Below are 144,179 nucleotides of genomic sequence, written 5' to 3'. Positions count from 1 at the left end.
TGGTCAAGCACTTATTAAAGACTGGGGTTAACTCAGCTGCCAGGACCTGTGATCTGCTAAGTAACAGCTAATCGCCAATTAAGAGATATCATGGATAACAATCAGTTGGTTTTATGATCAAGATTCAGTCTTATTGGCCCTTGAATATTGTGAAGCCGAAGGAGTCTCTATGAAAGTGTGCAGTTCAGTCTTTGCATGTCCTTATTTTATGAATAAACCTAATGTGGAACAGCAGCTTTCAAAATTTAAATTGGGAATATACTCCTTCACATGTAAATACTATAAATTATTAATGCATTATGGTTTCCTGCTTATTTTACAGAGTAGATGTTAAATCCACTTTACTGAGTAGAGGATGTTGATGCATACTATGTGTTCCCCCTGAGGTCTACAGTGGTGGTCTCGTGGACACCTCAGATGAAACACTGGAGACTCTATTAAGGACAGTGGTTATGGGCCACAGACTAATCTAGTATGACAAACTGGAGGTGTCTTCTTATTTCCAGACCCGGTGATGAATCGAGGGCTGTAGCCCCTCATGCTGTCATGTCAGAGTGGAGCTGAAACAGATTGAGTGGAAGCAGACAGTAAATTGATGTTCAGGGCTTCTTCCCTCTCCTCTAAAACCCACAGAAACAGTCCATTAGCCCTCCTCCCATTTGCTTATCATTTCACAAAGATAGCTTCCACAAACATTAAAAGCTCAAAGTTATCTATATGCTAAGGCTTGTAAACTATGGACTCTAGTGGTTTTCTTTTTTTTTTTCTTTTTTTTTTAGAAACGAACAAAGCTTTGCAGCAAATTTCTATTGTGGATGTTATAAAATCTTACTGTCATGCTTCTTAATGCAGTGCACTCCATTCTGTTGTTTGTTTCTGTGTTTAGAAGCTGATTTTTCAGCTTTGGCCAAGTGCACAAGAAGGAGGGTTGAAGTGAAGCTTAAACATTAGTGAAGCAGCTTGAAATTTTGAGAAAATGGCTCAGTGAGAGATAATCCTTTAATGCCTGTACAGTTAAAGAATGCAGGCTAGTTTAAATGTGGTCAGTGATCCTGCCTCAGAAGCAGTGCAGGGCATATGAAGGTCCAAGTCTGACTTAACCATAAACCATAAAACAGTAAGGATTAAACAAATTATACATAAGTCTGTAATTACCAGGCTATTGATGTGCTGGTGAGCAGATTTTATTGCCTCTGGTTAGAGCCTCGTGATAGTTGTTCCCCCTGTTTCAGTCTGTAATTGGCTACTAGCAGTAGCTTCATTTTTAAACCTTTAGGTTTAGCTAGTGTTTAAAAAAAAATCATTTAAGACTAAACCAATAAACAATTTATTGTCATAGAACTAATTCTATTAAGTATTTTACGTTGAAGTAGTGTGTCCATCAAAACTAGGATTCATCAGTCATGAGTTAAGTATAGTCATGGTTAATGGAGGAATGAAGACAATGACAGCACTGTGGATCCTGTTGTGTCTGCCCCCACGCCCCCAGTACACGCACACACACTCACACATACACATCCCTGCCATCCCCCTCTCTCTACGATGACCGCATCCCCACTGTAATGCACCTGTACGTGTGTGAAGGACATCTCGACCGGCAGGGCTATCACAGACACAATCTCACAGCACTTTAATAACTTTGAGAGCGGTCAGCACCCTGCGCTTTAATAACACTCCCTGTCAGCTCACCCCACACTGCGCAAAATTGTCTCGTTGGAATTCTTTATGGTGGAGGCCAAAGAACTCTGGTGATGGGGATGGAATATAGCCACACTCAACCCGCTTCTGGCTCTAAATGGCTTTCCAAAAGTATGTTTTTATCTTGGGCTCAAAACAAACAGGATGGGGCTTTGTGATGCAACAATAAGCTTGGAATGCGTGTACAGCCAGTTTTGAATATAGGGTGACTTTACTTGTGATTGCACACAGAGCCACATTAAAGAACTTTTCCACGGAAGAACAGCTATCAGTATGCTACATTGTAGCGCTACTATACATAAATAAATGACCTGTGTGTTAACAGTCCATGTGAACATACCTGTGTACATTAATAAAAAAAAACAAAAAAAAAACACACAAATCCTCACATATGTACTTTTCTGAAGTTTTCTTTCCAAGTCATAAACTCTCGAATGATGTTGTTGAGACTTTGGTGTTTTTTAGCATCAAATGTGGCTGGTAATTTAAGCAGCAACAGTATTAAATGATTTTTAGATACTGAAGTTTCTGCTTGCTGCCAACATGCAGAGTTGCCTGGTGTAGCTCAGTGTTCTTATCATTATGCAAATATTTGATTATCTGTTAAGGGAGATCACAGCGAGTAGCTTCTCAAATGCAGCATGTTTATCTCTAGAATACATATTAAAGGAAAATTCAAGCTGAGCATGTGAAGTGTAAATCGCCCAGTCCTGCACTCAGTGTGCACAGGCTGTGTTTCCGAGCTAATGATGGGCTCAGGCTGTGTTTTTGTGATGCGTCTCAGATTAGAACTCTCTCCTGCAGCAGTGGTGCTGCATTCCTGGTCATCACAGCCTAGTACCACTGATTAACATAATCAGCTAGCATTAGTTATTCATGTGATGTGCATGAAGCGCTCGGGGGTCAAATCTTTGCCCTGTCTAATAACCTATGTTAAATATTAAAGAAGTACATGGGCTGCCTGATTTACATGTCTCTCATCCTGCCTTTAAATGCACAAGTAGTAAGAAAAAAAAATCCCTCCAGGCCTGTGGTCCATTGCTTGTAAGCAGAATAAATAAATATAGTGTGCTGTGCATGCATTGCTTTGAAAATCTGAGGATACGTTGTTGTAAAATAACAATACATGTACAATGTACAAGCACTCATGTTCATGTAAACTGCGTGTGATCATCTCATGTACAAACCAGCCAGTGGTAACCACCCGTTCCTTCCAGAATCAGCCCCCTTTTGCTCACAAGTGTGTATGTACAGTATATGTGTGTGTGTGTGTATGTGTGTGTCTGTATAGTATTAGAGACCACTTTTTTCCACTCGACTTCATCTGACTGTCTGGCAAAATGGACCCCAGTGGGCATGCATGAACTGACTTGCTGCATCTTTATGCCTCACATTTCTTGATTAGGAACAATGAGAGAGGCTAGCCAAGCGTTGAGCTGTCCATGCTGGATGAGCTGAGCATTGGTTGGAGAGAGACCCCATGGGCTGCAGAGAAGGGGGCCAGCAATAAACCCTTAGGAAGTCATTAGGAGACCAGTGACCTCACTGGTACAGAGCACAAAAAAGCTGCCCAGTGGCATGATGTCATACTTCACATGTCAGCCTTCATCATGGTGACACAATGAAGAGTCTCAAAGTGTGAATACTGCGTCATCTACCTGGCAGCTTTAGATCCACTGGATGGACAGTGGTGTTCATGCTTTTTGTAGACTTCCTCATTCACTTTAATGTCTCATTCCTGTCTGATCCTGTCAAGTTCACTCTGTCTCTCATGTGTATTTATACAGTTTGTGAGCATAGAGAAGCCTGAATAGGTAAAAAATGAACAGAGGCAAATCTCTGCGAGAGAAAGGGGAGTATTTATCATGAAGGAATGCAGCTAAACAGACATACAAAGGAGTAAGAAATAATCTAGGTGTCACACATGAAATACAGTTTAGAAACCCCCTATTCAAAATGAGGCGTGTCTAAAATTTTAGCTGTTACTGTGTGAGGACTACGCAATTACATGTAACATTACCACAATTTATAACTACAGTAGCCGATTGTTGTCTGCAGTGTAATGCAAACTGTATCCCAGCATCTTCAATTACAAAGCTATTCCACATGAAAAGCCGGTTGTCCATCGTGTTCTGATAATTTCTTACAGTAATGCATATGAGTTCCGGTAAAACAACAAAAAAGTAAATAAAAAACTGAATTACACAAATTCATTAGCATCAGAACAGAAACCCATTCTACATATTGGCGTCATACCAGCTGTTAGGTATTATGAGTGCACATTCTTCTCATACATTTGAGCCAGTAGGCATCTACACTTCCTACCACCAGATTTTTGCCAACTATTCTTATCAGATTAGTCAATGTTATTATAAGGTGTTTATTTTAAATGTGTCCTAAACTGTTCAATGCTAAATTTAGATAGTAAAACTTACATTTAAATCTTAAATCCAAAATACTGAATCTGAAAATAGTTATGATTTTATTTTTCCACATAATTCCTGGTGTTTCTTAAATGAAAAAAAAAGTAGAATGAACTTGTCAGCATTTGGGTTTTTTTTATTTGATGTTTGGACCACAGAATGTTTTCTTGTGCGATGCTCCAGCAGAGGCCATTTAATTGGCTTTCATTTTCTTTTTCTTTACAGCAGCCAGCTGCAGCTTTTGTTAAATAGTCAAAACCCACAGACATGTACATGCAAATAAGTTTAAATATTGAAAAGAACACATCCCTGCATTTAAAATCCATAAAGTATTCTTAAAATATATAGTCATTGCACATGCATACATGCACACAAAATGTACAAATTTTCATAGCTATAACATATGAAAGACACATCTAAATCAATTTAAACCAATATATGTTTACATCTGTACACATATCCTCATACACAAATGCATATAAATTTCAGTCGTACATTCTAGGCTTAAAAATGTCTTTTTTAAAACTCATTAATGCTATCTTTTGTTAATATTCAATTTGGTTAATGATTATACTCATACACGGCTTTATAAAATAACTGCCTTTTTTATTGCATTAGTCTTAGCTTTATAAATGATTTCCAGCTACATGCCTGGTAGTGTACCCTTGTATATTTATATTGTATCACTGATGTTTTTATTGCCAAGATTCTCTTGATAAAAGGGAGTTTAGAGTGAGTATATTAACATCTTTTTAACCAATAACCTGTTTCAATTATAATGCATTGTACCAAATTTGTTCTTTAATTGCATTTAAGTTTTGCATATGCAGCTCAGTTTTGTAGTATTTAAAGTATTTTAAATATTTCATATAATGCACTGGACCAGATGGCTGAGTGGTAAAAAGGGAGTTTTTTCTATTCCACTGTCGCCAGTGTGCTTGCTCAGGATGGGAGATTGAGTTGGAGCTCCCAACTCAATCTGTTGGGTTTCCTTATATAGGCTATGATGAATTGGCTTTCATTATGTTTCTTTTATTCCTGTCTTTAAAGCTTCTTGAGATGGCATTGCCGTGATTTGATGCCATATAAATAAAGTTTAATTGAATTTAATTGAATTAATTAAGGTTAGAAAAAGTTAGTGATTGTGTTATGTAATGTACTGAAGTTCAGGTCAGTAATTGTAGGTGCAGAGAAATATATGGTAAAATCATCAACAAACATCTTTCGCGTGTGGTTATGTGGTCTTATTTTCCTCTTTTCTGTTTTATTTTGTATTTTTTCTCCTATGTGTATTTGGTTCAGCTTCATCTTCCTTTTCCTTAGTTCACCTGGTTTCATTTAGTTCGTTCACCTGCGTCTTGTTGAGATTTCTGTATATACTACTTGGTTTCAGTTTTCATGTGCTGGTTCATTGTTTGCAGCCTTCTCTGTTGTTCTTTCAAGTTAATTTACATGAAGCTCTGTGCTCTGTGTCCTGCCTCCTGGTCCGCATTTGGGTCATCACCACTGCTTCCATGACAGAATGAACCAGCAGACAACATGATAACTCTCTTTAAGTTTCTTCATAGAGAGGTTACAAAGAACCTCATGACCTTCGATGAACCAGACCCCGTGCTTTCCAGCTGTATCCCCTCAAGGACCAGAAGAAGGGAGCCTTGAGAGCGTTGCTCACTGGTGGGAAAGCTACTCGGCCTGGACCCAGAACCAGAGCCAATGGAGGAAATTTCTTTCCCTCATCCTTTCCTTATGAATCAACGGCTTTCAAAACAGCAGCTTCATGGTCCACATCTTGTTTGTTGCTACCAGAAGACCTGGACAATTACAGGGAGGTCTGTGCATCTGGCCACAAAAGATCACATCAACAATATGACAGGTCCCTACCCAGTCCATGTGCAGCTGGCAGCAGCCATACTAACTGCCAACTGTCGCAGACTTGTTAGCAGAGGCCAAACAGGACATTGATGCCCTTTCCTGGGATCTACCTGTCATCTAGCCACAAGTCCATCCTTGTCTCTGGTGTCAGGGTTCAACCCTCGACATTCTCCACCTCCTATGGACCTGAACAGCTTCCTTGAGGAACTCCACATGTCACATCCCTGACATCAGAGAAGCATCCATTGAAAGACAACTGTTCGGGATTTGTAACGTAACTTTTAAAGCAAAATAATGCTGAGTATTCCATTCCATACCATTAAAGTTTTTTTAATGAGTCATATTTGATTATTTCAGCATTGCTGCTCCACATTTTTCATCAGTTATCAACAAGTAGTGCTGCTGGATGTCCATAAACAATACTCATCTGAAAGGGGAAGCTTTTCGTGTTTTGAGAGTAGTATTATTTTAGCCGTTTTCTATTCGAGGAGGCATAAGGACTGAGTGATATTTAGATTTATGTTATGACATGACAGGAGCAACTTGCACTGCCACCTATTTGAAAAGTTTCAAGTCCATCAACTCCAAATGGTTTTGATTTGCTGGATTTAATTTATATTTACTCTTTATAACTTAAAGTAACATGCTTTGTCTTTAATAACTTCTTTTCTATGATTTCCTGTACTAAGTAATAATTGGCAGGAGTTTCATTATTAGTTTTACCTATAAATTATTTACTGTTTAAATAATTAGCTGTCTTCTCAGCTCTAGTTACAAGTTGACCCTCTACTTCTAAGTTAAGTGGAATAAAATTTGAGCTCCTTCCTAAAATCTTATTAATAGTTTTCCAGAATTTACTTTTGTCATTTTTTATCATACTGATTTGCTTCCTGCAATATTTCTTTTTATCTCCAGTTTCGTTACAAAGTTTCTTAATTTTCGGTAGGCAACTCATTCCAATCATCTTGGTTGCCTGAAGTAGCAGCTGTTCTTTTTGCTTTATCGCCTAATTAAATGTAATTGCTTTTTGTGATTGTTAAAAGGACTTTTTGTTCTTACATAACATGTTTTCTGATTGTGTCAGCTGCATACAGTTATAGTAGAATGTTTTTGGTAATAACCCTGTTTTGGTCCGTGTTGCCATGTACAGTACAGAAACAGTCAAAAGTTTGGCGTGTGTTCTCAAAGTACTTTTACATTCCTTTGATCACATGCACTACTTATCACGTTCAACCAATCACAATAGCACACATTCATTCAGCACTTCTGTTGATTTTATTCCAAGTGTTTTTCTATTTCACACACATTCATTACCTAATGGAAACCAGTAGCGGGTGGTCAATAAATATCAATAATACTAATATCAACGTTGGTACTATCGATAATGATCTGTGCTCACATGATAACATTGATACTTTAATGTAAGGCTTGTAAGCTATCAGAATCTTTATAAATAAGAATAAAGCAGTTTTTTTTTTGTTTTTTTTTGTGGATTTAGTTCACCACTGTAACAAGGCAGCTACATGCCCAAAATCAACTTCTGTTGGAAAGATAATGTGATATTTTCATGTTTATGATTTGATTAATGTTCATGCATTAATAACTTAATGCATTTATTTCACCGATTAAAATCTTTGCATTAATGCTTTCATTTTGACAGCCATGCAAAAAAGCGTTGACATAGATGAAAATGGGTGATACTAGCCTTTTATTTACTTGGTATCAGATCAATGCTAAATCTTGTAGTATGGCGCGTTTCTGATAGACCTATTGGGAAGCAATGTGGGCTTTAGTGTCTTGTCAAAGGACTCCTAGGCATATAGTCGGCCGATCCACCTATCTAGATATGACAGCTCTTCCACCTGTGCCACAGCCAGCGATAGAGGACAGTTGTTAAATTATACAAAGCCATTGTGGTTTTTGTATTGCTTTGATGTCATGTTTAAACACATTATGAACACATCATTTTAAAAATGTTGTTTCAAAAGATACTGTTTATTTTGACCTTAGTATCTAGACTAGCTACTTAGTGTGCCCCATTTCAGTGCACAGGAAGCAGCTCAAGAAATAAAAACCTTCCTCAAAAGCTCACTGTGGTTTAACTCTTTTGGCTGTCTGGGGACTTAATCTAAACTCCTCCAGATCCAAGTCTACCACCATAACCACTAGGCCACCACTCTGTAAATATGATATGCGTGTATTAATAGAACCATAATTAAGATATGAATTGATGGTTGAGGTGATAACTGAAATATAGAACAATAAATTTGCCTGTATTGTGCTGTTGAGATCGTTTTTACTGTGGTGGAAAATGTAATGTATATTAAATTACAAGTTTAGCAGCAACTTGCATTGAAATGTATATAGAATGTATCTCGGATACACTCCTATCTTGAAATAATAATAAAAGTCTACTCTAAAGAAGTAATGAGAATAAAGAATAACAGCAAAGACAAAGTAAAATCATACAGTCAATAAAATGAATATTCCCCAAAGCACAGAAACATCTGATATAGACCTCTTAAGTGAAATTTTACTTTGAAGCTTGTGCTAAATCATGGGAAGGTAAATGTTTTGAAAATGAATTATGATGCTGTGCCACATACAAAGAGACTTAGGACTATGTGGTAATACTATTGGAATAAATAAGCTAAATCAATTGAGGAAAAACTCCTCTAATATCATTCACTGAACTTTATCTGTGAGCAATCTTAGTGATGAGTCTGTGTGTAATGTACAGTGTATACATATGGCACATATATTGTTTTGAATATGAATACATAAAATATATTACAGAGTGTATTTGAGTGAGGAATGCAATCCTATTTGTTCTTCCTGTCAACAAAATCTAGGCCAGATTTTCCAAGTATATACAGACAGAATATAGAAAAAATCAAATTAACTTAAAGCGGATACCTTATTGTATATTCGGTAGTCCATGTTGCAGGGAACTGTTTTCTCTCTGGGAGTTAAACATTTTCTTACCAAACAAAACAAAGACTAATACAGCCACAAAAGCAGGTGGATCTGAATGTAGCACTTTGTTCCTATTCCTGGTAGGACCTTTAATGACAACTTGCACTGTGTGAGTGTAGAGATGCAGAATTTATCACCCACATTCCCTCACCTTGTAGAAAAAGAGGACCAAGCATGTACCGACTAATGAACTGCAAACTCTCCTTTAGGCTTCCTTTTGTAATGATTGAACCACTCAGGATTTTTCGTTTCTTTCTTTTGCTCCTTTTTCTTTAATTTGGTGCTTAAGAAAATAAAAAACCTCCTTGGCTCTGCTCATTATTGCTTGGCTGTGGTGACCATTAGGAAATGAAAATAACTTTGCTCATTTTGTGCAAAGCAAAAGCCCCTAGGCAGGGGGTCTGAATAAAGAATAGGATTTCTAAATATAACTTCAGTGCTCACAGATCACTACACTCACATAAAGAAATGGCCAGTTTACAAGGCCACTAAATTGCAAATAGAATGATTATTTTATGCAGATCAATGAGTAAGAGACTGAAATTTAAACAAGAATCTGAGTTCATTTTCCCATTTTGCTATTGAGTGCACAACGCAAGCTTTTATACATGATCATACATGTTAGATATATTGTGTTGTGAAACTGATTTACTCAGTTTTAGACTGTCAGGTAAACTTTGCAACGTGCACACTGTGCAGGGAAATATAATGTAAACAAAACATTGAAAAAATGTGTACATCACATTTTGAAAATTCACATCATTGTTCAAGGAGTGTTAATTAAAATGAATCAAGTCAAGAATTTTGTTGTCTAAAAATATAATTGTAATTAAAATATTGTCATTAAAAATGTAATAATTTTAGTGTAAAAATCAGATTAATTACAAAGGTAACATGTATCATAAACATATGTTGCATATGCATTAAAAAATACATTCATAACTGAGGCCTCACAGCAAGAAGATTGCTGGTTCGAAGTGTTGCTCCTCGGCTGGAGCGAGGTGGCCTTTGACGTGCATGTTAGGTTAATTGGTTACTATAAATTGCCCATAGGAGTGGGTGTGAGTGTGAGTGGTTGTGTGTGAGCGTGAGTGGTTGTGTGGCCCTGCGATGGACTGGCGAGCTGTCCAGGGTGTACCCTGCCTTTCGCCCAAAGACTGCTGGGATAGGCTCCAGCATACCCTTAATTTGACCATGCGGTTAGGATAATGAATGAATGAATGTTATTAGTGGTTAATGCTCAACCAAATCATTGCAACACATACTGACTATATTTCAGGGGAATAGTTTATTGGTTAGGCTTAGGAATCTTAACCACCTGGTTTGGTTGAGGCAACAACACTTTTTTAGAATGATGGAAACCAAATGTGCTCAGAAGCAGCACAGCCCTCCAATCACCCGGTGAGCTTTCTTACAAATGTTTCATGTCCTGTTTTGCTCTCTCAACCAGCAGACAAAGCTTCTTGCGTCACAATTTGTTTGGGGCTATTCTTAGATAAAATCTCAAAGCTTCAATGACACAGTGCTCTGGTAAGACATCCAGTGGTCAATAAAATGAAATACAACTAAGACTTATTTGTCCTTCATCAACTCCTACCAGGTAGATTTTCTAAGATTATTTGGCATGTGTAATATATCATAACCTTTATAGTTTTGCGTTCTGAAACATTTAGTGCTGCTACAGTCATCGGATGTACAAACACAAACTCATGTTTTAATATAAGACTGCAAATGCATATTTTGCTATTTCCCTTTTCAAGAATTTCTTCTCCAAACAAATCAAATAAAAATGTTATTCATACAGCACCTTTCATACATAAAGCAGTGCAAAGTGATTTGCATATTTTAAAAATGAAAACGAATACAAGTATATGGGCATGCGTAATCATTCACACACACACACACATACAGACACTTTATTCCCATGTTGCATAGCAAAAGTTCAAAAGCATATCTTCTGCCTGCTTAACCAACAAAAAAAATGAAATAAATGAACATTTGGCTTGGCACACCACAAGGAAACAATATCTTTCGGATCCTTTCATGATTCTTCTCTTTACTTCAGAATTGTACAATTTCAGTGTTTTATTCAACCATTTTTAACCAAGCACATAACTGGCAAGGCCTTTGAACACCTCACATAAAGTCATCTTCCTCAGTCTCATGCAACTCACATTCTCTTCTTATTTGACTGACTGGAACTTTCAAAGCTTATGACATTATCCACCACCTTGTCTACCCTCTGCTGCTCAGGATTGGAGAAAAGTGCCTTTCCTTAAGGCCCCTTCATTTTTCACAGTGGCAGATTAGTCTCTAAATTCTGGTTTGAAAACATTTACAACAAATTCTACAAAAGTTTTGCATGTCTCCAGAATACCTTTTGATCTAATAATTTTATACTGGTATCTAATCCACAAAATTCTGACTCAAGTATCTCTGACAGAATCTTGGACAAGAGTCATCTCAAGCTTACTGTGTGCACATTTACAACAGTTTCTCTTACAGTTGCATTATCTTGTCAACCTTACCCATTCCTAAATTTTTGAGGGTCCAGAAAATCCAGGGTGTTAATGAGACAACACCATCATCCTGAGTATTCTCCAGCCAGCATGTCATCAAGACACCACATGATGATTCACCTCACAAACCTCATCAATCTCATCCTACCTTCAATCTTCATTAAACTGTTGAACACATGGTTTTAGCATGAAATAACCTAAAGGTAACAGATAGTTTCTGAGTCCACATGACTACAATTCATCCCCACTAATCCACAAGAGTCAACCAGGTCTCTCAGTGGACTGACTGCACTATACATGTAGAATAATGCGTTTGCAATTTCCATTCAGAAAATTAAACAAAAAACATGTCAGATGCACTAATTGAACTGTAATGGGCTGAATGGCCTTCTGAAGCAGTCTCCCAACCGTAGTTTAGTGTTTTGTTTTTGAAACAAATAAAAATGAGAACCCAGAAATTTCGAGAAAAATTTAAAGGGGTGCTATTATGGTATTTTGAGTTTTCTGAGCTTTCTACAGTGTTACAGTGTTGAATCCTCATCAGACATGTGAACGACACCGATCACCTAAACGCATGTTTGAGTTTGAGTTTGAGTTCCAGCACGCTTTCCATTCGGTTTCCATGGCGACGAAAAACACGTCGTTTTAGAGAGTTTTTTCTACTTGGAAATCCTTGTGATGTCCCGGGGGATAAGGTTCGGTGATTGGTTACCTTCTACTGGTTAACAAGGGCATGTACAAATACATCAGGCGGGTGGAAAACGTCAGATAAAGTTATTTCGAACGATGGCTGGTGAGTTTACCAAAGAGAGACATCCTGCTGCATTCGTTGCTGTGGGTTGCTGTTATCCACTTCGTTTTCAGGGTCTGATTCAGGTTCCAACATGTAGGGCTGTATGCTATGTGTTGACATTGTAGTTTGTTTTTTTTATTGAGATGTTACAATGACGGCAAAAGCAGGTGCAGTGCGCGCTCCCGATGTAGTGCAGTGGTGGGAGGCGGGGCTTAATGTGGAAGAGTCTCAATCCACTCGTTTTGCCCACAGGCTGATCTGACAGCCTACGGAGAGGGTTGGTCTGAAGTAAATAAAGCGGTTTGTGACAATAACTTGATCAATCCCAGCCCTTCTGGGCTCAGAAATAAAAATAAATGAGCCTGAAATGCACATAATAGTTCCACTTTAAGCTTTGGAGTAGCAGCCAGAAATTGGGGGAAGGGGAGAGCTGAAAGAGTCCAGAAGACACATGGTCAGAAAGCCAGCAATGCAAGAAGGAAAATATAAGGTACGAACAGAATTGATAAGCAAAGCTCAGTGGTCCAAAAGCATGGTGTCCAGGTAACAGGAGAGGAAAGAGATGTTTATCTCTTGGGCAAGGCAAGAAGGATAATTAAGGGACATGTACCAGTAGGCAACCTTGGAAAAGTGTAGAAACTTCAACTGGATTTCAACTGGGAAAAAGGGCTGTTGATGTGGCAGAGAGGAAAGGACCAGAAAGAGTTTAAGTTCTGCTGTGAACGGATGAACCTTGAAAGCATGTAGGAAACCCCATGTGGGTTGAATCCAAACTGATGAGCACAGACATGGTAGAATGGTAACCATGGCAGTTTTTATGCATACAGCTGTATACAACTGTGTGACTAGAGCCTGCTCAAAGATGACTGGTCATCATTATTTGATTTCTAACCATAGACTGTATATAAAGAGATGGACATAGCCTCCGTGACGTCACCCATAGGTTTCTGAAGAGCTGAATTGAAGCTCGGTGGGCGGGTCCTACCGTCGCCATGTTGGTAGCGTCATGCGCGTCGTCTCACCCAGAAAATACAAATATGGGCAAAGAGGTGGAGCTGAGAGGGCAGCCGTGAGTGTCATGGCAGATGATTGACATTGAGCGAACTCCGAGCTTTCTGTAGCTAAAAGCTAACCGAGCTAACCCCGAAATAATGGAGCTACCCAGCTAACGGAGGTAAGTGGGCTAAAGCTAAGTCACGTTGTTAACTGGCTAAAAATCACGGTTGTTCTACGTTCTTCTTACTTGGAGCCAGAGATTGGTACCTGTCAATCAAAAGGACACCCTCCTAAATTTGCCAAAAAAAATTCACTCCCCCCACAGTTGTCATGAAGGTAAACCTGACCTATAAACCAAAAATGGATTTTTGAACCAGGCTGTAAACATATTTATTTCTGCCGTGAAGTTGGCCTTTTTAACATGGGAGTCTATGGGGATTTGCTCTGTTTTGGAGCCAGCTCCTAGCGGATGAAGGAGGAACTGCATTTTTATGCACTTCCACATAGACTTCACTTTTAACCGCCGGAGGTTGTCGCTTGTTTCGAACATACCACAGAGGAATAACAGTAAATTTTCAGTACATGAGTGTAATCAGATACATGTACAATTTATTAATATACAAATACCTTTTACAAATAACGTAAGATCCAACTTAAATGAAGCAAGTTTCTCTTCATTAACTGTGAATTAAATTTTATATTAATAACAAAAGATATTTGTCACTTTATTAATCTAGAATTTCAGTTGTTCTTGGCAGTAAAACTCTCCATACTGGCATTGTGAAAATAGGCAGATTGTTCAAGCTTATATTCACATAAAGTTTTTACTCAGTGGATTCGCCGCTGTGACTCTGCACAGAATCTGCTCTTGTCAACGTCTGTGTAGAAATCTGTTTCAAACAGTATTAAGGAACACAAGCACAAAGTCTCATGGCACTTGTACAGCATCAATTCACTCACTCCAAACACAAATGTGGTGGCAAGCTCGATGTATTTGGCAGAGACCAATGTCTAGTGGTTACTGGATGAATGGCCCTCAATATTGCACTGAGTGAGCACACTCCCACATCGAGGCTGTACTGCTGTTTAAATCAAGCGGGCGGTCACACTCGGTGTGTACATCACCACTGAGGCATGGTGAGCAATGAGACGCCTGTACAAGGCCCCTGCCGGCCCATTGCAGGGCTGGACTGCTGAGGCCCCTGGGCTGCCTAATCAAATCTGAAACCATCACATTCACTAGGTTCTCAGGCAAGGATGCATGCAAAAGAAGAAAAAAAAGTCTCTATCACCAATCATACCCCTCCCCCCATGCTCTTAAATACCACCATCAAAAAGATATTACAAAGGCACATATACTTATATCATTTAATTTTTTCTTGTTTCCAATCTGAAGAAGGTTAGTGGTTAAACAGAGGTTGAAGAATTCAACTCAGCCTTTGCAAAAACACATGTTCCAAACAGTAACCACATCATCAGCCATATGCAGCTGATAACAATCTCCCCTCAATCTCTAACTTTCTAGACCTATGAAATTGATGTGTTTATTTAGCGTGTCCAACCCAAGGCAGAGCAGTAATGGCCTTGTCTAAGGGGTGAAGATGGAATCCCGTCGTTTCACCATCGATGTTGGATAATGGTTTCCTTTGATGGAGATTTGGGCCATCTAAACGTAATTAGGCAAGCGTGAACAATGATCTCCATGAAGTGCAGAGTACTAATTAAAACAGTTCAGCATAACAGCATTTCAAACACGACAATAAAAATAACAAGAGGGTCCAAATGAATTGCACAGCCAGTAGATCCACGAATGAAGAGTGTCCTGAAGCATAGAAAAAATGTAATTTTAGAAAAATAAATGTGCATTACATTAATCACTGATCATTATTTCTGTTTTCCTTCTTTAATAGCATGTGTGAAATAAAAGGTAATAGTCACTCACAAAGATCTTCCGTTTGCAAGAATGACAATAGTTATTATAATATGTACAAGATGCTAATAAACACTTGTTATATACATATTAATAGCCCTGTCATCAGGTTATGACATTTTGGGTTAAATGTATAGCAATATATGCCAAAACTGTTGAATATTTCAAAATGTCTAAATAAGTATTATGTACCTGCATGATTGGTTATGGTACTGGGTTTATTCACTGCACTGACTTATAGTTTTTTCCTAGTTAACATCCAGCATTTGATTTTAGATAGGCACTGCTCCTATGTATGAAGTAGTCCAGTAATATTTTCTGTCTAAAATTATATAAAGTTATGAAGATCAGAATAACAACTAAAGGGTTTCCAGTTGTGTGAATGGATATGTGGTTCAACTCACCAGTCTCTAGAGAGGCACATTAATTCCTAAATGAATGCAAGACGAAAGAAAAATGGATATTTTGCCTTCGAAATGTGACTTTATAGCTCTTCTTTAAATCCCCTCAGCTCCACGTGCATTTGATTACACTCAGAGATGGAAGAAATCTTTGCATCTTTATAAAATATTCATTGGAGTGGATGGCTGAGGCAAGCTAAGGCTCTGTAGATGGTTGCTTTGTAAATCTTTGGAAGTTCATGTGGCAAGAAACAGAATTTGGTGCCAAAGTATTTAATGAAGGGATGATTTTTTTTAGACTTTAATAAATGGTGTGCATCTAGTAAATGAGCTGATCAAGTGATTTACTGTTATGAGATGACTTTTGTTATAGCATCTTTCATCCATTTTACACTGACAAAAGATTGATTTAAGATATGACAGTGTTTCAATTACAGCTGGATCTTTATTACTCATTTTGCACTCTTGGCTCTGGTTCTCTTGCTTTGGGGGATCTGTATTATATGTTTAGATTTTGTATGTATATATATATATATATATATATATATATATATATATATATATATATATATATATATATATATATATATATATATAAGTATAGTTATATTTGTATAACTATACTTAATTTTTTGCTACTATGACAATATTATCTCATTGACGTAGTGTTTGTCCCACAACTGTCTGCCATGTTCAGCTGGCTTTGATTAACTTCTGTAATATATTTTAAACTGACAACAAGTAGAAATTTACAAATATGGGTGCGGAGGTGAAATGTATTCTCGACCCAATAAAATCTAAACTTGGAAGTGAATAGATTTTTTTTCAAAGGGCAAATTCTTTTAAAGTAAATAAAGTTTTTTTTCTTGTTTTTGTTTTGTTTGTTTGTTTTTTTTATTTTTTTTTTGTGATTTGTTTTTTTTTTTTGTCTTTTGCTTTGTTTTGTTTGCAGCTTGCATTGATTTACCACTACAGTATCATAGACTAAAACAGACTAAACAATGCAAGTGGTTTAGAGATTAGTATTATAGACACTAGTTTTATAACATGTCATTACCTCCAAACTGCTAAATGGAGGTTTACTAAGTGAGTGCTCTGCCAGAGCTTCCCCTTTATAGTGAAAACACGACAGCTCATTATTTCTATTTTTCTTTTTTTCTTTTTTTTTTTTTGGATATATATAAACATTCAACACAATCAGCTATTTTCACATGACAAAACATAAAGAATAAAAAAGCACATATAACCTACTTCAAAAAGCTACAAATACAGTGACTGATGAATAGATATTAAGATTTACAAACTGAACTTACTTACTCAGTACATACCAAATGTTAGAACGTACATGAAAACTATATAGCTATTGTCAACTGTAATGCATTCTGTAATAATCTTTAGAGACTGAAATTGTGAATCCACCCATACTTGGCCTTTCCACAATGCCAGAAGGTGTCACTGTTCATGCAATACTTCCACACCAAATCCTGAAAAACTGAAAACACAACCCTGATTTGTAAAAGCTGCATGCATCACAGTACAAAGAGATACTATTTGGGCTTTAATTTGCAATAAAAGAATAAATCAATCAGCTGGTTAAATAGTGTAAGTATAATGACACTGTTCAAATTAGTCTTATTGAGCATTGAAACATAATCAGTGCTTGTAAATGTATCATAATAATATTACTGTACATTACTCTCACAGAATTTGTTCTAATTTGACCATTAAGCAAGTAACTAATGTGAGTCAAAACAAAACAAAAAAAGCTGAAGAAAATGTAGACGGAGCAGAAAAAGGAAGATGTACACACATAAAAACACACATGGAGTGGAGGGACTTGTCAAAGGAGTAATACCCCTTGCTTGGTATCTTCAAAACTGACTGGATGACAAACATGTCTGTCAGCGCTGTGCCAATATAGTTTAGGGCCTCTCGTGATGGGGCACACACCCAATGACAGAAGCAGGTCATTTCCGCTCCCTGGCATCATAAATCCACCGTCTGGCCCCTGTCCGGCTGCTGATGCTGCAGAACGCCACACACAGTGGACCTGTCGGAGCACCATGAGCTACTGCGCTGTCCCCACGGCACACCAAATGCAAACACAAACACAAACACACACACATGCACAGCAAGCCATCGTTCCCTTTTGTGGGAGTAGCTGAGTATCCACTGTCTCATGTCCTACTATTGTATAGCATCTCAGGTGAGGGGAAAAGAAAGGCATATTGTGTTTTTTTTTTCTTTTTTTTTTTCAAATTTATTTTTATTTTTGCTATAGCTTATGGAGTGTTTTTCCTTTCTTGTCAAAAAAGAAAGCAAAGCTGCTATGTTGTGGATCACATGTCCTTTGTGCAGAGCCTGACAGCTCATATTCCTGTCTGCAGTAAAGACTGCTCTTAATATACAGAAACATTGTAAGAATACAGTGTGAGTGTGTCAGCTCGGGGATGAGGGATACTGCATGTAATATATTCATGTTTGCTTAAATCAGGCTCAAGGTTAAAACAACACCTATTTCTCTTGGCGTCACATCTCTTTGGCAGAACACAGAGTTTAGATGTGCCAAACATGACACTTCCACTCACTAATACGAGAGAAATAAGGGATGAATGATAAATAAGTCTGCCTTTTTGCAACCTTCGGCTATACCCCACTGTCGTGTTCTTCTCCTCTCCTAGACAGAGATGCAAATAGGTCATTGAGCTTCACCCCCTTTTATCTTAACATGCAATGACAGTCTTTAAATTTAAAGCAGGATGCAGGAAAAAACATGTGAGAAACTTTTCCATTTAGTATGAAGAGGTGGTAATATTTTCCTATTTAAGGCTAGCTAGGGATCAAAATATATGCTTTAGGGAAGCCATGACCGCTTTCAGGAAGCCATGACCGGGGTTGAGCGGAATGCTAAATGCCATACATCCTCAAGGTTATCTCTGAAGACAGAGCCCTTTTGGAATCTGCTTCTGCTTTATTTTTCTTGAATGCATGCATCAAGTCAGCTGAACAGAAAAAGATGAAGGTGACTCCTTGAAGGAGTCAAATGCTCTCTCTTCATGCACCCTGCCTGGTCGACTGAACACCTTGCTGTGCCTGCAATGAATGGTTGTAATTCAGACACTCCACACCAGTCAGTTTAGCCTTTTTTTTTTGCTGTACAGAGTGCAATCTGTGGACTGGGATTAGACAGAGGTACAGTAAGCCAGAGGCTAATACAAAGCACTTAAATGTGAAAAGTGTCATTTCCATCCCCAAGTCCCTGAATATTGAAATTAGGTCATCAGTGCAGCAGAGGCCAATTTTCACCCTCATATATCATGGCTGCCCCTGCACCCAAGGTCTCATTACACCATACATGGTCAATAAGCCATTAACATGCAGCAGACAATGTGTAATGTTCACACAAAGACAATGTGTCTACTGTAAAGTAAGAGGAGTGAGTCAGTGTTGGGCTACACAATAATTCAGGATAAATAAACACTTTTCATAACCAGTATAGTTACACCTAGCAAACATCATTTGCAATATTTTAGCTCGATTTGATGCTGGTGGTCTTTTTGGTAAGGAGCGGCAGGAGGCTTTTGGATGCAGAATCCCTTTATTTCCAACATCAGTTTTCCAGTGTGATAATCATTTGTTGGAAGCTGTGCTGCATAAACAAACAACGCCCAAGGCAACCACTGGCTGGTTAAACAACCACAGGCAGTTTTCTCTTTTCTCCACTATAGCACATTGTAGATTCCTTGTTGGACCACAACACACTGCAATGTTTATTTAACAAATAGCCTGCATGCATCTACAATTTTATTTTCCAATATTTGCACCTTGCATCTTAGCCAAATTTAATTTATATTCAATGTTTTAGGCTTTAATTAATTTTAAAAAATGCTGATATAAAAACATCACTACCGCATAAGATGGGGTAGACTGAATATGAAGATTGTTTTGTTTATCAGTATTCCAATATATCCCCTTGCCATTACCCTGCAATAAACTGAAGGCATCAACATTCTTCTAACAGAGCAAAGGCAGATTGAGGCTGCTGGCTGCTACTGCTGTAACGAATGTGGCAAATCTTTGTCACAATCCATGTTTCTTCCTCCTTTAACATGGTTACATGACTGTGCTGGGACATTTATGGACTGCCTGATCCAGTGCTGGCAGATTAAAGCAAAATGCAGCTCAACTGGTTGAACCATCTTATGGGATGAGTCCTCCCAGTATATTGTGCAACAAAAAAAAAAAAGAAAAAAGTAAGGAAAAGGAAAAAAAAAAAAAAAAACATGTTATTAACAATAAAACATTGTTTTATTTTTATGCTCCAATTCAATCTATTTCCCTCAACGTTTTTTTTTTTTTTTCCAAGGAAACCTTCTTCCTGCTTGTGAAAATGGGGTTTGTATTGATGAGCTGAGCCCAATATTGATTTCCCATCATTCCTGGTGTGGACATTTTCTGGTCTATTATACTACAGTCGCAGCATATTCCCCTAGCAGCTGTAAAGTGGATATATGGACAACCTGACCTTGGCAATATGGAGATAATGAAATATCCTTAATGACCCTTCCTGAAAGATTTTACAGGCTGGACTATAGACTGCCAACCCATGTACAATAATAGTTAGCAGAAGAGCATTTTAGAGGCCCAACTAAATCCAGAGCTCTCTACACATATTGGGAAGACTGTTAACTTGTCTATTTTACTAGGTTAATATAACTATTAAGGGCACACAGTTATGTGAGAGTGGTTGATATGAATGAGTAGGGCCATTGCTTTCTCACTAATCTTGGAGGAAAACATTCTTTGTCGTGCACAGTATTGATATTTTTAAAGATCTAATGTTATCTGACAATAACAGCAACACCATCCACTGAGATTAGAAACTTGACATACAGGAATTTAAAATAATTGTTTTATTTAATAATAATTTAGTTTTCAAGAACAAGATAATTAATTATTAGTTTTTTTAAGGTTTATGTTTCACACCAAAAAGGGTTTGAAATATGGTCTCGATGGTGTATAAAGTCAAAACTGTAAATTATTTACAGAAAATGATATATACATGTCTTAACACCTGCTTACAGTTCTGTTTTAATGTATCAATGGCTCTATTTAATCAATTGTTTATATGTAGCTACCTAAAAACTAAGTGCAACACTGGTGTGAGATAAAGTGTTCCCATAATTTCTAAGAATAATTTACAACTGCAGCAAGAGAAAGGTGGAAGAAACGAAAGCCTGAACTCTAAAAGTACCGTAGATATTTAGGTGTCAGAGTTGGTTTGGCATCAGCAGGTAAAAAAGGGAGATCATTATTCACATGTCATGCTGTCAGTTGTTTCAGAGATTCGTGCCGATAGCAACTGATAATCATCCCCAGAGCGAAGCAACAATGAACTTGCCCTACCACTCCACTGTCTTCAGAAACACTTCAAACATGCTCCACTTCAAACACAAAAGCAGCCATCTCCTTTGATGTCATTGTCAAAAAATGAGTTTTGTTCCGTCGCATTTAAACTCCACCCCCCTCCGCTGAATCCTAGACGGAGACGTGCGAGAAACAGATTTTGAACATGAAAAGAGCAGCTGTGTTGTCTGATACAGCCCTCTATCCTCAGGCTACCACACGTTTGCCTTGCCTCTACTGAATAGGAAATAGTCAGAGCTATGCCACATCTTCATGCTTTCAGATAGCTCCTCCAGTGTTAATGCAATGTTTACTGACTATGTTGCACAGAACACGTACATTTTGCTAATATGCTCTCCTTTTGAGCAATGGCTTCAAGAATACCTGGTAGGCTAAGAAGCAGCAGCAATAAACAGCGCTACATCTCCAGCCATGGGCTTTGTACAGGTCTTTTACTAAACGGGACCACGTTGCAGAGGCAGCTGGCAAGCATGTCTGCTCATGATGAAATCTCAGTGCAGACGCGGCTGCTTCATAATGACTATAATCACAGCAGATAAGCAACTAGTGCATGGGAAGATCAGGTGGAGATCAGAGGGTGAAAGAAATACAAGGAGAGAAAAAGTAATTGAATCTTTTGGAGGCACATTCAGATGAAAGCCACTGGCTGTGTGGGAGATGCTTTTCAGTGAATGACATTTAGATTACAGAGGTGCCCTGTCCGCCATCACGGTCAATACCTCCTTCTTCACAACAGCACTCTAAGTCTTGGCAACACTGCTCCAAGAGAAAAGAATGTATTTTAGCTGTGATGTGGATTTTAAAGGGGTTGTGGAGTCGTCTTTATTGATATTTTTAGGATTTAAAGGAGAAACGGCAACAGTGCATTAAAGTGAGAGAGACTTTTTATTCCCTCTACACTCTCTGTTTAGACTGCAATGCATGATCATTGTCATTATCGCTGTTATCATCACCAGAGCAGCTACATTCATTTCTATGATATTCAGTTCTTGCAGCGTGTGGTCACTTTAAATATTCATTGAACCGCCTTATCACAGTGTAACCCAGAGGAACTTTCTGCCCAACCCTCCATCTGCTTTTATCCTTCCCATCTCCACTATTGACATAGAGCAGCATATCCCTAATATTAGAGGGATCACATATTGCCCCGGTGACACACTTCAAATGTATCTCAGATTAATGATATATCACGGTAAGGGATCTACAAAAACCATTAGTAAGCCTGACACTTTAACGTCAGATTTTAAAAAATTTCCAAGTAATCTTTTTGATTTATGAAAGTGTGTCCAGGTTCATCGGGAGTGATTCCAGATTTATCACATCCTGGTTAGAATTATTAATGATTTTCAATTTGTAAATCTGATGCTGCCATGTTCAGAGCAGCTCCACAGAATCAGCAAAGGCTGATATCAGAGTCCAAGGTTTGCTCCTGAAGCATGATTACTTTATCAAAATATTGCTACCTGTGACTTACATTTCACTTATTTTCCACTCTTGCAGTGCCTTTCCCATCACCTTCATTTCTCTCTCCTCACGTACCAGTGCCACACACATTTTTCAAAACCAGCTTCTAAACACCGGAGCCAGCCGCAGCTTATGTCATTGCTTGGCTAATCTTCTGGAGTTAGACATTGCACTATTAGTTCCGATTTCCTGACACATGCACTTTTAAGGGCCCACTGTGTCAACTTGTCAGATGAGATGTAGTGCACAGACGGCTGTACATTGCAATCTTTCTCACAGTTGATGAGAGGTACAGCTAAGATCATCATCACTTTCCAAAGATATCCAGCTATGTGTGGCTGTAGACGTTAGCTTTGATGCCACAGCGATGCATCAGTGCAACGCCTTTCTTTTACTTACCTTGTATGCTCACTTTGACTGGAATCCATTCTGCATGAGGTGTCCTTTGTGTGGCATATGCCCACTGTGACATGAATGAGAATGACACATTGCAAGCAAGCACTATGAGCACATAGCAAGATGTACGGGTGTGACACCTTTCGCCGAAATGTGCTTTCCCGCTGAAACACTTAAGAACAAACCAGTTGACGTGGATATGAAAATAAAAAGACCTCACAGCTTTCCTTGTTTTTGTGAGGACATGTCAGTAATTACTTTAAATGCTACATTCCATAAATGACAGGATGACAGTTTTGCCAACATTTTTACACTACTGATGTTGCAGTTCTTAAGCCCATACTGAATGCTGCATCCCACTTCAGAAAAGATCAGTGGATCTGTGAAACTAACTTTTTCTTCGTCTTTACCTTCCTTTTCTTGAAATAAACAAATAAATAAATAAAAAGCAGTCTCTCACGGCATTCATGATTTACCGATGACAGTGTCACAAGAATGTTTTAGTCAAATCTCTTTCACACAAGACAAGGAAACTTTATAACACTCACTTGCATCTGGCTTTTGTCTGCAAAGGGAAAAAGTTAAAGCATGATAGTCATGAGGATTTTTTTCAGATCGGTTGGCATGGATGTAAACATGATCCCCAGGAGGACAGGTTATTTTTTTTGTTCTCTGCACTTTGCATTAATTTAAAGAAACACTTTTATAGACACTGTTTGGCTCCAAAACATTCAGGTGCCACAGTCTGAGGATGAAACAAGATGTGATGGTACATTTTGCTAGTGTGCAATCTGGCTGGCGGCTTGCAGTGAAGTCCTGCTTTGCAGGGCTGATTCCAAAGGTCTGAGCGACAATGATGCATTTATTTGCTTGGAAAGCCATGCACAAAAACGTGTGTTTGATTAATATCCGTCCCTTCCTGTGGTAGAGATTTAAATGGTTTCCCTCTGCAAGAAAGCAGTAATAATCCAATGCAAGTCAAAGTTCTTTCAGTTTGTGCATCACCCTCAGCTCTCTGGATGACCACAGAGCTACTTATAAACTTATTATAATATACTTATAATATACTTAATATACTTATTTACAAGCGGATTTTCTGAATCTCAAAAACTCACACCCACACGCTAATTTTGGTGTGAAAAAGACATAATACCATTTCTTTATTTGTTTCAAAGGCTGTTTCTTCTGCAGTTTAAAATACGGACAATACCTGATTGATCATTCATTCATTCATTCATTCATTATCCTAACTGCATACTCTGATTAAGGGTCACGGGGAAGCTGGAGCCTATCCCAGCAGTCTTAGGGCGAAAGGCAGGGTACACCCTGGACAGCTCGCCAGTCCATTGCAGCTGATTGATCATTAAAGCCATATTTTAAATTAAGTTGTACAGTAAAAACAATTTTGGAGAAGTAAATAAGACAAACTGTGTTCATCATAATAGATAAATAATAGATAAATAAATTCATATTATATAAAGTCAGATCATGTTTTCTTATTTCAGTGTGTTCTTTGTCCTAGTTAGAACTGGAAACTCTTGCTCCTGTGAGGTTACTGTGCTCAACTGGTAAAACAGTTTTTTTTTTTCTTTTTTTTTTTTTTTTTTAGTTAAAGATTAAAAATCCTACTAACCCTAAAAAGCTACCCTGACTCTGAACAAATATCAAAGAAAAAAATGTCCTTATCAGCACTTTTATCACAACTTTCTTAGATTTCTCAATGTAATGATTTTCTGAATCCCAATGAGGTTATTAGGTGTCCCGTCATAACTTCACTGCTCTCAGTTAAGAAACATCTTATCATACAGTTTATTATAATTCCTATAAAACAACAGGGTGATAACTCGATGTTACGTTTTTGCTGCTGCCCTGACTAAACCATTTTTATTGTTAATTTAAGAGTAAATAGTTCAGCTTCTCTGCATGTAGGTGGATTCTGTTGTCTTTGGAAACTTCAACAGACAAGGACTGAGATCACAATCCTCCACAGGAATTCTCTGCAAGAAAGAATATTTTTTTTCACAATGCGATACATTTCTGCAATACATTACCAAGGTGCAACAACTGCAGATGCAATGAACACCAGTTAATGAGGTAAAAAAGCACCAAACCGTCTTTTTCTTTGTTTGAAGGCTAAAATAATACAAAGCCAAAGGTGTTGTTACTTTTTGAAATGCCATAATATTTCATACTGGGATGCTAGTTGTAAGTGACAACCAACAATTGATCATATAATGCATAAATGTCATTACATGATTATTTAACATTTAAAAACAGACAAACAACACTGGATATAATATGTTGTTTCAGAAACCAATGAGGTTGGAGAATGTTAAGGAAGAGTATGGTTACCAAAATATTTGCTCTGTAATATGTAGATAAAATTTTCAGTGAAGTTGAAATCTGTTAGTTAGATGAAAGACAGATACAAATAATGAAAGTGAGCACCCTTATGATACTAATGTAAGTCTGTTCTTATCTGTTGTAAGGCAGCACTGGTAAAACTGGCTGCATGGCCTAAGTCTCAGTTCGGACCTGTTTATCTGTCACAGATTTTAAATGTCTGTCTGTCAAATCTTGGACGAGCTGTCTTGAACTTTGAATTTCCCCTCCGGGATGAATAAAGTATCTTTGATCTGATTGATTGATTAAAAGTTGAATTAAGAAAAAGACAAGATTCAGGGTCCTCCAGTAGGTAAAATGTATTCTGTATTATCTCTCATGTAATTAGAAATACAGACCAAAAACTTGACAGAATGAGACAAAACATAAGAACTTTTTTTTGTTGTAAAAGTTCATTTGTATTCTTGAAATTCAAATCCAGGTGCAAGATATGTTACTGCATGCCTTTCATATTCTCTAGGCTATATCGCATGTATTTTAAGCTGGAACAAGCAGTTAATTAGCCTGGCATGGAGTGTAGAGGGAAACAGCTGCACAAGTTCTGTCACAAATAAACCAAATCTGTTTACCAGTACTTTTCCTGTTTAAAATATTGTCTCATATTTACTTATGCAAAAGAACACTTAAATACTATACTTATTCCCAGTTCCAGTTAAGTCAACCAGCTGTGTACTCTGGCCTGGCCATAAATGAAATGGATAATTATAAAATGTTATGTTACCTACTGCTTGAGTTAAATATAGTGATATATATATATATATATATATATATATATATATATATATATATATATACTGCGATATAAGCTGCGATGGACTGGCGAGCTGTCCAGGGTGTACCCTGCCTGTCGCCCGGGGCTGGCTGGGGTAGGCTCCAGCTTCCCCGCGACCCTGAATTGGAATAAGCGGTTTGGAAAATGAATGAATGAATGAATGAATATATATATATAAGAAGAATGTATGTATATGTGTGCTCGTGAAAAAACATGCTTTTACATCATAAAGAAAAGGAATATTGTAGATGTCAAACTTTTGTAAGATCTCCCAGGGAGCAGAGACTTCTTTTCAATGGCTTGAGGTCAAAAGCGTGCAAAATTGAAAATAAATTAATAAAGAAATAGCTCCAATTAGGACAAATGGATTTTCTGTTTAATGAGTTACTTTCCTTCTTGTTTCTTTCTGTTGTTTGCCAGTTGAGTCAGTGTGATACAGTGTTTATTGCTTTTTGGTAAAGAGCCCAGGGGAATTTGGGTATTGCTGTGGAAGTAATTAACAGAGATGGAGGGGTGGAAGTGAAAAAAAAGAAAAAATCAAATCAAATGACAGCTGACTCCACTCCATCTTAAATTATTTTCTCTTTTCCTATTCTGAATTTTTTTTTCTTTTTGAAGTCTTTAAATGTTATGCTGTAGTGCAAAGCATTTAGTCTCTGAGACATTTTGTTCCTCCAATATTAGTCTATATACAACAACCTCTTTGCAATTTAACCAGAGATTTGACACAGTGATTCCCCAACACTCATCCCATCCCCATTATGCAAGCTTGACTAGGGGCAAAAGGCTGTTATAAGGCTTAAGATGATCCAGCCATGCTGAAAGGAATTTATATCTGCTCATTATTATCCTGGTAAAATGAAAAGATAGAGCCAAACTCATAAGTCACACCTAAATCAGTGTCTTTCTCTTGCAAGTTATGACTCTTATAGTGTCATTTTGCATCTACACCCTTTATTAGATTCTACTTAGTGAGCATCAAAGTTACATTTAATTTGAACTGGGATGTGTTGCAGAAGCCAGATGCTCTGCGAAGAAACACAGACATGTTGTTTCCTCCTGGGAGTTGGAAAGATGGAAAAATGACGCTTTTCCTCACTATCAGGAAAGTCTTGTTGCGCAGTTTGTTTTTCAGGCAAAATAAATTTTATATTTTAGATGATGTTTAGTTCTGTCAATGTGGTCACCCTATGCCATTTTATTTTTTGGATAAATTTACATAAGACAACCCTACTGTGCTCTAAAATGTGTATTTTTAATGTCGTGGCACAGAGGCAAACCAGTGTTTGTAGTCATTGTGAGTTGTATCAGAGTGTTTTGGTTGCATTGCTCTCTTCCTGCTGGCTTTGACAAAGGGAACAGCAAGCTAACAGACTTGACAACAAGTGCCTGTGACAACCATACAAATTAAGGATGACTTATGATGAAGTATTGTGGTCTGAGAGGCACAACAGAAAGTACCAGGACTCAATTTGTGTCAGACTAGCAAGGATGGTAATGAATTCCTGTGGTTGGGTTGGACTCAGTGCCAAGGTCTTGAAATGCATGTGGTGAAGATCTTGTATGTAAATTTAAAACACACAATTCATTGTTAAACTAGTTCTTAAAAGGCATTTCTCTTGCTCCTTCAAGTGAATCATTTCTTCGATTTTATGCCTTTGTCAATTTTGTTAATAACTTACTATTTTTGGTCATCGCTCTGACCACAATTTTCAAGTCTATTTTATGCTATAAGGTTCTCAGGCAATGGAGGCTGATCATTTTATCTATACAGTAAATGACCTTTTATTGAGAATGTCAATAGAAGGATCTGGTTACCTACATTGAGGGAGAGGGGGGAACTTAATTGCTCCCAGTGAGTGCTGTCTGAGGACTTGATTAGACCTTGAACCACTTCTCATGTTTTTCATTTGTGTGGTGACGACCTTCCCCCTGACTGAAATCAGCCCGGGCTCATTTCATGTCCACTGCTCTCAGGAGATTCATGCCCCAGTGACTCCAACTGACTGCTGACTTAATTCTAGTAACTATAAAGAAAATCTGTTAACTCTTTAAAAAGCAGAGAGCTCATTATATTCATTCTGAAAAATGTCTTTTATTATCTGTATCGTGACCAGCAGTTAGGTCTGTACGATACTGATACAATCAAAGTGCCACTTGAGGGTTTCAATCCTTCCCTAATTTGGAACAAGTTCCATTTATAAAAAGAGTGTATTTCGTAGTATTCATACCCAATCAGACACTTAGTTTCAACAGATTAGAGGAATTTGTATTTGTGTGTTTTAAATTAATTTGCATACCATTTGCAATAACATTGATAGCCAAAGCTGATTTCACATAATGTTGGTTTACAGACCAAAGAACTGAAACACAAAGGTGGGAATCACAATTATAATGCGCAACTGACCCACCTGCCATTAGCAAGATGAATTATCTGGGTCCTTGCTCATGACAACAACTACAGAGAGAAAATAATCCTGGTGCCTTGCAGACCTGGGCTCCCAGACACCACCAGGAAGCAGACAGGGGCCGCTTGGACCCAGGAGACCCAGACAGAGAACGGGAGAGAGAAATAAACAAGATAAACACATTTACCAAAGCTGTGATTGTGCGGAAGAGTGATAGGGGCTTACTTCTTGTGCAATGAAATAAATTATGCATCACGCTAGTGAGTAGTGGCCACATTGGTAACACTAGAACACTGCACTCTGGGGTGGTTCTGGAAGCACAATTAAGCTTATGCTAGAAAAATGTGAAAAGTCTAGCATAAATCTAAACTGTGCATTTATGTGATCTTACCATTAAGTTATTTATTTATCCACTAATCTTCAGTTTCCACTATTTGATCTCAGGCGACGCCAACTCGAGAAAGGTCAGAATATTGCTACAGAAAATTACAAATATACATGTGACTGTCAGTTAGCAATTAAGTTAGCTTGCTGGCCCATGGCTTATATAAAAGAAAAGTAAAAAGTTTGAATATTAGATGTAGATAAATGTTGCAAATGTGATTACTCAGTACTCGGGGAAGCTGTAGCAGACAGGATGTTAACACATGCATTTCTTTGTAACTGTCAAGAGAGAGTATCAAGCAAGCTGTTGAGATGTTACAGAAAGAAAGAAAGAGCCAAAGAAAGAAACCTATGTTTTCTTTCTTTCTTTCTCTTTCTTTCATTCTGTTTCTGGGTAAGAAAGATGGACTAAAGTACATCAGCTATTATATCCTTATTTTTCCAACCCAGTAATGTTATGTTGACCAGTGGTGCAAAACTTTGCAGTTTCATAACTGAGGCTTCACAATTGTCCATTTGCTGCTTTTCTTATGCTTAACACACACAAAAAGTTCAAATGTTGATCACAATATTCTGCTACAGAGGCTGGAACATGTTATTGGGATTAAAGGGACTGCATTAGACTGGTTAAAGTCATATTTATCTGATAGATTTCAGTTTGTAAATGTAAATGAAGAGTCTTCCTCACACACCAGGGTAAGTCATGGTGTTCCTCAGGGTTCTGTACTTGGACCAATACTTTTCACAATTTACATGCTTCACTTAGGTAATATCATTAGGCAGCATGGTATAGATTCTCATTTCTATGCGGATGACATTCAGATTTATCTTTCTATGAAGCCAGATGAAACCAATCAGTTTCTTAGATTATAAAGATGTCTTGCAGACATCAAGACCTGGATGACTCTGAATGAATTCTCCTTTTAAACTCAGACAAGACAGAGATCATTATTTTTGGGGCAGAAAAACTTAGGACAAGATTATCCAGTAATGTAATTAATCTGGATAGCATTAATCGGGCCTCAAGTATCCACTGTGAGAAATCTTGGAGTCATTCAGGATTTTTCTTTTAGCTCACACTTAATACAGGTTTCTAGAACCACTTTCTTCCACTTGCGTAATATTGCACAAATTAGGAGCATCTTCTCTCAGAAAGATCCGTAAAAATTAGTCAATGTCTTTGTTACTTCCAGACTGGATTACTGCAATTCTTTATTTATGGGTTGTCCCAAATATGCCCTGAAAAGTTTCCAGCTGATCCAAAATGCTGCAGCGAGGGTTCTGATGACTAGCAGGGGAGATCATATTTCACCAGTTTTGGCCATTCTACACTGGCTCCCTGTTAAATCCAGGATAGAGTTTGATATACTTCTCCTCACATATAATGCTCTTCATGACCAAGCTCCATTGTACATAAAAGATCTTATAGTTCCATATATTCTGAATAGAGCACTTCGCTCTCAGACTGCAGGTTTACCAGTGGTTCACAGAGTTTCAAAGAGTACTATGGGGGGAAGGGCCTTTAGCTATCAGGCTCCTCTCTTATGGAACCAGCTCCCACTGTGGGTTCGGGACGCTCTACACCTTTAAGATCAAGCTGAAAACCTACCTTTTTCATTATTCTTATAGGTAGGATATGAGCATCTCCTGAGTTGGAATCTGCATATACGGGACCCAACTGTCCAGGTTATGCTCATTGCTCTTAAAGTTATGGGTAATCTAGTCTTCCATTATGTAGCAATGGGGATGTTACCTGATGCACTTAGACGTACCTATCTTTATTTCTCTAATGTATTAATGTATAAATATATGCCAATATTGTCATCTCTAACTTATTTCTTTTTTTCTTTTTTTCCCACAGGTCTTCCTGAATAAGTGCAGTTGTACATGTTGATCTGTCTTTCCTGTCCTCTCTACCCCAACCAGTTGAGGCAGATGGCTGCCCTCCCTAAGCTGGGTTCTGCCAGAGGTTTTCTTCCTGTTAAAAGGGAATTTTTCCCTTCCCACTGCCACCTTGTGCATGCTCAGGATGGGAGATCGGATCGAAGTGATGATTTGATGCAATCAGTTGGTTTCTATTATAGGCTATGTATGAATTGGCTTGAAATGATGTGTATGTAAAGTGCCCTGTCACAACATGGTTGTGAAGTGGTGCTATACTAATAAAGCTGAATTAAAAATGGAACTGAAAAATGTTGCAAAACACTTTGCTCCTTCTGATTCCAGTCCGTGTCAGATGGGAGAAGATGCGGCATGGATACAGAAAATACTACAATTTTCCACCATGGATTAAACATATACCTATTAACTTTTCCCAACAAAAACCCTTAACATGAATGCTCCAATTCACTCAAATGTGAGTGTGCCTATTAAATTTTACTTCTATCTTTGTAACACTGGCTATTTTTTTCATTAAAAAAAAAAAAAGTAATATAAACCACAGACAAACATGCCAAATTCATTTCACAAATAAATAAGTAAATCCATACATACATATCTAACATATATACAATCAGATGCAGTTGCACACTGGACAGGTTGGCAGTGTATCGCAGGGTTTACATAAGTAAATAAATAAACAAAAGGGCCTGATGTGTCTCATCATAATCAATAAACTAAATACATGTAAACTTTATTAAATTGCTGATATATTCAGAAATAGATTTGAATGTTGGTTTGGAGCAATGTGGTTGGGCAATGATTCTTACGTCATGTTTTCCACATCACATCATGAGACAGGTCATATGCTACAAAGTCACTGTCTACCATTCATCTTACCTAGAATATGCATAAATCTTCAATAGCAGCTGGTTTATCAAGATTTGATAGCCAGAGGTTGTGGAATGACTAATGGCATATAAAAAATGACATCCTGCCAGTGGGCAGCTCTTTGAGCTCCGCACCAGTGTGGTCACTGGAGTCCTAATGACTTCCTCAGGGTTCAGGGCCAGCCGCTTCTCTGCAGGTCAGGGCCTTTCCCAAAAAACATCACCCACAATGCATGACTACAGCCTTCCTCTTACTCTGCTTACTTAATGGTTAGGAACAGATGAACATTGTAGAATGAATTTTATCCAAAAAACATATATAAATGTTGAGTTTTAAAATACAGTCATATTGTTATCTGTATATGGTATATAACAGCTATTTTATGATTCACATGTAAGAAATAACATGGATGTATACATTGTAACTTATTATTGTAATAAACTATTTGATCAAATAAAACATATGGTTAATTTCCGCTCTGAAGCTGCAAAGCAATGAGCTATCATTAGGTCTTGTAAGGAATTAAGAATCAAGTCTCTGTGAGGGAAACTGTACAATGTCTGCCAGCTAAAGTTCTGGTTGCTGGACAAATATGTCCTCAATATAAGCGCCTCACATCTGTATTTGTTCTGCTCTGAATCATAGGTGGCCCAAAGCTGTCTTGATAAATAGCTACTCCAGGCAAGTATGCTGTATGCTCTCTGACACTATAGGTCACATAACCTTGTTGTCAGGACTAAGACTAATGCAATGTGAAGTGTCAAGTTATTATACTGAAACTAGACTGTGGAGCGGAACCTAAGCCACTGTGGTGATAGCAAGTAGGTGAAACAAGGCAAGGTGAATGTAAAAAGGTCATAAAGGGAGGAGACACTGAGCAAATGAGAGGGTAAGGAAAAGTATTCAACACTAAGTGGGTCTTGTTGGAGGTGAAAAGGGGCACTGAGGATCTCGCGAGTCAACGTAAATCATAATTGGCTGCTTCAAGTTGGAGCAAAGCAAAACACAATGCTGACTTGCAAGACGCACATGATGCCAGGAAGGGGATGTGTTTGTTTATTTCAGGAGAACTAAATAATGCAGTAATAATCCTCCTCACCATGTCTCCAGAGCAAATGCCTCAGCACCTGTCAAGAATTTGCAGCATGTTGTCTATTGAGAGAGTTGCAAGAAGAAAACATGTTATTATTACAAAGCCAAGTAAACTAAAGCAAGCATCTGCAGATGGCAAAAACAAGCCGCAGCTGTTAATACAGTGTGAAACATAAGATATGAAATATAAATGTAGCAGCAAGGGACTGAGAACAAACTGCATCAGACCGAAAGTTAATGACTTCCCATTACACAATGTAGCCTATAGCCATGCTGCAATAGAAAATGGGGGAAAAACGCTGCAAAATTAGTTGTCGTTTCAAGGAACTACAAGAATCAGAGCAGCTGGATGTAGATTTGTGGTCTGAATCAATTTTGGAATTATGCACATATGAATTTCATCATAATGTTGTGTTCTCCCAATTACAATGATTTATACAAAAAAAGTTAAGAAATAATCACCTCAGGCTTTCATTTGCTATAGTTGTTTAATTGTTAAATAGATGTAAAAATTGGCAGTTTGTGCTGGTTGTTTGACTGTATAAAAGCAAAAGATGGAAGCTGCAGAAACAATGCAGTGTGTGCGAGCAAGTGTGTGTGTGGTGGTAGTGGTGGTGGTTGGGGGGTTATTCAACGAAGCAAGTTCAAGTCACCAAGCTTCTTTCATGATAGCTGGCTTGGCAAAACCATCAGGGCCCATAAATGTGCATTATAAAGGTGGGCTTTTCTATTGCAGTTCTGTGAACATTCACATAATAAGAGATGTTTTGTGTACTTCGTACGGTGATCCTGAAGTTCAACACAAAACTTCACTTTTTAAAAAAACGATTACAAATTAAAAAATGTCAAAAACAATTTTTTTTAAAAATGACAAATTGCAAATGACAAGGATAATATAAAAATGACATGACAATTAAAGAAAGACCACAAACTGACAAATTAAATAACACAACAACAAATTGAAAAGGACAAATGAAAAACACTAGTTTCAAAAAACACAACAAATAAAAAAAGAAAAAAGAAACACTAAAAATAAAACATGGCAAATTGAAAATGACAGTAATAAAAAAGAAAATAAAACATACATTGACAAATTAAATCCACAACTACACGAACCTATCTGAAGAGGAAGGCACCAATGGGCGAAATGAGAAATTACTGACTGAACAACAATGCTTGCATCCAAAGGCTTTGGACAAACGTCTGGACAAATGTAGCCAATACGCACTTCTAAGTAAAACCATGCTGTATATATTCAACCAAAATTTTCACTTGATTTCATTCAGTACATTTAATCTACTTTTGATATTCATCACAAAATAGTTTCTGTTTATCTGAAACCTTTTTTGAAAGTGACCTAATTTGATCTCCTTTGGTAAAGTTTTACACAAAATTACAAAGTAAGGTCCTTATAAGAATTTTTCACAGAATAACTAACTGTCTTAATAGAGCTTTTAGGAACCAGGAAGTTCATTCAGTTCTGAATTTGAGTCACATTATTATTGTTATGATTCATTACTGGAATTGTGTTGTCATATATCTGTGTAGTGGTCAGCACATCTTTTCACAAGCAGCTTCACTGTGGAGGAAATGGGATGATCTATTCAACAAATCACAAAGGTCATATAAACACAAGGACACCCGTGTTGCCGAATGTACCCAAATCTCCAGTCGGATGACGTTTCTGTATTGTGGCAGTTAGAACACACGCTGAGAAAACAAACAACTGTGTGAGGTTTTCTGTCCCCATGGAATATAAAAGAGGGGCGTGTAAAAGTTAGGACTCATTGTCCTTAGGGCACTGTTTGATCCAGTTTAAACAAAACCTAGTCCATTTCCACAGATGGTATAGTTAGTTTAGAGTAGTGTGAACTTAATTCACACCCTAGTGTGAACCAAATAAGCAAACTCTGGTCCACTTTTGGTGGTCCTGTTTCATTTGCAAGTGAACCTTGGTGCTGTTTGCTTGCAGTGTGAAAGCAAACAGCACGATCCAGTTAAACAATGAAAGGAAGTGACACAGAACATGTCAAAGCACAATGTGCTGGATAGCTTGATATCTCTCCTTGTGCTCAAACTGGACACATTCTTGTGAAACCCATATCAGATTTGAACACCAAAGTAAAAAACAGAAACCCAAAGACTGGATAAAGTTGCTCTCGCTTTGTTGTTTACAAGCTGTTTTTGCTCCTGCCCAGATTTTCTTATTCTTCATTCTTTTTTTTCTTTTTTTGCCAAAGATCCTTTTGGTGATATTGCCCCTTGCAAGCAGTTGTTATAGCTGCCTGACATTGTCCAAGCGGTTTGGTCTGGATCAATGAAGTGCTGCGTGAAAGCTGGCCAAACATAAGGAATGTGCAGCATTAATTTGTTGTATTTTTTCCCCAAAGTCCACCAGGCTACTGTGTTGTGAATGCACTCTTACTGACATCTCCCAATTAGATACATATATAACTCAACGTCTGTCGTTACCAACAGTCTTGCAATTAATTGCATCAAATCATATCAGCAGAATAATGTACTTATTTTGTCAATGGGCAATAATTTGGTGTAACAGTCAAATGAAACAACCGCTTTCCTTTTTAGTCAGCATTTTGGTGGTTGTGGTTGAACGTAACTTCATTTATTTATTTATTTATTTATTTATCTTAACTCTCTTTGTACCTCAGTATTATTATTATTTGTATTCACCGTGTGAGAAATTAGATGCTCACAACCAGTGTGATTCATTTGCTTCAAATATCTATTGATGCATCTGCTTAGATATCAGCTGTAACTTAGCAAAGGATACAGCTAAAAGTGTGTTTAGAAATGTGTCTCTGGCTGGTTATGTGGAGCAAACATGTTGCTGTATTCTGATCTGGACAGGTAGATTAGGTACAACTACACAGTATACTGATTTCTAAGCTACCATTATGGCTCCAGCTTCCAGGAAAGGTAAACCTATTGCTGGAAAAAGCTCTGTTTTTCAACACCTGTAATAACAAGGCTGTGCAACAAAGTTACTTCAGGTTACAAATCTCAAATATATCTCTGAGCTCAACATATCTCTGTGTATTTGTTGCTGTTGATAGTCTTTCTCAGCATGTTGCCATCCTTTAATGTTTTGGAGAAAAAAAAACATGAAACACCAAAGACATCTGATCACAAAGATGTTGTCACTTTAGGTATACTTGTCACTTTACACCTTTTTAAAGATCTTTGGTATAGACGTATGATGAATGAATCCGCTAGCCAATCTGGAATTACAAATGAGTTATGACTTTGAAAATGTTGAATAACATTTTGCTTATTCTTGGAAGCCAAGGGATCCATCCAAAGAACGGCAGAGTCAAGAGACATCAGAAGCCATCATGGATGGTGTGTGAACGCAGGCCATGGATGGGTTGCAGTTAGTCGTTTTGCTTCTTGAAAGGTATTCTGTTGTTATCCAAAAATCAACTGACTATAGAAATATTTCTTCTGACATATGCAGTTAAAGACATGGAAGAGATAAACAAGAAATTAAAAGTAAAAATAAAATTCCAAATCTATGAATTATTCCAAGGATTATGTTGGTAATATCATTCATGGCAGGTATCACCCAGTTTCTCAAACATAACAACATTGCTCACTTTTCCACAGCTAATAGCTGGTTGCAAATTTAGACCAAACACTTTCTTTAGGATATTTATTTGGTCAAATATTGTATTTCCCTCCATGTAGCAGAGCCTTACTTTCCAAGTTGCCTGTTAACGTTTAGTAAACGTACATCATTAGTAATTATATACGATGAATAGCTACAGCGTTTAGACAGACCGAGGTTAGAGTTGAAACATGTTTTATCTCTATTTATTATCTAATTAGACGTCTACATGGCATGAACTGTACATTACAGGTAATAAACATTTCTCTATAAATTATCTAAACATCTTTAAATGCAAGAGGTGCACTCAGTTAATTTGCTTGCAAATGCAAATCTTCATAAATATGTTTTCATTTGGTGAGTGGAACAGTTGTTCCTCTCATAGCACAAAGATAGAAATACGTGGGCTAGTTGTAACTGGCGAATGAACAAAGCACAGACACTGTGTTTCACCCTATCTGTATTTATAGAAATGACATTTACATTAAAATACTGTTTCTTCGAGAGATAACAAAAATCAAGGAAGATGCCAACATTGAACTTTAATGAAGAAAAAAAGAGATTCTTTATTCTATATCTGTCATTTACCATGGTGACTTTCACTCGCCTTGTAAGTCATGCGGTTCAGACAGTTGACAGATTTGGCTTACTTTTTAAAAATCAAATCAAGACATTGATAACCTTGGCAAAAAAAACAGCAACTGCTTTAATTAAGTTATATAATATGATTATTTAATTTGCAATCAGCTGTGTGAGCCAGAAAAAAAGATGGATGGCTCTGCTGTTTTCTGCTCTTTTCTGTCTTTTGTATCTCAGTGTCAGTATATTTGGCAGTACTTGCTTGTTGACATGTGTCTTCTGAAAAGCAAGACAAATGTCTGTTTTCTGTCAAGCTTTTGCCTCTCTGTTTTTTTACCCAGCTAGCTGTGAGAAGCTAGTATCAGTTTAAAAGTGAGTCTACATTTGATCTTGAAGCTATTTTTCAGGACCAAAATGGGTGAACGGGTTGAAATGAAATTGAAAATGAACTTCCGAAGATGTAAGGAGATTTAGGATCAAATGTTAATTAACTCTACTGTTTTAAGCTCAAAGGGCACTCAGAACTAATCTCTTAATAGTAGTCACTGCAACTGAGGAGATCAGTGTAGGGAGTCTATGGTCCATTATACCTCTGCTCAGTAAATCACACCACTGTACACTCTCATGTCTCTTGCTTCATGAGCATCTCTTAAAGTAAGCTCTAATGGAGCAAAAACCATTATCCAAGGATAGCAATTAGCAAGTTAACCAGATATTCTACACTCAAATTCTGGCAAATTCTGGTCAGAATAAGCTGCTCACACTCAAACTAAATTATACTTTAATGCAAAATATTGGAAAAAATGTGTGTACTTCCGAACATAAGATGACACAGCATTCTTTGCTGTTTTAATGTACCTATACTTAGAATTATTGCATAAAAATTACATTCCTTCTGAAAATTACCTTTTGAGAAAGAATAACTTCCTCATTAAAGAAATATTCCAGTTTATTTTGTATTTTAAATGTAGTAGCTCATGTCTTACCTGAAACTAAAGAGCGCCCCCAGTTTTAAGAATCAGGGTAAGTAAAGTGTAACCACTGCTAGGAGATGGGCCATCAAAGAGCCAAAGTAAAAAAGCATCATTTGCCAAATAGAGCCACTTAGACATTTCTTAGCAGATTATTATACATTTCCCTTCAGCGTTGTGCTTTACATTCAAACATAATGAGCAAACAAAGAAAAAGCCAAGATATATTTTTACTCATAAAATCCCCCGGCTCACAAACCCACAAACACACATGTACACAACATACAACACGTGCATACACATGATCACACACTGACACACACAAACATTGAATTAGGTCTCTAGAAGTGCAGTCCAAACCCTCACTAACCACATCAGGGATGCTAAGACTCTAGAAAAATAATAGATGTAAAAGTGGTCAAAGAAAAAAAAAAACATCACACACTGAAATAAAGATATAGTAAATTTAACAAATTAAACTTATAATACATTTATAGGACACATTGAATTGGTCTACAGTATAATCCCTATAGAGCACTGCAGATAGATTGATTTATAGCAATATAGTGAAACATACCTAAAATAATGTAAAATTTGCACTTAGAGACAAATGTTGTGGTCATCACATTTCTGCTTAACTGACCCAAAAAATAATACGATGTTGTAAAGTGTTTATTAAACCTTAAAATATTAATCAGAAAAATATGTTTGGTGGCAGACTCCAAAATGTGCTAAATCTAGCCGACAACAGTTTGGTTAAATTATGCCACACTGCTAAATCACAATTTTAAAAAAGAAATAAAGAGAATAACAGTAGTAGTAAATGTGTGTCTCGTTTTTAGAACAGTCTTGTTATTTAAATTCCAAAATATTACATCCTCACATTTTCTTTTTTTTTCTCCATTTTATGTCCTCTTTGATCAAACATCAAGGCAATATTATAATGTGGATTGCCTTGAAGAGCACCAAGCTTTATATATTTTGCTCTGAATTGACATTGCTTAGATTTTATCTGATGTTTTCCTGGTTCCACCAGATATAAAGCGACCATCATAATGCTTGTAAACAGTGTATATGTTCTGAGAAAGTTGCTTCTAAAGTCCCATGTGGAGCCACATGTAACCATAAAAAGCAGGGATATGCCCGTTTATGGATTTCTGTTTGAACCTCATACCAATGCAATTTAGCAACAGTGGGATGCAATTACAGCATTTTACATTATAAAATAAACAATCACGCTTCTGAAATATGGTATAACATGGGTCTATGAACAATGTACTATAAGCAATAAATCATACCATGACACAATTACATTTAATGTTTAATCTAATATGAACTCTACCTTAATAATATAAATGATATCTTTCTCTAATTTAATTGGCACTAGCTTGGTGCTTACTGCTAATATAATTCTGAATTTCCATATTTAATGATGCATGCTTTTCATGGCAAATTTTACTTAGAAAATGTCGTCTCTAATGGACCTTAAAAAACCTCCTAATAGGCATAATCTGAGAAAATGTAACTTCTTTATTTAAAAGGTTCTCAGACTAATGCTGCTGAGTGCAGTTCTTTAAATATAGTAGTTGAAGTCTGAGGGAAGCAAATGTATTTATTAGTAAAGGTACGATGAGCAAATAGATTGTAATCCAAACAGCAGTGGTGCAATGGCCTTAACTTAAATACAGATATATTTAATATGTTCTTTCTAATTTATCAAAAAGAGAATTTTTGTGAATGACTCAAAGCAAACCAGCAGATATGAATGCACTGAATATTTAATTAGATATCAGTAAGTGGGTTTTTCTTTATATTACTAATAAAAACAATTGTATGCAAAGCAGTCATTTTTAAAGTTACTTTAAAAATTGACCTCAAAGACAATACAGTTTTCTTATAGGTTACTTTTTATGGGACCTTTGCGCATTTGAAGATCTGTGTCATAAATGTGTAAAATCTGGATAAAGACATGATTTTCAGAGAAAGGTGTTCATTGAATTTCTGCACTGGTTGAGTGAACAAATATGCTCTCCCGGGAAACCGTCTGTGCATTGCGCTTGAATTAAACTTCTGCTGTTACGTCTCTTTTCTCCTTTTGCTGTCATATGTTGAAATGAAACCACATGTGCACGTTAGGGTAGAGCACAAAACTTACTGTTCATCATGAGTTCTGATATTCTCCATTTGCAGCAGAGTACAAATACTGCGCTTCAGAGCTGTTTGCACTGTTGACAGTCCTACACAGCCGATGACTGAGAGATAGAAACACACAACACAAGCTGATGTAGAAGAAGAGAATAAAGAACTCTGCTGAGAAAATGAGAATAAATGGATGTCAATTTCCATGTGGAATTGGTAACCAATGATCCATTAAGCCAGCCTTTCCACAACAGATAGACAAAATAGGCTGAATTAGAAGTGCCTGACATTTCAGTTAATTGCATTAACCATGTCAGCTCACAGTAGCAGCAAACACTATTTTCACCTATCTGCCATACAAACGCATATTTATATACATGAATATGTGAAATATTAGCCTGAAATTATACTTGCTATTAATTATTCTGACGCTCAAAACAATTACTAAACACAAAAGCCAGAATGAATGACTGAATTTAGTAATAATACAGAGACACAGCGGAATTAAATTAATATGGGACTTTTCCAGGTTGCTTGTGAAAGAGGTGTCAGGTGGATGCTACTTACCTAAAGAGAAGACAAAAATACACACTTTACTGTCATGAAAGCAAAAGGTTTATTCATGTTTGAAATTACACAACTACCACAAGGAAGACTTTTCTGTCCAGGGTGTAGTCTGGTTAGAAAGTAACACTAAACATCTTTAATACATTAGAATCACTGCCACAAATCATTTGTCATGACTTTTCAGTTTCAGAATCACATACAATAGAAAAAAGAGAAAAAGAAGTCTTGAACCCTGTTGAACAGAGCTGGAAATTTACAGTTCTGAATACTGAAACCTCTATGCATTACAGTTTTTATAGTGTTTTTTTTTCCTGTTTTTTCATGATTTAGTAACAAGATGAGCAACATTCAAAATGTTCTTTTTTTTCTTCATTATTTACAACAGTTTTACTGTTTGGTGTTCATTTATCAACAATATTCATTGTGTTCCAACCCCCTTCATAAAAGCCACACGCCAACATCAGCTTCAACCCTTGTCTATTTTCCATGGTATTAATATTGTAATCATTTTCATGTTTTACTGTTTTAATTCTTTTTGTCATTTTAAGTTGCACTGCAGCAACGTCATTTTATTAAAAGATTAAAATATACATTAGATTACATAGAGAATGAACAGTTTGCAGTGTTCCAAGATTAAATTAAAATAACTACATAAAATATCAAATGATGGCCAAAGAAACGATGGTGGTGACATTGTTTAGAGGTAGTAAGTGAGCACTCTAAGCTACAGAAATGGTGGAAATGATTGCTTTCTATGAATGAGGTAATAAAGCTGTTTATTGATTGGTGGGGTGTATAATTACTCTTAAGTTATATTATGTACAACTTTTACTGTATAATGGGGCCGTTTCTTGCGAGTCATGATGGAATGATCTACCGTGTGTGTGAGGGGATTTCTTGATTCCATATGAAGTACAAAAAAAAGAAAAAAATGTTTACATATGTACAGCAAAACATCAAATTATAAAATATGGAGTCGTGTCATGTTAAAGTCAAGCAATCAATTACACTTCTTTATGTTCCAGAGTTTTGAATAGTCATTTCCTTTTACTAATGTATACAGCTGTAAGGCAAAAATAAATCTTGAAAGTAACTACAAAGCTGCCATTGAGCTGTCAGCAGGAGCATTGTCGTGTTGCTGGACAAGACTGCGAGCACATTAAAGTCAAAGAAACAGCTGTGTTAATTGTAAGAGCTGAAAGAGAATCCAATTATCAAAATGGAGAGTAGCAATCAAATCAAGAATTAAGCAAATGGGCATTTGAACTGTCATAAAATGTCATTCGGTATTTTGAGCTGAGTGGAGATAATTATCCTGAAAGTTTACTGAGTACCGTCTGAGGGTTGTTTGTATTTGTACATGTCTATGTTTTTATCCCTACAACAAACAAATAAAATTATGGTCATTACACTTGATTTACAAGGACAGAAAGAAAACAATGAGCAGACTGGAAACACTTTGTGTTCATAATGGAGGATGTCATTTGCATGTGTGAGGCATGTTGTGGGAAATTTGAAGGTATAGGAAAACCGATCCATAGGGAGAAGGGATTTTTTTTTTCTTTTAGATCCTCTGCTGTTGGTTAGCAAGTTGAAAAGTCCATGCTCAGCACGAGGTGATGATGCATTTATACCAAATCAATTCGAGGTATCAGAGTGCACACTTCCAGGTCCCTCTGTTGGAGATATTACAGAAGACGGAGTTGTTGCATCCTGCCATCCTCCATTAGCCTAAGAAACAAATAGGAAAGGTTGAGATTACAACACTATGTAATGTGAGCCTGGTAAACTCTAGACGTTCCCAAAATGGAAAGGAAACAAAAAGAAACAAAAAAAAAAAAGAGAGAACAGACCAGCTGCACTAATGTGTCAACTGGTATTATGTTGCAGCAGATACGATGATGCTGTGTGATTAGTCCAGTCTTTGTATTAGAGTAGCATCAGCAAAGGGACGCTCAGCAACAAATTTGTCTTATGTCCGGACCAATGGGAGCAGTCCCTGAAATCAGTGTCTAAGCAGATTTCAGCAGCGACCGACAGCTTGTCGCTACATATTCTCCTGTCAGTCAAGAGGAGGGAGGGATCGGCTGGGTGAGGTGGGGAGAGCTGAGTGAAAGTGACAAGGCAGGGCCTCTCCAGGAGAGCCAGTCTTAGCCAGCCTGACTATGCTTTGCTCCAGGCGTGACCTAGCCTTTACTGGATCCCTCTACGTCACCACCAACAAAGCTAAAGGTTAGCCTGTGCAAATATCTCTATAAGGGGCTGTGTTGTTGCTAAAAATGAAAAAGAAGCTTTTCCACAGCCGTTTCGAACCACATTCCAGCAGCTTATTATTCTATTGTCCGTACTCTCATTTTGTGTATTACAAACATGAATATTTACAGCATAGTATGTATCAGTCCTACTAAAGTAAAGCTGAGGTCTTGTGAGCCAGTAGGCACAGGTCTACACATGGAAGTGAGAAACCTTGTGAGAAAGTGAAAAACACTTGATCCTGCTAGAAGCTGACATGTCTAAAGAGCTTACAGCAGTGAGGCTAGAGAAAAGCCAAAATGACACTGAAAGCACCGAGTGCAGGAAACAACTGCCACCATTTGTTTACATAAAACACACAGATTTTGTTTCACAGAAGTCATTTAGTAGTTTTCAGTACGATCTCTGTGTGATTCAATACTTTGATGCTTAAGCTTTATATCATATTAGACTGTGAATATGTGTGCATTTTACCCAACAGGCACACAGTAACAATATTGAGAGAGGGGGGCGCTGATATAGCGTAGAGAGAGAGAGAGAGAGAGAGAGAGAGCTGTCTAATGCTATTTCTCCCTCATTCTCTCCCTCAGTCTTCATCCTCCCTCATCAACGAAATTAATCTTTACTCTGATAGCTTCAGATTATGTGCTGCTTTACAAAGAGGCGCCATATCAAACCTCATCAGGGAAGATGGAATTCATGTCTGGAAAAGGCTGTGGGCGATCACATGTTCATATTTTATCATGGAGATAAGTCTGGAAAATTCTGTGAAGCATTTCAAAACAGCTAAACGGCAACAGATACGGTTCCTTTTAAATCTTGTTTATGGTTCGAGCGAAACAAAGTAAAAAGGGTAATCTTATTTCTCATGTTAACTCAATATCAGGTGATGAAATGACACTGCATATTATTCATAGCATGTGCTTGTGGGCACTATACAATCTTTTTTAATTGAATTTCATCCAATACACTTAAAATCTACAAAGCAACATATTTTAGTGATATACAAAGACAGTATGTGTAACTAGCGCATGTCTACTTACATTTAAGCCACGCGGACTATACATGGTGTTTCCCCCCAGAGCATCATTGTATCCTGCCGTCTGACTGATAACATGGCGCAGGGTATCCACCTGAAGGGACAGACAAGGTAGACAGACTTGGTCAACCGGGTGTCTTGCAGCTGTCCAAAACTAGCTGCAAACATGCTCAGTGAAGCAAAAGATGCCAACTAGTGTAAAATCAAAAAGAGAATCTGAGATAGTGAATGTACTAAATCAGATAAGACTGCTAATTGATTCCCTAATGAAAGAGAGTTAACGAATGTCACAAGCATGCTCAGATCTATCCTTTTATTCACAGCGGCTTTGAACCAATAAGCTAAATCTGAAAGCATGACTGAAAATACATATATCGTGGCTACTTTACATTAGATATAAATTTCTAGCTTTTTTTTTTATAAACAGATAAACATAGATTGTTGGTAGCAAGTGTGTGGAGTGTGTCGGTTGTGTAGCAGCATTAAACTCACAAGATGGAAGACACTGACAACAAACAATAGCAAGATGAGACAGAGAGACAGCAATACAGAGTATAGAAAAAAAAAGGGGAAAACATAGTACCAAAAACCCAATACCAACCCAAGAGCTCAAGTCAAAGCCAAATGCATTCAGAAAATGTTTGGAACCAGGAAGTTGCTTCGTGGCATGATAGCAGTGGGGTGGGATTATATTTTGGCTGCCAAAATATTCCATCCAAAGCGAAAAAGTCAGTAAACACTTCAGTCAGTTGGATGTTATTGGAGGCCTCAGTTGGTAATTTGAACTGCCCTCGCATGAGCAGCGTGTTTTTTCTTATTTTCTCTTTTAGGGTTTAATGTGCTTCAGACTGCACTGTGGATGGCTCAGTACACAGGCAAGACAAGGACAGCTCTCTGCACTGGTTGTCAGGAACTGTCCCTGATTGTTGCTCCTACCTGTGACTGTACATTGGCTCCGACTTGTGCCCCTTGGTAAGAATCCCCATTCAGACTCTGCATGCTCAAGAACATGTCCCCAGAGTTTGGGAGGCTAAAAGAACCTGAAGAACCTGGAAAGGGAAGATGTAAGTAGCTGAATACATGAGAGGGCTATAAAGGAAAAGCAGAGACACACGCACCCACGCACAAGAAGCACAGACACGCAGCACGCACATGTCTGCGAAAACAGACCCAAATCAAGCAGACAAGCACACGGAGGAAAGACTCCCACAGAGCAAGCAACTACAAGGGCGAAGGAAGGGAAGCAAGGAACCAAACAGAAGAGGACGCAAAGCAGATCTTTTGACGAATGCGGTGAACACAAATGAAATGGGAATCACATGACACAAGGGGATCGGTTCTACATGTGGTTGGTCGCTTAAGCTCCCATTTCCACATCACCTACTGCCAATGTAAATTTGTCAGGGAGGTATCACATGGTAAATGACAAGGACAATAAGAAGCTTATGAAAAGACCAGTACCAGTAAACATGTTGCTTAAAAGAGTGTTTTTGCTCTCTGCAGAATCCAGCTGAAACTCTTCATCTTTCATCTGGAATCCTGGGTGCAAGAAAAAGGGACCACTTCATAAGCTTACCACATCCGGACGCAGGTCAACCTAGTCCAATCTCAGCAATACATTTCTTATTAAACTGGTTCTAAACATGCCCTTTTAGGCTCTATGCTTTCTCTTTTTTTTTTTTCTACATATGATGCCATATTTTACTCTACGTAAAAAGGCTCCCAGCAAGTATGCTTCATGATATTTTGTTTTTAAAATGATCACTACCAGAGTGGGACTAAAAACCATTACGTTTCAAATGACAGGAAGTTGACAGAAAGTCATGGGGAAAACAAATCCCATGGCAAAATTTTGAATTCTTTCTCTATTTTTATTAGCCAAAAAAAAAAAAAAAATACATGTGTTCTCGGTTCACGAGTCAGGAACGCTCTCTTTATGCATGAGTTTGCTTGGCATCAACTGTCTTATAGACAGGAGACACTGTGATCCCCAAGCTGGGAGCAGAGCCTGTCACTCTTGCCAGTGTGAATGGTGCATGAGAGAGTGAGGCAGGCAGGCAGCAGGTTAAGAACTGAGATAGAGGGCAGATCTCGATTTTTTTTTTTTTTTTGTTGTCTATATGCAGTAGTGCCTACCGGAGTTGGGAGTGGTAGGGGAGTTGGCCTGGCTGTTCTGCACTGCAGCGGCTGCAGCGTGTGCTGCATTTACAGCAGTCTTGGCAGCATACAGGTTGGCTTCTTCCTGAAACTTGCCGATGTTTTTCTTGTACCGGATCCTTTTGTTGCCAAACCAGTTGGAAACCTGTGTGGAAGAACAGAAGGAGGAGGAGCAGAGGAGTCAGACGTCAAGCAGCCACAGCACCGTGCACTGAGCAGTGTGATTGTTTCAAGATGTCATGTTTGGGTCCATCAAGTACCCAATTCCCAGCCCCTGCAGTAATGTCCGCCGGGTACACAAGCTAATTAAGCCATAATCAGAAGCCACTTGTGTCTTCTCATGGATGGGAGCATGACATGCTCTCAGATCTGTCTCCTGACAGAACTAAAACACAAGGGGCTCCTACTGTGTTTCACAGACGTTAAAGTCAGTGGATTGAATTTCCCATATCAGGACTGGTTGTTAGGGTTACCAATATTAACATTTCCCTGAGTGAAAAATATGAACATTCATATTTTATCCCCTGAAGATTGCTCTCTGATTCCAGATCAGTGGTGATTGACACCTCATGCAAATACAATTTCTTGAATGGTTAGGTGTCATGTGGGAACGCACGAATAAGATGTTTATCTTATATAATGTAATGTCTCAAATTTTGCAAAAACATTGTAAACAAAAAAAAAAAGTTGAAATTTATGTTCACACTGTTCTACAATTGTTCAAGCATGCCTAAAACCTAAGAATCATATATAGTCACTCTTAATTAAAGATGCATACATTTTTTTTTTAATATATATAAGAAAAGATTAAAACCGCATTGACACATTTGCCTGTGTGCATATATGCATGCATGAGTGGCGATTGGCAGCGTAACTTCTGTTTACAGTATTCAAAAAGACCTGTAGCTATGTTAACACTTTATTGTGGCAGATGGTGTCAACTGATGTGTCATAAAAACTCAGATAGACTTCACTAAAGATAAAAAAAAACCAACAAAAAAAAAAAAACGACCTCTAATGGTAGAACGAAGAACTGATGAGATCAAATGAGAGGTTATGAAGTGAGTAGAACTCCATGGAGAAATGCTCATTTTGTTTAAATCATGACCATCAGAATGAAAAGTTGTGTGAGGAGTGAACCTTATGTGCGAATGCTGGCTCTGCAATAACAGCAGAATAATAATGAGATGATGCTTGTTTTTAATGGTCCTATAAATTAGAGTGTCTTGTCGCTGTGCTGCAGCCCCCCTCTCAGACCCTGCAGCCCACGGCTGGACCAGCCAAAGAGCAGCTGCCCCTAATGACGCTTTATTTAATTTCCACCCATGTGCTTAAATTTTAATATCCCCAGCAGCCCGCCAATGCTGTGGTGTAAAAACTGACTGGATTTGCAGGACATCAGATCATTTCTATCCTGCATGTCTCTGTGCTCTAAATCTTTAATATCTAGGCAATTAAAATTAATGACCATTCAGGCGAAGCCCACTGTTGGCAGGGCTTCCTTGACATCAATTGTTTGATGGGTTTACCTAGAGGTTAAACTAACAAGCAAGGTTTAATTGGAAGCAATGAAAGCCCTGGCCATCATCCTTTTTACTTAACCTGCTTATGGTGGATTGTAGGGCCAAACACGGTGCAATAATCTAGCTCATTTAGACAGCCCACAAAATGCCCACAAACCCCCAAAAATCATAGAAAATGTTTTTGCAACACTCATCAGTCTGTTTAATTTAACTAAACATTCATGCAAACAGTGTATTAAACAGATTTACATTTATGAAAATGAAGACATGACTTTATAGAAGCAGACTGAACATCAGTTTAACACATATCATTATTTCCTGCAAAGGCAGGAGTGAGATGTTCTTATTTCATGAGGGATGAACAGGTAAACATCAGGTTTGGTTTGTTTTGTGATTTTTCTGTTTTTTTCTGCATTTTTGTGCTTTGTTCTTGTCCTTCACGATCAAGTGTGTTATGACTGGGTTATATAGCTTTACCACACCTCTTTTCCACACACACTTTCGTTTCTCTCCTGCTTACTGAACTCCAGCTTCAGGGATTCTCAGGTTCAGCTAAATACTGAACGAATGCATGGCATTGAAGGTGTGGAACACAACCCAATCTACAGAGCTAATTCTCCTCTATCTCGTGGCAGGCCATGCATTCAATTGACTTCTATGTTTGGAGAAAGCCAGGCTGTGAGTCTGCATTGCCTGACAACAGTTGCCTCAAAGGCCCTGATTGTATAATGACCATGCAGACCCTTTGCAAGGGCATGATACCACAGCTTTCATTAATGCCCACTAGGGAGGCTGCAAAGCAGTTAATAATTTAAACTTTTTCACTGTATTTTAGGTCAATACAGCTTTCCGTTTAATGTATGGCAATGCATGATCGTTTCTGACATAAATAATGAATTCTAATCCAAACACAAAGCTGTCATGACACTTCATAAATAATATATTGAATATATTGAAAATTGTCACTCAGAAAGAAAAAAAAAGCCAATAAATTTTGATGATATAAGTTGATCAATGGAGCCAGGTGTAAATGCTGCCTCTGAAGCATCTGACACAAACAACAACCATCTAATGCCATGCCTTTATTGCAATGCACATGCAAAGTGACAGAGAAGATAAAACGGGGTCCCGCATTTAGAGACCCACTTAGAAAATATTAACAATGTCAAGTACTCATTGCACTTCAGTCGTTTGCTATAGAGGCAGGACTCGGTAATCAAACTGGGCAGATGAAACGGACATAATAACGCATACATTCCCAATTTTTTAAAAGCAAAGTTATCGCTGCAGCCTAAATATTAATAAAGTCAGTAAGTAGATCAAATAAAATAAACCCTGCATCTGAACGGCACGGATCTTTGTTTTCAGAGAAGATGTCAGTGTGTCGCATGCATTTTAAATGATCCCTGCTAAAATGATGCAGGCTATTTCATCAGTGATGATGCATTGAGCAAAGCTGCTGAGCGTTATTGGCATACCATTCGCAATGGATGGCGTTTACTTAATGAACTTCGTGCGTAATCAACAAAGCAGCGCTAGAAGAGTTCAGGGTGTTTGAAAAATGACTTAGCTGCACCCTCAGAGTGACCACAGTGAGCTGTTTGGGACTCTGAAAGGTTGAGCCACAGTGAGGGATGACATACTTACACTGCACCTGGCTTCATATCAAGCCTCTGACTTTGTTACTCCCTTAAAATGAGTCAGAATAAGTCAATAAGAACTGCAACAGCCTCCACTTATTGCAGAGAAAAGCCACTAATGTGGCCTGAGATGAGTTCAAGTGAATTTCTAAAAGCCCTCTAATTTCAGAATAGATTCAGAGTTATTCTCATGGGAACGGGTACATTGGCCTGTTTTGGGAGATGCTTAGAAAAAAAAAAAAAAGAAAGAAACAGGCTGCAGTTCAGTGTGTGAAGGCCAGTGGTAATTTCTTTAACTGATGAAAAGCACAGTCATCGCAAGGTGGGTGGGAGGTAAATAAACTCAGCGCTGACTGGAGATTCAAAAAACCACACAATTAGTCATCGCTTGACAACAAACAAAAATAATAAAATAATGTGGCAAACAATGCTGCAAACTAAAAATACATGTCACACATTTGTACACACAGAATATGGTCACAACATGGGTGTAAGTGTAAAAATATGAGTCAATCAAAAAGAGGCTGTTGTCTTGTGTGACTTACAGGTGGGATGTAAATGCTGTTATATTGTCATCCACTCTTTTTTAAAAAAAAGCAATTTGAGACTTTATTCTAACATTAGCATTGTTTGAGTAGTAGTGTGAGGGAGGGTGGGGGGGTTCTGTGCAGTGGAAAACTGTAAGCCTATTACATACATAAACAAAGGAAGGTACAGAGAAAATGAAAACAGTGGATCAGGAGAAGTTATGACATACCTGTGATACTGTGATGGTGCTTCCCACCCCCTGAAGGCAAAAAAGAATGGGCTTTTACAGTATCTGACTCTTCACGACTACACTCAATATACCCCCCCCCATCACCCCCTCCCCATACAGACAAAACACTGCAGATTATTGTATAGATTCATGTTGCTATGATATTGTGTCTCGTGAGGACAACCGTAGAACAATAGAGGATAAAAATCTAGATAGTAGTCACAATCATAACAGGAAAAAAAAAGGAGCACAGGATAATAATGCTTTGGATGTGGGGGTTAGGTGTGAGAGATATTGCCTTCAGGTTTACCCAACGAGGAGGCTATGATATATAGAAAGTGGGAAAGTCGCATCTTTAAGTGTAAAATATAACTGTGAATTTAGCAGACTCCTGCAAGGCCACATGAAGAGCAAGCATACAGATAAATACCCAGTATCATCCAGTGTTTTCAAGCACAAGTCTTTAAATGCTTTTCTTAAAGTAATGGATGATGCCATTTTTTTTTCTCCCTAGCTTATGACCTGAGTGACTGACCAGGCAGCAGAGAGAGCACACATGGTGGATGGGAATGAGAGGGAAAAATGTCAGGGGACCCAGCATAAGGGCAACTAAGGAAGGACAGCATGGTGCTTTGATTGAGGCTAAGATGATATAGGCCTCCCTTCCCTGTGGCCCTGCTCTGACTGACTGGGACCAGCCATGACTGAAGCATCATTAGGCAGTCACAATGTCAAGGTTAGCAGAGGACATTGTGTCTTGGTGGTGTGACCTACTGTAACAATCCCTGTAGGCTTAAGCCTTCACCACCTTGATTACCCACCAGCTACTGTTAGATGAGCGCTACCCACCTGGGAAACAGTGATGCTGCATTTCTTGGCCAGCTCCTCTTTAGCTTCCTCACTCGGATAGGGGTTGCTGAGGTGCGAGTAGAAATATTCATTCAAAATTTCTGTCGCCTGCTTGCTGAAGTTTCTCCTTTTCCGCCTGAGTGAGGAGCAAAACGAGAGAAGGGCCGAGCGAGCCTATTAGTGAGACCAGCATTAACTCATCCATTTGGATTGCACAAATTGCACAATCAATCTCACACATAAATGGTGAAAATAATGAGGAATGGGCTCCAACAGCCTTCAGGAATAGAATATCATGTCCTGTTCCAAGTGAAAAAAAAACAAAAACCAAAACAAAACTGACCAATAAAGTGACAGGCACACACACAAAAAAAAAAAAAAAAAAAAAAAAACCCACGCAGTCTCAAAACACATACAATGTTTAATTTGGTCTGTTGGTCTCCAATCTCCAGTCCAAGCGTGTAATGTGTTGAGTTTAGTGCAGCGGATGGGTGGGCTTCATGATGGAGCCTAAGCCCAGTCGGAGTGCATCTCGGTGCATTATAGAAATCATGGCATGCACAGTTGAGCATTGTTCCTGAAGTGCCACAGCCCCGGGGATCTCCAGCAGAAACAAGGAAAGTCTAACTAGATCTGGGTCCCCTACCCTCCCAAGGGCACTACTTATCATGTTGTTGAGCATTTGCTTATTTTGCCTTGTTTACTGCGCTTCTCACAGGCAGCGAGCAGCAAATGTGCTTCCACTCGGCTGGTTTGGCCGGAGCTTGTGCCGCTCTCAGCGTAGCTCCACACACCATCGTACTGTTAGTGATTAGAGTAATCTACAGCACCTGCTGATGACCTTCCCTCCATCCATTACACATGACTCGGTCCCCATTTCATTTGGTGTTAACTGCTCTCAGGTGTGAGGGCATGATTGTCTTGAAAATGGATAATGCATGGAACGTGGACATAATTAAAACTGTGCATCTCTGCAGTGTTCAAACAGTGGGGTGTGCTGAAAACACACTTCAGGTCTGCACAGTCGAAAAACTGACCCTATATACTGGAGTTATCTTATACAGGTCAAATGCAAGCGAAAGAAAGTTTCTGAGTATGTGATACACACACACACACACACATAAATACAGTAACACACATAATCCACTGACCTGGCATCAAGGAATCTGGAGCGCAGGATCATGACAGCTTCACAGGTGCTTTGCTTCAGCTGCATCTGGATGGAGCTGAATTTACGGTGGATTATTCCCACCATGCGTTCGATCTCTTTGGGCGAGATGGGTCGCGTGCGAGATTGTTCCCTCAGCAGGTTCATCACGTGGGTAGTGAACTCGTTACATGCCTGCAAAGAAACAGAGCGGCATAAACAATTAAACTGAGTTGTCTCAAATCACAGTTTGGTTTTTGTTTTATTTATCATAGCTCAAAAAAAAAAAAACCTCACTTATTTTTCATCTTTTCATGTGGTAATAAGTTCTTCACAAAGTGCTTTGTTTGCATGTGACTTTAAGCACTAATTAGATGAAGTCATCTTTGAATAAATGCAGATTTGCAACTGGACTTGGTCACAATGCAGAATGAATTTGAACATGTTTTCGGTAAACCAGTAGTTCATGCATGATTAATTAAAATAACTCATTTACGTAGTGCACACTTTAGCTCATTACTCTAAGTAAAATTCGTTAAGTATTTACATTTAGATAATTAAAACCTGGAAACACTCTTAAAAAAGATGCATTTACTCCAGACCAAGTGTCGTGTGCCCCCTCACACCTCCTCTCTGGGAGCACAAAGTAAATTAGCCTAATTTAGCTTTGTGGCTTGCTGAGGCATCACTGTTACACCTTCTACTTCACCCATAATGCCCCTGTGCTTAATGGCAGCCTTTAAAGTGCTAGGTGAAGAAGCTGATCACACATTCACTTAACAGAAATGACTAAGACATGCCTTTGGATCTCTACAAACAACTTCAACACAGTAAATAAATCTTTTTATTTTTATTTTTTCAGGCTGATTCTCTTTCCCCAGATAAATTACCTGCTTACATATTGCAAGACCTATCTGGTTGTTGCTTCCTTATGTCATTTTTCTATGGAAAGATTTGCAGGAAAATGGCATTTTAAGCAAAAAAAATTCAATCCTTAAAGAATTTGCAAAATATGAATCTTTACCTGTTCGTATTTCTCTAGCTCTGTGTGGTAGATCTGTCTGATCTGGGTGAGTTTGGCTCTGTAGTCGGAATGTTCGATGGAGTTGTCGGCCGCCCCGCCTGAGGCTGCGGCGGCAGCTGCTGCGGCGGCAGATCCACCACCTTTCTCCGGTCCTGCCACTCCCTCTGCCAGCAACATGTTGTCTAAACGCATAAGCTGGGGATCTGGAGGGTCTTCCTCCTGGGCACCGCGGATGCTGAGACCTGCAACAGCAAATTAACATGGACATAGTTTCAGATAATACAATTCAGAGATATAGAGAAGCTGGAAAAATGATTAAAAACAAATAAGTCAAATGTGCCAGACTTAACAGTTAAGTGCGATTAGATTCTCTGTGTCTACATCATGAGCAACACTGTGATTTTTCCCTCGCAGGTACAAACTGAGTGTCTCCCTGTGTATGTGCTGTGTTCCTGTCACCCATGTCTATGCCTGTTCTCTTTTATTTACACACTGCACTGCACACTGTGTGTATGGGAAGGCTGACATGACAGCAACATCCATAAACTGACAAATGCTCAATGGTGAAGTGGCACTTCTACTCTGCAAAAGGATGCTAAACAGAAAACTATACCTCCAGTAAGTGTCTCTGTCTTTCACACACAGAATGCTGGAAGCTCAGTTACAACAGTTTCCCCGTTTTTTGTTAATAATGTTTTAATCCAGTATTCTTGTATTCTCCTGATTTAGCAGTATTTTAAGATGTCGTAAACGTGTACCGGTGGGATAAATACATTTACATGCAGCAAAAATGTGTGCGGAAACACTTCTATGCAAAGTGCTTATTCATGAGTTCTGTTTCTGTTCTCAGATCCTGCTGCTTATTTCTTCTGGTTTTCTGTCTCGCCTGCCTGTCGGCACATCGTAATCGCACAGCGGATAGCATGCGTGCACACCTGGATGCTCTGGCAACGCAAACCACAATGCCGAGCTTTCCAGAGAGTAAACAAACATAAAAACACTGCAGGTCAAAATTACAGCAAAAACAAGCATGAGCAATCCAGTCCAGTAAGTGAATAAAATGTGGCTCAATGGGCAGTAAATACTGAGTGGCTACTCAAACATTATGATTACCAGACTTGTTTCAATTCAATAATCCCTCCTGCAATTCAGGGATTTTCAACAGCTCATTACAGCTTCATTAAGATATGGCCAGCCTCTGGATTCTAAATAGGAAGACTAGTGGCTCTATTGTGTCAGCCAGTAGGGATGCAATCAGAGAAGCTCCTTTAATGTGCTTTGACCGACTGACCCTGCACAACATCAACAGGAGTAAATACCAGACAGAAAACAACCCCTTTTTATATCTTTCTTATAAACACAGGGTTAAGAAAACAGGCGACATATTGTGGCCGGATCGCTGATGGTTTCATCTATGTTGGTGTTTTGTTCGACTGCAAGGCCAGTGAAAAACAAATTTGCCTCTATTTATGGATCGGCTGGCTTAAAGTCTTTTAGGTGTAATGGTGTGAGAGGAGTGGATGAATGTGGCTATTTGTGTTGGAGACATTGAGATGCTGGACAAGGCTCCATCAAGCTTGCAGAGCCAAGCCATCCATGTGGACAATATGCCGCTGCTCCACTAACCCTCATCCACATCACGGTGCATTTGAACAACTCCACTCAAAGCTATTGCTCTGGATGAACTCCACCGTTTTTATTCCAGTTTGGGCGGTAAAACACAGAATGGCACCGGATTCAAATGTTGATTGACCAGATGCCTGGCTACATATCTCTAATAGCTGGTGGTTTATCTGCCACAACACTTCATATTTGCCTAATTTGCTATTTACTCCCACTCTGATTCAACACAGGCTCAGCAGGTCCTACTTTCCTTTGTGCTGCGGGTGGTGGTAAGTAGGTAGGCACGTTTTTCATGTCAGGTATATTAAATATAACTCTGGGACGCAGCGTACATTTCCACACCAAACCCAGTTGTCACTTTCACTCCACTCACTCTGTATCCAGGGGAAATGCAGCTGAGGGAATTTACAGGGCTTTTCAGCTAAATGGGCATAAATCACTGGTTTCATTCAAACTAAATAATCACAGACCATAAAGAGCTACTTGTCTCTTACCATATATTACCCCAAAGTTCCCGTGTGCGATACTGTGGCCATTCACAGCAATGGAAAACAGAGCGAGACATTAGAAAGTGACACGTAATCCTGTTAGTTCACTGACATGTGGAGTGGCCATGACATTTTTATCATACGTGTCCATTTCTATTTAGGAAATCAGCAGGATAAAAATGATTACTCTGCTGCTTTAAGAAGCAGACGGCCCTGCAGGAGTCCACCAGGGTGCATTTGTGCCACAGCAGCTAGCGCTGGCCATTCATTACACGTGTTTGGAGGAATGATGTTTCTGTCTCAAGCATGCAAATACAAAATGTTAATAATTACATTAACAACAACAAAAAAAAAAAAAAAAGAAGCCATATCTCTGCATGGCTGTTTTTCTTTTTTGTGTGTGTGTACCTTTGTCATGGGAATTAAAGATTTGGGAGTCACTGCTTCAGCTCAGCATCATCACACAACTTCTACAATATAACCTCAAGCAAGATAGTATCTTTAATTTGCTGTGTGGTTGACAAATCTGTATGGTAACTTGCAATTCCACAGTCACGTTCTAGCACTGCAATGCTGCTTTTCTGCACAAATCTTTATCCTGTTTTTGTCTGATGATATGGGTATTAAAACAAGTTTGGGCACCCGACTTTAGCTCTAATCCACCTCCACAGTCAAAGTGGGATTAATCTTAGTGCAGAGGGAGAGTGTGTGAGACGTGTCACCTTGGTAAAGCCTGCGAGCAATGGGAATTTAAGAATGAAAAATCTATACTTGTTCTGGTTATTTCACATAGGTTTGATGACGACGCTGGCCCGCTTAATTACCAGAACACATTTAATGGTGTAAAAATTGAAAAGGAAAAATCAGAAATTGTATTAATAATCATGTCACATGTCCTTAATTGGCATCATTTGTCATTCAACAATACAGGTGGGGTGGCTGGAAAAATCACTTGCATATACAGTATGATTGTTCCTCATTTCTCTTCTATAGCTGAGACAAAAGGGGACACTGTGATTAATCCATGCCTATCAGTCAGGGGCGGTTCATCTTTTCACTTTTTACAGCTTTCACCACTGCTATCTGATCTAAGAAAGGAGCAAATTTGACAGTTACAGACAATGCAGACCATTCTTCTTATACAATAACCCCCCCTTTCCCTTTTTATAATCATTTCCGGTTCATGGCCATTGTCTCGTACATCATTCCCTGCTTGAAGCCCTGACAGTGATCTGAGCACTGCCTCGGGCCTCTCTCCTTTCCTCCCACCTCTTTTCCCCTTGTGCCCTCTTTTATTCTGTGGGCTTAGCTGACCTTTGGCCCACTGCTTGTTTACTCTCATCACTGAAGTGTGAGCAGGAGAGCCATAAAGGCAGAGCCCTGCTGGGTTAATGTGGCCTGCTGAAGAGGGAAGGGGTGGCTCTGGGCTTCTCCATCTCATTCAGTTGCACTGAAAGCACCGTCAGTACCACAAGACGACGCACTGAACGAAGCAGGTCTCACAAATAAAGCAAAAGATCTTTCTCTTTAAATAACTTGATGCTTCCTGTGAGTTTTTCCACCATCGTTAAAAGGTGCTATGACCGTCTGTTTTGACTCTGCATCTTCCGGCTTTGTTTCCAAAACAGTCTGTTCATTACAAATAACCCTGACCTCCTGCACATCCTCTCCAACCAACTGCTTCCAATGAACAGGTCCAAACCATGTATCGACAGTCTGTTCATCTAATTGCATTGATCCGTTAAGGTCTCCAAAAGCTAACTAATCGAAACAGAATTTATTTTCTGTCAATATTTGCAAAGGTCATCTCTCTTAAAGCTGTGCCCCAGACAACGTGAGGAGGGAAGTGTCTGGGAGGAGGAGGAGGAAGAGCGTGGCATCTAGCCTGTAACTGAGGCTCATCCAAGGTGAGCTTTAACTCGAGCTTGGCACTCAGGATCCAAGGCTTCTAATCCACCATGTTATTAAAACCCCCTGCCAAAGCAAAACACTGGAGACTACAGAGGGCTTAGAGTATCCATTTCACAAAGAGTTCAGTGTCACTGCAGCCGCGTTCCATGTCTCCTTTGACTTCATATCATCTCCCTTGTCGTGGCGCCTGGATCAGTAACCTTCAGCTGCAGAAGCTGGGAGCTGGATCAAATTACCATTGAAAATCTTTTGTTCTGACAAATGAAACATAAGGATCCCCTTTCATCCACACTCTTAAAGGCTTTTTTTTAAAGGTTGGCCTACATCCACATGGCACAAAGAATCTGAGAGAATGCCTGCAGGCACTCTCTAGCATGTACAGTAATTAACATGCCATTAACACATTAATACACATTAACTATTCCCAATGTTAATGGCAGAGTAATTACCATACCTGATACCGCACTGTGGGGATGCAAAAGCACATTTGCCACTTTGTGTTTCACTTTCTTTGTTGAGTGAGCTGAAAGGAATAACTTGGGGAGATGGTTCAATCTGCTTTCCTTCACTGATGAAACAGCAGGATCCATACACAAGTCTGGCGTGTTGAAAAGTGTGATAGTGTGATAGATGAAAGCACTTTTGAACACTTAATCTAAATGTTTCAATTTACTGAAAACAGAAGAAAGTTCTTCATGTAAACTGCCAGACTCTCATTTAAGAGGTTAGGCTGAAATATTACAGCGCACAAAGAGTCTCCCAGTGATTAAATGCTGTATAAAAAGGCACTGAATGGGTTCAAAACTAGGGAATCCCTGTCTGGAATGATGATGTATTTCCTCCCAGTGCAGTGAGTGATAAGCTAATCAGCTGCACTGACAGTGAAGTGTTACAGCCCCCCAGTGTTGGGTCAAGACTTCTCCCATCATACACCAGCAGCACACTCTAAACAGACAGCGCATAGAAGTGGTGGTGAGGAGTGACAAAAAAAAAAGGCTCTGGTCAGAAAAGAAGATCTCTGTCAGTTCAGGTAGCCTTTGTTCCCCAATGAAGATGATGAGGCACTCCTTCCCCCACTAAAGAGGAGGCCATGACAGCAGCGGGGGGTGAAGGGCGTGAAGGATGGAGGAGGGGGGGCTTGCCAGTCTCAACCCACGACTCCAAGACATGCAGGGAGCGGGGGTGGGCAAGGGGGTGGGAAAAGACAACCCAAACAAACATCTTGAAGACATTTTGCCAGGCACACCAAAATTAATCACTGTCCCACGGTGGCACTGACATTTGTGGGAAGTGACACACAACATGACAGACTAGAAGGAGAGGATGAAAGGAGACGGAGGGAGGGTGGGAGGGCTGGGTAAACAAGAGCCACTGTCACTCGCTGTGATCATGTGTGTGTGATGTGTGTATTTGTGTGACTATATGTGGACATGTGAGTGCCCACATTGTTTCCTGCCCTCTAAGACTCGGTGTGGGCAAATAGCCAAGTGGTGCAGTGATGGCTGACCAGGCCTGGCCGTGTCGGCCGCACGCAGCGGTTGGGGAGACCGGCCAAATGAGTGGACAGGACCTCCGCTACAGATCATCACACTGACTGACCCTACAGGACACATACAGCATGGGGCTCCATCATAGGGCTCACATGGTTCACATGGTCTGATAGTCACAGAAAGCCAAAACCCCAAATACACTCGTGTTTCACAGGCAGACATCCCACATCTTTGAAAGGCATAAAACAAGAAAAAAAAAACTCAATATGTTAGTCAGAGGATGTCTGAATCTCTGCCCCTAGACAGGGACTTGGTTTTTAGATCAGTTTGGGACTGTTATTGCATCTCATGTTTCAATATTTCATTCCATCCCCCTTCTATTGAATTAGCATGTTTTGCTTATTTCTTTTCTTCAGTTTCATTTTATATTTCATGTATTGATGGTCTTTAGCTGCTAGCCTCAATTTGCTGCAAAGGTAGGCTGATTTGTTATTCAGACCCCAAGCAAATAATGCAAATGTGGCACTGAAAGCCACTTATGAAATACCCAAAGGCAACTAATCACTCCTCCTCTCGTTCCAGCCTTTCTGCAGCCTCCTAATTAGAAGCTGGAGATTGCATGAAACCAGGTCACACAGCAGGTCTCGTACACACCGATAACCAGGCAAACAGAAGAGCAAAACTTCATCCAGATACCAAGTCAAGCATGCATTATTTCCAAGGCTAGAGGTGGAAAACAATGTTTTTTTTTTGTTGTTTTTTGTTTCATTTATTAATCCAATACATTTTACTGCATACTTCCAAAGAAAGGATTCAGGCTTGAAGTATTTCGTGTATGTGTATCATATTTGTGCGTGTGTGTCCACACGGACATGCATTCATGTCTCCATGCGTGTCTGCGTGAAAGCACATAAGCAAAGAAACAGCATTGGTAGCACACAGCCAACCATGATCCACTGCCAGAGAGATTATTCTTTGCAGTGCCATTTCTGCAAGAGAGTTGACAGTCCATCATTTAGATTTTGCAGTGTATCCACGAAAAGGCTGCATAGCCTGAAGCAGAGGGAGCTGTTCTTTCCTTCAGTGTCTTTCTTAGAAGAGAATTCAACTCCAAATTGTAAAGCCAGAATCCTTTGCTTGTTGTGCTAGCACGAAAGGATTCTGCTACGAGGCAACTGAAGTTATGACAATGGAATAACGCCGTGGTTGATGGGCTGTCTTTCAGAGTATTTTATGGATAACACTGATAAATGCAACAAAAAAAACACCCACCTACGGTTTCTTGGACTAGATGTTTCTAAATGCTATTTCCATGTTGCAGATTAGGGCTAGCACTCCAGAGTGCAGCACAAGAAGTAGCTGGGCGAATCAGGCTCAGGCCAAACAACAGCTTGTGACAGAAGCAGGCCAGAGAGGATGTTAAGACACGAGGAGACTTAACAGGCAGCCGGCCTGCCATCCACTCTTTTTCAGCTTTCCTTATCCTCAACACATCACTTCAGATCCATCGCAAGCGTCTCTTAAACAATACAGTGAGAGGAGAGTCTTATATCACCATAAGAAAGGAGTAAAATAACTGGGGCTTGCTGCTGGCAAATGAGTGAATGATTGCTGGGAGAATATCCTCTCCCTCATTTCATTTGACCAGCTGAATAGTTTTATTGTACACCTACGGATGATACTCCACATTTTGTTGTTGTGCCATACACTGCGAACAAGATAGCTTAAAAGGTTATCCGGTGCTAATTATTCCCAACATGTACTTTACACATCATTTAATGAGTAAGACTGAAGGCGTGGCTATTGGCTGTGACTTGCTCTCCCAGTTATCCAAGATGAACCATGCAATCTCCCTCACATCACCCCTGTCATGTGTACCAAGTCCCCCTCCGCATCCAATTCCCTGCTAGGGCTTCACTGGAGCAGAGACAAGGCACCACTGAAGCAACACAACAGCTCCCGTAGCGTCTCCACACACCATGGAGGGAGGGGTTTGGAGGAAAAGGGGGGGGGGGGGTGCAGAGCTGAAAGCTCACTCTCATAATTACAATAATTAACAGTTGCAGATTTAATTGGAAGGGAAGGCATTAACAGGAGGAACATTGTGGTCGTGCGTACAGAGGGAACCTTTGCAGCAAGAAGCTTTTGTCTTCTCTGTACATAATAGTGCCTTGGCTGCGGTTGCCATGTGCTGACACAACACAACACAACGCAACCGAGCTGAGGGTTCAGACGGTGGGGCTTGTCAGGACTCAGACTGGAGGCAGATAATTAGGTGCCAGGTTAATGAGAGCACAGGCTCTTGATGGCATTTGGTTACTGTATGTGGGCAATTAATGACTTTGTTTTTGTGTTTTTATTGCCCACTTGTGTGGAAAGCATAATACATTATTCACCTCAAGTCTGTGTGTGTGGTGTTTGATGGAGTGGCACTGACTCTGACTGAAGAATCTGTTCCGTTCACTGTGGTGAGTGTTAAATTCAAAACAATACATACTATATGGAGTGGTAAAAATGTAATCTCGGTTCACTCATGGCTACCGTGCTGCATGACCTTTTCAGATTGTATTGCCTCATGTCGTCAGCGATGATGTTAAAAACTCCAAATATGTCAAGCAAACAGTGAGGCTGCAGGTGAGGCACAGGACAGCAGAGCCACAAAACACACCAGAACAAAGAAACCCAACGCTGAGTCCATAAGTGTTTGGTTAATTCACCGTATCACGTTTCAAATGTATTTGTGAAATTCCATACCCCGATAGAAAAGCCCCGCTTTCATTCAAGAGGATTTATTGGCAATGAATCCACTGAGAGGTCTTTAAACATCCTCTTCTTTAGCTCAACCACTCGTCGCCTCCTGTTTTGGAGTTAGTTGTTCTCCAGCCTGTGGTGGCCAATTAGAGTGCTATAAGATAAATGGGCACCCACAACTTTGATGTCCATCTTTTTAATAAGCTTTGGTTAAGATGGCATCTTGTGTGGAAGAGTTCAATATCTTCACAGTGGGAGAGAAAAGAGGTTTATTCTAAAATGAAATATCATGTAAATACTGCTGGAGGTTTTAGGCTGGGTGGGGTGGATCATGGTGTCGGCTGTGACTCCGGCGTTGGCATTCATTATCTTCCACTGCAGTTGTGCAGATTAGGCACTGAAAGATTATTTTAAGAGCTTTGTGAAATCTATGCTTTTTTTAAAATACTAAATCAGCTCCAGCATAAACATAGAGGGGTTTTTTTTTTTTTTGGTTTTTTTTACAAGAAATCTTCTAGTGAGTTGTCTGAAAAGCAGTTTGCTGTTTTTTATATAAGTTTAATACATAGGAAAAGCTGCTGAAGATAGCAAATTAATTAGCCTAAATACAAATGGTGAAAAATGGATTAAGTGCATAATTGGAGAAAAGTGTGGTGTAACAATATCTAAAATTGTGATGTAATAAAACGGTGCACAAGACCGTACAAAGAAAAGTGGAAAAAGAGCATATATCTAACCTTGCCTGCGGACGTGCTCCTTTATATGTGTGTGTAACTCAGTCAGGAATAATGTAAATGTCTGGAGAGTCTTAAGACTGAGCAGGCCCGTATAAAAGCACCCTGTTTCAGGCTAGTAAAACAAGTCAATAAATACAGCGGAGAAGCCCGTGCTGTCTGCTGCACTCTCCTGAATGAAAACAGAGGTGAACTGCTTATTTTCAGTCTGGCACCAGTGGCTGACAGCGGCATTATGGGCGCTCATACATTCTGACTATCACTCGTCACAAGCTATATCTGTCAACATTACACTCAAGTGCATTTTAGATGTAAAACAAGCGTTCTCTGGGAAGATTATTTATGACTTTATGTGGTCAGCTGCTAAATGAGCTAAACACACCCTGAAGCAGGGGGTGACCACAGTTATGATGCTCTCTTTTCTTTCTCACCCAATTCATCACCCTGCCTTCTTTGTTTATTAGTCACAAAATATATAACAAACAGAAATATGACATGCTTAGCCTCAGCAGGTTGGCGCTTACTATGTCAGAAGACCGATCCAAATAGGAAGCCAATGACAGACTCACATAAAATGGAAACACCATTAGGAAGGCAAACACTCCACTGCGATAGCAGCTACCTGATTACAGCAGGAAAGCACAGCCACGGTTCTTCCTTTTTTTTCATAGTGTGTCAACACTTTGGAAAAGCAAATATTTCAGTGACTACCCTCCGTGTGCTTTAATCCATATGGTGTATTCTGTTTGTCACCACAGATGTTCCACTCCCAGGATGGGTTTTCAGAATAGAGAACTGCTCTCTACAAGCAGCGCTCACCTGCTCCCAGCTACACAATGAATACGCAGAGGTCACACACCATATCACACTGGGGCCATGCAGCGTCAATCCTTTATTAAATTACCTAGCTATCTTATTTTCTGTCACCACACAGATATGAGGGTTATCTTTTTCATTTATGTAGCGGATTTTCAAGGGATTATGCATTAAAGATTAAGGGTGTGTATACCTAACACCTCAGCACAACAAAATGCAATACCTCAGACACTGCATGGCTGATGTATAAAGGAAAAGGAGGTGCTGCGAAACAAATCTTCAGCAGCCAGAACTGGACAGGGTTTATTCTCCTCAGACAATACAAGCTGTGACTATACAGAATGTTTCAACCCTAAAATACTGTGGTAAGCAATACAAATCCCTTGGACAAAATGAAATGTATTAAACATGTGGATTTCATAAATCTCCCTTTCCTCGGTCTGGGTCAGAGGTATATTCACTGTTGAGCTCAGCAGGCATTTTTCCCTCAGCATTGTTACTGCGAGTTGCAAGTACTCCGTGTGCTTTCAAAATGAATGTCAGCAAAACCTGTGTGTGTGTGTGTGTATAGCAAACAGCCGATCCTCATAGTAAAATGGTTTAAGTCACTTATCCCTGCTAGTTTATTAGTGTAGCACTGTGCTGTGGGGGTTTTAAGGGTCTGCTGTAGAAATATTACCTCTGGAATAGTGTTGCCAGAAGAGTTCTGATAAGATGAACAGTTTTAGATAGTTCTTCAGCTTCCCTCTCCAATCCAGACATAAAAAAAAGCCATTCAGATTCAACCAAAACACTGTTAAACACCCATTTGGGATCCCTTTAACCTTGAGTAACATACCAAAGGTAGAAGCAGCCTAAGGCTATGGGGGGACTGGCTACCACAAATCCCAGTGCCATGCTGTTCCACAGTGGGGGCCCAGCATGGCCAGATTGCCATAGAGGCCAGCTGAGATGGTGCTACAGAGTTAGGATAGCCTGATCACTTATCTGCTGCAGCATTCATTTAAGTCGCTCCATTATCTGTTTTGTTTTCCAAATGATTCTGTTTGGATACCTTTGCTGAGGATAACAGAAGTGCATCCATGTTTACCATGTGGGTGTCGGCGCATCTGTTAGCGGCCTCTTGATGAGACAGTGGGTACGGTTACATGGTGTTCTTTAATTCGGAATTAATAATTCCGAATTAAATCATTCGGATTGAATTTATTCTCTTACGAGTTTACATGAAGATAATAATTCCGAATGAAACACGTCCTCACTTAATTCCTCTTTAGAGTGGCGGGTTGGGAAGGGTTCTGATTGGACAGAGGGTGCACGTGACGTTTGACGTAAACCGGAAATAAACAAAGTTGGCTCCCTGCTTCTCGTCTTTTCACTCGTAACTTGTAATAACTATATAATAAGTACCAGTTTCCCTGCTATTTCTATTATACTTTTGAAGTATGAGCTCAACACAAGCATACTACTTCACTTTTTCAGCAACCTAGAACAAGAAGAAAGATAGACCACTAAACATGGGAGACAAAACAACGCGCGTCATCGGGACAGGACAAGGTAACGAGCATGCGCAGAACCACCAGAATTAACTTACATGACAGAGGAATTAAATAGATCGGAATAAAAATGTGAATAAACCAGCATTAGGAATTAAGTGTTTACATGGTCATTTTTTATCAGTTTAAAGCGGAATTAACTTTTATTCGGACTTAAACAGGAATTAAAACTCCCATGTAAACGCACGGAGTGTCGCTAATTATTTACCTGCATTAATGGATAACACGTTCATTTTAAATTTGAGAAGAAGAAGGAAGTGATTTTCATTGCAATATATGTATTGCTGCACAAACAAATGTAGGATTGCATACAGCAAGCAGCGTGAATATAAAATGAAATACTCAGTATTTTGATTTGCCTCAGACTAAAAGCATAGTAGACAAAGTTTGAATGATGTATAAATGTCATACATGGCTGTGCTTTGTGTGGGGGCCAGGCAGAAAAGATGAATAAAGATGGAAGACAAATTAGAGTTTGAATAGGATATTTTTTCCCTTAAGCTTACGCCACAAATGAAGCAAAACAAATAATGAAGCCTACAGCCTATGAGTCATTTCAGTCATGTTGCATAATTCAATCATTTTTGTGACAGCTGATGATTACTTCATCATCCCACAAAGAAAGATTAAAAAGTTGTCAAATTAAATATTAAAGAGGCACTGCGGGCAGTTGTAAATTTTTAAAAGAATAACACAGATTGGAGATGAAATGGGGCACCTATATGCATATTTTATGCCATAAGCACTGAACGTATACACTTTCCGCAGGCCACCTACTCTGTAACAACGAATTGCGAGTGTATAGACGTGGTAATGCAGCACAGCGGAAATGATATGAAAGAGAAATTGGTTTTATATGATGATGTCAAAAGGAATATGGCTCTGCATGGTCATGCAGAATAAAGATAAGATTCTATTTCGACGTGAAAGAATATTTTGCTAATGGTTTCTTCATTTCCTCAAAGAAAAAAAATTAGACGCTCGCTTTGTATGCACCTTGAATGTGATTTCTTCTGAATGAAGTTAACATCTTATCTTTCAATAGCAGAAGAGATCTGTTGAAAATACCCATGTGTGGAGCAGAATGGCAAATGTAAAAGCTTTGTCATCTCTTGAAATAAAGGGAAAGTGACAAGTGACAGTAAATGCTATCACATTTTCAGCAGGAGAAAGGTTTGAAGAGCAGAACAAAGCCATAAAATGCTTGTGCAGAGGAGGTTAAATCTCTATAAGGAACAGAGAGGAGGCTGCATTTCACTAAGTCAGCATCGATTGGAGTAAACAATGACTGATCAATATGCATATAAAAGGCTCCCTCCAAAAGAGACTCGCGTGTAGATTTCAAATATTATATCTCACAGAAAGTGTTTTACCGAGCTTGTTGAATTAGCTTACACCTTTTTTTTTTTAGATACAAAATTTCCAATTCAGCACTATACACAAATACACTCCTGTGTCCATACACACTTACTCATGCAATAAGCATCATTGTCACAGAGGCTTCCTTTCCAAATGGTTCAGCCTCCATCATCTGCAGGCGTTCCCAGACACACCGCTTTGAGTCTGCCATAATGATGCATGACTAAGTACAGTTAAAGTGTTGCAGTCTGTTGGCAAAAAGCAGTCAAGCACTTTGCTATAGTGTCACTACGGATAAACCATACAGCTGAAGGTTGACGATGGATAAAAGGCAGTGACAGGCCTGGTGATGCGACTCAGTGTGTGTCTGTTTGTGTGTGTGTGTGTGTGTGTGTGTGCGTGTGTGCTACGGAGGATTCACATGTGGATGAGAGGTTAGAAACCATGGCACAGCAGATTTATATGTGCTCTTAACTAGGATGTGAAATAAGGTTGGACACAGTGAAATAAAAAATGCTGTGCTGGAGTCTGTTAAAACTGGGACACGGTTTAAAAGTTAGTCCTGCTGCTAATAAACAGGCATCTTCCTCTTCTACTGCTGGAAACAGCAGCTTCAGGGGTTTGCACATATGTAGCATTACTGGTACGCAGCACAAGAGAAAACTCTTAATTATAATCCAATAAAGTGAAACTTTTCGTGATACACTTGAATTTTATTCTGAATGCTACTTGTCCAGGCCAGACAGAGCATTCATTATTTGACTTACTTGACCCTGCACATCTCTCTCCTTTGTTAAACTGAGCAATAAACGACCCGACCTCTTTCCACATTCCACTGTCTCCTCCAGCAGCCTTCAGGGTAGATATTCAGCATACAGTGAATGCAGAGGAGACAAAGAACTCTCCATTATACTGTATTCTGTTTGCCAAAGTCTTTAGTGTCAAAACGCTCGGCAGACTTTGTTGCTGCTTTGTCGGTTTCGCCACTGCAGCTGCTTTCATGTAAATGATCCTGAATGTTATTTTCTAAAGAATGCTTTTTAAAGAGAAATCCCCATTTTTGCCTCTGCATCTTGTCACAAACCTTTTTCTCTTCTATCTCCTCCCCTCTCTCCCCGTTCCCTCCTGCTGCAGCTGTAGACTGCATAATTGATGCAAATGCTGTCACATGTGTCAGGAGCGGAGGCTCTTCTAGTTTACTTCTGTGCTACACTTTATCGGGGAACATTAAGTGGAGAAAGCAGCCTCATGCCAAGGGTGGAAAATCAGCTTGTCAGTGGTCTCATTCACATCGCCATTTCTTCAGGATTGTTTCATCAAGGTGATTGAGAACAAAAAGTACGGCAGCAAATTCCAGCTTATGTTTGGGAGCCCTGCCACATACATTATTTATATTTGTTGCCCACCCCTTCTCTATCCAGTCACCTGAATACATCATTTCCTAATTCTCAAATATTTCCGCAGACTTCCTCCTATTTGCACAGTATCCCTTCGACATCAACTACGCCAAACCATTAAGCTTGTAAAGCATGCTTTTTGTGTGTGACACAGACCTGAAATTACAGATAGCTGCTTTCAGAGATTGCTAGGGCATGCTGGGAAAGCTGTAATGGCTGTGGAGTGACTGGAGTGCAGTCAGGGACAGAAACAGGATTTCATTTACAACAACGATATCGGAGGAATTATGTAAAATGGTAACATTCCATGCCATTTAATGAGCCATATTCACTAATGTCTGAGTCTATGGTCTAGCTGTAATAAAATGCGTCGCCTGCCAGAGCTCTGCTGCTACACTGTTTCTGTCTATTTCCAGCTCTGTATGAAACAATGGTGCATAACAGAACAGGCAGACATTTACAGTTCTTTACCCTGCATGCTGAATGCTCTGCCTTTAGACAGAGAGAGGTGCTTGTCTGCTACAGTCTCTCCTCCTCTTCACTCCTGTGCTCCCCCTGATGTTTTTTTTTTTTTCTAGCCCCAGTCTGTGCCACAGATTAAGTGACTTGATCCTGCAAACATCTGAGGAATTCAGCTCAACAAAGAGGTCAGACAAAGGCCAGGGGATAGCCTTACAGGTCCTCCTCCATTAGCAGATCTACCGAGGTGTCACGGAGGGGGCTCTGCAGGCAACAAAAATGCCTCAAAAAAAAAAAAAAAGCAGATTTCTTCTTTATGTTTATCTTTCCACCCATGATTCAAGCCTCTTTTATTCTGCTTGGTCACATGAATTATGCCAGAAATCAGTGGAAGAAATTAATAGAGTGCTAATTCTGCACGGTGAGTTACACTAGAAATGGTATTTTAGGACTGGTAAAATAAATCTCACATTTTTTTTCAAATCTTCTCAGTAATTTGTAATTCCTCTCTTTTTTTTTTTTCTTTTCCCAAACAAGTTCTCGCTTGTGAACTCCAATATGCATGCCAACTAAGGCACAAGTGCTGACTGTCTCTTTGTTTACACCTCGCTCGGTACAGACAAACAAAAATACCCCATATTTTCCAGGCAATAGCGTTCACAAAGAATATCTGGGGCTCCAAGAAAAAACATTTCAACAGTAATAAGCATTCTCCATGAGAGTCTGAAACATTTCAGAAGGCTTCTTTGAAGCTCTCACTATGTTGACTGTTCATATATAGACAGTGCTTGGAAAGCCTGAGTACCATATCACTGTAACCTCTCAGTGCTTCTGCATTAATAATTAATTGCCAATGTGAGTAAACACCAGTGAAGATATGAGAATGCCCCTAACGGCACAAACCATGTTGCTCCCACTTAAAGCAGCATGCTCAACATATTTGGTTGAGTTTGTGGATGCAGTCTATAAAGTACCATCGTGGAGAGAATTCTGTCACAAACTTACGCAGAATTATTCGTATGTGCAATTAAACTGTGTATTTTACAGCATAAACCAAAATCCAGACAAATTCAAGCAGGTGGCTCCATCTTTCATAGCACAGGCTGCAGCGTGTCATCAAACCTGCTCAAGAGGAGATTTGGAGATGTTGCTCCTGCACAGTTACCCTTTAGCTTACAGGCAACATGCTGTGAGTTTACAGCTAACACAGCCTCATTTATATTACTTATAGTGAGGAATGTATGTGCAGGGCCTGTAGAACATGCTGACCTTGTCAGAGTGAGCAGCATCTCCCGGCACCAGTGAAGAGCATGCTCAGGTATTGTTATCCAACCACTCCAAGGCTTCCTGTTCATGTCGTATATATAACTGAGAATGTGAGTCTCTGAGGATGGTAGACAAACAGCTGCTTACTGAATAGCCAAACAACATAACACACTCCTTTCAGCTCAGACTAAATGATTTTATTATATGTATGGTATAAGCTCATACCGTGGCAAAGTCTAATATCTGGTTTTGAACACCCGGCTTGTTTCTGAATAAAAAAGAAATTAGGGGGTCTCTGATGCATTATCAAATTTTATCACCATGGCTTTGTATGCATCACTAGTGAGCCTTATTCAGCTTTTGGTGGTAGAATGTAACCAACTACTCAAAATTCAGTAGCTGGGGAAGCATTTTTTATCTTACTATGAATTCTCATTATTTCTAATAGCACTTTTGAAGTCTAAAGAGTAGAACAGAGCATGTTCTCTTTATTCTCCAGTCACTGACAGACATGGCCAAGCACTATGGGTTAATGTAATACCACAGTTGGATGCCTTCTCTACTCACTTATTACTCCCTGTTAGCTTAAAAGTGCTTCAGTGGAAGAAATAGAAAGAAAAAGTATGCAATGCATGAAAGGAGGTGACAATTGTAGGAGCCCATGACGACACAAGGCCTGAAAATTATACAAAAATATAGCCTTTTAAAAGGCTCCTTAAGAGAATGTGTGTGTGATGGATTAAAAGTGCATTATATTCTAATTCCAAATACAGCAATACATCATTATAATAACATCTGAAGAAAACAAAAGAGCTAGAAATTCACAGTCATTCAGTTGTAGGCAAACGTTGGTCTAAGAATAGAAAAATGGACTGTAAAAAGTCCATGGTTCATCTACTGAGACTGGCATATCAATTAGGATTGTGAATAAGAGTTTAATTGAAAGCAACAGGAGCAGAAAGAAGCGGAAATTCATCAAGGCAAGCATGGAAAAGCACAAATGAGTTCCAAGCAAGACACAGGGAGCCCCGTCCCCATTCTTCTGCTCTGTCTTTGCCCAGAACACATCCACCTAATCTTTCCCACCATTACCAAACAATGAAATCAGCAACCAAACAACTCTGCCTGCTGAGGTTTCCTTTAATAATTCTAAGCAGGCTAATTGTTTTATTGGAGGTACAAATAAATATATTTCTTGGACTGGCTCTCTTTTCAGCCACAGTAGATTCATAAACTTTGTGTTAACGCCACATTGGCTGCTCACATCTGCCGCCTCGGGGCCCCAATAAGTGGTAAATCTGGTTTTATAAAGAAAAAAGGAGCTCACAGTGTAGCGTTAACCAGTTACTGTTGGCTCATCAGTCACAACCTGTTGAAGGGGTTCACCACCTTTTAGTGTGTAATTTTGTGCAAACTAAGAAATATAAGTGCTGTTGAGGTCAAAGTTCACATTGCTAGGACTTTAATAGGAAGGTTTTATTGGCTGCACCAGTGCTTTGTGCTCATGATTACTTTACAGAGTCTGGCTTATGGGCCGGTAGCATCTGTGTCTTCCTATACTCTTATCTCTGCTGGCAAGCGAACACCCTGATGCAGGCCTGCCACACGATCATTGTACCATGGCTCCACTGTCACTAAATGGCACGTTCTCTCAGCCCCATTCCTCCCTTTCCTCGGCACGGGCTTCTCCAGCTGCAGCCTAATTTCCTGTGACTTGCCTAATTACTGTAATTAAGGATTAATTGCCATTAATTATTCACACATAAGCTCATCGCAAATCATGGGGTAAATGTCTTATGAAAGCTGCCATACAAGCCATGTATAAACACACTAGGATGCTCCAGGCTGCTGAATCGATCACTCAGCCCTCCAGCAAATCTCCACGCCACACTTAGGAAAACAGCGATAACTCTCCCCAAAATCAACAGCCCATCCAGGTGATGGAGGAATCAATGCAGGTGCTTTATTCATCTCAGCAACATTCGGTCACTGAAATGCATTTTCAGAACCTCCAAGACAGGAAGCGACCGGAGAAGTATCTGCTAGGCATGCTGTAAACACAAACTTTTGATAAAATAGTAAAGTTGTCTTGAAAAAAAGAACAACAGTGTGGCTAAGTGACGTGAGGGATATCCCAATGTTGTAGTGCGATAATCACTAAAGAAACAAGTTATTTCTGTTTGAAAATTTAAATATAAGTTGCTTAAATGGTAAAAAAAAAAAAAACTTGACTAAAAGCCAAGAGATTGGTTTTAAGCTGAGAGGAAACATGCCATTAACCTCACTCGCGAAGAGTTTTTTTTTTTTTTTTTTTTTTTTAATCTCTTATAACTAGTGATGTCTGGGTCATCCTGGCTCTTGGTGAGAAAGAAACTTGGACATATCAGAGGTAAATATTTACACTAGTCTGTGCTCAGTTTATTCCCAAGCATTTTTTAGGGAAATACTTTTTAAAGCTTCAGCATCATAAAATCATAATAATGACTATAATGTAAATCTGCTGAGCATGAAACGTCTTCCAGGGACCTGCATGCAAACAGTTTTTAAAATGAGACATTTTTACAAGGCTTTAAATCAGCAGTGGAGCCATGTGTTGATAGAGAGAGAGAGTGAGGGGGGGGGGGGGGGGGGGGGGGGGTAAACGTCTGACAGGTCACACCAGGTCTGTAAGGCCTTTATTGTAATATACAAGAGTAAAAATTATTTTCTTATGCTGTTGGGTCCTACAGAGGCTGCTGTCTCAGCAGTGGCGATGTGCTCAAAATTTCTGTCTCTTTGGGTCTTGATATCTATAAACACGTGTCACAAAGAGGAGGGAATGGGATGAGAGCCGACTAATTGTCGGACCAAAGGCAGATGTGACAGATTAATGCAAGACACAGCTTTATTTGGGGTGCACAAGTTTATATTTGATTGAAACATTTATGTTAATGGACCTTCTGGCAAGCCTTTAATGTTCTACGCTTTCCTGTAAACAGCCCACTCTGCAAATCCATCACTGGGCTTTCTGTGGAAAAAAAAAAAAAAAGAAAAAAAAAGATAGAAAACCAAATTTCTGCAAGGAGAAGGGAACCGATAATACCCTTCCAGATCAAGGGGATAACAAGACCTCAGACATACAGCGGCAGCTTGAGCCAATGCTGGCGAAATTTCTCCTGATCAGCATTACTGTAGCCAGAGTTTAATTTATAGAGCTGAGCTGGTCCTGTTTTATGCGTTTGTTAGATTAATGTGCAGAGCCATAGTTTTTTTACTGCCATAGTCTTTGATCAAGTTCAATTTATTGGGATTAACCTGAGGTTCAAGCACAGACTATGATCCATTTCAAGTCATTATATGAAGCTTCCACTCTCTCCAGCTGTGATTGGGTTTCTAGTCCATATAATTAAGCACAAGTTTAAGCTGTCAAATCTCTCCTCCAGTTATGACGGTTCTTTAATGGCCCTTTGATATAACATATTAATTTCTTCTTATTTTTGACTTACTTTTATACCTTTTTGTCTGTGCAACGTACCCCTTCAATTAGCATGTGTTAATTGTTACCTTAGAGGAAGTGCAGCGCTGTGATAAATGCTACTTTTCACTGAGACACAAGAGAAGTGCCTGATTGTGCCTTGGTGTTAATATAGAAATGTGTTTTACAGTCAACATGTCACCGTGCTGTGCGTCAGCATGTGAGTTACAAGACCCCACAGCCTGCGCAACTTTGTGTGGACCCTGCTGCCCCTGCACATTTCACACACCCACCTCTCTCTGTGCGACGCCTCCCAGCACGCACATGCATCATCATGTCATTGATGCCTAATTGATACTTCCCTATTTATTGTCACCTTCCCCCTCTGTCAGCTGACTTGGCTCTCCATGTCGCTTTGCATTTAAGGACTCCCGGTTGCCTTGATCTCAGTAATTAGATTTTATGTGCTAATTGGTGTAAATACAATGATGGGAGTAGCAGCTATTCGCAGCTATGAGTTGTGGTTGTGATAAGTGTTTGGTTCAGTAATAAGGGGATTGCAGAAGTGTCTCTAGGAAACCGATATGTCTCTCATCAGCTCTTTTTTTTTTTTTTTTCCATTTGAAAGAGCTGTGCATCTTAAATCAAACTCAGACATCTTGAGGTCTCTTTGCATCCTCTGGTTTTAAAAGTCTCATTTACCTTTAGAGGGAAACGTCACATTTATTCCAAGGCCAAGTTGTCAACTTAATTATCAACATGACAGCATATAGTAGAGAGGCATTTAGTTCTGTGTCTCTCTTAGATCTGCAACTACTTCATCCAGACAGTTATAGATATATTCAAGAAAACATAGTTACTGAATATTTGGAAATATGTAGCATAGAGTTATTCTAACCTGTTTGCTACATACACTGCAAAAACTGAAATCTAAGTAAGATTAAAAATCTTAAATTGAATACACAGACGCTTATTTTTTTTCAAAGGTAAGACAATTCTTAGTTTTTATGCCAGAGAATTCCTCTTGTTTTAAGAGTTTTTGTTTTTTACTTGTTTTGGGAAGTTTCTTGTTCTGTTGGCAGATAATTTATCTTATTTTAAGTAACATTTACCTAATTTTTGTTTTTTAAGGCTGAGTTTTTGCAGTGTATAAAATAACCAGAAATGTGGCAACATTATTTTTTAAATCAACTGGATCATTGTTGAAGCGAAAACCTGGAATATAAAATTTCTTTGCTGTATATACTGATACATGACATGATTAGGTCTAAAAAGAAAGGGACTATTGTGATTTTATGACACATTGAACAAAAGATAATGTCAGTTGGTACAAAGGCAAGTCATTTTAATTTGTCAGTATTTATACTCTTCCAAAAGGCAGCCTGTTACAAAGAGTTAGGTAAATATGCGTAAGGTGCTTTGGGGCTATAACAGTCTTAACAACAATAGATCAAAGGTCTTTATTTAAGAAGTGTGTAAAATAATGTATGAATGTAGTTATTGCAAGTTAAATTGCTGGTTAAATTGCAAGTTAAATGTGCCAGTTAAATCTAGTTTTAATTTTCCATTTTTAAACCTTCCTGTTTTTGAAGTTTACTAACAGAAAAGTCAAAGTCAAGGCTTTACCATAAAAAAAAAAAAAACAATATACACGTGTTACAACGGCAATGTTTGTTTTTTAGACATTTACTTGAAAATGTTCAGGTTTAGTACAGTAATGTGAAAAACTGAATTAGAAACTTTCACTATGATTAAAGTGCTCCAGTGATGTAGTTTTCACATGCAAACACAGATGTATGTTTCTTCACCCCCTTCTCATTTTTAACTTGCTTCTTTTTAAACTCTGTGTTGTCAGCAGATGTCCTTCTAACGGAGACAAAGAAAATGAGAGGGGGCTGGATATCATCAGCATAGAAATGAGCCTCCTCCATGCCCCTTCTAAGGCACAGCCTCAGTGCCGCTCCAGCCACTACACTACCTTTTCAACTTGCAAATGACAGTGTCACCAAATGCTATCCTTCCATCAATCAAGTCAGGGGGGTCATGAATATACAAAAGGGAAAGCGGAGACTGGCTGCCTCCCGCAGCTCTACTTGGCCCAATTATACAGGCTCAGCTTTCTCCTGTGAGCTTCCACTTTTTGTTTCAGTCTAAAGGGTACAGTCCAAAGCAGCCCCAGGCTTAATCAAGGTAGGTCACGCATACTGGACCTCTCAAGTGGACTGCAAATGCAAGTTAAATGTGGACACCAAATGTCATCTTTCTTTTACATCTTTGCTGCTAGGGGGCAAAGACAGCAGGGGTTAGCTCTACACCCCTTTTTTTTTCCCGCATACACTCTGCCACATCCCATGAACTGAAGTCCTCTTCTTTACCCAAACATAAGACAAGACCACATGGCTGCAGCGGCTCTCTCCTCTCTTCTCTGCAGCAGCCCGCTTGCCCCTTTCTTTACCCCAGCTGTCAGATCATAGCAGTGAATTAGCATTCTAACAGATACGCCTCAACCCGGGGATGAATTAGCACACAGGACTAACTAATGACCTCCCTGCAGAAAGTGGACCTTACAGTCGATGGCTTAGCTGATCAATACCACCGTTTCAGCTCAGCTTACCCTCACCTCTCTCTTTTTAGTGCTCACTGACATTCTTCCACAGCACTGGAGGAGATATCTAAGACTAAATTAAACCAGAAAATGTTCAGAGTCACTATGGATCAAATTTATTTGAATAAAAATCCAGCAATGACCATAATCCATATTGTCTAACTGCCATATATCCATTACGACAGAAAAAACAAGGCAGATCCATGTGTTAATGTAAGTAATGGAAACGCTAGTGGATAGCATCAATCACTGAATGCAGTCATTGTGCTCCTGCTTTGTGTTGACAAAGTGACGCAAGACCTTATCAATCAATCACTAGAACTGATGATTCTAATTGTTTTTGATGAGCATGGCACTGATGTAATGATTAAGAGCATTTTGTTACACCGAACGCTGACTTGCTTAATAAAACAGCTAAAACTTTGTCAGGTGGCCAACACCAAGAAGTAGAAACTTACTTTTTAAAACATTTAACAATGACGACACAGAATAGACTAACCCCAAATAATCCCTTTTGTTTGCTAAAGACAGGCAACCTGCTTATGCCATATGATTAAAAAAAAAAACATGAAAGAGCATTGCTGACAGTTTTGTTCATCAGAATTTAAAAGTCTCTCCAAAACAAATTTACAGATAAGCGCTAAAACAAAAATTAAAAATTAAATGCAACATACAGCTTTGATCAGCCGTGTTGATGCGTTGATGTGTCAGCAGAATCACAGCAATCAAGCCACAATATGTCTCAGAGGAGTACGGAGAAGCAAAGGGTTAATGTGGGCCTACGGCTGCGAAAATAAATTACTCTAAATATGTAAGTGGATGTTGGAATGGGCCCTGTAAGAGCAGACAGAGTTTGGGTAAACCAACAGTCTGTCTGCAGTAATTTATAGACAGCTATGATAAATACTATTTGTCCATGACAGTCACATGAAATAATAAACCATGGCTGGCTATAAACATTACGAAATCCTGACACTATTGATTTATAATGTCTAACAGTGACATCAAACCAAACTACTGACAGAAACAATGCCAGGGCTTTAGGAGCAGTTTGTCAACTATTAATTCTGTCAAAGGGGGTTTTGCTCTAAGCCGAGGGAGCTTGTCTTGCAGTTGTCAATCCCTTTGCTGGAAATGACTGCAGCACGTCCATGGGTAAGGGCCCTAGGCACTGCTCCGTTAGCCCTAATTACCCCCATCCCTGCTTTGGCAACGACAAAACCAGCCCCTATTTAAAATGCATGTTAATTATGCAAATTATTAATTGGGCTGGTGCTTGAGGATTTGTGTTTATGCCTGGATTAGAGTTAATAACTGTATCAAGCCACGTTTTAAGCCTGACCTATGACAAGTAATGCTGAGGTGCTGAAAGGGATATTTTCCAATACATTACCCTCTCTTCTCTTCCAAGTCCATTCCCCATTACAGGAGGCTGAATAAATGACACGCAGATTCTCTTATCCTACAACAACACCCAGTTTGGGTCTACACACTGTGCTGTGTAATACCGTCTAACAATGCTGCACTTTGTCGGGGGTTCTATAGAAGGAAGAGCATGCTATGTTTGCTGGTATATCATGTGCACATATGCACACATGACACTGGTATGCGGTCACATAAACAGTAAGAGGGACTCATTTCATAGCGATCCAGGATTTGCTGTCAGGCTAATTGCACACACCTGTGATGGGGACCACACATGCTGTCACCACCTGCCATGGATACCAGTCAAAACGGAGCCTGAACTCTGGTCAGTAATTCCTGTCAAGTTAAAGCAGAGATCACCAAACAAACACACGAGTCGCGTACTTTGCCCCCTTTTTTTTACAACATCCAAGGTGGCTTTCGTTATCTGAGGGAACTTCATGAGTAAATAAAAGACTTAATAACTGAAGAAAATCCTTAAAACTAATAAACCCATTTACAAGTTTGCTCCTTTGTGTGCATGTTTATTCATATGTCCCATGAAATGATCAGTTCTTGCTCATTATGGATTTGCCACAGCTCCGTTCAGTCTTCAGACATCCTGTCTGAGCTTGCCAAAACCTCGGGGAGCTCTGGGAGCGATCCCTCCGTAGGGTTAAAGCTTTACTCTGTGTGCTAACAGTCATGCATGAACGAAGAGCTGTTACATGACACCCAGGAGGTATGAAAGGAAAATCAACAGCAGAAAGTTTAGCTTTAGAGCAGCAGATTCACTCATCTGCATTTTCGCTAGTTAAGCTTATTTGTTAGCTTTTTTTTGGTTTGTTTTGTTTTTTGGTTTGTGGCATCAGGACCCGGTGCGTGACGCATTGTAATTTTCAACTTAACAATGTTTGTGAGTGAAACATTTGCCTTAAAAAACGTTAATTATAAAGTGTTAATTATAAATTAAATATTTTCTAAGGATTTTAGTGTTATCATGCTACAGTTAGCTAACCAGGTTATCTGTTACGTTAGCAGTCTAAACATCAGATGTAAGATGTACATCTAAATAATATGAAACAGAAGTTAGCCTTTTTCTAGAATATGAGGTAGCTGCAGAGAGTTTCAAAATCTTTCTAAATTCTGTGCTCGCATCGCTGCCCATACAGTAAACTGCTCCATCTACGTATGTACAGAAGAGGCCGATCAATCTCACCTTGTCTCACCTCATTTGAAATCTCTTCAAAACTCTGCAATAATGGTTATTGCAAGCATTTTCCTGAAAATTTGACACACTATGATTAAACAATAAACAGACAGCACAGGGTGTGTCAGCCAGTCAGCAGTCTTTAGACTTTCTTACACGACTGAAATGGTTAAGGGTGCATTAAGCTGTTTTGCTCAATGGCCCTTAACCAATATAAAGAAGTACTGCAATAGCATGTTCTGATTTATGTCCTGTGAAGACATTATCCATGCATGCAAGCACATGCATAAAAAGAAGCGCAATTAATGTAAAAATAAAGATAAAAAAATAAATTACATTAAAGTAGAAAAAAATAAAAACATCGGCAGCGAAATAGAAAAAGTCTGAATAAAACCTCATATTAAAAAAAAACAACTGCAAATTTGTTTCCTTTATTTTCTGGAGTACCTTTTGTTTGTTGGATCTAAATTATAGCTTGATTAAACTCTAACAGAGAGCTACAGTAAATCCTGTGTGAATGTTTGCTGCAGTTCCTCTAAAATGGGAAATATTGATCAGCATGATTTCCCTGGGTACTAGGTAGCTGTAGAGGAAGAGCGAGAGACATTATTTAGGGGACATGAAGCCTAAGTTGGAAAAAATAAGGAAAAAAAAAGTGACATTTTGGTGTATGCCATGAAACATGACTTAGTTTGAGTGGCCTTTGATGGCAAGGCAAAAGGGTAGTTCATCATTGTCTGCATGGAAAGCACAGCGGTGGTTTCTTATGTTGGTTTTACATTATTAATTTGAAGCACACAAGGTCATGGGGCCGGTATAGTCATGAGAACCAGTTGTTATCTTAACACAGCTGTCAGGCTGAATCTGCATTGACTGATTATACCATTGATTGGTAACACTGCAAGAAGGAAGCCTTTGGGATATTGTCCGAAATGTGGAACCAGAAAACTCAGCTAAAAGTACGGCTGTTTTGTTGAATTTTTACAAGACCAACAACTCTGAAAACTGCACCTGTGTTGTGTAACCATGCCTAAGACAGCTTCAATCTGCTGTAAGCAAATAAAATGTAAATGTCAAATTGTTGTAAACATATGCAAATACATGAAAAAACCTTGTATGTGAGAGAGGGAGAAGGGGGCTGGAAAGAAAATAAACATTACAAAAACTGTGAAATCTTAAACAAAAGGGGGTTGAATCCTGAGCAGCTGGCATGGAATGAACGCTTCTGGAGAGGGAATGCCAGTTTCAGAGCGCCCCAAGCATCGATTTAGAGCCAAGCTGTAAACAGCTTTTATCAGCAATAATGATGGCATAATCCCAGCTAAAGAGGAAAGTAGCATATGGTGCAAAGCTTACAACTGCAATCCCAACAAAGTAGGGGGGGATTTTCATCACTGTGTCCACTTGAAAGACACTCTGCCAATTCTTTTTTTTTTTTTCATCTTTTGTCTTTTCGAAGATGATAGTCTATTTCATTATTATAAGCACGACTTAAATCACACCACAAAAAGACTCATCTGTTGACTCTAAGCTACGGTATTTCATACAGAAACACCGTTACAAATATCTAAAAGGTGAATTTATTGCATTCTGCTTGCTATATGTTTTACAAGGTGACAAGTGAAGTGAAGATACAAGGAAACCCCTGTGAGTCTGCTTTACAACCCCCCCCCCCACACACACACACACAAGGAGTACCTTTATAGAAAGTCGTCCTGCAGCTGCCTTCCACGCTGATGTCAAACAATCTCAGCTTGAGTGTCTGCATTTCACCTGTCAGTTTTATCGCATCCTCCCATCATTAAAACAATCAACCGTCTCCTTTTGATCAGACAAGCACGGCCAGGAGACAGCTCTTTTGCAGCAACAGTGTAATGATGCCAAGTAACATTCTAGACTGGCTTCAACCTCTGTCATTGATTTTCCTCCAAGCTGTGACCATTCATTGTTTGTGACATTCTCCTGTCGGCTCTTTAACACCCTTCAACCAAATCAATTTCATATTTTTGTCAATGTCTTGCAACTGGATGAGCCAGATGGGAAGGGACGTCGTATGATTTAAGATGTCGATTTTCCAGCAAAACAGTTTTATCTGCAACTTTTACAAGACATGGCTGGCAAGATGAGTTTATTTAAAGATATATACTGTAATACAGAAAATGCATTCATATATATATATATATATATATATATATATATATATATATATATATATATATATATATATATATATATATATATATATATACATATTTATATATATATGTTTACGTGTGTGTGTGTGTGTGTGTGCATGTGTGTGTATGGACAGTAGGAGAAAAATACTTTTCATATCTATAAGCCAAGCAGCAATCTTCATTCTTTGACTCTAACAAATTACTGAATTTATTCTTTTCTCCTTCATATGCCTAGCAGACCATATGGCATTGCCCTCCATTATGCTCTCAATATCACACACTAACAATGACAACAATAATAGAGAGGGTGACCTTGACTTCCCGTCTGGACTCTAAGAATAATATTTGATAGCAATATTAAGTGCAACAATAATGAGATGAATATTCCCCATTTATTGTAGACAGCTTTAGGACAAATTCTGAATGGAGAGTCGCCTGCTGCAGCTACATGCTGGTCACTCTTAGTTGTCAAGGCTGATTTATTGCCTCCTAGCAGTTCAATTTCACATTTTGTCCTCGTCATATCCCCGACTCATGATCATTCTGCACTGACCCTTGTAGGGCAGGCAGGGAATATTGATAAAACAATTATCTGCTTGCCGTTCATTTGATTTTCCATTTCAATTACGGATTGGAGGAGGCAAAAAGAAAAGATTGCAGCATTGATTTTTTTTTTTTTTTTCCTACCTTACAAAAGGAAGGAGGCAGGATTTGATGGGATGCTTTGGTGACATGGAACATGGAAAGGGGAGGTCACTAGCTTTACATCACACACTTCTTCTCTGTAGAAACTTTAAGTGTCATAGACTACTGAATTAAGTTCCGCTTTTATAAAGGTAAAGAATAGCAAAGTAAATTCAAATAAGATGTGGAGATCCTGCAAATAACTTTTTAGAATCACATTTCACACACATGCAAAACAAGCAGAGAGTTCACGCTGTTGCTGACCTGAGGTAAACGCTGTATGTGCCTTGCACTCTGGAGGCCAAAAGGACCCAAAGGTCATAGTAGTTTGTCAGTGACACTGTTTCATTCTCATCCCCTTTCTGATGGTCTGCCACTGTCTATTTGTCACTCTAAAATGACAACACAGTTGCATCATACTTGTTTTCCTGCAGCACTGGCATAACACTCCACCACCTCTACAGTGTGTAGCATTGTACTGAGATGGGAAGGATTTGAGGCATAAGGGAGACAATCAGTGCTGCAACAGATGGAAATAAGCCACATATAGAAAATCTGGAAAATGAATCATTTGAGATAAAGTGCAAGTTAAAAGCTGGCTTTTGTTACAGGGGTGCTGGGTGAAATTAATCCATTATTACACAGAATAAATAGATTTGTCTGTAAATGATTTAGAAAATTGGTATTGGAGAAGGATCTAATGGGAATCCTGGTAAAATAGCCTTTGGGGAGCCTGGGAAAATCAGCCTCAGCGAAGTGGCCGGCTCTCGGCCAAAACCCTGTGTAGCAAAGGGGGGAAGGGGAGGGGATTCACAGACTTCACAGAGATGACAGAAAGTGAGCGGAAAAGAATGACAGTGTGTGTGTATGTGTGTGTATGAGAGAGAGAGATAGGGAAAGACACTGGGAGGGTGGGGTGTGTGTATGTAGGGGGTGCTCTCTCTCAAGGAATCTCCAGCCGTGGATGATGTTAAGTTCCACTGTTGGGCGTAAAAATGCTGAAGACTTAAAAGGGCTGATGATAATGCTATTGCTGTCCAGTGATCCAGCACGGTCACGGGCAGCAGCAGCAAGGCACAGGGCTGTACTACTTCCTATACCGCAGTCCGCTTCGGCGCACACGGTGGCTCCCAGGAGATTTCACATGGCTGACCTTAAATAAGTTTGGCTTTGATCAAAGTTTAGCATTAGCATGATCAGCCTGCTTACTGCAGATCAGGGGATCAGGGAGATGAGACCTGAGCTAGGAGGTCCTGGCAGAGACTCCTTCCCAAAGCTCCAGTGCACCTTCCAGCACCAGATTATGTTGGGTAATTAAGGTAATGAACTGGCTAACGTAACAGCACATAATGATCCTTTTTATCCTTGGTCTCTAAGGTGCCTCTTGTGGTTTATCTGAGACATCTCTCTCTCTGCATTTCTCAAAAAACTTTATATTTTCTATCCTCATTTTTGCTGCTCCCAATGCAGCCATTGTTATAACAGGTAATTTAGGACAAAACAAAAACCTCCAGTCAACTTCTGTGTAATACAGTAAAACAGTGGAGCTCTTGTTCGTGGTTTGGACAGCAAGGGTAGGCCAGAGGGAGCAAGACTACAAAAGCACCTGTGTGGACATGTGCATTTGCCTGCACTTGTGTACATGTGAGCAAGCGGTCAGGCCTCATATCGCTCTGTGAGGCAGCGAAAGGCTGCAGTCCAGCTCCCTCCAGTCATCCTCCCACCCCATCAATGCACGACTTGTCTGCCTGCTCCCTTTTCATTTGAACACATTTTCTAGCCAAAAATTTCACTTCAATCTCACCTCATCTCTCCATACTACATTAACCCCTGGCAATTGCCTTCCAAATGACCCCATTAAGCTGTAATTGCCACAGCAGGCCTGCTCCCTCGCTTGTAATTCTGTGCAGCGAACCCACCAGACGTTCCCCCGGCATTGTTTCATGTTCTGGCTCCCATCAACCAGTTCAGATGCTGAACCCCCACCTATCCCGCTTACTCCCCATCTCCTCTGTCATGGCCGAAGCTGTTGGTGATCACCACTTGCAGTGCAACTGGCAGCCTTTCCTTGTCGCTACAGTAAGATCACACAGGATGTGCTGTGCCCTCACTTCCTCCTCAACAGCCTATCTCATAAAAACATGGCATACCTTTACTACTAGATAGGTTAAAATAAACCTGAATCTGACTTTTTTGTTCTGTCAGCCTTTTGACGCGAGTACAGTATGGTACACTTAGTGTAGTATTTGGAGTAAGTGGTGATAAAAAGCAGTTACAAACTCCAATGTTTGCTTTTACCACCGTTAGCTTGTCAATTGCTACATTAATTGTGACATAATGTTTGTACGTTAAACCATCACCTCTCTCTTCAGTTGTCATTACAATGCTGTTGGGTGCAAAGAGTACACACAACAACCGTGACACTCACCTCAGAGCCCTACCTTCTCGCCACCCACCCTCCAACAAAGCACAACTTCACCTTTGCTGCTCCCACTAGGGAACTGGTGTCAAGACTACTCAACTTTTTTGACGAAGGCCTCCGTGGATAACTAACACACAAATGTGGAGAGGTGGGAAAAGCGAACCTGACAGTGATGTATTGCAACTAGTTGCAGGTGTCAAAAAGAAGATCCTCTGCCAGCCATTGGTGTGCATGCACAGTGCATATGCATGCATGCATGCACACATCTGGGCCCCCAGATGTTTTTGTTTTTGTTTTTCTTTTTTTACATATAGACCTATACATGCATGTATATATTTCCGTGTGTGCTGCCAGACATTTAATGTGTGCACATGTGGCCATTCATGACTCCTCTAAGCTTTTACATGTGACCTGGCATTGGTGGGGGTGGGGGGACTCGGACTAATTATCCGATCCACACTCCCTCTATCTCTTGCAGCATATCCTCCTGTGCTCTGATGCCATTAGATAAATGCTCTCCTCACACACACATACACACACACACACAGAAAATTCTTCTTTGTCTGTAAGTCAAATCACAGTGTTTTGAAGGCAATACTCATTTTGTTTAGACAACAAACAAAAAGAAAACCATTATTTAAAAAATGGAAAAGTATGCCAGAAAAAAAACAAATAAAACTGGGTTCCAGTTTTATTATTCCAGCCCTTTACTGAGATTTGAAAAGAGGTTCTAAATTAATTCCTAGCTTGAGATACGCAAGCCTTTTCTGAACACGCAAACCTTCAAAAACGCTTTAGATCATTTCATTCTCTCATTGCCTGTTTATTTAAATTCATCTTTTTTTCCTAAGCAAATGTTCCCAGGAATATCAAGGTGTTTTTGTTGCAAAGCTCTAACTGATCCACGGGGATTTGCTTCCAACAGCCTGTCTCTCCCTCGCCTTTCAACACAAAACTCTGCGCTCCAATCAAAATGAACCACCAGGGACCCCCCCCCCCCCCCCGAGCTACGCCTGCTCCGAGTGCTGTGATAGCAGCCTCTCTGCCATTGATCGCAGAGTTTAGCACTGAGCATGTATGAGACTGTTAGCTGAAAACAAAGACCTCTCTGCCTTTAATAGTGGCGCACACTATTAATGCGCCTAACGTCTTCTGCTTCTCTGTGCCCTGAAGAATGAATGAAAGAAAGCAGGTAGCAATTAAAAAGGTTAACTAGGGTCCACGTCTTGTCTCAAGTCATCTTTTTCACACAAGTCTTTTTAACTCGCATAAAGATTCATATCTTTTGGGGGTCCACCTACACTTGCCATAAGAGATCAAATAAATGCATTTGTGTCTTACTCCTAATTGTGTTCTGCATTGCAAATCAAATTGTAGATGCTGAATTCAAAAAGGAAACACAGCTTTATTGATCCACCTAACACAGACCTGGATGATCTCATGAATTAGAAATGAGATAAATCACCATTAACCCCACAGAACCCTGCTTGTGGCCGACCACTGACAAAACCACACTGACTTGTTTTTTCTTTTGTAATAGTCAGGATATTCATCCTGGCAAAGAATAAATGTAACTATTCACTGAATACACCATGTGTCTGTTTATTTAATCAAGGGCTGATTTACTTGTGACAGAGAATAAATTCTTCTATTTTCTGTGCGCCTCTATAAAATTGCCATCATTTTTAATTAATTCTTAATTAAAATATATTACACCACAGCTTCTACCCATCTCTCTTGATATTCTAACATAATCAATTCAGAACCATTTACATATCATTAATTAAAAGCTTTCCTCTCTCATCCTTAAAATCATAATGAGGGCCGATTCCTCATTAGTAACCTATAAGGGAGAAAATAACAATACAGTAGAGAATGGATGGCACATTCCACAGCGAGCCTTTTGTCTCTGAGTTTTGTTGTTTGTACTTTTTTTTTTTTAAACTCTTTTCAATTGAAATTCAGAATTAGTGAGTCAATTTTGTCAACTCAATGAAAACCAATGAAGCAACAGAGATTCTTTTAGTTTAAATTTGGGTTTCCATGCAGCTTGGCAGAATAATACAAAGCCATTTTTGTCAGGAGGTGGGAGGATTTTGCACAAAATTCAATTTTAACTTTTAAAAGAAGTATGCTTTATCTTTACAGATTGAAAATAATGGTGCCGTGCACAGAAAAGATGACAAATAATAAAAAAAGAAAAGCTCCATTTTTGTTCAGTTTGAATAAAAATGCAGCTCATAAAGAAATGCTTTGTCAGACATGCGTTTCTTTATGGTCACCTGTACACCTGTGCACAATGATGCAGGACGGTAAATGCTCTTAGTTATTTAGGAGTCTTTAGACATGCATTTTTCTCTGAGTAATAAACAATTCCGCATAATCATAAAAGCCAGTCTAATGCTTGCTGTTATGCCATCAAAGTGCATAATTGAATATAACCATGAATTTGTTTGCATTTACACAAACGACAGCGGAAGGTCATTTATTATCCAGACTTTAAAAAAAAACCACCACATTCCTGCTATCTTTCCATCTTGAGCTCTCTCTTAAAGAAGAGTAATAATATCAAGTAATGATAGGTATTGTTATGCCGAGGATCAGGCGCATTCTGATTTTTATCGCTCGTCTCTCACAGGTGCTCCGACGTTACTTGTCAGGACTGCATGTCTGGGTCTTCCACATGTCAGATAAAAATCGCTGCACTTGGTGTTTCGGCAGCCTGACAGCAATTTATTTGAATGTTTTGTCACACTGGTGTTGGTGCATTTTGTGTGGGCTGCTCACTGGAATGGCAACAGCTCATAGCTTCCTGACACTTTCTAACACACACATGCACACACACCCACACACACATGGTCTGACATAAAATCACAGATGCATACTGCACTGAATTTTTACTATAATTAAAAACCAGAATATATACATGTGTGTGTGTGTATGTATATATATATATATATATATATATATATATATATATATATATATATATATATATATATGTATATATATATATATATATATATATATATATATATATATATATACATATATATATATATATATATATATATATATATATATATATATATATATATATATGTATATGTATATGTATTTAAAAAAAGGGGGAAAAAAGGTGCTGATAAACTACAATAAACTGCAGCTTCATTTATGTCTAACACCCCATAAAGCAGGTGACACCCCGTAATTAACACCAGCAATCCTTTTAAAAATTCCATTTGCACCTACATGACCACACACACACACACACACACACCACCTTATATGACCCCAAAATAAAATGTAACACCAGTTGGGAAACACTAAGCTTTATCCATATGCAGATATATTTAAAAAAAATATATATAGTCCATATTTATAGGTAAACTAAATTTTCCAACATAGCTATACTATCTTGTACATAACATACAAAGAAATATGTTCAATCCAAACCATACAGAAATCTTGTGACTTTCTCAGCTGACACAGAATATTGAGTGAGTTAATGAAATCCTCTCAAAGACAGGAACTCTATTTTTACACCGTGATAATTAAAGTACGGCACAGTTATAATTTACAGCCCTCGCTTAATTGCATAGGAAAAGTAAAATGGGAAAGCTCTACAGTATGAGAGGAGATTAAATGTGTGTCGCTGTGTGTGTAGCTTCAGTCAAGAAGAGTGAACGTTAAATAGCTTCCCATGCATCTAAACAGCAGGATTGTATCTTTTAGCATCATGAAATGTATCAAAGATAAGGTAATGAAATATACACTCTTCTATTTTTCTACTCCCAGGCCCTTTGACAAATCGAGTACAATCCAAAATCTCCATAAATCACTATTAAAGACAAGTATATCATCACCAGCGCATATATCTTCCCCAGCCTGACCTGTAGACTAATGAGAAAAGGCCCAGACTATCTTGTCTGATTAATTAATTCAAAATGTCGGCTGTTATTCAAATGTGAGGCTGGTGTTATTTGAATAACACTTGACAGCGACGCCTGAAGAAATAATTTCTGGTTTGTGAGGCTGCTGCGGCATTACTGATGATGGCTCATGGAAATGTAAGAAGCCGAGGAGTATTTTTCCCCTCTTTGCTAGTCCTCTCGCTTTCCCTCCCTCACCTTCTCAGTCATGATAGCTCCGAAAAGTATTTCATTACTTCAACCAGGCCCCCACCCTCTTCACAATTATGGCCCTTACTGGGTTTTTTTTTTTTTTTTCCTCTTTTATTTTTCAGCTGTCTGTCATTTCTCTGTGTTTGTATTCCCTCCCAGAGCCAGCCCAGATCTACAGGGCAGCGCTTTGGCTCTGCAAGAGACATGCTGGCAAAGAGGAAGGTCATGGTTTTTACAACTGCAGCTCCCCAATGCTGACAGCCCACGCTGCCAAAGTGACACACTGTGTTTGGCTTTCCCACGTTCATACAGCTCCACAGCACTTCGTCTTTATCACGGGGCACGCCACACACACACATGCAAACACACACATTTAATCAGCATCTGAGCTGCATTTCCTGTCAGCGTGCCACAAAATGATCACATGCACGGACGAAATCACAGAAGATTGCAAAAGACAGAAGTGGAATTTTTCCAATTTGGTGCTGCACTTTTCCTTTTTCTGTCCTTCTTATTTTACTGCAAAAGCCAGCGGACTGGGGGCAGGGAAACGAGTCACTGGAGAAAGAAAAGCATGGATATACGTGCTGAGGCCTAGGGGCAGCGCACACCCCTCTATCGCTTCCCTCATCAAGCATGGATTCTAATCAGGGCTGGGGAGATATAAGACGCTCAGTCATTAAATAAATTAACTCTGCCACTCCATGCTCTCCTTCAGCACCAGTGCGAGGCCCGCCGTGCTCTGCATACTTACAGGGGCTCACCTTCACGCCGTACCCTAGCACGCCTACCAAACACACACACACAGGTTAGAGACAAAACTTGAATATTTAGAGGAGATAAAACCACACCTCCTGTCCCTCAGCAACCCATGTCCCCGTACTCACAGAGAGCTTTTATATAATTGCACCAAGTGACAAAAAAAAAAAAAAAAGAATCCACTTTTTGCTGTTTTTGTCCTATAATTTTAAATTAAAAATGTAACTTAAAGGAGAAATGTTTGCTAAAAATCTGTGTTTTTTTCAGACGGTTGGTAAGACAGCAGTAACATTATTTTTGTTTTACTTTTTTTTTTTTTTTTTTTTGGGGATCTGAGTAGTGTGCTGCCATTCATCAAGAGGAAGCAAGTGCAGTGACGAACAGTAAGAGAGCTCAGTGTCGGCTCGGATCACTGACACAAACAATCAAAGCTGACACAGTCTTCGTATAGCACCTGCCACTCCGGCAACACAAATAGATCAATATAAGGGGAGCTCATTCACTGTTTAAAGCTCATATCCTTGCACCCACATCATCTTCCAGAGCACTGTGATGTAAAAAGCGCATGCTTAATACATATCAATCACACTGACAGAGGAAATGCTTATTTGAGGAGCCAACGTGAGGCAAATACACCATGTCAGCAGAATGTCCGTTGTCAAAACTTGCCATTTGAATTTTCAGGCACATTGTGCCGAGACAAATGTCCTTAGAAATCCCTTACATTGCAATTTATATCATTTTAATGCGCACTTTAATTCTCCATTACTTAGAGAGGAAGAACCTGAGAGGGTGGAAACACATTAGAGAAAGTAAGAAATGAACAGAAGGGTCTGGGGATCTCTCTAGCAGACATAATTAAATATTCATGTCTCTCCTCCTAGGACACAACAGATACAGATCATTATCATGGCAACAGCACACCACCATTTTGTTCACACGTTTGGCTCCAAATCAATGCATCTGGATAAAATTCCATAAGAAAAGAAGGCTAAGACAAAACCCCCAGATATTGACTCCATTATCAACATTAGAAGTGCCTCTTTTCTTGCAGTTCAAATGGCCCGTATGAATATTAATTTATTACGGTAATATTCAGACTCCTAAGTTTTACAGCTAAAATTACACGCAGCGGGTGGATTTCTTTGTAAAGGTGTCCTTACGCTGCGTCTTGTCTTTTCTTTGAGGCACATGGCACAGGACAAACCACGAGCCCGCAGTGTTAGTGAAGCGTTCCAAAATTCATTACAAGCAATCAGCCATTCCCTGCCGCCTGCTTGAGGAAAGAGCAAAAGAAGAATAGCAGTAATGTACTCTGGATGACCTCCACTTTCTGAAGAGAAACCTTTTTTTTTCCTTTTTTTTGTGCTTTTCAATCCCCATCAAAGAGAAGCGAAAGAAGAGACAGCATTCCCCTGCTCGCCGTCATTAATCATAGCTTTCTGGGAGCAAGTGCATATTAATTTCTGTCATCCCAAACATCATTTGGTATTGTTATGCCACGGCTTAGTCCTCATTCACCAGCAGACGTTGGCCGTTCCTCCTGGTTTGAAGGAAGACAGGGCCTGTGTGGCTGTGTTTCAGAGCAAGAGGCCTTTATCCCTGGGGCTCTGACACCAATTAAGCCATTTCACCGAGAGACGAAAACAGGACCCGCCGTTTCACTGTAACATGAGCCAGCACCTAGCTGCTGGCCCGTCGCCATCTTTCCATTACTTCAGACACAAAAATGAACTTCAAGGACTTAAGAAAACAAAAAGAAAGACAGTCTGTGGAGCAAATGGTTTTACTTTTTTAACCCTTAAAAAATTACCGAGAAGCGTAGAAAAGTTTTGGCGGCCGAACGATAGACGCATTAACACAAAGCTCCAAAGAAACAATGATTGAAAACTAGTCGGTAAATATATATTTAAATCCACAGGCACAAGCATTACGATGTGATATTACGCCACAACTGCGAAGAAAAGTGCTCCGAGTGCACTTTTCTTTAGATCTTCTGTTCCCCAATGTTTCCTTGCAGCAGGCAGCAGAGTGGAGCTTGTCTTAAGGCTACAGCAGAATAATGCAAGCTTTGTTATGAATTAAATATTAGAAATCTTAACACAGCAGCCAATAAGAATTATTTGCCTTATTAAAGCAGCAGAAGACACTGATTAAAATTTCATTGCATTGCAGTCTTTTTCCCATTTCTACCGTCAATATATCACTGTAATGTATGAAAAGTGGAACAATGGCATCTGGAACAATAGGAAGAGGGGCTCGGATTTCATGCTTGCAAATGAAGAGAAGATAGCACAGATCCACTTTTCTTATCACTGGAAAACAATCTTGTGTAAAGAGAAGACAGGTGACAATTATATATCACGCTGCCTTTGTACGGTAACAAGCTGCAGACGGCTACTCTGACAAACTTTCCCAGGAGAATTAAAAAGGGGAGTGATTACTGGCCTCTTCCAGTTTGCTTTAGCTTCTAAATCTCATCACCTGTTGGAGAGACGCTCACAAACATGCAAACACACACACATACATTTAAAACGGTAATAAATAAAAGGTTGCTGCCCACTATATATGTTGAATATACAAGATTGTTTGCACAAAGGCAGAAATAAACAGGAAGACAGGATTGCTTCCAGAGTCAGTAAACTGACATGTGATAGGTCGTTTAGATGTACCGGGTAACTGAAAATCATGGTGTGTAAAATCCCACGAGGAAAAACTCCTGGAACATGACAAAAAATGAAATAACCACTGAGAGGGCTTGTCTTGCAGTATATATATATATTTTTTTTTTTGTAACATTAACTCTTGTTCCACTAATAACAACATAGACAGTAAAGTTGTTTCCTTTTGTTAGGTTTTGCAATTTTTCTTTTTTTTTTTTTTTTGTTACTTATAATGCATTTAATGAAAAGAAAATAAATGTTTTTTGGTTTTTTTTCTCATTTCTCAGGGCTTCTGCTAACTTAAAGGAAATATAGCAAACTTCCCATGGCTGCCTTTCTAATGGGAAAATTCTGTTTGAGTGAGCTGACAGGTCAAAGATCTTTTATCGTCCAGCTCCAGATGCATACAGATGCATGAAAACAAATTCCTCACTGACTTGTGTCAACATGACAAGTGGGAATGATCGCGTTTGTTCACACAATTTTACATAAAGTATTTCCTAAAACGGGCACAAATGGGTAACCGCTTTCTACAGGAAATCAGAGATTGATCCACCTTCTTTCTGTCTGCATCAGATTTATATTTTTTTGCATTTAGCAGCAAACAGATGCCACAAAAAAACAAAAGAGACACGCAAAGGGTCTCCAACAGGCACACTCCTACAGCCATAAACTAATTTCAATCAATCCTTCCTCTTTGCATCCAAAGCAGACTCTGCTGGCTGCCACTGCCTGAAGATAACTATTTCACCACCTCTGTCATGCCTAATTAACAACTCAGATGTACAATTCAGAAATTTTGCAATTAACCTACTAAAATATTGTTGGAGGATGCTAATTGTTATGCCAGTTGCCATAAAGACTCATTTGCATAACGTATGTGCAAAAAACAATTATGAGCTGTTGATCGCGCAGGAGCCTGCAGAAAATGCTTGGAGCAATGGAGGGGGAGAGAGGGGGACGTGCTCGGGTGCACAGATGGGGGGGACAGGACCGGATCATTGTACAGAAAAAAAAAAAAATAGAGAAAGGAAAAAAAAAACAGATTTGAGGAGCCGTGCATGCAGATACAAGCCAGCACCGCTGAAGAGAGATCTATCCCCACAGCACAAAAGCATTTACCCTTCCAGATGAAACCGATATGTACACTGTTGGTTTTTTTCTGTTTTTTCTCCTGTCCTCTTTGTCTTGTGCTCTTTCTTTTTTTTTTTTTTGTTGGCTGATGGGGAAATGGTGGGTATTTGGGAGCTACTTAGATAATAGCCACATCTTCCCCGGTCCCTCTTGTGCTTTAGAGGAGGAAGCAGTGGCCCTGCCATTGAGCCAGTCAGGAACCCAGCTGTGCACAAACCATTCGGCACAACACTATCAAGTCACTGCAGCCGCATCACTGGGGCTCCCTGAGACAAAAAGCAGCCAAAGCCAATTGTTTCTGCTGCTGAATGGCTTTCTGTTCTCTGTCACCCATTTACTGGGGCTTTTTCAGACCGAAAGAAGCCTAAAAAAAATAAATAGCATAAAAGTACATCATAATAATATTAATAACATTATTATTATTATTATTATTATTATTATTAATAATAATAATAATAATAATAATAATAATAATAATAATAATAATTATTATTATTATTATTATTATTATTATTATTATTATTATTATTATTATTATTATGAGGTAGGTGGGGGGAGAGGCTCATTAACTTTGTCAGGGGACACTGAAATTAATGTTCCCTGAAGTTTTTCAAAAAATGCTTACCTCCTTGCTGCTAACTCTATTTACTCCAGGTAATGCTCTTAGCCTGCCTTGCATGAGGTTAATTACAAACTCGTCCCAAACTGTTTAGTTAACGCATTTTTTTTTTCCAGCTTAACATTACAAGTCCCAGACAAACCAATAAACACATATAAAAGCACATCTCGCCTTTTCACAAGCAAAGTGTAATACATGCAACAAAACGGCGACACTGGCTCAACCTGTGAGCCCCCCCCCCCCCCCCCCCCCCCCCCCATCCTAATCCACTGCTTCAAACACTGGATCGCAGCATTTATCAGCCTGGATCTGCCACATTCCCTCCCTCCCCTGCCCCTCCAGACCCCCTCGTTTCTGAACCTGATGAGTCAAAGGTCAGGAAAACAACAAGTCAATACGCAACCAGAAGCGCCTCGCAGCTGAGAGAGCTGTGGAGAGGGCTAAGTCGCTCTGTAGCACTCCATGATTTAGCCTGTAATAGTTTTCTGTAATCTCTTTCTATTGATTAAACCTCACATCAAAGAGGAGTCTTGCTACAGAACCTCTCTTTTTTCTGGTCAGAAATACCATATGGAGGTAATCTTTCACCTTTGTTATTCTTGCCGCTCCTGCTGCTGCCGCTGTGAGCCCCTCTTCCAAGCATGAGAGCAAGACACGGGAGTAGCCAGCAGGATAAAACAAAACCCAGCACATAGGACTAACTATAAAACGCATCTCATCTGAATCCATGGCATTTATCTGTTTTACTCAATGCATTTACTGTGTTCTAACCCAGCCTAAAGAAGAAAAGGTACCAACATTAATGCAAATTTTTTCCACATAAACAAGTAGGAATTTTGCATGTGTGGTTTTATATTTGTAGCAAAAGCAAAATATCACACACTGAAGGACAAAGAATAACACACGCCAACCGAATCTCACATTTAGCTTATCTACATGCAAAGCCAAGAAAATGTAAGGGGGGGGGAGCCTCCTGCTAAAAACACTCAATTTAGTGACAGGCAAATGACTTCATGCTGCCACTTAATCTCATTTCTTGCATAATGCTCTCTAATTAGCATATCAAAGTGAATTAATACTTCTAGGGCATTAGCAATGCAGAAATATGCTGTAGCTCTACAATAACAGTTAGATGACTGCCATAAACTTCTAAACAACTTGACAGGTCCTCTTGCTATTAGGAGGAAAAGCACTTAAAAAACTCCAATCTAAAAGGAAAAAAAAAAAATGGGTAGATTTAAATTTACCTTCACGACACCTTGATTACAAAATTCAAGCCAGACTTTCATCTCTGTTCATCTGCACACATGACAATAAGTCCTGATAAGGTGATACATGTGCTCGGTAATTACGCTGATGATACTTGGACCGCTTTCAGATTTATTATTAAAAGTTGCTTTCAGACAGTGTTGTCTTCCACGGCTAAAAGACAGCAGTCCCGCGTGTCATCTGAACAGACATGAAAGGGCCAAGGATAACCTGCGAATGATGCCACAGGAGCCATTGAAAGGCTCACTGTGTGCTGGAAAAAACAGGGCGGTCAACAAGGCCACCAGACCAGCTGAGCTCTGTCAGTGGCTAAGAGGAGGAGGCTGTGACTCTAAACCACAGGTTAACCATGCACACACATCCACACACACACACACACACACACACACTCAAACTCAAACTCGTTCTCCCTCTCCTCTGCTATCTCATCTCTCACGCACACATATTTCGAAAGGCAACCAGAATCTCTCACGCACACATTTCTTTAAATTTTCATTTCATTTTAAAGGAATGATTGTCTTTTCTAAATATGGGAGTTTAGTTAAAACGTTCAACCTGAAAACATCCTAACTTTAGTCATGGAGTATTATTTTAGTATCTTCTCAGGTTTGATCTTTTCTTCTTTTTTTTCTCTATTAAATCAACTTCCTACCACAGCAGTGCTTCTGCACTTTCCCACCAGACCTGGCATTTGGACTGATGTGTGATCTGCATCTTCAGTTTTTCTTGCTCTAATGCCTTCATCATCTAAACTGCACAGGAGAACAAGCACAACACAGCACCTCAGCTGGACTGAGGACCCCCTGCCTCTCCCTGTGGACACCACCTATGTTGAGGAAGTTCATAAAGTTTTATGATCTCTTACAAGTTAATTTCCCCATAAACTGGACAAAGGTCACGACTCTGACACGGTCTTGGGTTTGCTCAAGGGTTGTTGTTTTTTTTTTTTTACAATTTTTCTTTGCCTGAGAAAATACTTACAAGAAAAAAAATATTGATGTACAACAGGTTGAATGCTTGAACCATCTGTTCAAGGGAGCTGTTTTCTTTTTTTTTTTTAAATGAGGCAATTATATTAGTAAAATGTATATTATCAATCTAAAATACAAAAAAAAACAGAAGAGAATTTTTTTAAAGTCAGTAAAGTCAGGATGACTTAATTTACTTCTTTGTAAGGATGCATATTATTGTATGCCCGTGGCATACACATTAAGAGGTAAAATAATTTTAAGAAATATATATCCTGAGATAAAGTCTAAACTGTAAAAATGATCAAAAATGAAAACTTCCCTTTTAATTTCAACTGTTCACATGTGTGCAAGCATATTAAACATTTTCAAGCCTGCTCATCACTATACAAACATTTAATACTTATTAATGGTAATTTTATTCTCTAAGTTCAATTTTCCTAGTAATGTTTTTACTCCAAGCAGATTCTCTTGTCTCCATCCTCACATTTTCTAAAGTGGAAGTCTGTATAGAGTTGGACTCCAATTATAGATTAAAAGTGTAGCCTTCTTGAAAGCTTGGCAATTGTTATCATGTTATAAAGCATCAATTCTGTGTGATCTTGGCAGTGTAGAGCATATGTTACGGGATTTCCCCATCATGCTCTGTGCCAGGGTGGTGAGTCTGGAAGCTAGAGCACACTTTCTGCTCAAATCAAAGAAACCAGTGCTGGAAAAGACATCCCTGCTGAAAACAAGAGCATCTTCAGAGGAAACACAATCAACCTGCCGTACTATGATGAACAGAGCTGTTTCCGCATGGACACAATGACATATTTAAAAAGGTGATTGATTCATGTGGGCAGAGGTCCTCTGTAACCTGAATGCAGGATGCCACTGGATCATCAAGGGGTCAAAATAAAAATAAAAATTAAAAGCTACTGTGCTACTATTATGATTAATTCTCTTTTTTCCCTCCTTTTCTTCTTTACAATTTAGTAGTAAGACAAATTTTAGAGAAAAATCTTACCTGTCTTTTCTTTGATTTCACAGAGAACGCTGAAGAGTGCTGGTTTCATTCTGTGACAGTTCAGTCCATGTTTCCTGTTTCAGTATAAGAAAAAAATAAAATACTGAAATAAGTTCACTGATTAATCGAATATAAGAGGCAAACAAGTAAACTGATGTTTAAAGATGCTAAGTTTAGTGGTTGACTGTGCCTCTAAATGTTCCAAGACATTTTCTTGACAAAAACTTTTACCATTTACTAAAAGAGAATAGCTATTTTTCCGCTTGAAAGTTCATTGAAACCCCAAGTTCATAATATTTTACAATAAAACTCACTCTTTACGTGTTTCTTTAAAAAGTTAGGCACCAAACTGCACTAACAATAACAGTTTCACTAATGTATAAGCACAAGACACGTATGCACACTAACTTTTTTTGCTCACACTAGCAGGTGGTTTAAATAAAATGATGTTTTGACAACTTTATCATGTGTTAATGCTTTCAGAGAAAACAAATTAGCTCCATCCCAGATTATCCTAACAGCCACTCCAGTCTATTGTTACGCATTGGGGAGTTAGTTAATCGGGCCACATCTCAATAATGACGCGTGCAGCGATTTGTTGGGAGTTAATAAAACATATAAATAAACCAACTTTGCTTGCGCCTCGTCCAGACTTTGATCAGTTATGGTCATTATTTGATGCAGAATGTCACCAATGTCTTGCTTTCTTCCGTCTCCGTCTGTCCCATCATGTCCATGTGGAGGCGGCAGTCCCATGCCTCCTTGCACCGAGTGGCCAGCCAGACTGACACCGCCGATCGACTGCATGATCCGGGCTTGGTCGTCCATAGTAGCCGCTAAAGAGTCTGTGCACTGAGCCACACAAATTGAAAAACTCATATACGAAATCGGCTATAGCATATGCCGCAGACAAGGGAGATATACCACTGTGTGACTGTTCAGCAAAAAAATAAAAAATAAAAGCACAAAAAATGTTAATACTCTTATTTTTATATAGAGTCTACAGCAGTGGTGTTTTTTTGCTTAAATCTTGTCCAAGTTATCGCTGTCCTCTCGTTGCTTTACGCGCGGTCCAAAGTGCCAAAAAAAAACGCGTGGCTCTGTTTGTAGAAAAACGCATAAATCTTTCTTCTCCTTCAGAAAACTTCTTTGTCAGAACTGACGGTCCATCATACCCCGCACCAATCCTCGCACCAATCTGTCTTTTCTCTGGGATTTGACCGGTGTTGAAGACAGAAACGCTCCTTGGTGATCGCTCATTTATTAGCGCTCTTCGCGAGAATCCCGGCGCATTTCCTCCCGAAAATGTCCAAATCCTCTTCGTGAAGCAACGGCGACACACACTCGATAAAAAAAAAAAAAAAAAGAAAAGAAAAGAAGAAAAAAAATTATCCAAGGTGGAAATGTATAAACAAATCAAACAATCTTAGGCTCGCAGGTGTTGTTGCCAATCATAAATGTGCAGAAATGTTTCCTGCGTCAATTGACAATATTTTAAAAAATATATATACACAATCTGTAGCATAAGGTGTCCAAATGTTACTATAAAAAATATGAAATGTACAAAAAGTTGGGAGATTTTTGTTTAGAAAAAAAGAAAGCAACAGCGAGACGGAATTAATTAGGATTCAACGTTATAATAAAGGCGATGCGCAAAAAATATCTCGCCCCGCTGAAATTTATGAGCTCCAGCCTCTGCCTGTGTGTGTTTTATGTTGTTTGATGGCAGCGGTAGTGAGCGATTGACAGTGTGCCAATGCCACTCATTCAGTGCAGACGTGTCAGAGAAGGGTAGAGGGGTAGAAAAAAAAAATACAAAATACCAGATGAAAATGCACGCTCCGCCCTGCAGAGGAGGGGTCTATATTCTTGTCACTTCTCGCCTGAACACCGAAAAACAAAATGTTAAGAGCTCGTACTTAGGATGGTGATTATAATGATGAAAGCAAGGCAGTCTCCTCTCTCTTTCTGGCAACAGCGGCAGCAAGGTATCCTCGTTTCCTCACACGTGCACGTGCAGCTATGTGCATATTCTTTTACCAGTGATAAAGAATTAGCCCTGCAACACCACAGCCAAATACATAATGAGAGTTTTTATACAGTTTGATGTAGAACTGCATAGTCGCTTGTAAAGCCTCGGTTCGAGCCAGGCGAGGAGTAGACATGTTTATATTATTGGAAGGAAAGCCCCTTGACCAATCACAGGCCGGACTGACGAAGACTGACTATCCATCTGTCCTATTGCTGGCAGATGCATGACGCCGAAAACCCACCCACTTCATCCCTCCATCTTCACGCTGCTGGTGCAAAAGAAAAAAAAAAGAAAAAAAAAAAAGGATGGGAACTTCTGATTGGTCGTTGCTACGAGTGACATGGATTGCACAAGCAGGCGGCGCTGCTCAGTGCTCCTCCGCAGTTGCTATGGCAGCAGACAAGTTGTTGAGCTGGATGCAAGGCAACAAATATGCCGTGTACCTCTACAGTAAGCATGGCCATGGCGGATTTATGTGGGAGAGAACATTTTAAGAAAGAAAGAAAGAAAGAGAGGAAGAAAGAAAGAAACGGAGATTAAATGTAGCTTTCAGTCTAAGATAACTGTATTCAACAGGACTGAATAGTGTGAGGATGCAGAGCGCTTTGTTTTTTCTGTTTTTTTGTTTTGTTTTGTTTTTTACAGAAAGAAACATTTTCTGGGGAGGGGGAGGCTGTGTTGTACAAGGCCTTACTATTTTTTTTTTTATTTATAATATAAAAAATGAAAGATATGAAAGAGAGAAAAACATGAGAACTACAGAACTGTATTTTAGCTTTTAAAAAGAAGTAAAATCTGTTTCAAAACATAGTTTTGACTTTTTTAGTTTTACTTTATATTTGTTTGATGCGACTTTCATTGTTGTTGTTTGTAAGTTTGCTGATTTGATTGTTTGTTTTAAACCAGACATTGATGCAGACAGTTCAGATACGCTTGGAACTTGTAAAGCACAGTTTAGTCTTTGTTTGCTAGTGATGAAATAGTCAGACTGTCAATGATGACTCATTCCTAATGTAAACAGAAATCAATGTGTTTTTATAATTATAGGTAATATTAGAAAATAGGCCCAATTGATAATAATAAAAAAAAGTAACAGCTTAACATTATATTTTATTATACAAATTTATATTAATAGAATTCTCATTTAATATTCTTTACTAAATTAATTCATATTTGGATAATGATGTAACACAACAGTTGTTTGGGATTACATCTAATTAACCTTCTCAATGTATCTTAATACAGAATATAATTATTTAGGACTGCTTAAACTGAGGCACAACTTTCACTAAATTTGATATCCAGTATATGAATTTTATTTGCAGATCATCACAAACATCTTATTTACTCAGAATAAGTGTACCCAACAAATTGCTTTCCTGATATTGATTTCTAAACCTCTGAGATATTCTGTCTTACTGGTGACTGTGAGACAGTCAACAGTCTCATGAGATGAATCATTTTAATGACTCACAACTGAACAAAGGCAACTGACTCTAAAGAAAAATATTAAAAAGGCATGATACAGCGAGCTGTTACTTAAAATAACAGTTCACCCTTTGATTATCTGAGCAGAGAGAAGAGACGATGTGTCCTGCTGTTACTTCTCTGCAAAAAAAACTACATGACAAAAAGTCAAATTTATCCAGAACAAATGAAAGTATACGGTAGATGGAATGAAGTGGATTTTATGGAATCTCAATCTATTCGTGCATGTTTTATCAACATTTTCACTTTGAGGACATCCCTTTGCAGGAATGTCCCAAGGGATACTTGTACTCTTAAGTTTAGAATCTTTTATTCCAATCGCTTGCAATATAGGAAAAAAAACCCTCCAGATTGACTTAGTGGTTTGCGTGGTTTTACTCATTCGCTTGACCTTGAAGTATGGGAGCAACACACTCTTGAGCTTAGTGAATGGGAGTCCCAGGACTACTGCATTTATCATTGAAATACTGAGCTGTCAAGTCACACTACATACCTGTCAAGAAGGGCTCAAAGGTACAGCTCCGGCTCCTCTCCTCTCTTGCAGTGCATGATTCTTCATTGCATTGCATAGCAGGCCTATTCACCGTTGTTTTCAGCCATATGTCAACATAATTCATTCCCATATGTGACAGCTCCTTACCGAAAAACACTATGAGAGAAGTAGTTCGCAAAAGCATGTTTACATAAACAAGAGGTTGCACTTTTCTAACTGCTGTTTTACCTCTGAAATCATATTAGTGTAAAAAAAAAAAAACCAAAAAAAAAAACAACTAAATATTAATTTTAAAGAATGAAAGATGGTTTATTTGACATTGTTGAAATGTAAATTGACATGTTGCTTCCCTGCTGCAGATTAGGTTAAATGAAATGACAATATTTTTACAAATGAGCCGAGTGAGGCAAAGGAATAAGCGCTTATGAGTGTGGAGACAACACTTTGTCATCATGCTTCTCATTGTGGCATCTGAAAAGACCCACAGGTGCTGTAGAAAGTGACTGTGTTGTCATATTTCATTTAGGCATCCTTCTGCAAAGCTGTAATTGCCTAATTAGCTTGTTAATTAGGAGATTAGCATTTACTGATAGAGTGGCTTGCTCTGTTGTGATGAGAGTAATACAGATTAAGTGAGAAGTTATGGGTGCATGAGTTCACAATTCTGTTGTCCACAAAAGGGTCGCAAATCATTAAAAGATTTGTGAAATTGCTGCATGTATTACATCTGAGGAGGGTGCTAGTTATCCGTCTGAGCCTTCTTGTTTGAGAGTAGGTGTTAAGGATGATGAAGGAACGTAGAGGGCAGCCTGCCACAAAGCAGCTAGAGACCTCCTGGTCTGAGTGTCGCCTGTTTGATTCCCTGTTGCTGGAGGAGATTGGAGGAAATGACCAAGCAGACGGTGCCAGAGACATTACTAACCTGATTATGAATGGCCTTTCATCTGGTTTGGATACCTCATTTTATTTATATCCTGATATTTTTTTGCTGCCATGCATGCATCCAGTCTCCATTAGAGTGGTGCATGAAGAAGAGAGGGGTAGGACCATTGGTTAAAACTGCTCCTCTGTTCCACAAATGTCAGTAAATAATACATTTATTAGAAAGTACTGTGTAAAATAAAGTAAAGTGTAAAATATTCCTAATAACATCTGATAAAAGACCAGACAATCAAAAGTTTGTTGTTTTTTTTTAAATATGGCACGAGACTTTTTTAAAAGACAAAGTTTGAAAGAAAACAAAACTGTGTGAATATCCATGAAAACATATAGAGAGATCCGTCTCTCAGACCGATTCCAAGATGCCTGAGTTTGGCAGTTTAAGAGAAGAAATGTTTATGAAATATTCTTCCAGGGCTTTAAAGTATAAAGCCCGGGTCAAAAGCCATCACTGTCATAAATCTTAAGAAACTGGATACTCAGTGAGGGAAATACCTTTAAACAATGTTTGTAACAAATAATTTGTGGTTGGGTATGCACGGGGGGCATAGTGGTTTGCACTGTGGCCTCACAACAAGAAGGTTTGGACGGTGGCTTTTCTGTGTGGAGTTTGCATGTTCTCCCCATGTACATGTGTGTTCACTCTGGCTTCCCCTCACCATCCAAAGACATGCATACTCTAAATCGCCCATAGGTGTGAGCATGAGTGGTTGTTTGTCTCTGTGTGGCCCTGCGATGGACTGGCGAGCTGTTCAGGGTGTACCCTGCCTTTGCCCAAAAGACTGCTGGGATAGACTCCAGCTTCCTTGCGACCCTTAATCAGACTAAGCGGTTCAGATAATGAATGAATTTGTAGTTGGAAAAAGCCTTTCCTGTCTGTCTTTATTCTTGTGTGTTTGCTTGTGCAAGTTGTGGTAATATTTCCTGATTTAATAAAGATTTTTCCATGTCATCTCAACAATTCCTCTGCATTGCTTAATCAAATCTTAGAAATGTCCTGGCCTTTGTTTTACTTTCCTCTCTATGAGATCCAAATGTGTCTTCAATTTGTATGTCTAAGTGTTCAGATTTCATAGTATTGCCATTGTGTCCTGATTGTGTTTTTGTCACCACCTTGTAACTGATCAAACTGTAAAGTCTGATTTTGTGTTTGAACCTCAGACTTTCTGGTGCAGTCTTTATGTGAACCAGTGCCATTTGGTAACAGCAATAACTACGTTGCATTTTGGACAATCTTTGTGTGAAATCATTTCAAAATTTCAAGATCAGTCACATGCACTTGCAGAAATAAAACACTCAAAGCTCATTTCTTGCATTTAATTGGATTATTGACTTCACACTGAAAATAAAGGAAAGGTGTTTTGTTGCTTATGAAGTCAATACGACAAGTAATGTGAGTAATGTTTTGGCTGTATACCGACAACTGCTGGCCTGATGCTGAATTCATGTCAAAAACAGGCAACGTGTCAAAACTTTTGGTGGCATGCAGCTGCAGCACAGCTTGAGATGCACATTATGTAACTAATGCAGATGCTGTTTGCTAATATAGCATGTCAAGCCGTTTGGAAATGCCCTCACACACCATGTCGCTGTTATAAATCCAGTCTTAGTTAACTGCAGAATCTGGCCATTAAATGATTATTGTGGCACAATCCACCTATTAATATTATCGCAATCTGTAACCTTAAAACCTGAAACAGATTTGTGTCACAGAATCTTTACATCCCTACTTTGCCCATATGGTCCACGTTGAGAGAGCAGTGGAAAGCAAGATACAGCCAAACAGTTCAAACATTTTAAACAATTGCTCTTATTGTTCAGCACAAAGTCCCTTTTTTAAACCACTTTCTAATGTAAATTTGTAAAATTTTTATCTTCCACATGGGACTTATCTTGAAAAAGTCAGGCCAGTGAAGGTGAGAAATATAGCCACAGTGACATTTTGTCAGGAATATTCAGGGTATTGAAATGTGTTAAACGTAATTGTTTCTTGTTTATCTTCAGATGTTTCATTTCACTGTGTTACCTTAAGCTAACCCAGCAGTTGTGGAGCTTATACAGCTGCTACATATCATGTTTGTAAGACAGAAAAAAACGGAAAAATTGGGTGATGAGCATAGAGAAACAGCAGTTTTAACTTCCAAACCATCTTCTTTTTAACCTTGATGTTGTTTTAGTGTCGTGTCTACTCAAGCGGAGCCTCTCAGTGTCCTCCTCTGGCCATATGGGGCACCTCATTCTTGTGTATTACTACAAGAAGTAAACAAATGTCCCCTAAAAAGTCAACCTTTTGATAAAGTTTTAATCCATAGAGAATTATATCTTCGGAATCTGTTTCTTTAGTAAGTCCAGACAGATGTGAGAGATCAGGAGCAGGCACTAATCAGGAGGGGAAGGTGAGAGGTACATTGCTATACTCTCAGCACGATCAATCATAGTATACTTGTCCTCCCTCGACTCTGGCTGTTACTGTCTCCAGTGAATGCGCTTCTCTCTTGCTTAAAATTATTACACAGGCCATAAACCCAGAGAGGTGAGTGTCCTGCTAATGTGGGTACATGTAGTGGTTGCAGTAACCTTTAAGATTGGCCAGTGAGCAGTGCTGGCTTGGACACGGGCCATATATTCTGGTCAATACTAGAGCCACGGATTGACTTGAAGAGCCATTTTAAGGCCTTACATTTTAATTGACATGGAGGCTGCAGCCCAAATTGATTCTCAAGAGCGGAATACGATCAGGCCCTGATTGCAGCGCTTTCATTGCAATACTCCAATTGATTAGAAAGATTCTTAAAACTTTTATATTTGACAAAAAGCTGGAAGATGTCAGCGAGAAAAGGAATTTCTCCCTTTGCTGACACTGAATGAGATCTTCTGTCAGAAGAGATGATGGATTAATGTGAAGAAATGTTTATAAATCTCTAATGATGTTCATTAAAACTGATAAATATTCATTTTTTTAAACTTATTTTGTTATGTCAAACTGGTAACTAAACATGTCCATTATTTCCACCTAAAGCCTACTTCGGGCTGCCATTTATCTCATTTACTTAATCTCCTTCATATATTTAATTATAAAGATTAAAACATTAAATTTTACAACTTTTTTTTTTTCCTTTGAACATCAATTTGTCTGGTAATGAAGAGAAAATCTCTGAAGAGGTCAGACTGGAGCGTGTCTAAATCACAGCGGCCAGACTGCCCTCAACTCAGCTTGAGTATTGACGTTATGCCAGCTATGACACCATAACTCAGCCCACTCCGATGGTCATTTGATAAATGGTATCATAAATTGTTGACAAAACAATTTGTGATGTATTATGTTACCGATGGGTTGTACTGCTTATCAAATCAAGTAATCTGGCAGGGCTCTTCATTCATCAGCATAATGCAAGAGCTAGCGGTAGATAGTGATGACTTTGTTGCTTTGTCAACATACAGTTCAAATGTAGTGTTGCTGGAAACATAGAGACCAGCAAGAATCAGTGTCATTATTTTTATGAGTCTCTTATGGAGGTGCATTGCTGCTATCTTTTTCTCACTAGAGGGAACGGGGGTGATGTGAGTAGATTGTGCATTGTTCAGAAAGAGCTCATCATAATGAAACTGTTATTATAGTGAAAAGCTCTGGTGTATGAAGGCATAGCGGTGTGCAAACAAATGCCACATTCTGGGTGCAATGCACTGAATGAAAGAGAGACACGTCACAGATTTGCATGTAAAACCTATAATGCTTTCTCCAGAGACATGGTCCAAAGTTTCTGTCAGAAATTTAGGGGAAATGTTGTTTGTTTATGTAAATAAGTACATACCAATATTTGATATCACATGCATGCTTTTACCACAAATGTAAAGCTACCACCAAAAGCTGGTACAAAATTAGCACAAGAGCTAATGTAAAATATTTAATTATTTTATGTTATTCAATACTAATTAAATAAGAAGTGATGTGTTAACTGGTCAAACGAAGACACAGAATTTTTAAGGGGCCTAGTCTGGGGACTGTGTCAACGTGAACGATGTCAGACAAACTAAACTCATGGTTAAGGTACTTTCCAATACTTAATGTGGCTACAAATGAGTTAAAAGGTTAGTTAATTTCCAATTAATTATTTTGAAAACTTTCAAGAAATTAGCACTGTACTACATTGTTCAATAGTATTTATGACTTTTTTAGCATTGTGATTTAGCATTCTGAACACAACATATAAGATCCCACATCTGAATGATCTCATCCAACAGTGGATATTGTAGAAAAAATGGATTCTTTTATATTTAAAGGCTTTTGATTCTTGAAAGAAGTAAAAGTACTCAAGTTTCAGGGAAAAGAAAAGCCAACATGAAGTACCTGAAGAGTAGCTTGGAGCTGGCAGCAAACGGTTCCAGCCAGCAAAAGCTTTAAGTATAAACAAGGCAAAAAATAATAATAAAATAAAAACATGCGCGCACACACACACACATAAACAATTCTGGTTTCCATGTCTGACTTCATGTGTAAAAATTATTACAAAGGTTTATTTTTATCTTTTAAATATTTTTAATCGTACATATAAATTGTGTTACAGCTTCCTATTTCTTTTTGTCCTCAAAAATTCAAGATAAACACATCAAACTGGCTAAGTTCATGTTTAATAAGGATAGTTAGTGACCTCCATTTCTTATAAAGTCTACAGTTTGAGTGAAACAAACTGCTCTGGATAAAGGAGGGCCCATCTTCTGTAGCATCAGGGATTAAAAACTTCTGATCAGACAAAACTTCTTTCAGACAAGCCATTCCAGGGCTTGTCTGAAAAGGTAAAAATGTTTCCATCATACAGGATCACTTCTGACAGGGTTGTAGTAAGAACCAGCAGTTTTCTATCCCAGTAAATGGGGATTTCACACACTCAAATCCTCATGTTTATACCCGGTGGTAGATCATCCTCTGACATTAACTAAATTGGATAAAATCTTTAAGGTATTGTTGGATGTCAATAAATTATATGCAAAGTTATTGGGGTCAGTGCATCCATAGTTTTGACATATTTGGAAATCTCTTTAAACATTTTGATGCTAAGCTAAGCTAACCAACTGCTGCAAAGTTAACAAAATTAATTAAAACATTTTCCATAATGAAGTAAGGCTAATAAAAGATATTATAATTCATTATTTGTTAGCGAGCGTAATTGAACAACCCTTTTCACAACTTATTTGAAAGTCATGTGTACAAACCCTGTGTTATATGCTTCAAGCTTCCCTTTGCTTTGTAATATTCCTGTTTGACACACTGACACACATGTCACCATTTGAGACAGTTGTTTTTCTCCCTTTTAGACATTTGTCATCCTTTATATTTCATGAAAACATGCCAGATGAAAAATAATCTTATTTTTCCAAACAGCTCAACAGAGTTCATTAATGTTGGGTTACTGACAGGCGGTGGTGTGAATGTGACCAATAGCTGTCTGCTTTTCTCTTAACTGTCCTGTATGGACACCTCAAAGAGAAGCAAAATGAAAACAGCAGTCAACCTGGTTTGTGTAATTAGGAAGCCTTTTAATAAATGCTGAAAGCAAAATTCTTTATTTTTAGCCTCTATGAAGTCACAAGATTCCACTTTTCAATTGTCAGCTCTCTTCAAACATGTTCAGGTGAGTATGTCCCATTTGTCTTGGCGTTAATGTGAAACATAGTCTACAATATTTATGAAGTGCGCCAGCATACAGCAGGTCCTACAGCCAATTTTCAGCAAATATTTGATCTTAAAAAAAAAAAAAAAAAAACAGTGCTCAGTAGAAGCCTTGTCTTCTTGATCAAGAAGCAATCCTGCATCTTTTCATCATGCTGTTCTTTGCTGGAAGTTGCCTGTCCATCCTCTAGTTGCCGTTGGCTGCCGGGAGGTGACCCATGGGCTTCAAAGTAGCATTGAAGTTCCACAAATAATCAGCCAAACATTGCGACCAATGACTATAACTACATATGTCCACCGCAAACATCCCCACAAACCAATTCATGGGATTGTTGTTGACATGATAGAAAACGTTTGTTGTCATCTGGTTACATTATCAGACTGGAACCCTCCAAAAGACTGCTTTTCGTCCACTATCATTATTTCAGTGTGGTTTGGAGAGAAAAACGGATTAGATGACCCACTGGTTTGTGACATTTAGTATTGGCTATTTCACCAAGGAGGCGATGGGATTTATGAAATGGGTCACACACATGCACATGAGTCTTACTTAAGCCTCCAGTTAAAGCCACATGACCTTAAGAGAGAGGGAAACGTATCACTGGAAAATGCTAATGTGGTTCACTTGGTGCACATTAATTCTGTGCATGAATAGGAAGCATATCTCACTACAGCAAAAATAATAATGTAGCTTCAGATGGATGTGGTCTTTCATATATCTTACACATTACAGAAATCTGCTCTTCAGCAATTAGTGCTTTGTTATTTGATGACATTCAGGCTGTAAAAAAATAAAAAGAAATATGCTGATGTAAGAAGAGGAGAAAGAATTTTAGAACTTGGTAATGATACGAGTCAGCCTGTTTGTAGCAGGAGAAAGTTAGCGAGCATGAGCAGTTCTGGTTGATAGATGCACCAGGCTTGTATTGTTTTTTAAATTTCCCTGCCCACTTTTCAAATTTTATTTTGTTTTACTGATCTGCAGAACTAACTTTTCTGAGAAATGTGCTGTGCTACAATCTCAAGGTTAATGCTCCTCGAGAGAATTTACCTCTGGCCTTCAGTGCAGATCACTGCAATTAGGCTTTTCACTTGTGAATTTAAGCAGTTTGAAATGAAAGGGTCAGCTTTCATTATTTGACCCTGTGCCCTCAAAAAGAAAGATAACACAGAGGTCGGATGTGTCATGTTACAGGCCTGGGATTATATTGAACTCTGAGCAGTGAATAATTTGGTGTGTGCACTCAGAGTTTTGACTGTTTTTCTCATATGTATTTGCACATATATAACTCAGCTGGGCTTCTCTACATCCTGCAAATCAGCTCCTGAGAAATTATGCGTGCAGTCTAATTTATCTTCCAATTAACACAGAAAAATGTATTCATAGTCTGTTAAGTGTTGGGCTGAACCAAACTGTCAATATTTTACTCAAGGGGCCTTTTTTCCAATAATAAAAATTGTGCTTTTGTGCCTTGTAAGCTCATTCGTTCTTGATGAAAGCATTTTGTGTGTTGAATTTTGTATTCTGAATCTACCACTCAACATGTATACACTATTGAATCCCATATTTTGTTCCTAATTTGTTGCCTGAGACCACTGAAGGGAGTTTTACTATGAATAAAGTGACCAAAGCATGCAAGTGCAACTTTCATATGCACACCCCAAATAACTTAAACATGTACCAAGAACATAGATTTTTACAGAATAAATATGTGCACAATACTAAAATTTAGAATGGAAACTAAGTTTTGTGCACCTTATATACATATAACAAATCACAGAATGAGGAACAGAAGTTTATCTAATGAGACATGTCGATCCACAGAAGAGTTTCAAGATTGAAGAGAATAAATGGCAGGCAAATGCCCAACAACAAGCCGCACCTCAATATCATGAGCCTGATAGGTGTCAAACAGAGCAGAAAAGACAGTGATCAGAGGGAAATTAATGCGTGCTCCCAGGAGAACCAGTGCAGAACTGAGCTGCTGTGCTGCTGATTTAGCAACATTAACTAGTCATTGTTGAAGTTGATTTCACAGTGGTAAAGTTTACCACCAAATATCAGAGTATGAGTACAATAGAAGGGGAAAAACACTTTTACCACCCTAAAATGGAAAAGGGCAAAAAAAAGCCACATTGTTCAAATCAGCTTGTAAGTCATATTACATACTGGATAACAGAGAATCGCTAAATTTTTCAGTGCCTGCCAGACACATAAGCGCAGGCGAGGAAAAAAAACAAAGAGAAAATGCAAGACAAACTTTTAACCAAGGAAACAGCATTTACAAATTGCAGTTTTCTTCTGTTGGGCCATTTCTCAGCACTTCATTACCACTGGTTCCTCTTACAGCACCCTGACAGCCTAATAGAGAGACTCCACAGAGTTAACTGCTTGTATGCTCAGTTTCTAATCCTACTTATAAATCCAAAATAAGTTCCACATTAGTTTTTAACATTGATGTATGTAGACATATATGTCCAAATACATAAATAAAATACGTAAAGTATATAAATGCACTGCAAGTTTGACATTAACACTGCATTAGCTGATGGAGAGCAGTCACATATATCTATATCTGTGTATACATTATAGTGGATTTGAAGATAAATAAGGACAAAAGTAATCACAACATTAAAAATGAGATGCAATGATAAAAATACATTGTATTTAGTTTGAATTTGAATGGGCCAGCCTGATATTTCTCATTTCCCACTTTAATGTGTGTTTTTATTGGTTAATTTATGGGAAGAAAAATGATCAAAAACAGGAAGCAACATAAACTGTGCCTGTAAATAGAATAAATCATTGTATATTTTTTTGAAGGAATTACTAGATAGAGTGGTAACTGTCTTCAACATAACATTAGAAAAAGTGATTAATGGTGGCAATGTTAATAAGATTGACTTCATTTGCAATTAACCATGCTAACCATGTGTCTACTGATGCTCTGAGAAAATAGCGCACATTGAAATTCAATGTGTTGGAAGACTGCAATGGAGCTGAAGATGGAGGAATGTTGCACGTGTGAGCAGAGATAGCACAAATAAGTCTGTTGATTGGGAACAATTTTTGCCATTTTATTGTATCGTGACAAATCTTTCATTAAGGTTTAAGCATTAGATTAAACTCGAACCAGTATCCAATAGTAATTAACTTGAGTATATCGGGAGGCCATTATTCACATTAAAGTAACCTTTTAATAGCTAAGCCTTTAACTCCACTGCAGGTAATGACTTTAAAGAGTGCTTATTAAAAGAGAAATGGTAATGAGCTTTAATAAAGCAGAACAACTTTGAAATGAAGAGCGCTTTTCAATAGAAAAGGATGGAGGGATTGGACCTGTGATTCCATTAACGAGACTAATGATTCTTTATCAGCCCTCTTATGTGTACATGGAGTTAGCATTAACAGTGATTGAAGACAGGTTTCAGTAAAAAGATGGGCCCTTTCATTGCCCTTTAAAAGATCAGATAAGAGAAAAAAAAACCTTAGTAATTTAAATTATTGAGAATTGATAATGCAAGTTCTATGACCTCAAACTCAGCGACCACAGCCAAAATCTCCTTCAGCACTTATGCACTGCAACAATACAGTACATCTGTAATTATAAAATGAATCTGTCTCATTATGTGTGAAAATGAACCGAATGAAAGGAAGTAGATTAAGTGATACAAGTGTCAGAATCTGGCTGACAAAATGCGAGCTATCTCACATTTTTCTTTTCAATTTTTTGCTTTCTGTACTGCTTCAAAATATGATAAGGAAGCTTTACATTTGCATGAAATCAAACAACGTTTATGTGGGCATTTGAATATATATTGTGGTATTGTTTGGGCCACAATAGACCCTTGGGTTTTGAGAGGGAAGCCTAAAGGCTTTCAGGTGGAGAAGACAAAGAATTAAAGAAATACAGGGACAGAGGGAATGGAAATAATTAAATCAATCTTTGGCGAGCAGCTGGAGCAGGACTCCAGCTGACAACAGCACCTGGGTGTGCAGCGCAAGCTGCCTGGGGCTGCGTTACGTGGACCCCCCCCACCCCTTCTCAATGTGTCATTTCAAAGCCCCCTAACGGCCGCCGGCCTCTGCTGGAGCTCCGGCTGGTACCCCACCCCCGTTTTCATATCCTCAGACAGAGCCGGCATCGTCACACTGACGCTCACAGACTAATTAAAGGGATGATTTGTGAAATGCCATCTTTTTATTCAATTAATCACCAACACAAAGCCATTAAGCCCATCAACTAAAAATATTCCTGTTGGTTTGCTGTATACCTCATAGATTAAAGTACATTAAAGAGGCGACGGATGATAAATTTTAAAGCAGGCGCCAAAAAAAAAAAAAAAAAAAAAAAGTTGGCTAACCTTCCAGCGTTTTTCGGCCTGTCAATCAGTGGTTTGTGTCAGCATTGCTGTAGCAGTACAAATGGCTCCCTTTCACTATTAGTGACAACAGCTTGCTCCGTGTTCGTACATCACGTTGCTTTCTTTAAACAGAAGCCAAACATACGTGTCTAAATGAATAAATGCACTTCCCAAACAAATGCTTTCCTTCTTCCATGTTTCTCACGTGTTTTAATTAGTGGTGAAAAATGAGTTCATTTGGAAGATAAATAACATGGGTCGTGCTAGCTTTTGGTTGGCACGGCTAAAGACGGGTGTTTTTCACCCCCTTTCAAACTGCAGAGTGTAGAGCAGTTTGCAAAGAAGCTCCTTAAAGGGAACACTGATATTTCCATGAACCTAAATATTATGTAATTATAGAGTAAATATAATCTGATGTTGAAAGCACTTGAATAATATGAAGTGTGTGTACTGTTATCATGTTGTCTTCTCGCTGTGTAGTATACGCATTAAAAGAAAGCAGATTTACTTGTGTTGGGGAACAGGAAGATTTAGGAGTTTAAAGGTTAGCATCTAAGTTTTAAATAGTTTTAGGAGCTGCCCTTTGCAAGTTGGAACATTTTCCAACATAAAAATAATTCTGCATTTCATTATGAAAGTTTTCCTATTTCATCTTTATTTTCTTCACCAGCCTCAGTAGTGCAGAAGAAATTACACATATCATCAATAAATATTTATTCAGTGCTTGTGGTGAGGGATGGGTGTGAACTCAGGTGTAATTTGGTTTCAGTCTATCAAGATTAATTTTGTCAGGAACATGATGAATGCAATGTGGGGTAACGCTCCGATGCATCAGTGTCATTCCAGATGAGATTTTTCACGGGAGTTGAGAGTTTCTAAGATTAAGTGCAGTATTAGTCAATGTTTTTGGGATAAGACTTCACACTAATTTAGTGAAGAGCAACAACCTGCAGAGGAGGCTCCATTAGCAATGACAATGAACTACAGCTCTGGAGGAAAAAATCTGATTAACGCCGCTTGCTGGAATTGTGAAGTCGTTTCGGTGGTTGGGCGATAATTCCACATTTGCAGAGGTGCCAGCTCATGAAATGCTTTTGTCCATGTCAAAGTCTCTCTTTGCTTGTGTGTTGTCTTATTACAGTAGACTCCAGACGACTGTAAATTTAAAGATATGTCACGATAACACAGAGCAACAACATATCTCTACAATGTTTTAGAAGAGAGGTATTTGTCTGTGAAATATACTACATCTCATTTGTGCTCCAATCTAATGTGCCAAATTTCAAACAAAAGCAAGTGCACGCCTGAGGCAATATGAAATGTAAAGTGGGTAAATGCATGTGGGTAAGATCAGCGGATTTTCTTAAATTATCTATCCTCAATGGGATGCTTATACAATGGTAAAATCATTCCTGCTGCTTTTTAACTTTTATTCTCATTGTAGCATCTGCCTTTTACTGCCAAATATCTCTTCATTCCCCTTTTTTGTAAAGAGGTTTCGCTATTGAGATCAGATGTCCTGAATATATAACAGTGACAAGCTGCTGTCAGCATTGATTTTCATTTCTTCCAGAAATATGGTGTTGAAATCCTCTCCAGGCAGATAAGTATCTTTACACATGACTGCCAGATTTGATTGCCTTCTGTAAAGGCGGTTGTGTTGGAGTCATTCTCAATGCTTGCCACAGTACATTGTATTCTTCTTCTGTTATGCCATACTATGCCCCTCGCAGAGCCCTCATCTAAATAAGAATATTTCTTCCATGCTTGGCTGTTCTCCGAGGGATTGGTGAGCTGCAGAGCTGAGTTGTTGGCCTGGATGGGGGGAGGGTGGGGGATGCACGGCTGTGACTCTCTGCTCACTGTAATGGAACATGTGACCTTACCAAACTGGAGATGTCGGCTTGAATTGCTTTAAGAAATGTTTTTGTTTTGTTTTTTTTTGTTTTTTGTTTGTTTGTTCGTTTTCATTGTTTTTTTTCTTTATTTGTTTCTTGGTTATGTACTGGTCCACTTAGGACATCAGTTTTGCCTCACAATGTAAAAAGGACCAAAATAGAAACCTAAATACATCACAGTAATTCCACTTATAGTCAGATGTTTACAGCTATATATTTATTTAATCACTCTGTTTGACACATGTCTCAGAGGGGAAAAGTAAAGCCACGCTCCCCCTGATGTCTTTTGGTAAATATTTAACACCCAAACAGGGAACTGTGCACATTGATTATTCTGTAAGTACATGCAGTTAACCACTGGACATACACAAACTTCTCACAGTACGACTTTATTACATATCACAATGTAACATTTCATATTCGCCCTCCCCCTCCTGACTTGTTTAAAAGCTTCAGTGCTAAAAAAAAAAAAATTGAAAGTTTAAATCCTCTTTAGAAAATGACAAATGAGAAACTTTTATAAAAGCAGGAAACCCAGCAGTTCTTTAAAAAAGAAACTAGTTGCTAGCAATATTATTATTATTATTATTATTATTAATAATAATAATAATAATAATAATAATAATAATAATAATAATAATAATAATAATAATAATAATAATAAATACAAACTTTGACTTTTGCCTTTATTTATTTTCTTTGATTATGATTTTTTTGTGTTTAAGTGTGTGTGTGTGTGTGTGAGCATTTGCTTTCATTTGGCATGAATAAATTCAGAGAATTTGATGTCTTCAGCAGCAAAAGCACGATATGTATTCCATAGTGTGAGTGCAGTGATGAGTTGGGTACGTGTGCTGTTATGAGGTACACTAGGTTTGATGGTTTCTGCATCACACAGTGCAATAATAAATTTAGGGCTATGGGGGTCTGACATTGTCTGCGCTCAGTATAATTAAGCGGTGCATTAGAAAAGAGGGCTGGAATAAAACATGAGTATGTAAATGCAGCCTGGAGCTGATGTTCTAGTGATTATTACAATGCAGATAAAGCATTTCTCACAACTGCCTGTGTCTACTGAAGCCTCCAAAAACATCTGGACCTTTTAATTGAAAAATGGCACTGTGTTTCACTGTGCTGCTTTGTGCTAAGTGAAGTCAACAATTAAGATGAAAATGTAATTGATAAGAATTGCATTGCTTCATTATTTGGTGTTCTAGTCAAGAAAATTGATTTATCAATTATTCACAGGTCACAGAACAGAGGCCATGCATTTCTGTTTTCATTGCGTCATCATCTCAGAACATGCAGAACAGAGATGAGAGCATCACTAAAGTTGCTCCACATAATATCAATCATCCTGTGCATGTTATGTTCAAGTATGAGGGTACATGTTTTGGTTCCTTATTGCTATTTAATGAGCACATGTGTGATATGTTTGAAATAATGAGAAAAAGAAACAGCCATCAGTAAATAATGTGGCTTATGAGGACCACGGACGCTCCAAAATATAATGGTAATTAATTGGCGATTATATATTCCTGTCTTTGAATTTTTATCCAATATTTGCATATTACATGCATATTAAGCAATGAAAGAGCACTGGCATGTTCTACAGCTTAAACAGTAAAAAGTTACGTTACATGAACATCGTCAGGGTAAAAAATAAGTAAATTAAAAACCACAATTTAAGAGGAATGAGAGAGACCACATTATCAGTAACAGCGACACTTCCACTGATGTGGGACTTTAGTACTTGTTATTTATCAAAGATCAAGCTGAAATCAATATTTTTAACTTCGGACTTGAGCAAATAAGAAAGTTCATATTTCATACTTTCATTCCTAAAATATATAGAGTTGAGCCAATTTTAACAAATTCAAATTCAAATTCAAACAGACACAAATAAGATGGTATTTGATAGTGATGGTATGAAACAGAATCAGACATAACAAATCAATGTAAAACATATAATGGAAAGCTGTAAGTTAACATAAACGAACTAGCTGTGTGATGTAGATTTTGTGTGCTTTATGAATTTATTATTCCTTCATTCCTTTACTCTTAGACTTTTCTCACATTGTTTATCTTTCTAAGATTTATCCAAGATTTTAAATCTAACCTCTGCTCCTCATCCGCTACAACTCACAACATAAATAGTTATTAAATTCATCCTCCAACAAAGCGAATGCTTTGTATTTACTTTTTTAAAAATTATTCCTTGCTACAGAACAAATGTTTATGCTCATCCCCAGTTTTGGTTACAACTCTGACTGAGTTTGATCAAATTTGACTTTTTGTGGAATCTTGCTTGACAAATGCCAGATGAACAAATCCTCACCCACCCATTTCCTGACACAGATGCAACTTCCATCTTGCTATGTAATGTATGCTCTGAGCATCTCAAATGTTCTCGCTGCACAGTGACCGCGTTGTCAATGACAATGTCAACATTCAGCATCTGACTACATGAAAATGTACACATTTGAAGCCTTGTAAGGAGACACTTAACATCTATGCTGCGGAGCCTTGAGACCCATCCAAATGATTTCTACTGCCTCTTCTATTTTCTTTATTGCTCTTAGCTGTGCATGGTTCTTGTCAGGAGTGTAAATGACATAATAAGGCTTAGAATAGATATATATGCTCAGGGGTTACATGTTTCACATTTTTAAGATTTTAGTCATGTCAGATAAATGCAGCTGATATGCACGTAAAATATTAGGCTAAGGATGTGTTTGTTTTTCACAATTTCTAAGCCTGGATTGTAACATTACCAGTTTGGAACAAATGTACCTAACATTTGTTGAGACTCTCATGTTGGTGGAGGAAATAAGCCAATGAGAGCAAAACATATTTAGTGGTAAAGTGCACACGAACAGCATTGCGTGATATGAGATAAATTAAATTTGATTTCTGTGTTTTTTCATGGTGAAAGATTGCAGGTGGCATACCTCAACTACCTCTGTATATAAGGGTGATACAATAGACTATCTAGCTACCCACCCTCTCCACATGAGAGGATGAGATATTTGTCTTAAAGATCTACAAAGACAAAACAACAACACAAATGACTGCATGTTTCTACGTAAACTGTGAATTCTACCCTAAATATGATTCCCGCCCTGCTGCTGAGAGCTTAACATTTGATCTGAGTGAAAAGAGCGAAACCAGTGTTTCTGATGCTCACTGAACATTCCTTCATCCTCCCTGTCTGAAGTCTGGAGATTAGTGGGCCTGGGGCAGAGGCTGTTCATCTGCCAATATGGCACCAGCCTGAGTGATGGGCATGTGGCGATGTCACTAATGATCAGACCATAATGATTCTCTGACAGGGGAGGAGAGCAATAGATTGTCACTGGGGGTTGAGTTAAAGAGGAGTCCTAATGATCTGCCTGCAAACACTGCCAGAGCACCTCTTATATCACTCCATCTCTTCACTATACTGCTCATCAGGTTCCTCTCCAATGGAGGGAACCACTGTGTTGTGTCTCAATGCCATCTCACAACACACTGTAAACATCTGTCACCTCCATATCTATATTTCATGCTATTACCTTTTAGGCCTTGGGCTGCATGCTGTAAGCCTTGGGGTACTTGATTTTCACCAGCATGAGCTTTCGCTGGAGGAAGGATCAAGTCATAATCATGAAGCTGCGTGGCAGTGTTTTAGCAGCAGGCGTCCTATATACCAACATCCCAAGTGGTTCCACTTCTGTGGCACTCAGCAAAATGAAGAGCATCCAATGACCTCTATTTTTATCAAATACTTCTTTACTCTCATCTCCTTTTTTTTTTTTTTTTTTTTTATGTTTCTGCAGTTGTTCTTGAAAACTCAACACACTTTATACAACATGGTTCAGCAGGAAGCTTGCAAACTGAAAATGAGTTATAGCCTCATTTTTTTTTCTTCCAGCAAATATCAATTAGGGAGAAACAACTCTACATGCTGACTCAAACTTACCTCTTGACAGAGTCCTCAGCTGTGGTGCACGTTTTAAAACATACATTTTTTTTCTCCAGACAAACATTAATGTGAGCCAACATCAGTCTTAAAAAGCTATCAATCTTAAAAGCCAGCTCCATTTTTTAGAATTTACTTGTTTATTTTTATTTCTTAATGAGAAGTTCCTGCTTATTTTTAGAGGAAAGGCTCAGTAAATTAATGTTTGAAGCTAATCGGATACGTTAAGACTTATTTATCACACTGCAGGTAACAGTGAGGACGGAATGTGCGGTGATTCTAACACAGCCAAAATTTTCCAACACCACCATCTCCAGAGAATACTTTTACCCCGTCCAAGCATTTAATTATGGTTGGACTTGATTCAAGGCTCATGTTCTCAATATTATTTTATCTCATTTAAGAAAAAAAAAAAAAAAAGAAAGGTGGAGGTGAAAAAAAGAAAGCTGTAAGTACTTTAGTAATTTAAGAGAGTGTTAATGAGTGGCTGCTAACCTTTCTCAGCTATCTATCATCTGGTAATGGAGGCAAGGATCCCTTTTCCAATCTGCTTCATTAAAAACTTTCTATTAAATCTAAATATGACGCCACGCATTGCTAAAATTAATAGAGTTTGTGAATTTTTAATTCATCCTTATGGTGCTAAAATCCTACCTAAACACTTTGACTGCATTGATTTTGTATTAATAATGTTCAAGAAGACAGATTCTTTCAAGGATGTATGAACAATAAAACTTTAGACAGAACTGCATCATATGGAATTAATTTGTTATACTTTTTGCATATTAAGTGGATTACTGAGAACTTCCTTTCATGATAGCATGGTTTTATAGTTAGAAAAAAAAAAAAAACAAACTAGTACAGTTTAAGCTACTGCTTAAACTGACTAATGGCCTGAGGTTGTGTTGTAACACTGATCTCAATTAAAGCTACAAATCTGTAAAATGACACTTTATGCTGCTGTCTGAGAAGCTCTTATCACATGTAGTATTTACCACCTGTGTGTGGGTGTACGTGCATGTGCCTTCCATTAGTGAGGTTTTTTTGTAATTTAAAAAACAATAAAATAACTTCAACTAAAGATACAAATGTGCAAATATCACACCGGGCAAGAACATTGCTGAGACTTCTGGCATATTTGACATCAAGCTTCTGAAAATCAACAATGTGGGATCTTAAATAGTCTTAGTAATCTTTACCTGGATACTACCTCCATTTTGGCCACATCATATTGTTATTTACTCATATTTTGTACTGTCTTATACTCTGATACTCTCAAATAGAATCAGAAAGGCATGGAGATATCTCAAAACCATATGTGTGTATTTGATTCAATATTCCGAAACGACTTTTTAGATCTTATGAAAAAGTGCAAGAAGGTAAATGGTGAAGATGGAGATTCCTTCCTCCCTTTCCCTTTTCCTCCTTTTTTTCTGTTTTTTGTCATAAATCATGCTTGGCAACACAGAATAAGCTACTTCTGGAGACATTGCTACTGGCATTTTACACATTGCCATTCATCACTTCAGAGGAACTACACAAACCTATAAGGTAAAAAGAAATAAAAAACAAACTACAAGCTCCCCATGTGACCTCTGGACCGACACCAGCAGCATTTGCAAAGGTGCATTCCTCTCCCGGAGACAAGACAATGTTTTCCACCTGTGCAATCATTCCTTTTTATTGCCACTGTGACCTTTTGGAAAATTTAACAGAACTAACTGCTCTTCACTCACTTGAAAGGATGGAAATAACATAATAAGGCATTTAAAACACAAAAAAAGAATTTCTCATGTGTAATTTTCCAAAAGTGAATCTCTACCCTAGGAATATTAGGCCTTGGCACAAAATGTTCTTTTTTCATTTTTGTTTTATTTATTTATCTTTTTATAGGTAATCCTATCCCAATGTGTCTGTTAGTTTCAAAACTAATGCCATACTTTTCATTATCTTCAACGTCTGTTAAATCCCAGACAGTAAATTTGCAGGCATTTTGTGGACTTTCATTTTGCCATATGATATGTGCCGTGTAATACAGAGTCTACCAGCATGGGAGAGACACATACGAGGCATAGTGTGCCAGACTCTATAACCTTTACCCTGCACCTAAAATGACTGCTGTTTTTCATTTCCCTTGAAGAGATGTGACGGGCATGGCAGTAATGGCGCTGATGAGAGCCAGAATAAACAGACGGTGGGAGACTAGACAGAGAAGAAGATGAATGTGTCTGAAAAGTAGGATTCTTGGCAGTTTTGAATTTAGAGAAAACCTGGATTTCATTTTTGGAATTTATGTGTTTGTAGGAAAAAGACATCCAGTGTTATGCCAGACAAATGTACTATTTTGTGTGCTTTATATAGCATTTATGAGCCTTGGCTACACATTGTAACACTTTAGCTAAACTTGGCATCTCATGCTTACTTGGTCTTATGAAATGAAAGACCATGAAAGCTCTAGCTTTCATTGTGTGTTTATTTAGTTTGTTCAGTTTTCCAACAAGCTTCAGTAAGAAAGTGTCACAACTTTAGTTACCATGTATACAGATAATAAAGGCAAAATATCCATCTAGCTGTCCAAACATTTTAAGGAATAACATATGTTTCATTGTATGTATCTAGTTAAAATGATTATTTTCAATAATTATGAATATTAAATGGTTCTTCTGAATTATTGCTAAAATTACCTGGTAATTCATTATTTTGATAAACAAAGACAGTGAATTGCATTCACACCAGTTAATTTGATCCATCTTTCTCTAACTTGCAGAAGTAAATGTAGACTCTGGTCCTCATCTACATCCACAGCAAACAGAGTCTGCACTGTGCACCATGGCAGAGGCATGAAGTCCATTATTTATTTCAGTGTTTTGATGGAGCTCAATGTCATAAATTACAATCCCTTTCAATGTGTTGTTGAGCTTAGCCACATAGATGGGTTCACTGATTAATTTATTACCCACAGCAACTATTTAAAATATTTACGTTTGTAAATGTTAGAGAAAAGTGTCATCTGTAGATCATTTATTGACCCCTGGACCCAGAGTGACACAAAGAAGCCTGACCCTGAAAGAATGAAAGCTACTTTTGCTGTTTTGAAAAATTCCAAACGAGAAAAACTGTATCAGGCTGGGAACTCTAAAAGGACAAAAGTTGCCTAAATTCTTTCTTTATATTTTTCTCTTCATAAAAACAAGTAATTTGACAAAGTCTGTAACATTACACAAAGAAAATCCAGTGGTACCTTCGGCATACTGAAAATATGAATATGATGAACAATATGACAATGTTTCAGTATTTCAGACTTTATTCTTCTGGTTAGAAGATACTGCTGGTTTGGTTGTGATCTGATGGACCCACTCCATCAGATGTATATATATATATATATATATATATATATATATATATATATATATATATATATATATATATATATATATATATATATATATAGCCCTGCGATGGACTGGCGAGCTGTCCAGGGTGTACCCTGCCTGTCGCCCAAAGCCAGCTGGGATAGGCTCCAGCTTCCCCGCGACCCTGACTTGGAATAATCGGTTCGGAAAATGAATGAATGAATGAATGAATATATATATATATATATATATATATATATATATATATATATATATATATATATATATATATATATATATATATATATATATATATATATATGTACATATATATATATGTACATATATATGTACATATATATGTACATATATATATATGTACATATATACATATGTATATGTATATATATATGTATATATATATTTGTATATATATATATATATATATATATATATATATATATATATATATATATATATATATATATATATATATATATATTTATATATATATATATATATATAATAATAAAAATAATAAAAAAATATCTAAGTATATATATATATATATATATTTATATATATATATATATATATATATATATATATATATATATATATATATATATATATATATATATATATATATATATATATATATATACATAGTGAGGAATATATATATTAAGAAAGCAAGGTGAGTATTCAGCAAGATTTTCTTATCATAACCTTTCATGTATCTTACTAGAAGTATTTGCTTATAGTTTCAAGAATAAAAAGAAGAAAGAAAAAAAAATCTTCCCTGTTACAGTACTTGACCTTACTGAGGACTTCCACTTTAATTTGCATTAAATGTGAAATATAGTTGGAGTTGCAATGACAAATGCTCTTGGATTGGTTTCTGCAGAGCAATATGAAAATTTACAGTTTCCATTAATATTAATGCATCATTATCAGCTGTCTGATTTCATAAATAAGTACAGCAGTGTCAGGTGTGGTGTAGATCATTGGAATAGGGCAGACTTTGCAAAACCGCACTTAAAAGAGCTTTGAGAATTTAATTGGGAAAATTGCAAATCAGGTAGTCAGCCGTATAACTCATTGTCACATTTAATCAATAAACTTTGTAAATCAAGTCATTCAATTTATAAGTGATCTTATATAGATCAGGCAACCAATTAAACAATTACCATATATTTAGCAATTAATTAATTTACCCATTAATCACGCCATCATAGTTTAAATTTTAAGCCAACAATTTTGGGAGCAGACGTGCGGGCTTGTGTTGGAGCAGTACATCATGCCCAGCGAGTGCAGATTGTGACACAGCCAGATTTACTGTGCTAAAAATCAATGCAATTAGGAGAGAGGCTGGAAGCTGCGTAGTCTTTAGGAAATTTTTTGCCACACTCACACAGACACACTCCTATTTTCTTTTTTTCTTTTTAGTGTTGGCCCATGGGTTTGAGTTTACAGCAAAAATGTTTATTATACGCAAACACTGCAGCACATCAGAAGCTTTCAGACATGGAAAGGCATTAAATATCAATGTGTTTTCATGAAATTTATTTTGACATTTTGGTATAATGACCACAAACAAAGGAGAGTGCAGTTCAGATGACTGGATCCTCTGTCTCACACCACATCTATAGATGGAACTGTTAAGCTAAATTAAATCCATCTTTTCCTGAAGCCTCTTTTACTGCTATGCGCCACTGTTCACATGTAATCCCTCCACTCTGCAAAGTTTCACCTCTGTTGGAAAAAAAACAACCTGATAACTAAAAATAAACTCATTGTTTTAGATTAAAACCTTTAATGTATTATTGAGTAGGAAAACCAATTGTGTCTTCTGAAAGAATTTTTTTGTTTATTAAGATTTATTTGGCTTAAGCCACACAATTGGATCACTTAGCATATTACAAAACAGATTTTGAATTTTATTGAAGTGTTGCAAAAAATTTAAGTCAAGCCAGTTTAGATTTCATTTTTATCACAGAAGTGAACAAAAAAATAAAGTAAAGTAAAAATGGTCTTAAAAGCATTTTACTAATTTACTACAGAAGCATTGTCCGTCACATTTAATTATATAAAAAGTTTTTTTTTCATTGACTAAAGAAGTTTTTAAAATGTGATGTTAAATATTTGAAGGAATTTTTTAGCAGTATTTTTCTTTCTTTCTTTGTTTTTTGCATCTTGGGAGCAAGAACTTCTCAAACTTGAACTTGTCTGAAGTGTGGTGTTCTTCAGTCATCTGACATTAGTTTTTCTGCTCTCAAACTTTAACAATAAAGTTTAGAAAAGTTTTCTCCAGATTCACAGATCCAGAGTTTCAATTGTGTAAAAATTGTAAGACTCACTGAAAATCAAAATTCAGCTGGAATTTAACCTTTTATGATTTTTACCAAATAATTTGAGTTTTGTTCTTCAAGCTTGTGTTATAACCCTACACAATGTTGTGAGTCTGTTTGAATGTTATAGTTGGCACCATCAGTGTACTGGAAGTCACACACATGACCATTTATTTCCACATGCTTCATCCTCACATGGCAAAACGCAGTGTTATGTCTTGCTCACATCTAAACTGTCAAACCCAAAGAAGAAGCATCTGCATGTTTCACAGGGAGTTTAAATGATGCTGGCAAGGAAAATACTTGGAACCAACCTTGAATGAAATTACCTCAATCACTACTTACTAATTCAAGTAAATATTTTAATTTGGTTCAAATATTCTCAGTTTTGTTCTGAGAGATATCTTTTCTTGGATGTAACAGAGCTATGAAAATACAGCATTTTTTCCATTTTTGGATTAGCATACATGTCCCTGAATGCCACAGGGGGATAGACAGTGGAAGTGCAGAATTCGGGGATTTTGGATTAACCTAATTATCAGTACAATTGATAATAAAATGTCCTGGTAATTTTCTGCCGGGATACTCTCTGTTCTTTATGGAGGAATCTGTAGTGAAACTGTCAACTGTCTGGAGAAAGCAGATTAACTCCCATCCCACCCAATGCTTGTTTTACATTTAACACCATTTCTGTGTTTCATGTGTTTTTTAACTCTGCTTTCAGACAAGGTTTAAATCGGTTTGAATTTATAAAATACATTGTATTAACAGTATATCATAAAATTAAAGCATTAAAAAAAACATTTCGCAGTAACACGTCTGCTTTCCCTGGTGATAATTTCCACCCTCTCAAAAAAAAAAACCAGAATATGTGTTAAAGGCAAATCAACCAATCATACAAAATGCCCATTCATTTTCTATATCCTCCTTACCCTAATCAGGATTGCAGGAACCCATCCATACTCCCATGATTCAATGTTCACCCACCTTCTCAGAGCAAATATATGTAGGCAAATGAGACAAACATTAGTACAAGTATTTACTAGGATCCTGTGGTCAATTTAGAAGTGAATAAATATGCATGTTTTCATTTTCTGTAAACAGAAACCCACTGGCATAGAGGGAACATGGCACAGAAACACCTCAGCCAAGATTCAAATCAGCAGTGATGTAGAAACCACTGCTAACAACCACACCAGTGGGCAGCTGGAATGGGGAATAAAAACTAAAACATTAAACCATATATTGACATGATAGCAAAGACTTTCATTGTGGAATTATTCAACATTTTGCTACACTTTGTTCATACCTTTAAACTGTGGTTAAACTGGGAACCATAACAACATCATGTAAAGCAGGTAAATAAACTCAAAGAGCATATCTTCTTTGGAGCACATTCTCAAGCCTTTTCAAACACAATTCTCATAAAGAAGTAAGAGAGTGAGTGCAGGATGAGTTGTCTGTAGCACTTTTAACACTTTAAGACCAAAATCTTCATTCAGGTAACATGTTAACCAGTCCATCCAGCTTATTTAGATTATCTGTGAATATAAATTGGACTTAACCTATAAAAACCCAACCCATGAAAAAAAAGTCAAGAAAGGCCATTTATTATATATGAGGTCTTTATTTATACCTTCAACAAAGTGTAAAATAAAAAAGTACCATTGTTTTATGGATATTTACCATATGGTATGTCAACATTTTTCTACAGTAATCTTCTGCTTTCTTGTACATTAAGAAAAGAAGAGAAAAATCAGATTGTTTTCCACAGGATTCTGAGTAAAGTTTATCCTATAATGTGATGCCAAATGTCTCAACTGTATGTATCACGTTACGCTAGGCTCTTAGAGGTCAATGCAGAGGATGTTTCTACATTTATTCCTAAACCTCTGAAGAGTATCTGTCCTTGCAGCAGCTACGTTTTACCTTATTAATACTAACTTACTGCTAACATTGCCTTGCAGAGCTTTAGAACATGACATAACTTTAGAAAAGCTTGTTGCTAAAAACTGCCTGCTGCATCTGAACTAAATATTGTCATTTTGCATGTCTTGAAACTACAGATATTTGTCAAACTTTTCTAGTTTTATTCTTACCATTCACACAAAGGTTTTAATCTTTTATGTAAAACACTTTGAACTGTCCTGTAAATTAAATGTGCTGTACAAATAAACTTGCTTTCCTTTCTCAACAAATATTTTAGAAATATGTACAAGCCAAGGTCAGCATGTAAGCTCACAGCTGGTTTATGAAGAGGGGGTGGCAGGGTGAGTGTATGGACTTCCATAGAGGAGAAATAAGTTGTGTGCTTCCAAAGTGAGGCCCTTAATTTTATTAGTTTATTTCAGTTTCATTGTTTTTTGTTTTTTTTACACACTCTTAGTTAAACAATAAGCAAGAAATTATTTCTGTGAACTGTTCATTGTTGATCTGACTTTAAAGAAAAATATAATTGAAGATAGAAAAAGAAAATAACTTCAAAGCATTTTAGTTTTGCAGGATGCAAACAAAAGTTGACAAGGCAGCTAAAATGCTCCCAAAAATTCTCACAAGCCTTCATAAAACGGAACTTACTATTACTTGCTATTGAACAACTTCTTTACAATAGTACATAGTATATTACACACAATATGAGTGAAGCCCTAAAACTTTGTGGAGTACATCACATATTTTTCAACATTTCACATGTCCAGGAACCTTCCAGAATAGTGGCCTCACCTCCACACTGCAACAAACAGAAAGGTGAGAAGAGCTGTGAGATGGTGTGGACAAGCTGCCCTCAAACACAGGATGCAGACAGGGTTGAAGAGCTGTCCGGGCCTTTGGTTGCTGATTGTCTCATCTGTCTTGGCAAAATCAGCAGGATGTGACAGCCGCCCTCTTTCTGTTACCCGCTGACCACTGGGCTTGGCATCCTCTCCACTCACCTGCCCCATCACCGCCTCCACCATATCTCTATCCTCGCTTCATTCTCGCCTCAAAGTCTCTGCAGCGAGAATGAGGATCAACGCCTCGGTGTCAAAGAGGGGAAATGTAGGCTAACAATTTCTGACTGAGAGCTCACAAGTACCGGTTCCGGCTGCTGACTTTGGTTTGTTGGCGTTTGATATTTCGCTCAATCTGACAAAGTGACAAAGCTTCACTTCAAATGTAAGTAACTAATCAGGTATCATTTTCTTTACATTATACAAATGTCTTTTATGGGAAAATAAGGTTCTGATCATTAAGCTCTTCTCTTTTTTTTTTGTTGTTGTTGTTTTGACTTTTTTCAAAAATATCCTTGCACGCTCACATTGTGAAAATAGCACAGCACTGACTAACCACTGGTTTTGCCATCTACATGTTAATTAATTGAATTTTGCAGGTAGTTATTGTAGGAGGAGGAGCCTCATCTTTAAACGGACTGAGCCGCAAAACTGCATAGTCAGAGCGATTGTCTTTCAGGTTGCTCAGTTTAGTGAATCATCATGCTTCCGTGTACATCACTCCCAGAGAGACTGTTTGTCACATTTATGCCTACTTCTGTTACTGTTCTTTCTTATGCATGATGTCAAAATATTTGCATGGTGTGTCATGTATCATTACTGTCCTGCAACACACATCTGTATATTTTGGGAGATTTTACCTTGTCCGACACCCATATGTCTGTTAGTTTACTGTTCTTTTGATTTTCTCTGCATGCGGTCCATCAAATTGGCCAAAAACCTTCAACAGCTGGTGCCTGCTGTGTATTGATGATGATTAGCACAGAGCAGCAACAGTATTATCATTACAAGCTCAGTTATAATGTGTCTTTTGAAAACAAGAGCAAAAAATAAAAAAAAGTCAGTAAAAGCCATCTTTACAGAGGTTTTGACATTTCTCTTCTTAAGATCTCAACTTTTTTTTTTTGTTTTTTTTTTGTTTTTTTGTTTTTTATGTTTCATTACAGTTTCTCTTTATGCACTGCTCACCACTATCCTGATCCCAGACTTGAAGGAGTGACAAAAGCCGACTCATCAGGGATAACAGATGAGCGTAGATGAGCAGTGTCAGGTAAAGTGCTGTGAAAGACATTTAATGTGTTTTATATCAGTGTGTCTGAATTGTCCAGGAACACTTGAATCACTCAGTGTCAACCAAATACGGCGTAATGAGACTCGCCTCCTCTCATCTGAAGACACATGTCTCAGTGCTGTCACTCAGGCTAACAGGGGAAAAAGGGCTTTTCAAGCCTTTTGAAGCACACAGGACTGTATGATCTTACTCCACTTTGCATGAGATATTGCTCAAGCAAGATTATTTCATTATGAGGCTCCCTGAGAGAGGACAGGGGTCACATTATGGAGCTCATCCAAACATCTGGAGTTCAGAAACATAGATTATAAAATGAGGCAGCAGGTTGGATTGAAACACCTAAGGGACCAAATTTCCAACCGCTGGAAAGCAGAGCAAATGATCCCACTTTTTCTTACTTTATATGTCATCTCAGTTTAAGTTGTTTGGACTTGCATATTTTTCTTGGCTAGGCGGCACCCCCTACCTCTTCTGCCAGTGTTTTTTTTTTTTTTTTCCACTGCTAGGACACACCCTTTTCGCCTTTTTTCTCTGCCTTTTCATTGGGAAAATCGAAATTTGACTATTTTTTAACCAGCATAAATTCCCACAACAGTGTCACAAGCTAAAAATAGAGATGATGTTGGTGATGTTGGTGATGGTGGACACAGCTTAACATCTCGACTCCCTGATTCCTCAGTTTGATGCAAGAAGAAAGGAATCAACTTTGTGAGGAGGGCAAAATCTCTAATTATCCCCACCTGTACCCAGCAACAACAGGACGGTCGAGATGAAGCCATTAGCTGTCTCTCCACTGGCACTACCAAGAGTTTGTATACATCTGTGTCTTATTTTCTTTTCTGGCACAATCAGTCCAGCAAGCTAAGGAGGCATGACCGGATTTGGCAAGTTCCAAGGACTTTGGCAAAGTTAGGCAAGGAGGAAGTGGTGAGATGTAGAGAGGGGGATGAGCTGGCATGGACTCTCTATTTGCTTTCTCCCCTGCCTGTTACTTGAACAGAGTCTGTTGCTTAGAGAGGCCGTTGGTCAAAACAATTCACCAAACCCTGAAGAAGATACATGTGGTGGAGAAAGCTGCAGAAAGTATGCAGTGGTGGAAAATGTGATTAAACTGGTTTCAAGTTATCCGTGGATTTTGCTTGTCTGTCGTTACAGGCGTCAGACTTTTTCCGACCAGTGTCCGAGGTGTGTTGTGTGAGTGCTGCTAAGGATTACTGGGCTTCTGAAGCTCATCTCCCATTTGAGTCATAGCACTTGATAGAAAAAGGTTCATTGTGATTTCAGTATTGTCAGTTTTCATTAGCTGAATCAGGCTTTTCTCTGGCCCAGCAAGTGTGCATGATGTCAAAGCTATTTACAAGCAATGACCAGTTATGAAGCCCAGACTATTGCGGTCATATAAACAGCCACATCTGTTTGAACCCACCTGCTCCTCAGTGTTTACTGGGCTTTGTAAATAATTAAATAAGTCATACTACATAGAAATATTACAGGAGCACAGACTTTTGCATTAAATGACACTATAATTAATCAACATTATGAAACAAATATGGTTGAGAATTGCAAATTTATGAAGAAAGAGTAACATAAAAATGTCCATATATCCAAGGTATGATTTTCTTCTGGTGCAGACACACACACACACACACACACACACACACACACACATTCATTCATTCAGACCCTCATTCATTCATTCATGTCTTTATTTATTTATAAATCTCCATGAGTGTTTGTTTTCATTTTAGTCCCTTGAACCTTGCCACCCTGTGTGTGACACCCAGGCTGTGAGCGAAGACAGAGAGGCGGACTGGTTCAGAATGATCACTATCATTAACATTCACGGGGGGTTCACTTATCATCCCTGACTGGAGGGACATGGCAGCCATTATGAGACGTCCGCAGGTGGAGTGCCATGATACATATTGCATCTTGCCACAATGGATTTATGTATTCAGTAACAAAAGAAAAGTCTAATGAAAAAATACAGAAGGCAATCCTTTATTCCTCGCTCGACTTCAAGTGAGGCCACCATGTCCTGCGATGAGGAGGAGCGCAGGGGAATTCCAGGGTTGCGCACTGACCTGTCACTCAAGCTGTGTGCAAGCAGACATGCAATACCTCATACTATTATTGCCTTTTAATCCCCTATATAACCCTGCAGAACATGGCCTTTCTGTTAATGAAAGAGGTGATTCATAACGTTTTTATTGAATAATGAATAACAGGCTTTAGTGAGTCAGTCAGACTGTTTCTGAAGGGATTCAGCAGTTGCTGATCTCACTGAGTAACTCTTTCACAGTGACTTTAATAAAGATTACTTTCAGTATTATTTCTTAGGAAAAGCTAAACAAGAACATTAACCAAGCATTTCCTGTTTACTAAATAAGTTGTGGGATCCATAATGCAGAGAATAAAAGAAGAGCAGAAATACTGATGAACAATATGTTTCTCAAAATGCATGTTGTCTCTGTTATCGCCGTCAGTGGTGTTGATGACAATGTTACTTCCAGTGTCTCTAGTTAGGTTGTGACAACTCAACCATTTGGTTAAAGAACGATTAGATGGAAAAGAAAATAATCAATTAATTAATTGACATTTGGAGACCTACAACAATTTGTTTTCTCATACAAATCTGTGGCATTTACAGCAGTTTTCTACTTCCTGCACAGACAAACTCCTGCTACTTGCTTCCCTGCCACTGTGATTGTGTATTACTTCTTGTGATACTTTTAATAGTGAAGTGCAAAATAACAAAATAACAAAATAAATCAAGGCAGTCAAATAACCTCAGCTTTATTTGCATTGTCGACAATGACATTTCCTCAGTCTATTTTTATCATTTTGTGACATTTTCATGACCTATGCCAGAGCAAAGAACCAAACCATGCAGCAATGATTGTTGCATTTTCAGTATGACTATCCTTTTTAGATCCCCCCCCCTTTGCTGAATTAAAGTAAAAAGAAGCTCATTGTTTGCTTCCAAACTAAATAAAACAGGCAAGAAAGAGTGTTGCTCCTTGACAGATTTGCTTAGGCTTGATTAAAGACGTGATTTTTATTCAGAAATTTCCTTGAGTAAAAAAGCTCCCAGACCAGTAATAACCTAATTGGAGAGAAGCCTCTAACTAGTGTTGCTCCTCTGTGTCCCTGTGTATAAATAGAGTCTATAATGGACCTAGGTGTGATGCCATCATTCATCTCTGCTCAGAAACACTCCAGGTTCAGGTCTTTGCTTATTTTCCTAATGATGCTCTTGTTTTAGGTATGTTTTCACTTTAAGGTTTGCAAGATTCCACCTTAATGGATACAATTCATCATAGACTTCTGTACCTAAGTCCAGTTCACCCAGCAAACTTATTTGACATAACAAATTGCCAAAATGAAAGGCTTTTCAAGCAGGGAATTGGTATATTTTTCAAACCAATAGGTAAATGTGTGAAACAAGAGCGCACCCCAGTCCCATCTCAGAGGCCAGTCTGCATTTCCCAGCTTTGCAGAGTGATTGTGATGATGGAGCATCACTGACAAATGAAGCTGTTGTTTGCTAATGTATTTAACATGGTTCTGTAATATGCTTTTTAATTCCAAATGTTAATTGACTACAAGAGGCCCTCAGTGCCAAATTCCACTGGCACCATATAATGGAAGGTTTCCTTATAAAATGGTGTCTTTTGGGAGACATATCCCCTATGATAGCCCCCAGTTATCCCATGCTTTATGTGGTAGATTACTCCTTGGCTCTGACCCAATAAAAAAAAGCCTGCTTTTTAACCACTGCTTCTCCCATTTGCCTCGGGATGCTCATAGGCTGGCAGGTTGCACAACACATTACCATCCTGCAGCAGCGCTTAAAACACATTTCAGCCCTGAAACACAGCTGGCATCTTGGCCAGCGCTGCTGTGTTGGGCATAGCTGGACCAAACGTTCAGATGTTAGACATTTAAATGCAGCCCAGTCGTTTTAATGAGAGTGAATTGACAGTATGCTGTGATGTCTGCGGACTTCACATTCCCAATACATCCAGCAACTCTTTGCAAGAACAGGCTTTGATTATCATAGGCTCATTTGAAAGACATTATAGTTTTGTGAAGGGAGATCTCAATGTAACGCAGTGTGAGAGAGAGTAGTGTTCACATGCATGGCTGAATGTGTGAGTATTAGTGTGTACTAGCTCATGCCAAAGTCAGGGTCTGTGTGCAGAGTTATGTGTTACTAAACATCACCAAGATCCAACAGCCCAGTGTGATGCCTTTGGTTTCCAATCTCATGCTTCACGCCCGCTGCCCCTCTATCATGGATTCTTATTTACAGGCAGGACCCTCACTGAATCCCCTGAAGAGCAGATGATGTGCAGGTCAAAGCAGGGACCATATCCCATGAATACTGTCCGCATCACTATGAATACAATTCAAGAGTTCCAGTAAGTGATCCAACTAGTTTCTACATGTACACGCCCGTCAACTTCAAATTCTTTTACACCACAAAATTAGGCTATCTTACACTTGAGTAGATGTGAGTTTTGTGTTGTGAGTTCCAGTCAGTCATAAATGAAGTAATGGCATTGACTAACTCTTTTTCTATAACTGTCTGCTGTGGTTTTATTAAAGTGATCGTGCAACTCTGCTCTACATTCCCTCCTTCTAAATGCATAAATTATGCCCAATCTTGTCAAAGAATTAAACGTGCAGAAAAGGGAGACTGTAAACATAAGTTGTTCAGCTCTACTTTTGCCGATGTAATCAAGATGACTGCATTGAAAACAAGCTTGTTGTGCATTGCAGGATTAGGAAAAAAAAAAAAATTCTCTCCATTTTTTTTTTCATGTTTTGTTTTTGTGTCACACAGTTCACAATCTCAAGACAAACACAGGCTAATTCTTTGAGTTACCTGCTTAGGTTCTCCAACATCTAGGCTGCACCATAAAAACTGATGTTGATGAGTCTTTTTCCACAGTTGATAACAGAGCTGTCACGTACACACATTCAGTTCAACAGTGCATTCATCATACACAGGACTGAAATGTCTGTTCAGTGGAATGCAATCCCACAACATTACAGGAACACGAACTACAATGTAAGTAAATGAACAATAAAAAGTCCAACATTAATAAGAAAGATGGCATTCTCAAAAACACTTGATGAAATTTTCTGGAATTCAGACTCAGTCATGCACAGTTTTTTCTCTGGATCAGGTCGGAGATAAAAGAAAAAAAGAAACAGGTTGCGGTAAATGTCACAGCTCTGAAAGAAGTTGCATCCAGAGGAATTTTTCTAACACAAAGTCTGCATTCAGATGGATATAAGAAGTTTGTTGAAGTAACCTGATGTGCTGGGCTAAAGGTGGGTATCCCACAATGCTGCAGCCTGCCACCTCCCATTGTCTTGATAGGGGAGCAAGAGATGTACAGCGGCCTCAAATGGAGGTGGCATCTGGTGCCCAATTTGTCATGCCTGAATTACCCAGGAGCTGATAAAGGCTGAAGTTTTAATAAAAGTTGGGAACAGCAGATAGCAGGGTGAAGGACACTGATGAAGTGTCTTGAGGCCTATTTCCAGCTAGAGATAAGAACCTACAGGGAGAGGTGGGTCGAGGGTCTAGCGCGGTGCGATAATACGCTGATGCTGGGGAAAAAATAAAAAGTGCTGTTGAAATGCAACACAGCACACATAATGGAAAAAATAATAAATAAGCAAATAAATAATGATGATGATCTAAACGAGGAGAAGCCAGGGTGGAGGCTGTGGAGTCCTGAAGCGTCTCTGCCTGTAATTTGGCCACCTGCCAGCAGCCATTGCTCACCCTCAGCTGCGACGGCAAGCTCCAGATGTGCCAACGGCACGTTTTGGATTTTGCCAGCTGACTGCACCGTTTGATAGCCCGCTCTCTGGATGCCCATCACCGGCCGCAGAGATAGAATTAAATGATGATGATCTTCCCACAAGTTGGGTGAGGAAACAACGCATATAAATCTTGATTTCATCTCAGCGTGAGAAGTCTTTATCCATCATCACTCTTAATGAACAAGTCATTAGCCGCGATGAATGGCGCTCTGGGCTCCTGCTCGCCACTGCTGCTTTTGTTTGCAGCTTTCAGGGGCAACTTCCTGTGCCCTTTGAGAGGGTCAAACTCATTTCTCCAGATGTGGGGTAACCTCTCTGCTCCTGGGGGTGGCTGCACATTCATGTACTAAACAGGGTCTGAAAAAATGAGGATATACAGAGTTTATTTCTGAGTGGGTTTTTTTTCTTTCTTTTCTTTTTTTCTTTTTTTTTTGCCACATTGTCACTTTCTCAGCAAGTCTCTGCATGCTCTCTCATCCTGAGAAGCGCATTAGCAAACTCTGTGGCTGCCTATTATGGTAATTTTATGTGCACAATCCTCCACTTGATGCAAGCTTGCTGTGTAAACAGAAAAAGGCTTTTTGTTGTATTGTAATAGAAAACCACCGAAGAAATGTAAAACCCTGCTGCGCTCCGGTAATACAAACATACACGAACAACAATGCAGCTCCGCCAGATTTATCCTGCATGTGCAAACTTGGTAACTCTTTTATCTGAAGCGATAATTCCTCTTTTTGAAATGAATGAGCACCTCGGCGAACAAGATATCTTCAAGACAAACATTTCTCGGGAGCCTTCGTTTTTATTTACAATCATGGTGCCGCTAAAAGCATTGTTAAAGAATTTAACAGGGTGCACCGTTTATACCCCCAGGCTAAGAGAATCTAAAACACTTACATAAAAGTTGGATGAAACTGTTGTGATCTTCTTCGTCTTCTTCTCTGAAGTACAACTGTGCTTGAAATATGAAAAAAAGGGAAGGCATCAATCCAGCTGCAGAGCAGTAAATGTGAAGAGATAAAGGTTGACACGAGATAATTGAAAATATCTGGCACTAATACACCGGAGTCTGTGTTTGTATTTGAACATAAAGGAGAAGAGTGGCATGTGACTTTCCTTGTTAGTGACAGCTGCCATGTTCTCCTGTCTGCGGGGACGTACTGTACTGAAGGATTCATCTGACTCCTACAGTAGGTTGAACTTCTTCAAATCCCCCGAGACACATCTGCACACGTTTGATGATTTTCCTGGAGAGGTTTCAGCTGAATCATTTTTTAGAAGTTTTGCGCAATGAATTCCCTCAACATTTAAGTCCCAGAAATAACAGAAGAAAACACAAAGAGATAGTGAATTTGTGATAGCTGTTTTACCCATGGGATCCTTCCTGCTCTTTTAAGACATAATGATTTCAGTTGCTATTGGCAGCACATGCAATGAGCAATGCTTTCACAATGCTGTTTTTTTTTTTGTTTTGTTTTTTTTTTGCCTAGTGATCAGTCTAATGCTTCAGTTGATGAAATAGAAATTTACTGATGTTGCAGATACGTGCCATATTTATCTATGTTTCCAGTTTCAACACACGCTCAGTATAGGTGCAGAAGTGAAATACCCATTACTGCATGTGTCAGTGTCATAAACAATAGCGTTGGCTCCTCGGAAGGAGGCAGGGCGATAATGGAGGCAGTGCATCAATGTTCAGCACAAGGTCTGCAATTCACACCAGGAGAACACTCACCTGAGCATCATGAATGCTGGTTGGAGATGGCATTAGCAGGAGCAGATGTGTGGAAGAGGGCCAGTTTGTAAAGCAAGTTCTGTACACACAGCCTAAAGGCTGAGCTGAAAGCAGAGAAAAAAAAATCTTTTTCACTGGCTCTCAGCTGTACTGAGCAAAAGCCAGCCAAAGAAATATTTTCTTGTCATGATTAAAAAGTTAACTCACTAAAAGTACCAAAAATTATCAAACATGCAATGGATCATGTTCGAGAAATTATGAGACTATCAGCAGCTCAACAATTTTGGATTTTGCTGTAATTTTGATTTTGCATTATTCTCAGTTCAAATGGATACATGCAGTTTGACCATAAGATAATAAATAATGGAAGCGCTAACAGTCTTCTACTTCTTCCAAAGTACATAAAGCAGTTCTATGAGCCTCACATGAACTGCTATGTGATGGTGCCTGAGGCAGAAAGTGCAATTACATAGAAGAATAAATAAATAAACAAGCATGATGGAACTTCCTTCAAGAGAACATATGTCTAAAAGTTGCATTCAAATAAGTATAAAATCAGGGGCATGTATGAGAAGATTTTTGTAGGAGCTTTTCTTGTGTTTCTGGGGAGTTTGATTCACAGTTTTATTATTCTTCAGGATTATTAATTCAAATTAAATTTACAAGAAAACACCCCTTGGAGTTAAAAAGAAGATTTTTTATGTCACTTAGTCATTTGGCTCAAAGCAGTCACTTAGCTGCTTAACCTTTGTTAAGGGTGTCAGCTGCAGTTTGTGCTTGAAATTATTTAAAAATCTTCCCCATTTCTCTTTTTTAAGAAGCAAACTTGAGTCTTGATTTCATTTGGCCTCTGAGCTTTATGTTTTCTCTGAGACTAAATTAAACCGCACCATAGCCTTCAATAACAAAGTCACTCCTTGTTTTTACCAGTCCATGACAAATCTATCACTAATCATTGCCTGCTCATTATATCTCTAACCCTTGGCTGTGCTATTGCCCTCCACTGTGAGTTCTCTGCTGTGACAGTCAACGACCAGCAGGCCGGCCTGAGGGGCACCGGCCAATCCTGGAATCTGACTGCTTCCCCCCAGGTGCCACCCCAAGAATAGACAAACAAGTTCTAACAAATATTTAGTCAAGTCAAGTACTTATCCCTAATGGGGAACTTTATTTATGAAAGCATCAAACAATAAAACAATAAAATCTCCACTTCCATGCACCAAACACGACTGCCAATAAACAATCATTAAAATAATGCTTCTATAAATAATGACGTAGATAAAATGCTAAAATGGATTAAAAACAGCGTACAGCATATGGTTGTTTACTAAAAGTGGAAACTGACCTTTACCTGTGCAAACCTCAGATGTCCATATGCAAACAAATGCAGGATATAATCTATTATATTTTGGGTTAATATGTTGTTTGAAATAAATACCATTATGTTCTTAAACATAATGCAATGTTAATACAGCTCCATCTCACCAGATGTCTACGTATCTGACAAGATTTGTCTGTCCAAACTCTTTACAGTTTATATCTATTGGCCGATGCTGGAGAAACATGCAAGTTTTTTACATTTTCCCTTAAGTATAAATAACTTGTGCAGCAGTGATTAAAGGTATATAACGCAGAATTGTCCTAAATAAATAATTCCATACTGGTATGACCTCTGTAAAGAATAACACCAACAGAAAACTATTGAGACACAGGTTTTCCACTGCAGGCTTACTAACAAATGAGCCTTTGCTGCCATTTTATATAGCAAAAAGCTGTGAATTATCCAACTTAAACAGGAGAATAAAATAGTTGCTGGACTACCGTGTCCTGCTTGTAGCTCACCTTTCCAGCAGAAAGCTGCAAACTCCTCATCTGTTTTGAAGTCCCTCTCCATCATGAATTGTCACCATCTGGTCAACACTACACCCATGCAGACTCTATTATTTCATTTTTTTCTTTATTTTCCTCCCTTTATTAAGGCAAAGAGTATGGATGTCCTTCATTTTAATGCAAAACATCAAGAGGAATGATTCACACTCTTTGCTTGATCTCCCCAGACAAGACACGCGGTTTTAAAGCTAAAACATGTAAGACTAACATGTTTGTTCCCTTTCAGCTACCATATTCTAAGATATGCAACATGGCAGCCTCCACCATACGGTGCGCCACCACCGTATTTATAAATAACTCATTCTAACACTTTCATTTGGATGCCATTATGATTAGACTTCAGTAAAATGTGTTTTCATGAAAACCATACTTGATTTTTGCTCATAACAAGCTAAATAAGTAACGTCCTGTTGGTCTCATTTACATGCGCCACGCCCTAATCTGGATCCACAGTATACCACCATCTTCCACCCGTTCTTATGAGATATTTTCACTTTTACTTGTTTGTTTTTTGGTTTTTATCTGTTGTAATAACTTCATATGATGGAAATGTGTTATCATTTTAACATGTATGAATTCACCATTATCACCATTATTGCAAGGCGCTTTCCTTTTTCTTCTCTCTGTTTTTTCCTGTGCGGTTCTTCTCCCTTGGTTTGAGGTGAATGTAGCTGCTCTGGGTGCTGCTGGAGAAAGAAACAGAGCATTGCTGTGATCACTATGATCTTGTCAGTAATTCAGCAGATCAGATGACACTTCAATAGAAAAGCCAGTGTGGGGTTGAATTTGAAAATTGAGATGACAACCCAAACAATGAAAGCTTCATAGTCCCTGTGTTGGTTTTTAAATGGTTGGGAATTCTTTTCCTGAACGATGTGCTCTGAAACAGCAATATTATCTCCTGTACTCAAAAGTACTGGCTTAAATATATTTGTGCAAATTGAAAAACGGAAGTCTCAGTAGGTGTGAATGTTGTCTAAATGCTGGATTTCATCTTGCCGTGTGCAGCGGGATAACTGTTCATACCGACTGTTTTTTTTCTTTAATTCCCCTGAAACTAACTGAAGAAGAAGCATTTTTATTCTTTAAGCCCTTCAAAGACCAAAATTGCTCACAGATTACCAACCAACAGTGACGCTACATTTTTAAGAGGTGTGAATGTGCTGGATTTAAACAAAAGCAGCTGTGGTGTAATGTTAACACTGAACTGTCCTGTCAAGATTTCCTTTTAAAGTGGTATTTTTTCATCCTCGCAGTTCTGCCTGATTTAAAATGCTTCGAAGGAACAGTCTGCAAATCCTCACTGAGCGGATTACAGTTGAGGTTAGAAAACTTGAGGCAGTTTCTTGCTAAATTGCATTGATATCAGTAAGTCAGAGACATGTGATAGTGCAGATGCTTTTTTGCTGCTAAAAGCAGCAGCATTTGTTTTTTGTTTTTGTTTTTTTTCCCCTGTGCTGAATTTATAAATTTATTTCATACACATTTTTTTTAATTTAGCATATCTTATTAATGAAATATGTTCACGCATAGAATGGCCACTGCTTTTGTTTGCATTGGAATACATTTCTTGAATTAATAGTAGATGAAGCCTTCTTTGTCTGTTGTGAAATTTAATTTTTAAAGAAGGCTTGTTTCCAAACGTGGCTCTTTAACACACATTTCAGAGGAGGGCTGTCAGCTTATGGCATATTAGGTGGATGGGTCTGTTTCCCCATGAGACATGAGAGGCTATCTTGGAGGGATCCCAGGGAAGAAATAGAGGACACACTATGTGAAAAGCTTTGCTCTGTCATTCCAATTCAGCACAATAAAAATCACACGCCGCCCGGTCACAGCTTCACCTAGAGCCTCCCACTGTACAGAACTAGACAATATATACAGCTGTAAAAACCATACAGAGAAACAACTCACACTTTGAGCTTATGGCAGTATAAAGTTAAAAATGTCAGAACTGTAATTTAAAGTGAGAATAAATGGATGTTAGTGTAGTAGAAATAAAAATTATCTTGATTACCCATTCATTAAAATTACTCTCCATGAAACTATATGCAATTGCATTCACACTGTTATTTGGTATATACTGTTTCAATGGTTAATAAGTGTTTTGGTTTTTAATATCCTCTTAGTTGCACTTTTTAGCAATGAGGCGCTTATAAATGTGCCCTGCATTTCTGACTGACTACAGCGAAACAAGCCTCCGCCACACTACTTGCCCTTATGGACCCAGAAAAACATGAAATCAATACTGTATGCATTTCAAGCAGGAAAATTCTGTTATTGAGTATACTGCAACATAATGGTTTCCATTATTGACATCTATGAGTTATGAAATAAAACCTAACGCAATGAGGATGAGGAAAATAGTATTTGAGGGTTTTTATTGGATCAGCTTAAAGTCAGAGCAGTGCATTCTGATGACAATAAAATGCTAATCTCAGCGAGGATATACCACATGAAAAAAGGTTAGAAAAGTGCAGAGCTATCAGAAATGCTAACACAAGAGCGTAAGAAATAATAAAGGCATCTTCAAACTTGTCTCTCTTAATTTTGGGACAGAAAATCAGCTGGAATCCAACTTGACACCAGTTCATTTGATTGGTTAGGTTCACCGAACATGGTGTGGTCGGCTTAGTGTTAGAGTATATTTTTATATATGGTGCACAGACAGAAATTTGACATATTAATCTTGTATGTGATCATGCTATTTCTTAAAAAACATCTAAACGTTTTATATATTTATTTTGGTTTTCTGCTTTTACTCAGAAGAAAAGGAAATAATTATGAAATCGGTTATTAATTATGGGTTCACTTTCACTGTTTAATTTTCTGTGCCAAAGGGGTCACTGTCATGTCAGGGGTCATGTTTCCACGTATTTCCACATATCTTTTTGTAATAAATCCAGCTTATTATATCACAAAAGTGCTGATGATTTGAGAGGAAGAGTTTAATTCAACAAAAACGTTATATGTTGTTATGTTATTATTTAGAAAGTAGTTTCTAGACCTTATTTTAAGCTGGCATGTACCGACGGTCACGCAATAATCAGTATTATTTTGGAAAAAGAGCACTGTGCAACTGATGCAGCCATCTAAATGTGACTGATCTTAGATGACCCTTCCTCTTTTCTTCCCCCACAGAAACCCCCTCTCACCCTTCCCCTTTCTTATCCATTACATGGGAGCTGAATGATGGTGATTTGGTTGAGGCCCAGTGAGTGCCTGTAGAAAATTGGTTGGTTGATAAAAACCCTCCTATCAAAGGGGGCTACTTTCTCATTTACATTTAGATGAGTATTGATTATTTATTTACTCAGTGGAGTGGGATTCTTTTCCAATCTTATCTCTCGTCTGTGCCTGTCACCTGGAAAAAATAAAGAGATAGAGTTCTTGACACTGCGCTAAGATAACAGCATTTTGTAGAACAGATAAAACTTGGAATAGCGGTCTCTGCCTCTACTTTCCCTTTTTCCTCCCAATTTTGATGGGAAGGAGGAAGTTTGGAAAATTAAAAGTGATAGTCTTGCTGAAAAGGGCAGAGGTGGGAAGAGAAGGAATCTCAATTTGCAGAAGGAACCAGTCAAATTAAGTGTCCAGATATGGTCAGGCTGCTTTCACTGGGAGAAATTGTATCCTTAAAGCCTCAGTAGTTAGACATTTTCATTCAGCCCAAACTAATATGATTTTGTTTGACGTCTGTAATGTAGAACAATAGTGATGATTTTATGTGTTAGGATCTAAGATTCTATCACACATTGCAGGAGTTGCACATGATCCCAGTGTATGCAGACTGTGTGGAAATGAAGCCCCTGGACATGTCTGTCATGTTCTAAGTGCTAAACTCTGGTGATGTTTGGGTGGTTGGGCTGGGGATTGGTCATGCATTGCCAATGAGTCTGGAGGCTTGTGGCAGCGCGATGAGCTTTGTGAGACTGACTAAAGGTGTTTAGGGTGGGAGGTGCAGCATGTGGGTGCTCTGTAGGAATAGGGAACCCTTGACAGACCCTGCCTCTTCTTCTCAGCTCTTTGATGGAGAGTGAAGAGTCTCTTGAGGTGGCCTCTGTCAGGTCTACTCCTTCTCAAAGCAGAGACACGACTTTAGCAAAACACTGCTGCGCCTTCTCACCCTTCAACCCCCCGGCCACTCCCCATCCTCTCATGGTCACTTTTCATCTCCTCTGTCACTGTGCATGGATGACGTTGCCACATGTAAATGTACTTGTAACCAATCTATTTAGAGTGTATCTAATGGGGAATTCTCATATTTTTAACCCCAGAGTATATCAAGGTTGGCAAAGTACTGCAGGCTGATACAGTGAGTGCAACTAGACAATGACTATTCACTGCTGCCGCACAGCGGGTGACTTATTATGCAGCTGACGGATTGTAGCCCATTTTTCTTTGTTAGTCACTCAGTCATTAGCCTAGTTACACATCTGGATCCCCACAGCAGTTTAAGAATATGGGAGATTCCCTCAAAAAGAAGAAAAAAAAAAAACATAATGAGTCCGACTGTAGAGGAACGTCTTTGTTTCCTGTATCACTAAGGGATTGGGCTAAAGTCTTTTGAAATGCAAACCTATCAGGAAGTTGTGAGTAAACAGCCCCCACCCTCAACTACCCCATGCTGCACCTCAAACGAAACATCCTTACTGCTCACCTGCTACATTTGCCATGTTGCAGAGAAAATGTAGCCATCCGTATGAACATCAGTCTGTTGATCAAAACCTAATCTAGAAGCTCAGCTAAGTGATGCTTTTATATTCAAACATTTTACATAAACTGTTTATGTGAAGATTATGATGGACTTGGGACATACAGGAAATTAACTTTTTACTTGAATTAAATTATCTTCATTTTATTGCAAAATATTCAGAATTACTTAATGAGTAGTGAGGACCAGCAGACACAGTAAGATAAGAAACGATAAGAACAGCGACAACCAGCATCAGTAATGATGACAGAAACAATGCTGCAGACACATGTACAGACAGAATGAAATGGTGCTCAGAACAGCCATGTGGAACAGCACGCAGACAACAGCCTTGAATACAAATGGTGCAGATTAGTACCACATTCAAACATCTGAACTAGTGCTCTTGTGAAGAATGGTTGGTATTTACTTTTAGACCCTATTTCTTTTTTTTGACAAAGAAAATATATCACATTACGGGAGATCTAAACTCTGTTATATTTCTCATTTATCTTGAAGAAAAATCTTGAGATTGAGACTTTCCAAGAGAGAAACAGAACAGCAGAAATTGCTCTGGCAATTTTAATTCAGTTTGAGGTTTGAGATGAAAACATTTGTTCTTTTTAAAATGTCCTCGAGTAGCGGTTTGCTAAAGTCAGCCAGTTCTAGCAATAATTAGTCCTTTTTGATAATTACTTTTGTGTCATCATTGTATCATTCATGACTCAACATAGACTAAATCATTCAAAAGAAATACAGCAGATGGTCTTGCATAAAAATAACACAATTTTGTTTGTATTATGACGTAAACATGGCAAAAATCCTGACTCATATCATTTACAATACAATAAGCCTTTAAACCACCACTATTGAACACATTTTCTCTTTGTGATGCCTCGTGTCAAAGACTAACTATTAGGCAAACAGCCTCTTACACACTACCCCAACACACTAACCCTCCCTTTGCACGTGCTCTGCCTTATTAGGACCATCCCAAACCAAGTACTGTGGAGGGCAAGTGGACCGAGCAGCCCTAAAACAGCGTGTCTGGAGCGTTCCACACTCCGGACAAATTTCCAGCTGGTGCACCGACAGAACGGAGGAAACAGCTTTCAAATCTGAGTTCTGCATGTTTGCCACACTGAGAGAAAACAACAAAAGGTTTAGGAAGGCTGAGGGACAGGCAGTAGGTAGGTAGATTTTATTAATCTCCAGAGAAAAATTCCCATTTCAGGCAGCTGGACATGATGAAATTAAATCAAGAAGGTATACATAAGAGTTTCACAAGAATAAAAAGAAAATATATTAGAAAATAATAATAAATAAATATATAAATCAATAAATAAATAATCAGAGGATTTAACTGATTGGAAATAGTAATAGAAAGACTTGTGGAATAATTGTTTTTGTGGAATATTTTGTGGAATACCTACTGTCATTGTAATAGCTGTTGAATTCATGATATTTCAGGAACAGTGGAGATAAAAGAAGCAACTGGTGTGGTTTTGAGTTACAGTGTATGATGGCCATTTAACTAATTCAGTTCAAACTCAATTCAATCTTTAAGATAAAAAAAGAGAAGATAAAACCATAATTAGTTGGCAGAGTCCAAAATTAACGTGGGTGGTGGCTTCCATCCTACCATTGTTAAGTTCGCCGATCTCCGCTCCTCCCTGCACGACTCCAACATCAACCAGTTCTTAGCCTAGACCATAAGTGCGAACAAACAGCTAACAAGCTAGCGGGACTAGAAACACTTTGTTTTGTGGCAAAACTCTTTGCCTCGGGTACTTTGATGACCACCAGGGCATGGTATGCATCTAACTTGTGCCATGGTGCACCAGGTGTGAACCAAACCCCGACTAAAACTGCCATGATCAGGGTAAGGGTACTAAGTTTAGGAGATGCCATCTATGGGTGCCCACTGGAAATTTACCCTAGTATCGTACCCATCTTTTATCCTGGCTCTATTCCGAACACTGTGAGCAAGTAGAGGTCAAGATGGATTTATACTCATGTGGCATCTGCTTATGGTGGAACCAGCACAGCTGGTGTAGGTGAAATGTTCTCTCACAATGGAGCATTACATGGCAAACGGTAAATACTGAGAACTTTTTATTAGTTGCCGTTATACATTTAGTTTAAGGGACAAGTAAAGACTTCAGATAAGAATATTTAGACTTTTATCCCCTATTTTACTTGGGTTTGAAATTGGTTAATACAAAAACATACTTTAGAAAAAAATGACCACATACATTTAGCACACTAACTCAACCAGACCTCTCAGACCTGAATGTGTGCCTTGGCATTGTTACTGTAGCTCGGGGGAAGACAAGTGAATTGGTCTATCAGCCCTCCAACAACAACACAGAGTGAAGGCATGGTGGGTGCAGCACAGACCTGGTTAGCTCACTGATTAGACGGCATGCTGTAAGGTTCAGTCAATCAAGTACACTTCAGTTCTGCTCATTTAAGCCCCTCAGTTAGAAATGACGTTTTCAGCTATCCCCACAGGACAACACAAATCCAAGAAGAGATCTCATGTTTCTATTTTTTCCTTGAGCTTGTAGAGACTCCAACCTGAGGCCAGAAAGTTTCCTCCTTAATTTTAAATTGAAATGAAGAGAAAAGCCTCAAGCTTCAGCACTCAATGGCACTTTTGGAGGAGGTGCAAGCATGGCTGGACTTGAACTCAAGCAATCAAATCAAATTCCTCCATCCGAAAGTGTGTTGTTGTAATTGATTGTGATGTGATCTAAATAGTATTTTGGCAACAGCAGTTTTTCTCCTTCTATTAATTTCCTGTTTGAAAAAACTCAAAGTTTTGCAAAGACAAAAAATTACTTTTGTTTCTCTATTCTCATTCAAACTAGCTAAAAATAAGTCTGAGAGTTTTGTTTTTACTTTTTTAAAATTGTTAATATTAGCACAATCTTTCAAATATTTTTCAGGAACATGCAACATAACATATATTCCTGTTTTGCTTATTTAAATGTCATTGTGTCCGAACGTTTGACAGTTTGAACTGCAATAAAATATAAACTTGGATTCCTGCCGCTTAAATTTCACAAGAGCCAGAAAACTAACCTTCATTTCAGACTCCCACAACCCTTTCTCTCTCTGCAGATGAGCGGGGCCAGAGGTTGGGAAGAGGACCTGTCTGAGGTCTGGCTACATCTGCCAGAGCTTCCTCCCACCTGTCTGATGCAGCTGAGATTTATGTGGCTGTATAGAAGGAGGCCAATCCAGTGTGCCAGGCCATGTGTAGGCTTCCTTTTACACTGACAGTTATGTGTATGATGTTGTAGCTGGTTTCCAGTGAGGCTTGGCCCAGTGTATCTGGAATCTGTCATAAGTGAAAGCTTGAAAAGGTTAGGACAGTTCAGGGAAGATAAATGGTGAATTGGGAGGACAGCTGATGTAGGAACACAAACACTTCAAGACGATGGAGCGGACCGAGGCCAACCCCCCCCCCCCCCTCGTCCCACACCCCCCTGTCCTGCTACATACTGTGGATGGTTCCTCTTCTACAACTGTTGCACATAGAGAAAACCATCCATTGTATGCTTTAGAAGTTTCTATAGATCATCTACATGAGTCACTCTATTACTCTCATCAAAACAAATGATAAAGAATGGTTATTAGGTTTCACAATGTCTTTTTGTGTAATAAAGCTCGTTAACCGTATTGTGCAAATAAATGGGAAGAATAATCAGTATACTTATTGACATTATGTCATTTCTGGTTAGAGCAGGAAGGGGACTCTCACTATGGCTCCAGGCTTTGCCCTCTCAAGAGGAAGAGTGCTAATGACTTTGGAAAGCAAGGATCGAAGGAACTCATAAAGCTCTGCAGAACGACGTGAAAGGAGGAGGAACATTATTAATCCTTTTCAATCTGAATACATGATGCTCAGTGCATTAGAGATTGCAGGCCGATACCGATATCGCACAGCTTCACAATAAATGATGGGGGGTGTGGGGGTGTGGGGGGAGGGGCTGTGTGTATGATACTAGGTTTGAGACGTTGGGCTTAAAAATAAACATTTTATTGTTTAGTTTTTCAGTAA

The 144,179-nt window shown here is 38.6% G+C and overlaps 1 protein-coding gene across 6 annotated transcripts; it reads right to left on the bottom strand.

Annotated features, from left to right (window-relative positions):
* Positions 1 to 42,242: 42,242 nt before the first annotated feature.
* Positions 42,243 to 96,184, bottom strand: pbx3b (pre-B-cell leukemia homeobox 3b; the record flags this gene model as incomplete). Of its 6 annotated transcripts, XM_079251914.1 has the most annotated exons (10): positions 42,243 to 42,335; positions 43,901 to 43,990; positions 44,833 to 44,945; positions 46,033 to 46,198; positions 49,974 to 50,003; positions 50,823 to 50,958; positions 51,974 to 52,164; positions 52,994 to 53,235; positions 95,342 to 95,415; positions 95,973 to 96,184. In XM_079251914.1, the coding sequence occupies 10 exons, from the start codon at positions 96,167 to 96,169 to the stop codon at positions 42,243 to 42,245; spliced, it is 1,332 nt and encodes a 443-aa protein (XP_079108040.1). The 6 variants fall into 6 exon arrangements, with proteins under 6 accessions (XP_079108040.1, XP_079108041.1, XP_079108042.1 ...); XM_079251915.1 differs by lacking the exon at positions 49,974 to 50,003 and having other exon boundaries at positions 50,802 to 50,958; positions 95,973 to 96,169; XM_079251916.1 differs by lacking the exon at positions 49,974 to 50,003 and having other exon boundaries at positions 95,973 to 96,169.
* Positions 96,185 to 144,179: the final 47,995 nt, after the last annotated feature.

The sequence above is a fragment of the Telmatherina bonti genome (assembly GCF_933228915.1).
Source record: "Telmatherina bonti genome assembly, chromosome: 13".
NCBI classification, from domain to species: Eukaryota; Metazoa; Chordata; class Actinopteri; order Atheriniformes; family Telmatherinidae; genus Telmatherina; species Telmatherina bonti.
Note: the sequence above shows the minus strand (reverse complement) of the source record. Positions and strands in the feature narration are given on the sequence as shown.